We start from the raw sequence: 144,179 nt of genomic DNA, 5'->3' as shown, positions 1-144,179 counted from the left end.
GTATACTATACCCTCACTGTAAGCTTTCCAATAATTGGCCTAGTAATGGAAACAGACAGAGCCTCGTCATTAATCATCGGTCAGCTGTATAATTGTCCAGGCGATTGGGGGTGGCAGAGGGCTGTTTGTAATATATTGGTGGCAGCAGTGGAATGTGATCTCCCAGTCCATCTTAGTAAAGGTGGCTTTACACACTGCAACATCGCAAACGACATCGCTGTAACGTCACCAGTTTTGTGACGTAATAGCGACCTCCCCAGCGACATTGCAGTGTATGATACACATCAGCGACCTGGCCCCTGCTGTGAAGTTGCTGATCGCTACAAATCGTTCAGGACCATTCTTTGGTCCTTTGTTTCCCGCTGTGCAGCATGATCGCTAGAAAGTCTCAGTGTGTAAAGGGGACTTTACAGCGACTTTGTTAGCGACTTCCCTTTCAAAAAGCTGCTTTACAACGTCCCCAATGACTAGCTAGGTCGTTCTGCAGGTCCGGATCACTGTTGCGTCGTTGTTCAGGTTTGCCTGTTTGACAGCTAACCAGCGACTCACCAGAGACTTTGTAGCGATCCCGGCCAGGTTGGGATCGCTGGTGGGATCGCTAGAAAGTCTCAGTGTGTAAAGGGACCTTTAGTGTCCATGAGAACTTGTGGCAGGGGTGGGATATTTGTGTGACCCCCACCCCCCCCGACTGTCCTTGATTGTGTCTGTTTTTCTTATCATGATCTTTGCAACTTTGGATTGTTCTATCACCCCCTGAATTTCAAGATTTCTGCAACCTATATTTCTCTTTTTTTGTCCCATTTTGCCCGAGGAAAACAAGTTGCAAGACAGTTCTGCACACCATGATAAATGGTGGTGATATCTTTAAACTGCTCGCCCCTCATTACACAAATACATATAACCTGATCTGCTACATCCAGTAAGCATTTAAGATTATACAGCTTGGAGTTGAAACATCTGTTAAAAAATTATGTTATGGTGAAAATACTCACTTGCCTAAAAATTGTGCACACAGTGTAAATTGATGCAAATACATGCTGAATAATTAGTGATACCCACAAAAGTAAAACTAATATGAACTATTAGGCCTCATGCGCACGTTGCGTAATAGCATGCATTTAAGCTGCGTATTGCACTGTAGCGTAAATGCATGCGTCCTGCGTCCCCAGCACAATCTATGAAGATTGTGCATGATACGTGTGCACGTTGCTTTTATGAACGCAGCGATTTGGGTGCTAAAATTTTGACATAATCTGTGCGTTCATAAAAGTAGCATGTCAATTATTTCTGCGGTGGGGGCAGCATCCCGAGCACATGAAATCGGCTTTTTTTAACAAAAAAACTGCATTCATTATGCAGTCTTTCTGCAGCGATTTGACACGCACATGTGCTGTCAAATCGCTGCAGAATATTCTGCAGTTGTATGCGCATGAGCCCTTAGGGTGCGTGCCCGTGATCAGTGTTTGTAGCATTTTGGATGCAGTGTGTTTTCGCTGCATCCGAAATATTGCATTGTATAGTGGAAGCAAAGTGGATGGGATTTCTAGAAATCCTGTGCCCACTGTGCTTGTTTTTCCCGCAGCAAAAACTGAATTGCGGGGCGGCTTTCCGAGCCACGGCATGTAAATTGTTTGCTGTGAGTCACAAGCATTCTCTGCAGGAAGAACAGAAGAGAGAGACCGCAACTGGCCAAGCCCAGATTGTGGGCACAAGCAGCTCTGGTTTCCGGCAGAGGTGACTCACAGTCCCGCATGTGTCATGACTCGTGTGATCGGAAGGAGGGGTGACTGGATGGGGGCCCCTGCACTTACCGTCAACCAAGAGGTACACTTGAATGTAGTGAGATCTAAACCCCCTGCCTCTCTCTATCTCCTGTCCTGGCCCTGATGACAATGTCCCATCCACATCCACCACCAAAAGGGACAGACCAGGATGGAGATCCCCCAAACCACATCAAGAAAAACAACAGACAGGGGTTAACAATAACACTCAGGCACCCATAAACCAAGAGCTGGGGAAAACACATGGGGGTGAACTGGAACAGAAAAAGGAAAGGGGAAAGTAAGAACACCAGGGATTACTTTCACTAAACCAAACACTAGATAACTGCAGCTAAAGGAATGCGTCAGTCCAACTTCGTGCAAAGCTCCAAAATGTTGCTGACTAACTGGCACCCCCTGCTGGAAGCAGATGGTTTTTATCCAGGCCAGAAGTGGACATCATCAGAAACAGTCGCACTACATAGAGGAGTCTGCTGCAACAGAGAAGAGACATTAACCCCTCGTGTGCCTAAAGAAATAAACACATTCAGGGTATGTGCGCACGTTGCTTTTTACCTGCTTTTTACCTGCTTTTTTGCTGCTTTTTCTTCTGCGCTGTTTAATGCCAAAATGGATGTGTTCTTCTATTCAAGCAAAGTCTATGGGAATTTGGGTTTCTTGTTCACACTATGTTGTTCAAAATGCTGCCTTTTTGTGGCAGAACTTTGGTCAAAAACTCAGCTTTGCAGTGCAAAACCCAAATGGCAAAAACAATTGACATGTTGCTTCTTTGAAAAGCTGAGTTTTTGACCAAAGTTCTGCCACAAAAAGGCAGCATTTTGAACAACATAGTGTGAACAAGAAACCCAAATTCCCATAGACTTTGCTTGAATAGAAGAACACATCCATTTTGGCATTAAACAGCGCAGAAGAAAAAGCAGCAAAAAAGCAGGTAAAAAGCAGGTAAAAAGCAACGTGCGCACATACCCTTAAGGTGATTGTCTTAGATGGTATGAGAGAGAGCCCACATCTGAGCCTGTCACAAAACTCAACAAGAGATTATCGTGACAGCAGGTCAGGATCCGCCGCATCCAAGACGAAGCGGATCTTGATCGTAGGTACGTACCCTTATAGAACATAGTACTAGGGAAAAACAGTGCTGTACTTAAACCATATAATGTGATCCAATGTAATTAATGAAGTCCATTCTGTGGGGATCAGAATTGTCCAAGTCAGATTGACCAGAGCATATCTGAACCCAGGGTGGCAGATGTAAGGTGAGTATCACCTAAAAGGGGCCAAATACAAAAAAAGATCTATTGGCTGTGAAGTATGTCACACGCAGAGTAGTATACACAATAGAAATGTATTTCCAAAACACATTGTGTCCAACTAATTCAAAAGTGAATCACTATTATAAACACCAACAAAAGATAAAAAAAATGTATTAAATGAGGCCCTCACAATGGCACACCCACTTTCAGGGCTCCGCCACACATCCGTGAAACACGTGCGTGTTTGGTCCGTTTCCGTGTATACTGGAGACACGGCCAAACGTGCACCAATGTTACCATATCTCAGCGGTTACACTTGCGTTTTTGGTTATGTCCGTGAGTCCGTCTCCGTGATGCGTTTTGTGGCCCGTGTCTCACGCCAGCATGTCCGTTTTGTGCACGGAGAACGCATCCACGGACACCATTAAAATCAATGATTTGGTTCAAACAATTAATGAAACACGGATACGTGTTCTAATGGTGCGTGTGCGTGCTGCAGATTTTACAATTGTGAATGTAAAATCGGCCAGCAGGTGTAAGGTATAAGAATCGTGCAGCCGTCCTGCATTACTAGCTGGCTAGGCACATTGTGTGTATTTCCAAATGCACATGTCTAATTCCTTGTCAGTGCTTTAAGTGTGTCTAAAAATTTAAAGAAAATATGTCTCCCCGAGTTGATACCGAAAGAATCATCACTGCTGTCGAACGCCATCCTGTACTGTGGGACACCAGAATTGAAGGCTACAGGGATCGGCTAATAGTGGAGAGGGCATGGGAGGATGTTGCCCAAGAACTTTATCCTAACAATGGATGGGAGCGATGTTCTCCAGTTAAACGTGCTCGTTTTGGTAAGTTTTTTTTTTTTGGGTTATATTATCTATTGTCATGTAAATATTTTTTCATAAAATGATGTTATGTGTTTAATTTTAAAATTTGTATTATAAATTCTCTATTCTTAAAATATTTTTCAATCATACTCTATGTATATAGATACAAATTATAATGTCCCATAATAGTAGCATATTCAAATATACAGAACATATTGTTATTTTCACTTTTAAACATCCTTCACACAATTTGCCAATTTAATAATGTTTATGTCTAAATGTCCGATTATGACAAGTCTATATTTAATTGTGTTGTTTGTTATTTTTATCCAAAAAATAAAAAAAAGTGTAATGGTTTTTTTTTTTTGGATGAATTGTAACGATAGTTAATTTAATTATTATATTTATTACTCTACTAATTTGGTACATTTTATGTTAAAAATCTATGTGTAATCCTATTTTTCGTGGTTAAAATATGTACATATTTTACATCATTAGTGATATGTTTTATGTTATTGTCTTTAAAAATATAAATTAAATGTTACAAAAACAATATACCAAAAAAAAAAAAAAAATGGGTTTTTTTTTTTCTCATCTATTTCTATAGTCGATACAGTTCGCAGACGATGGAGATCTGCAAGAGATCAATATCGGAGGGAGTTTAATCCCATTCCGTCTTCCTCATTGTCAACCCGAAAAAGGCGTTATGTTTATTTTAATAATCTGGATTTCTTGAGACCAATAATGGAGGTCACCCAGTACGTTGTCTTTCATCATTTTTATTAAATAATGATTTTAAAAATGTTATTATATAAAAAAAAAAAAAAAAATTAAATTTACCATGCCAAATAATTTTATTCTAAATTATTTCACATAATTACAGGACAGATGACAATCTTGATGATTTAGATGAGCAATCTGCCACAATACAATCTGCATCTGCCACTTCTGAGGCTGAAGTTGAACCATGTGTAGCCAATACCCAAGAAACTGACAGACCTGACAGTCATCAAAGTGAACATCAAACCAGTGACACAGGTGTGTTATCAACAGTACAAACTCAGCAAACTTCAACACAACCAACCATTCCAAGTCGATCTCAATCTCCTATAGCAACAAATGTCCCACGCTTTAATCCAATTACACTAAGGGGTCGAAGAATGAGAAGGGGGGATGATATGAGAGCTTTGCCTGAATTAATAGACACAAGAGTGATGAATATTATGAATAGTTTAATTCCTGAAACTGATTGTGAACGGTTTTGTAGATCATTGCCAACAAGTCTAGCCAAAATAGATTCTGAACATCAGGATAGGGTTAGGGCTGCTATAATTACCCTTATAGATGCCTGTCAAAAAAGACCATTTCCAAATAATGTTCTACTAACAATAGAGCAGTGGCGCACTAATTTCCATGACACTAGTAGTGATGTTGCAGTAACACAATCTATACCAATGTCTAACCAACCAACTTCAACTAATATCACTAGTCAGTTGACAAATCCTACTGCTCGAACCTATGATATTCCAAACATATTGAATGTCCCACAACCTTCTCATATATCAATGTGGCCTGCCCAACATACAAACATGCCCTCAGCTAGTACATTACCATCAACAGTTAATGTTAACCCTACTTTCCCCACTCAAATACAGCAACTTAGTCAAGCTCAAATTAATCCGACCATTTTTCCAAATATACCAAATATTAATCCAATATTAAATGTCAATCCATCTTTGTTCCATGCCCAAACTAGTGCACAAACACTATTAACGACCCCACACATGCAAAATCCTTACCCATACACTCCACAACAACAAAATCAGCCAAATATTATATATACTCAACCGATTGGGCAATCTGTGTATGCTCAAAACACACAGGTATTACCTTCTACCTCAGGTGCTGATGTGACAATATTGCCATGTACCAGTAGAACAATACCTACCACAAGTGTAACTCTAACATCTGCAGAAGCAGATTGTCACATAAGTGTGAGTCAAGAGTCGGGTAATAGTAATGATGCATTTTATGAATAATGGTTTTTTGTTTTTTTTTTGTTTTTTTTTTATTAAATTTTTTAATAAAATGTAATTTCATTGTGAGGTAATAACAATGAAGATTGAAAATATTATGTAATGTAATAAAATGTTGATTACATTCAATAATATATTACAAGCCAGATCTAATTTGGTTTGCATGTTTTTGTTTTGTTTTCAAATATTAATAAACCATAATATGTTGAATGTCTTTCATTATCAATAATGTTTGTTTGCTAAATATAGTGTTTTTACTTATGTTTTTTGTAAGATAACTTTACGCAATTAAAATAGTCTAAGTAGCTTCATAACAATGTTACAATATTATTTCACATTCTTTATGATGTAAAATAAAGACTGTTTTTTGAAAAATATCACTATGTTAATTTCTTTTTTTATTTTAATTTTTTTAAAAATTGTTAACTAGCTTGTATTTTTTAACAAATAATTTTACATATTATAAATAATAGGGTGATCATGTAAACATTATAAATATTACACATATATTCTAGGTAATTGTATTACCAACTAAATCACTACTTGGATAAATGTGGAACACGACGGGACAATATTATTATGTTCAAGTCGGCAAAATATGAAAAAAACATACTCACAACATGTGTTTCTTCAATAATAATCCATTTAGATTCCAAAAAACAAGGCAGGATGCATTGAGGATAGGTACAGGTCTGAGACGGCTACGCGCTTTGTCGCCCCCTAATGACATCATCAGTTTACATATGCCTGTGGGCGTGACTAAACTGTACAGCTAAATTAATTAATTATTTAAAAAAAAAAAAAACGTGTGTCCCCCCCACAATTTTGAAACCAGCCAGGGAAAGGAACACAGCAGAAGGCAGGTATTATCAGGATGGGGAGCCCCACGGTCTGGGGAGCCCCCCAGCCTAACAATATCGGCCCTCTGATGCCCAGAATAGCCTCATCAATGAGATGAGACTGCTCTGGCACTTTTCCCGGCTCTTCCCGATTTACCCTGGTGCGTTGGCAAATCGGGGTAATAAGGAGTTATTGGCAGCCCATAGCTGCCAATAAGTCCTAGATTAATCATGTCAGGCGTCTATGAGACACCCTCCATGATTAATCTGTAAATTACAGTAAATAAACACACACACCCGAAAAAATCCTTTATTAGAAATAAAAAACCCAAACACATTCCCTCATTACCAATTTATTAACCCCGCAAAAGCCTCCATGTCCGGCGTAATCCACGGTCCTACAGCGTCGCGTCCACCTCTGCTGCATGCAGGTGACAGGAGCAGCAGAAGACACAGCCGCTCCTGTCACCTCCACGCAGCTAATAAGGTGAGTATCGCGAACATCTGCTGTCACTGAGTTTACTCGCGGCCACCGCTGGATCCAGCGGTGGCCGCGAGTAAACTCAGTGACAGCAGCTGATCGCGCTAATCATCTCATTAGCTGCGTGGAGGTGACAGGAGCGGATGTGTCTTCTGCTGCTCCTGTCACCTGCATGCATGCGGCAATTCTGGGCGGCTGCTGACTGATATTGTTAGGGTGGGGGGCCCCCCATAACGTGGAGCACCCCATCCTGAGAATACCAGCCTTCAGCCGTATGGCTTTATCTGGCTGGTATTAAATTTGGGGGGGACCGCACGCCATTTTTTTTAATTATTTATTTATTTATTTTACTGCACAGTATAGACACGCCCACCGGCTGCTGTGATTGGGTGCAGTGTGACACCTGTCACTCAGCATGGTGGGCGTGTCTCACTGCAACCAATCACACCCGCCGGTGGGCGGGTAAAGCAGGGAATACGAGATTGATTAATGGGCGGCCGGCTTTTTCAAATTAGAAAAAGCCGCTGGACCAGTGTGAATGGCGTGCAGCGCCGGTGATCGGGGAACGGTGAGTATGAGAGAGGGGGGGAAACTTCAGTCACTCTGGGGATTAGTGGTCACCGGTGAATCCTTCACAGGTGACCGCTAATCAGTACACGGCACAAACACACAGCCGCGGCATGACAATGAAGTCGGGTGAAGTTCACCCGAGTTCATTCTCATCCCGCTACTCTGTCTTCCGACATGTAGTAACGACATTTTGCATCACACACGTACATTTCACACGTACAACACATACACATGTCAGTTATTTCACTCACGCACACACGGACATTCCACACGCACATACGGCTAGCATACGGGATACACACGCAGGCCACACATACCATAAAAACGGACATAAAAAACGGAAAACGGACCTGAAAAACGGCCCGTTTTACACGGACGTGGTTTTCACGGATGTGTGGCGGAGCCCTCACACAGTATAATAGTAAAAATATTGCAAACAAAAATCAGTATTTTATCAAAATTTGACAATATTTGTGTATTTGACAATACACACTGCAGACATATTATATGGGCCTCTTAGACCTGGTGAGGATGTTGTACTTACTATGTGAAAATTTCACTTCTAATATTAAGATGATCTCTAGCTGAGGATTCTATAGCCATTCTGACCTGGATTTCAAAAGTAAGTAAGTACATCCTCTGTAGCTCTAAAAGATCTATTTCATAATGTATATCATTTGTATTTTCAAATCTGTTGACAGATTCACTTTAATGACCATTTCAAATGTACATGCTTTCATACGGACCATGGGTCTGTGTCAACCACATGGAGATATGTCCATTTTTTCCACCAGCATGGATGATAAGGGCCAAACCAATACAAGTCTATGGGTCCGTGTAAACACGTTTAGCACCCAGATAACATATGTGCTGAGCGTGTATAACAATGAATGTGTAGGAGAAACTTTGTAATTTCATTTTTTAGATACATACAGAAAAAACACGGATGACACTCGTTTTTAAAAATTTTTACAGCAATGAATGATATAAAATAACATGAATGGTGTAAACTGACCATGCCAAACACACTTGTTTTTATATGGACGCGTTAACGGGGCCTAAGGCTATGTGCCCACATTGCGTCGAGGTAGTTGCAGTTCTAAACGCACACTTTGGCAGAAATGGTATTTGCCAAAGTTGCTTTTGACCACAAAAACGCTATAAATACGCTTGCGTTTTTGCTGCGTTTTTACCGCGATTTACATGCTTTTTCATTGCTTAAAGTCTGATGCGTTTTGATGACAAATACAATGCTAAATAAAGTTTTAACATTCAAACACTATGAAAAAATGTAAAAACATGATAACAAATATCAAGATTATAAACATAAACAAAATAGCTGATTTTATTAAATGATAAATGTTTGTTAATATTTATGTATAAAATAACGTTACATTAATGGTTTTCCTAATTTTAATTGTCGGACTATGTGTGTGTGTGTGTGTAAAGGGACATATCATGCCTTTAATATAATGTCAAAAACGCATGCAATTAAATTGTCAAAAACGCTTGTTTTCAGCATCCAAAAAGCATGTAAAACGCTAGAATTTTGATGTAGAATGTGTTTTGCATCTTCTCATTGACTCATCAAAACGCAGCTCAAATGGCAAAAACAATTGACATGCTGCTTCTTTAAACGCTGAGTTTTTGCCCAAAAATATGCAAATTAAAAGCAGCGTTTTGAACAGCATGGTGTTCACAAGAAATCCCTATTTCTCATAGACTTTGCTTGGAAATCAAAACGCATGCATTTTGGCAATAAAACGCTGCAGTTCAAAACGCTGCGGAAACGCATGTAAAAACGCAACGTGGCCACATAGCCTTATACAAATGAAAACGTGTAAGAATATACAAGTGCATCTCAATAAATTAGAATATCATCAAAAAGTTATTTTTCAGTAATTCAATACAAAAAGTGAAACACATATATTGTATAGAGTCATTACACACAGAGTGATCTATTTCAAGTGTTTATTTCTGGTAATGTTGATGATTATGGCTTACAGCCAATGAAAACCCAAAAGTCATTATCTCAGAAAATTAGAATAATTACCACAAAACTCCTGCAAAGGATTCCTAAGCATTTAAAATGGTCCCTTAGTCTGGTTCAGTAGGCTACACAATCATGGGGAAGACTGCTGACTTGTCAGGTGTCCAGAAAGCAGTCATTGACACACTTCACAAGGAGGGTAAGCCACAAAAGGTCATTGCTAAAGAAGCTGGCTGCTCACAGAGTGCTGTATACAAGTATATTAATGGAAAATTGTGTGAAAGGAAAAAATGTTGTAGAAAAAGTGCACAAGTAACTGGGATAACTGCAGCCTGCAGCCTTGATAGGATTGTTAAGAAAAGGCAATTCAAAAATTTGGGGGAGATTCACAAGGAGTGGACTGCTGCTGGAGTCAGTGCTTCAAGAGTCACCACACACAGACATATCCAGGACATGGGCTTCAACTGTCACATTCCTTGTGTCAAGCCACTCATGACCAATAGACAACACCAGAAGCGTCTTACCTGGGCAAAGGAGAAAAAGAGCTGGACTGTTGCTCAATAGTCCAAGGTGTTATTTTCAGATGAAAGTAAATTTTGCATTTCAATTGGAAATCAAGGTCCCAGAGTCTCGAGGAAGAGTGGAAAGGCCACAATCCAAGCTGCTTGAGGTCTGGTGTGAAGTTTCCACAATCAGTGATGGTTTGGGGAGCCATGTCATCTGCTGGGGTAGGTCCAGGGCCGGCTCCAGGTTTTTGTGGGCCCCGGGCGGAAGAGTCCCAGTGGGCCCCATCCACACGCAGACACACATACGTACACATACATATACATATTTAACGACAAACTCACAAAAATACATATAGAACTGACACATCTATACAGTCATATACACTGACATACATAGATACACATCATACATGCATACAGACAAACACACACAGCTCTGCTGGATACATACATACAGACACAGCGCTGCTACATACATACACACATAGCTCTGCCACATACATACACACATAGCTCTGCTATATACATGCACACATAGCTCTGCTACATACATAGCTCTGCTACATACATAGCTCTGCTATATACATACACACATAGCTCTGCTACATACACACATAGCTCTGCCACATACATACACACATAGCTCTGCTACATACACACATAGCTCTGCTATATACATACACACCTAGCTCTGCTACATACACACATAGCTCTGCTATATACATACACACATAGCTCTGCTATATACATGCACACATAGCTCTGCTATATACATACACACATAGCTCTGCTATATACATGCACACATAGCTCTGCTATATACATGCACACATAGCTCTTCTATATACATGCACACATAGCTCTGCTATATACATACACACATAGCTCTGCTATATACATACACACATAGCTCTGCTATATACATACACACATAGCTCTGCTATATACATACACACATAGCTCTGCTATATACATGCACACATAGCTCTGCTATATACATGCACACATAGCTCTGCTATATACATGCACACATAGCTCTGCTATATACATGCACACATAGCTCTGCTATATACATGCACACATAGCTCTGCTATATACATACACACAGCGCTGCTATATACATACACACATAGCTCTGCTATATACATACACACCTAGCTCTGCTATATACATACACACATAGCTCTGCTATATACATGCACACATAGCTCTGCTATATACATACACATAGCTCTGCTATATACATACACATAGCTCTGCTATATACATGCACACATAGCTCTGCTATATACATACACACATAGCTCTGCTATATACATACACACCTAGCTCTGCTATATACATACACACATAGCTCTGCTATATACATACACACATAGCTCTGCTATATACATACACACATAGCTCTGCTATATACATACACACCTAGCTCTGCTATATACATACACACATAGCTCTGCTATATACATACACACATAGCTCTGCTATATACATACACACCTAGCTCTGCTATATACATACACACATAGCTCTGCTATATACATACACACATAGCTCTGCTATGTACATACACACATAGCTCTGCTATATACATACACACATAGCTCTGCTATATACATACACACATAGCTCTGCTATATACATACACACATAGCTCTGCTATATACATGCACACCTAGCTCTGCTATATACATACACACCTAGCTCTGCTATATACATACACACCTAGCTCTGCTATATACATACACACATAGCTCTGCTATATACATGCACACATAGCTCTGCTATATACATACACACATAGCTCTGCTATATACATGCACACATAGCTCTGCTATATACATACACACATAGCTCTGCTATATACATACACATAGCTCTGCTATATACATGCACACATAGCTCTGCTATATACATACACACATAGCTCTGCTATATACATACACACATAGCTCTGCTATGTACATACACACAGCTCTGCTATATACATACACACATAGCTCTGCTATATACATACACACATAGCTCTGCTATATACATGCACACATAGCTCTGCTATATACATACACACCTAGCTCTGCTATATACATACACACCTAGCTCTGCTATATACATACACACCTAGCTCTGCTATATACATACACACATAGCTCTGCTATATACATGCACACATAGCTCTGCTATATACATACACACATAGCTCTGCTATATACATGCACACATAGCTCTGCTATATACATACACACATAGCTCTGCTATATACATACACACCTAAATCTGCTATATACATACACACCTAGCTCTGCTATATACAAACACACCTAGCTCTGCTATATACATACACACATAGCTCTGCTATATACATGCACACATAGCTCTGCTATATACATACACATAGCTCTGCTATATACATGCACACATAGCTCTGCTATATACATACACACATAGCTCTGCTATATACATACACACATAGCTCTGCTATGTACATACACACATAGCTCTGCTATATACATACACACATAGCTCTGCTATATACATACACACCTAGCTCTGCTACATACAGACAGAGACAGACACGCGCGGCTCCGGGGGGGGGGCATAAATCGGGGTTGGGGAGGGCACATACCGCTCAGGTCACGGAGGAGAAGGGGCCCACACAGCGCCGGAGGGACACGCTGTGCTGGGGGTCGCTGGCTGACACTGCAACTCTCATCTGTGGGACTGAGCAGGATGCCGGTCTGTAGCTCCGCCCACAGATGAAGTTCAAACCAGGAAGTCTGCGCGCCTTAAAGAGACGGCGCCGCAGATTCCTGCCGAGGACTGCGGTCCCCGGAACTCGGCCCGGGGACCGCAGAACTAAGGAGAGTGGGCCCCGGCCAAGGTGCACCAGAGCTGACGAGGCCGAGTGGGCCCCCCCGGTTCTCCAGGGCCCCGGCATTTGCCCGGGTATGCCGGGTGCTGACGCCGGCCCTGGGTAGGTCCACTGTGTTTTATCAAGACCAAAGTCAGCATAGCCATCTAGCATGAAATTTTAGAGCACTTTATGCTTCCCACTGCTGACAAAACGTTTTGGAGATGGAAATTTTACTTTTAAGCAGAACTTGGCACCTGCGCACACTGCCAAAAGTATCAATACCTGGTTTATTAACCACAGTATCACTGTGCTTGATTAACCAGCAAACTTTCCTGACCTTAACCCCAACTCTATGGGGTATTGTCAAGAGGAAGATGAGAGACACCAGACCCAACAATGCAGATGAGCTGAAGGCTGTTATCAAAGCAACCTGGCTTCCATAACACCTCAGCAGTGCCACAGGTTGATCGCCTCCATGCCACGCCGCATTGATGCAGTAATTCATGCAAAAGGGCCTTGACCAAGTATTGAGTGCATTTACTGTACATACTTTTCAGTAGGTCATCATTTCTGAGTTTAAAATATTTTTTTCAGTTGGTCTTATATAATATCAGCTGTAGAACCTAGTGTTGCCCAGGATAGTAATTAAGTCTGTCTCCCAATCTCCCTCTGTTTCTGTTCCACTCTCCTACTATTCCTCTCACCACTGAAATCATATTAACTCACACATAAGCTGTCTAATACTAAGGATATCCTTTGTTGCCTGTAGCAACCAATAAGAGCTCCTTGACCGGTAACAAACAGATGCATACCTGTGATTGGTTGCTATAGGCCACCTGATTAATATCCAGGCTAACTGTCAAAGCAGCCAATATATTGCCCCATAAAACCCTACACATTTAGTATACAGGTAAGGTCATATGACTTACATCAGCCTCTACAAGAGGGTTGGCTAAACGTCACTACCGAAATCATATTAACTTTCACAAAAGCTGCCCTATACTGACAATGTATTTCATTGCCACCCTATAGCAACCAATCAGAGATGCTTGACCTGTAACAAAATATGCCGGTGATTGGTTGCTATAGGCCACCTGATAAATATCCAGAGTAACTGTCAAAACAGCCAATATATTACCTCAAACATCCAAACAGTTTCTGTGTGTCTCTTTCTGTATGTGTCTCTTTCTGTGTGTGTGTGTGTCTCTTTCTGTGTGTGAGTTTCTTTCGCTGTAGGTGTCTCTGTGTGTCTTTCTGTGTATGTGTCTCTTTATGTTTGTGTGTGTCTTTCTGTGTGTGTCTCTTTCTGTGTGTGTCTCTGTGTGTGTCTTGTAGGTGTGTTTCTTTGTGTGTGTAAACAAAAGCTGAAGGGAAAAAAAACTTCGAAACGCATTGAATAAAACCACCTTCATTCAATCTTTCCTGGATTTATGTCATATCTTCAACAATACAGTAATAGTTCCACATCTACTTTGTTCCTGATCTTCTTCGTCTTTGTGTGTGTATCTCTTTCTGTGTGCATCTTTCTGTGTGTGTTTCACTTTCTGTATGTCTGCATCTTTGTCTGTGTGTCTCTTTCTGTGTGTGTGTCTCTTTCTGTGTGTGCGTGTGTGCGTGTCTTTCAGTGTGTCTCTTTCTGTGTGTCTCTTTTTATGTATGTGTCTCTTTCTGTCTGTGTGTCTCTGTATGTCTCTTTTGGTGTGTGTGTGTAGCGCCCCTGAAGCCCTCAGGGTGCTACAAGGTTCTACATCCCCACCAGGGTGCAGGGCCTACCCCCTTAGGGACCCAGAACCCCAGTGTCGGTAACACCAAAAACCCAGGTAATCCCAGTTTTTTCCCCAACAACCCCCCATACAATGGTACCCAGCTAGGGTGGGATCCATGGATGGCCGGCTAGAGGTGGAGCCAATCCAGTCCACTAGTTGACCAGGTGGGAGAGGCAGATTGTGGAGAGTAGTTAGTTGAGAGTTGACAGGCGAGTGTGAAGGTGGAAGCGGAGTGACATCCTGGCTCGGGTTGACGGTGAGTACGGTGGAGTACTCCCAGAACTACACACCGACGAGGTACAGGACTCTAGGACAGGAAAGAGCTTCAAGCCGACTTGTTAACACCTGCACAGCAAAGGGGACCATCAAGGACCTTGCTGACCCTAAAGAATCCGAAGACTCAGTAGCAAAGGGAGAACCGGGGACAGGACCAGAGACTCTATCCCCACAGGGTTCATGTTACCGTCAGGCAGACAGAAGTGGACAAACCACAGAACAGGGACCCCAGTGTTCTAAACCACGTGGACCCACTTACCAGAGACAGGTGCAGGGGAAGAAGGTACCAGAGAACCAAACTGGCACTGGGACGAAGGGGACCTGGAGGTGAAACCAGTGGCCTCGGGCAACCAGTTAACATCTGCAGAAAGTAAGTAAACCAGTTGCACTAAATACCTGTGTGAACTACCTTCTTCAGATGCCCACTGCACCATACACCCACTGGGGCAAAACCCAAACTTGCGGAGGGTCTACCATTCTAGCTGCCAATACCACCAACCCCAGTAGAGACATTCTGCAGCGGCAGCTTCCTACACTTAGCTGCAACACCGCAAGTGGCGTCACATGTGAACATTATTATATTCTCCCCTATAGATATCCCCATTATAAAAAGGGTCAGGGCATGGAACCGGGTAATGGTCACCACCGTGTCATTCCCAAGAGAGACACTGCCCGGAACCGAGTACCCCATATCCCTGGGTGCTACAACCCTTTTTCCTAGCGTCCTGAACAGGATTGAACTGGACCCAGTCAAACCGGGTGACGTGTGCCTTAAAAACTGTGTTTTATGGACTGAACTTTATTTTTTGAAAAACCGCCACCATTTTTCTGTGAAATATCATTGCGCCACAGCAGACCAAAAGGCGCGAAAAGAAACCCCGCCCCCGACAGGTAGACCTGGAAGGCTACCTGTTGATCTAGAAATGGAAGTCATCATGCCAGAACTGGAATCATCAGAGAGTGACTGGAATACTACTCGTCAAGCACAGTATAAGAAGATACAAGAATGCGTGAAGAACAGCTTGAACCAGAGTCAAGAAAAACAAGAAAAGGATTTAACAAGAAAGCAAAAGCTGCTCCCTTCGTACCAGGAGAAATAGTACTAAAAAGAAAGAGAAGAATCCACAAGCTCGATGATCAATGGGAAGCGGAACCTTACACAGTGTTACCTTCTAACAGGGCCAACAAGAAAACTTGTGTAATTACCAAAGACCAAAGAAAAACTACATCTACAGTGTCTAGGGACCATTTAAAGAAATGTCCAGAACAATTCAAACCTCAAGGAGAGATTCCGATTATCCCTCAAGTACAAGAACCAAAAAAAAAGGTGATACACAATACTTGGAGATTTTTCTGAGTACTGGCCTCAATATAATGGAGCAATCCTTGTACCAGTGAATCCATTCCCGCAACCAGTGGAAGAAATCATCCAAGAAGTAACCCCAGCTCCAGAAGAAATACCTGCTGTAGTAACACCAGAGGAGCCTGCAGAAAGTACACTTCAAGACACTCAACATAGGAGATTGAGAAGTGACAAACAAACACTCAGTAACACTAGGGTGACACAAACACTGCCTACCAGAGCACTATAGAGACAAATTGACATACCAAGTTTATGTAGATCAGTCCATAGCAACCTAGGTCAACCTCCGATCAGGTACAGAAAGTAAAGATGTACAAAAGTAAATGTAAATATGTAAAAATGTAAATGCTGATTTAACCTGCCTTTTGAGTATTTTGAAAATGAACAATTGAAAAAGTTACCAGTTTTTGAAATGTGTTGATAAAAATGGACTCAGGCTGCAGGACTGGCAGCAGCCAACACAAACTTATGTCTTGTAAAAAAGGTTGCACCAGTTGTGCCCCACCAGGGTACACCCATCCAGCGGAATTGCTGTGAGAACCGCCACCAGGAGAGGCCAGGTGCAGGAAAGGTCCGGGACAGAGATGGTCTGGACCTGGTCACTAGTGAAACCGGTGACCTGCCTCCTTAGAAGGGTTCTGGGACCAGGATCTTTTGGTGGTGGGTGCAGGGAGGGATACCCCAGGTTTGAAACGTTTAAAGTGATGAACCTCCCCTGCGTGGGAAGACCTGCTTTATATTAATGTTCACCAGTTATGTTTACTTGAAAATAAAAAAATAAAAACCTGTAACCAGTTTTACCTTGCAGCCCAAGGATGTGCTGGAATTAACAAAGAGGGAATGTAGTGCCCCTGAACCCCTCAGGGTGCTACAAGGTTCTGCATCCCCACCAGGATGAAGGGCCTACCCCCTTAGGGACCCAGAACCCCAGTGCCGGTAACACCAAAAACCCAGGTAATCCCAGTTTTTGCCCCAACAACCCCCCATACAAGGGTACCCAGCTAGGGTGGGACCCATGGATGGCCGCCCAGAGGTGGAGCCAATCCAGTCCACTAGTTGACCAGGTGGGAGGGGCAGACTGTGGAGAGTAGTCAGTTGAGATATAGTTGTGAAGAAAGGTTGGGCACTGCAGAGCGATTGTGCCGGGCGGTGGAGCCGTACTCACAGTTCAGTAGAAAACAGCTGATCCTGGACTTCACGTGTGCCTGTATGGAAGTGCCTTGCAGAGTGCTGCTCAGCATGCGGTGTAGTGAAGAATCCGATCATCCAGAGAAGAAAAAGCGGCTACTCACTCTGTAAGCATCAAATAACTTTATTCTGCAATTGCAGACAAATACAGGAGCAGTGGGGAGAGGAAGGAGTGCGGGGATGGGGAGCAGACAACAGCCTGTTTCGCGCTGATAGCGCTTTGACGAGTCCAAGCGCTATCAGCGCGAAACAGGCTGTTGTCCACTCCCCGTCCCCGCACTCCTTCCTCTCCCCACTGCTCCTGTATTTGTCTGCAATTGCAGAATAAAGTTATTTGCCACTTACAGAGTGAGTAGCCGCTTTTTCTTCTCTGGATGTTCGTAGTCAGTTGAGAGTTGACATGCGAGTGGGAAGGTAGAAGCGGAGTGACATCCTGACTTGAATTGATGGTGACCTGGTACCCAGGAGAAGTGGTTGCCATTGGAGTACTCCCAGAACTATACACCAATGTGGTACAGGACCCTAGGACAGGAAAGAGCTTCAAGTCGACCTGTTAACACCTGCACAGCAAAGGGGACCATCAAGGACCTTGCTGACCCTAAAGAATACGAAAACTCAGTAGCAAAGGGAGAACAAGGGACAGGACCAGAGACTCCATCCCCACAGGGTTCACGCTATTGTCAGGCGGACAGAAGTGGACAAACCACAGAACAGGAACCTTCAGTGTTCTATACCACGGGGACCCACTTACCAGAGACAGGTGCAGGGGAAGAAGGTACCAGAGAACCAAACTGGCACTGGGACGAAGGGGACCTGGAGGTGAAACCAGCTGGCCTCAGGCAACCAGTTAACATCTTCAGAAAGTTAGCAAACCAGTTGCACTGAATACTGTGTGGACTACATTCTTCCGATGCCCACTGCACCACACACCCTCTGGGGGAAAACCCTACTTGCGGAGGGACTACCATTCTAGCTGCCAATACCACCAGCCTCAGTAGAGACATTCTGCAGCTCCCTACACTTAGCTGCAACACCGCAAGTGGCGTCACATGTGAACATTACCATATTCTCCAATACAAATATCCCCGTTACAAAAAGGGCTCAAGGCATGGAACCAGGTAACGGCCACCACCGTGACATTCCCAAGAGAGACACTGCCCGAAACCGAGTACCCCATATCCCTGGGTGCTACATGTGTTCCTTTCTGTGTGTGTCTCTTTTGGTGTGTGTGTCGCTTTCAGTGTGTTTGTCTTTCTGTGTGTCTCTGTGTGTGTCTCTTTCTGCCTGTGTGTCTCTTTCTGTATGCGTGTCTATTTCTCTATCTCTTTGTGTGTGTCTCTCTCTCTCTCTGTCTGTGTGTCTCTTTCTTTATGAGTGTGTCTCTTTCCGTGTCTCTTTTTGTGTGTCTCTTTTGCTATGTGTCTCTTTTTGTGTGTTTCTTTATGTGTGTCTTTGTCTGTGTATCTATTTCTGTATGAGTGTGTCTCTGTGTCTATTTTTGTCTGTGTGTCTCTTTCTGTGTGTATCTCTTTCTGTCTGTGTGTCTCTTTCTGTGTGTGTCTCTTTTGGTGTGCATGTCGCTTTCAGTGTGTTTGTCTTTCTGTGTGTCTCTGTGTGTGTCTCTTTCTGCCTGTGTGTCTCTTTCTGTATGCGTGTCTCTTTCTGTGTCTCTTTGTGTGTGTCTCTCTCTGTCTGTGGGTCTCTTTATTTATGAGTGTGTCCCTTTCCGTGTCTCTTTTTTGTATGTCTCTTTTTGTGTGTTTCTTTCTGTGTGTCTTTGTCTGTGTATCTATTTCTGTATGAATGTGTCTCTGTGTCTCTTTTTGTCTGTGTCTCTTTCTGTGTGTATCTCTTTCTGTCTGTGTGTCTCTTTCTGTATGTGTTTCTTTTGGTGTGTCTCTATCTGTGTGTGTGTGTGTGTGTTTCTCTCTTTCTCTGCCCATGATGGGAGTCTATAATAACAGATCTGTTCCCAGCTCCATTGACTTTAATGTAAACATTTCTTTGGCGAATAACTAAAGTGCGGGGTTAAATTTACCCTTCAAAACATAGTCTGTGACGTTCCCTGAGTCAAATGAGGTGGCTGTGCAAAACTTTGTGATTGTAAATGTGACGGTGCGGATTCCTTTAGCGGATACACACACACACACACACACACACACATACATATTATATTGATATGCCACAAATTTCCCGTATTGCACAACCCATTTACACATTCAAAACCACATCATTGAAGCAATAAAAGAACATCTTGTATCTTGTTAACGTGCCTTGCTAAATTGTCACCAAGGTTTTGTTTTTCCTAATAAAGATGGAATGACTTTGCATAATAAAGGTCCTGCTATTTCAAAATTACAATGTATATGTGCAAGTACATTTATATGCAGATATTAAAGGGATTACTACGTTACAGATTTCATATACCAATAACTAAAGTCACTTTTTAAATTAATATTAATTTTTATTTGTATGTCCGGTTCCTGTTTGGGTTTGTCATCCAAATAAAGCTTGTTGAAAGTGTGAGAGAATAGAGTCCATTTTGTTCTTATAGAAATCATCTTGTCTTATAACTGAATGATGTCATTGGGCTCAGCTAACACTGATGGGTGGGGACGTTTCAAATTTCTACACAAACCCCAGTGGCTCTTATTGGTGCATAGCTCTGAGGAGTTATTTCTTTGTTTGGAATACTACATAAACTGGTCACATAATGTAATAAAGCAGAAACTTCAGTACACCGCAAAGTTTGTGTGCTATAATGATTTTCACGAGCTCTCATAAAACAAATCATACTAATTTGGAGTTCCAATGGCATAGAAGGAGTGTATTTCACTTACAAAAGGTTGCAGAGCAGACAATCAGCAATCTTTTCTGATGTAGGCACTTCCAGCCCCATGACAGCCATGTCAAGTATTGGCATGGCTGTTATTGGCCAGGGAAATCACTGTTTACTTGCCCTGGTGTGGGTTCAATTGGGGTAATATAAGGGGTTAATAACAGCTGTGATTTGTCAAAAAATCCCTGGATTACTAATGGGTAGGGGAGACCCCCCATTACTAATCCTGTAAGTCAAAAGACAGCTGGCCCTTTAAAGCCCAATATGTGATGGGAGGACGCACACTCAGTATTCACTATAAAAGAAGAGGAGCAGCAGCTTTACTGGCCTCCCTGCTGTACATGCCTCCCGGACCAGTGTTTTGTGACTCCTCCCCCAAGTGCTGTGAGCCCGCCACCCAGTGCTGTGTGCCTCCAGTGCTGTGTGCCCCCCTCAGTGCTGTGTGCCCCTCTCAGTGCAGTGTGCCCTCCTCAGTGTTATGTTACATCCCCAAGAGCTGTGTGTCACTCCCTCGTGCTGAGTATCCCCCCAGTACTGTGTACCCTCCCACAGCTGTCCATGCCAGCCTAAGTGCTGTTTGTATGGGGAGATAAGGTATGCACACCAGTGACTATGTAAGGGGAATACATGAAATAGCAGAAACTGCTGTGTGAATACTGACTTGAAAAATCCAATGCAAGAGTGAATATGTGAAAAATGGAATCTGCATTACTGCCATGAACATATGAATCAAGAGAAATTTAGCTACTGAATTGATCAATGCAATAGAGCCCCAACACTACGCCAAAGTATTTCTCTACGTTGGGGTCCCTAGCTTGTGTGTGTCCTCTCATGCAGTTAAAAAACTTACCGTGTATGGGAAGCTGAGACCCAGGCTATTTATGCGTATGATATGGATTGGCAATAGGTGTGGTTGGGGAGGGTTCACAAACGAAAAAATACTAACAAATAGGAATAACGTTTGGAACACCATTCTAAGTCCGAACTGGGTGCAAAAACCTAAAAAAACATCACTATGGGGAGATAAGGTATGCACACCAGTGCTATGTTCATGGCAGTAATGCAGATTCCATTTTTCACATATTCACTCTTGCATATAGCTATTGGATTTTTCAAGTCAGTATTCACACAGCAGTTTCTGCTATTTCATGTATTCCCCTTACATAGTCACTGGTGTGCATACCTTATCTCCCCATAGTGATGTTTTTTTAGGTTTTTGCACCCAGTTCGGACTTAGAATGGTGTTCCAAACGTTATTCCTATTTGTTAGTATTTTTTCGTTTGTGAACCCTCCCCAACCACACCTATTGCCAATCCATATCATACGCATAAATAGCCTGGGTCTCAGCTTCCCATACACGGTAAGTTTTTTAACTGCATGAGAGGACACACACAAGCTAGGGACCCCAACGTAGAGAAATACTTTGGCGTAGTGTTGGGGCTCTATTGCATTGATCAATTCAATAGCTAAATTTCTCTTGATTCATACAGTTAGGTCCAGAAATATTTGGACAGTGACACAATTTTCGCGAGTTGGGCTCTGCATGCCACCACATTGGATTTGAAATGAAACCTCTACAACAGAATTCAAGTGCAGATTGTAACGTTTAATTTGAAGGTTTGCACAAAAATATCTGATAGAAATTGTAGGAATTGTACACATTTCTTTACAAACACTCCACATTTTAGGAGGTCAAAAGTAATTGGACAAATAAACCAAACCCAAAAAAAATTTTTTTATTTTCAATATTTTGTTGCGAATCCTTTGGAGGCAATCACTGCCTTAAGTCTGGAACCCATGGACATCACCAAACGCTGGGTTTCCTCCTTCTTAATGCTTTGCCAGGCCTTTACAGCCGCAGCCTTCAGGTCTTGCTTGTTTGTGGGTCTTTCCGTCTTAAGTCTGGATTTGAGCAAGTGAAATGCATGCTTAATTGGGTTAAGATCTGGTGATTGACTTGGCCATTGCAGAATGTTCCACTTTTTTGCACTCATGAACTCCTGGGTAGCTTTGGCTGTATGCTTGGGGTCATTGTCCATCTGTACTATGAAGCGCCGTCCAATCAACTTTGCGCCATTTGGCTGAATCTGGGCTGAAAGTATATCCCGGTACACTTCAGAATTCATCCGGCTACTCTTGTCTGCTGTTATGTCATCAATAAACACAAGTGACCCAGTGCCATTGAAAGCCATGCATGCCCATGCCATCACGTTGCCTCCACCATGTTTTACAGAGGATGTGGTGTGCCTTGGATCATGTGCCGTTCCCTTTCTTCTCCAAACTTTTTTCTTCCCATCATTCTGGTACAGGTTGATCTTGGTCTCATCTGTCCATAGAATACTTTTCCAGAACTGAGCTGGCTTCATGAGGTGTTTTTCAGCAAATTTAACTCTGGCCTGTCTATTTTTGGAATTGATGAATGGTTTGCATCTAGATGTGAACCCTTTGTATTTACTTTCATGGAGTCTTCTCTTTACTGTTGACTTTGAGACAGATACACCTACTTCACTGAGAGTGTTCTGGACTTCAGTTGATGTTGTGAACGGGTTCTTCTTCACCAAAGAAAGTATGCGGCGATCATCCACCACTGTTGTCATCCGTGGACGCCCAGGCCTTTTTGAGTTCCCAAGCTCACCAGTCAATTCCTTTTTTCTCAGAATGTACCCGACTGTTGATTTTGCTACTCCAAGCATGTCTGCTATCTCTCTGATGGATTTTTTCTTTTTTTTCAGCCTCAGGATGTTCTGCTTCACCTCAATTGAGAGTTCCTTAGACCGCATGTTGTCTGGTCACAGCAACAGCTTCCAAATGCAAAACCACACAGCTGTAATCAACCCCAGACCTTTTAACTACTTCATTGATTACAGGTTAACGAGGGAGACGCCTTCAGAGTTAATTGCAGCCCTTAGAGTCCCTTGTCCAATTACTTTTGGTCCCTTGAAAAAGAGGAGGCTATGCATTACAGAGCTATGATTCCTAAACCCTTTCTCCGATTTGGATGTGAAAACTCTCATATTGCAGCTGGGAGTGTGCACTTTCAGCCCATATTATATATATATAATTGTATTTCTGAACATGTTTTTGTAAACAGCTAAAATAACAAAACTTGTGTCACTGTCCAAATATTTCTGGACCTAACTGTATGTTCATGGCAGTAATGCAGATTCCATTTTTCACATTTTCACTCTTGCATATAGCTATTGGATTTTTCAAGTCAGTATTCACACAGCAGTTTCTGCTATTTCATGTATTCCCCTTACATAGTCACTGGTGTGCATACCTTATCTCCCCATAGTGATGTTTTTTTAGGTTTTTGCACCCAGTTTGGACTTAGAATGGTGTTCCAAACGTTATTCCTATTTGTGAAGTGCTGTTTGTGGCCATCAGTGCTGTCCGTGCCCACCTAATTCTGCCCATGCACCCCTAGTGCTGTGTTCCTCCCCAGTGCTCTGTGCCCCCTTAGTGCTGTGTTCCTCCCCAGTGCTGTGTGACCCCTCAGTACTGTGTGCCATTCCCAGTGCTGTGTAGCCTCCAATGCTGTATGCCACCCCATGCTGTCTGTGCTCCCCTGGTGCTGTCCATGCTATCGCCAGTGCTGTCCGTATCCCCCAGTCCTGTCCATGCCCCTCTAATGCTGTTCATGCTGCCCAGTGCTGGCCATGCTGCCCAGTGCTTTGCGTGCGCACCAGTGCTGTCGGTGCCACTGCCAGTGCTGTCTATGCTCCCCTAGTGCTGTCTGTTCCCGCCAGTGCTCCCTTGGTGATGTCTTTGATTCCCCAGTCCTGTCCGTGTCCCCCAGTCTTGTCTGTGCCCCCTAGTGCTGTCATTGTTCATGCCACCACCAGTGGTATCTGTGCCGCTGCCAGTGCTGTCTATGCCCCCCTAGGGCTGTCCTTGCCTCTCAGTCCTGTTCACACTGCCGCTTGTGCTGTCCTTGTCCCCCTGTCCTATCTGTGCCTCCCAAGTGCTTTCCTGCTGCCCAGTGCTGTCCGTTCCCCTGCTAGTGCTGTTTGTGCTCCACCAGTGCTGTCCATGCTCCAACAGCACTGTCAGTGCCCAACAGTGCTGTCTTAGCCCCCACCCAGTATGGTCTGTGCCTCCCAGTGCTGTCTTTTCCCCCCAGCGCTGTTTGTGCCCCCCCAATGATGTCTGTTCCCCAGCCCCTCCTGTGATGTATATGCTCTAGTGTCTCCTGTGATGTAAATGCCTCCAGTGTCTTCTGTAATTTATGACCCCCAGCATCTCCTGTGATGTGTATGCCCCAGCGTCTCCTGTGATATCTATGCCCTCAGCCCCTCCTGAGATGTGTATGCTACAGCCCCTCCTGAGATATGCATGCTCTTAGCCCCTCCTTTAATGTACAGTATATGTCCAGGGTCCCTCCCATGATGTATAAGTCCCCAGCCCCTCCTGTGATGCATTATGTTCCAAGCCCCTTCTGTGATGCATATATGCCTCAGTCTCTCCTGTGATTTAAATATGAACCCAGCCCCTCTTGTGTTGTATGTGCCCCCAGTGTCTCTTAAGTGATGTACATGATTTACCAATCTTATTATCACAAAGAGTTGACTGCACTCCAGACCAAGACAAACCTGGACAAGCAGTTTTGAGAAGAAATATGATCAATATCACCTAACATTACAGCAATGCCAAAGAGAAATAGCTCCAGACACCACAGTATGGGTGAGTTAATTAATTGTTTAACCAAATATAGCAGAGTAATTTTCAAGCTGATAATTTTGAGCAACCCCCGAAGGTTGGTAGAAATTTCCAATTGGCCCCAGACCGAAAAAAGGTTCAACACCTATGCTTTAAAGGGGTATTCCCTTCTCTAAGATCCTATCCCAATATTTAGTAGGTGTAATAATAAGAATAATATTAGCAAATACGTCCAAATATAAATGTAGTATAGTTCTCCTAATTAGCTATGTCTCTTACTTCATGTGCAGGGCATTGCGGTAGCGTAGGTATCCATTGTTACGACCAATAGCAACTGTCACTATATGCATGGTGATAACTATGGATACTTAAGCTACTGCAATGTCCTGCACATGAGGTAAGCGACATAGCTAATCAGGAGAACTATACTACATTTCTAATTAGAGTTATTTGCTAATATTATTATTACACTTACTACATATATATATCTAGGATGATTTAGGAAAGCCTGCACTCGCAGGGGGTTGGACCCGATGGCCCTTGAGGTCTCTTCGAACTCTACCATTCTATAATTCTATGATTCTATGATATTGAGATAGGAGATGGGAATACCCCTTTACGTGGCACATCTCATTTGAAATATGAAATATAGGACTGCATCAGAAAGGCAAATACTGGTTGTGATAGGAAGGGAATAATAACTATGCTTATTTAATTGAAATGTTAATTTAACCCCCTCTCCCCTAAACGAGTTTCGTTTTTTGTTTTAGTGTTTTCCTCCCTTTCTTCCAAAAGCCATAACTTTATTAATTTTTCTGGCCATATAACCATATGAGGGCTTGTATTTTGCCGGACGAGTTGTACTTTTGAATAACATCCTTCATTATACCATATAGCGTACTGGAAAATGGGGCAAAAATCCAAATGCAATGAAACTGAAAAAAGTGCAATTCCACAATTGTTTTTTTTTTTTTTATTTATCTGTTCACTATATGGTAAAACTGACCTGGCAGAATGATTCTCCAGGTCAGTACGAGTATGTGTGACGCCCTGGCAAAACCAGGATGTCACAGAGACTGCACAAATCTTCTAGGTGCAGGACTCCATCCTCCTTGGCATACCAACACAAACTCACGCCCAGGTACACAACATCAGCCAGCAAAGCCTAGTCACCCCCCCATGACAATAGGGACACACCAGTGGGTGGGGCCAAGTGGATGGTGATGCCCACCTAGGGGTCCTGAGGTGTTCTGGGAGGGAACAAGACAGTCTAGCAGAGAGTGAGGAAGTGAGAGGAGTGTGAAGTGACAGGGTAGTCAGGGGTTGGAGCTTCTGGACTACCGGACTACTGACTAGGTGGCAGTCGGCAGACAGGGCCACAGGCGACAGAGATCTGGTCGCGGGAGACCTTATGTGGACCGGGGCAGGGTTGTAGCCCACCAGTGCCGACAGCGGGAATCCGGTTCGGAGGCCATGCACAGTCGGGGTGCCTGGACTCTGGGGCGAGGACTACTTCAAGTACTTTGTCAATTAGCCAGCAGGGGACAAGATTCCATGTCTTGTCCCACCAGCAAGCTCAGAGAGCGAGACAGAAGCCCAACGACGGCGATAGGGCTCTGCAATTGCCTGCTAAGATCCCACGAATCAGATCTCGCGGGCCACAGCTCCCAACACACAGAATCACCGGGAGTGGACTTCCCCGTTCCAAGCGGAGTAGTCAAACTAAGGACACAAACACCAAGTGCAGGAGGAAGGGACCCCTGTTTGCTGTAGCAGGGTGTGGGACCCAAATACACCCGCCGGAGGTCAACTGTCACTGGCAATTTGGTTTACCACTTGGACTTTATGTGAATTCCTTTAGAACTGCGAGTACACCAATACCACCCGGTCTAGCCCTGCAGAATACGCTCCGCAGCATCCTTCCCCGTACACCTGTGCCCCGGTACAACACCTCCCCTACTCGTGGAGGGGATACCATCCCGCTGCCCGGCTCCATCAGCCCCGGGCGCCCCATATCAAGGCAGCGGCGGTGTCACCAACTATCACCGAAACCCACGGGTGGCGTCACTGACAAACTCTTCCCTTGTAAATACCCCCTTTTTATTGTTGTGGGCGGCGGGCTGCTGCGCGAGCCCCGGATCCGGCTGCCACTCGAGCCACAGCCACGATCCCGGATCCGAGCGCCTCGGGTAGCCTTCCCTGCCATGGTCAGTCACCCCTGCCCGTAACATATGTAGATACCAAACATGGATATTTTTTTTTTTTTTTTAAGTAGGGAAAAAAAATATCAAAAATTTGTTGAAAAAAAAAAAATGTTACTTCCGTAGCCATTTTCCAAAACTTTTTTCATTTTTTGGGATCTGGGGCTGTGTAATGAGATATTTTTATGGATACCATTTTGAAGTAGATACAATGCTTTGATCACCTCTTATTGCATTTTATTGCACTATTGCGGCACCCCAAAAAATAATTCTGGTGTTTCGATTTTTTTTTCTCGTTACACTATTTACCTATCAGATTAATTTATTTTATAGTTTGATACCTCAGACATTTCTAAATGCAGCGATACCAATTAAGTGTATTTTTTATTTTTAATGGGGAAAAAGGGGGTGTTTAAACTTGATTTTTTTTTATTTTCTTGACTTTTTAAAAACTTTTTTTATCTTTTACTGTATTTAATAGTCTCTATAGGGGACTTGAAGCTGCGATTGTCTGATCGTCTGTGCAATACATAGCAGTCATCAGCTGTAATGACAACCCATCAGCACCCCTCAATGACATCATGGGTATGACACGCCCTCAATGCTGGTGCGTGTTAAATGCCCCTGTCAGAGAATTACAGCGGTACTTTACTGGTTAACAATTATGGGCGGAGTGACAGGTCTACCCGTAACTGTTAAAGGGAACCTGTCATCAGAAATTTCGCCCAAAACCTAAAAGATTCCCCCTCTGCAGCTCCTGGGCTGCATTCTAGGAAGGTCCCTGTTATTATTGTGCCCCATGTGAGACCAAAATAAAGCCTTTATAAAGTGCTACCTTTTTGTATGCAGCTTCTGTAAATGGGACACGGGGGCGGGCTCTCTGCCGTCCGTTATTCTGCCTCCTGGTCCTGTATGCCGCCCCCATCGCTCCTTTCCATATCTGATGCACCGCCCACTGCTCCAGCCATCCACGCGCATGCCCAGTGCCAGTCTCACGGGACTGAGCAGTGTGACCGCTGGTGACGTGTGCGCAGACAAGTGATTATGGGCGGGACTGTGACTGTTATCAGCAAGTACCCGCCCATAATCTCGTGAGCACGCAAACCTCTCCAGCGGTCACACTGTGCTCAGTGTAGATGCTAGACTGTATGGGCTACTTCCAGGGATGACGTCCCTTTGTCACGTGATAGTATTTTGAACACGCCCCTATCACGTGACAAAGGGACGTCATCCCTGGAAGCAGCCCATACAGTCTAGCATCTACACTGAGCACAGTGTGACCGCTGGAGAGGTTTGCGCGCTCACGAGATTATGGGCGGGTACTTGCTGATAACAGTCACAGTCCCGCCCATAATCACTTGCCTGCGCACACGTCACCAGCGGTCACACTGCTCAGTCCTGTGAGACTGGCACTGGGCATGCACGGGGATGGCTGGAGCAGTGGGCGGTGCATCAGATATGGAAAGGAGCGATGGGGGCGGCATACAGGACCAGGAGGCAGAATAACGGACGGCAGAAGGCCCGCCCCCGTGTCCCATTTACAGAAGCTGCATACAAAAAGGTAGCACTTTATAAAGGCTTTATTTTGGTCTCACATGGGGCACAATAATAACAGGGACCTTCCTAGAATGCAGCCCAGGAGCTGCAGAGGGGGAATCTTTTAGCTTTTGGGCGAAATTTCTGATGACAGGTTCCCTTTAAAGGCTTGGTCAAGTGCAGGAAAAGATGTGGGCTCACATGCCGAGCCCGCATCAAAGGCAGGGGCACGACTTTTGATGTACATGTACATAAAAAGTTGTGAAGGGGTTAAATCACAGTAAGTATAAATAAAATGCTGTTGCGTAATGCACTTTGCCCTTTGCATAACTAACCAAAAATAATGAGGGAAAAGGAAGTGAAATTTTGAAGCTTGGTAAACCTGAATGATGGTTAGTGCTGATATTCTTAGGACTCTTTCTTCAGAACTTTATCAGAAAATAAAGCTACGTATGACAGTTGTAAAACCACAAGAGCAAATGTGCAAACATTGATGTGACTGCTTTTGATCAAAGTCAGTATATAGACATCCTCAGATATCATCAATCATAGTATATTTGCGATATGATTAAGCAACAGAATAAGAAAACCCAGCCAGACAGAAAAATGGAAAACAAGTCGATAGTAGGTGAATAAAAAGAAATGTAAGACTTAGCGAGTTTCAAAGAGACTAAATTGTATAATAAATTATTAATCATACAATCATGGAAAAAAGTTTTGACATCCTTGAAATTATTACAGAAAAAGAAGTATTTCTCCCAGAAAATTGCAAATACACATTTTTTTGCCATACACATTTTAATTTTAATTTAACAACATTGTTTCAAGCATGTGATGTTTGTTCCATCTCACCTGTGGCAAATAACAGGTGTGGGCAATTTTAAAATCACACCTGAAACCACATGAAAAGGGGAGAAGTTGTCTCATTGCATTGTGTCTGTGTGTATGTGCCACACTAAGCATAGAGAGCAGAAAGAGAAGAGAAAGAGAAGAGGACTTGAGAATCAAAATTGTTGAAAAATATGAACAATCTTAAGGTTACAAGTCCATCTCCAGCGATCTTGATGTTTGACAGTGTGCAATATAATCAAGAAATTTACAACCCATAACACTCTAGCTAATCTCCCTGGGCGTGAACATCAAAGAAACATTAATGAAAGGTTGAAATGTCGGATAGTCCGGATGGTGGATCACCAGCTAAAATCAATTTCCCAAAAAATTTAAACTGTCCTGTAGTATCAAGGTGTATTAATGTGTTGACATTTGAATGCAATAAAACACTATGGCAGTAGACTCACGAGGATCGCACTGCTGAAACAGACATAAAAATGCTAAACTGCAGATTTCCAAAATGTACGTGAGTAAGCCAATATCCTTATGGGATACTACTGTTTAGCAAAAACTAAATAAAGCTTACAAAGAAAAGAGCACAGTACCTACAGTCAAATATAGTGGAGGTTCAAAGACATTTTGGAGATGTTTTGCTGCCTCTAGCACTGGGTGCCTTCACTCTGTGCGAGGCATTATGAAATCTGAAGATTACCAAATGATTTTTCGTAGCTTGTGCTCCTTGTCATAAAGCTGAATTTGTGTCCTGTGCCATTAGTCTTCCACCAGGACAATGACCCCAAACATACTTCAAGAAGCCCCCAGGAATGAATGGAAACAAAGTGCTGGAGAGTTCTGAAGTGGCCAGCAGTGTGTATGGATTAAAATCCATGTGTGTAAAGCTTGCCTTAGTTCCATCATCTGTTAGCACACATATTGAGGGCTTCCATATTACTGGTAACATAAAAACTCTGGAAAAGCACTATGACTCCCCTCTCTCAAAGAAATCCAGCAAAATCTGTGCTCTTAAGCTCAAATACCCCCCTCCTTCTGAGCCCCATAATGTGGCTAAACTACGGTTAGCGTCCTTTTTGGCTTTACTGTAGTGAGGAGAGCCCACTTTATTTATGGGATGCAGGTCTACAGGAACACAAGCTGGGCACAATATATTGGCAATAAAATGTACTTGTCACGACAAGGGCTTATTGGCATTTTTTAATTCTGCATTATTCACTGAGTTTGACACCATGGGTGTTTTCCAGAGACTAAAGCGGGCTTTACACACAACGACATCGCTAACGAGATGTCGTTGGGGGTCACGGAATTCGTGATGCACATCTGGCCTTGTTAGCGACGTCGTTGCGTGTGAAACGCACGAACGACCGTTAAACAATCAAAATTACTAACCTAATCGTTGGTCGTTGACCGGTCGTTCTAATTCCAATTATCGTTGCTGTTGCAGGACGCAGATTGTTCGTCGTTCCTGTGGCAGCACACATCGCTACGTGTGACACCGCAGGAATGAGGAACGTCACCGTCCCTGCGGTCGCTCACAATGAGGAAGGAAGGAGGTGTGCGGGATGTTCGGCCCGCTCATCTCCACCCCTCCGCTTCTATTGGGCGGCCGCTTAGTGACGCCGCTGTGACGCCGAACTAACCGCCCCCTTAGAAAGGAGGTGGCTCGCTGGCCACAGCGACATCGCTAGGCAGGTAAGTAGTGTGACGGGTCCGAGCAATGTTGTGCACCATGGGCAGCGATTTGCCTGTGATGCACAACCGATGGGGGAGGGTGCTTTCACCAGCAACATCGCTAGCGATGTTGCTGTGTAAAGCCCGCTTAAGTTGTCACTACATCCGTAGATGAACTCTCAGAGGGGTGTAATTTCCAAAATGTGCTCATTTGAGGGGGTTTCTGTTGTTCTGGCAGTTAGCGTGTCGGCAAATGTAGTCCGCAAACTATTCTAGGAAAATCTGTACTCCAAAAATCAAATGGCTCTCCTTCCCTCCTGAGTAATGATGGGCAAACCCGGACTGTAAAAGTTCGGATCTGAGCGGGATATCTAGTTTCCAAGCACCGACCCCAGGCTCGGAATTCTCAAGGAACTCTAGGTAACTATCCAGTTCCTGCCACCCAGGTAATTAAAAAAAAAAAAGGATGAAGAAAGAAAATAGGAATAAAGCAGGAGTGTTATACTTATCGAGTCTCCTGCTTGGCTGTAACACTATTTCCGGGGCCGTTCATTAGCCACCATACATATTCACTGCTTCTCCTGCCATCGTCTTTGACTGGTTGCAGTCAGGCTGTCTGTATCCCTATAGTGGTGTAAAAGTAAATAAAAATATTGCCGTAGGGTCCCCCATATTGTAATATGCAGCACAGATAAAGGATATGGCTTTCGGCTGTAGCCCCAACCATGTGCTTATCTTGACTGTGTATCAAATTAAGACAGATCCCAATTTATTTAAATAATTTTAAAAACTGGAATCCCCCCAATTTTGATACCCAGCCATGATAAAGCCTACAGCTGGGGCTGGTATTCTCAGAATGGGGAGAGCCATTGTTATTGGGCCCCACAGTCTAAAAATAGCAGCCCATAGCCGCCTAGAATTGACGCATCCAGTAGATGCAACAATCCCATCACTTTACCCGGCTGATCCTTATTGCCCTCGTGCAGTGGCAATTGGGATAATATAAGGGGTTAATGACAGCTCACAGCTGCCACTAAGCCCTAGATTAGTAATAGGAGGTGTCTATGAGACCCCCCCCAGCTGGAAGTGAAAAAAAATAAACACAAATCTTCAAAAAAATTCTTCATTAGAAATAAAATACAAAAAACCCACCCCTTTCCACAATTTATTTATCCCAAAACACCCCTGCATGCCTGAAGTAATCCACACAAGGTCCCACGATAATCCCAGCTTTGCTTGATACTGAAGTTGCAATGCACAGGCACATTAGAAAACATGACCACACGCTGTGGCTTCAGGCAAAGACTGACTGAGCCGCAACTGTGAGCGTTGATGTCATTCAGTTTATCTGTGGTCCCAATTGAAGGTTCCCATAGTACCCAACCTGTGACCACAGGTAAACTATACTCATTGAACTCAATGGTTAATAAATTGGAGAAAGAGGGTGTTTTTTTGTATTTTATTTCAAATAAAGGATTTTTTCAGTGTTTGTGTTTATTTCTTATTTCTCATAGTCCCTCCCCATTACTAATCTATGGCTTAGTAGCATCTGTTAGCTGTCATTAACCCCTTATATTACCGTGATTGCCACCACACCAGGGCAATTGGATGAGCTCAGTAACGTGCAGGGATTGTCACATCTAATGGATGCAACTATTCTGGACAGGTGCAGTCTGCTATTTTTAGGCTGGAGGGGGCAATAACCATGGGTCTTCCCAGCCTGAGAATAACAGTCCCCATGTCTGGGAACAAAAACTGTCGGGGACTGCATGCCATTTTTTAAAATTATTTCTTTAAATAATTTTAAAAACAGTTGAATGGGGTCCCTCTTACTTTGATACACAGCCAAGATAAGCACACGGCTGAGGGCTGCAGCCAGTAGCCATATGCTTTATTTGTGCTGTGTATCAAAATATGGGAGGACCCTACAACAATTTTTTTCATTTGTTTATTTTTACTCCAACATAGAGACGCACAGCCTGAGGCCTATCTGCGGCTAGAAGTTACTGGGCTGAAGATGAGTTGTGATGACATCATGGAGAACCAGGCACCAGACAAGGAGCAGCCGAGAAAGCCGGAAAAGTGAGCGGTGAGGAATGTTATTCTTTCTTTTTAAACTTTAACTGTTTTAACCCCTGTTACTATTTGAGACAGGTGTTGTCCAAGGTAGTAGGCAACCCCTTTAAGTATGAATGCACCGCCAAGCAGAACATTCATGTGCATGGAGGAGACAGAAATACTGTCCATGGCATTTGCAGCTGAGTGCAGGACATGGTAGGCACTTGTGTGCTGCTGCTGAATATAAAAAGAATTATTTTTAATCATTGACCGCAAACTAATATCATGCAAATTGTGTAGAATTGAGGCACAAATTTTATTATAAAGTAGAAGGACCTTTTTATTTTTTTCAACAGATAGAACATGTAAACATCCATTGTAGTCTATGGTCTGTCTGGTAAAATGTGTGTGTTGGGTTTGCAGACCAAGTACTTGCGAGAAAATCACAGAGACACATTAATTTTTTTTATCCAAGTCAAAGGGTGAAAGTCACCAATACATGTCTATGGGCTTGTGAGAATCATGGAAAGTACACAGTCAGCCCATTTTGGAAACTATACGCCTAAAGGAATTTATCTACAGGTGTGGTGATCACCTTGAATTCGCATGTCGTTCACAGAATTTTATTATGTTGAGCTGTGAAAATGAAAAAAAAAATAAAATGCTTTTAAACCACAAGAGTAACAGGGAAAGTGGACCATACAATTTGTTGTGCAATTTCTCCTAAGTACATCAGTACCCCATATGTGGTGGAAAACGACTATGTGGGCAAGCTTGGAAGGGAAGTAGCGCTATTTTAATTTTGGAACTCAAATTTGTCTGGAATTGATAGCTTCCACCTATCACATTTACAGAGCCCCTGATGTGCCTAAACAGTTGGAACCCCCACAATCGACCCTATTTTGGAAACTAGACCCCACTAGGAACTTATCTAGATGTCTGGTGTAGCACCTTGTACCCCCAGGGGCTTAACAGAATTTTATATTGCTAAGTCGTGAACATAAACAATCACATTTTTCTCACAGAAAATGTTGTTTTAGCCCCAAAATTTGTATTTTCACAAGTGACCCCATTTTGGAAACTACATCCTTCAATGAATTTATCTAGATGTGTGGTGGGCACTTTGAACCAATAGGTGCTTCACAGAATGTTATAACGTAGAGCGGGAAAATGAAAAATCATATTTTTCCTACAAAAATGTAGTTTTAGCCCCAAATTTTGCATTTTGAAAATGGTAACAGGAAAACTGCAGCATAAAATTTGTTGAGCAATTTTTTCTGAGTGCGCTGATAACCCCATATGTGGTGGAAAATTAATCTTGGAAGGGAAAGAGCATCATTTTACTTTTGGAACACAAAATTGTCTGAAATCGTTAGCATATGCCATGTCAAATTTGTAAAGCCCCTAATATGTCTAAACAGTGAAAACCCCCCAAGTGACCCTATTTTGGAAACTAGAACCCTCAAGGAACTTATCTAGATGTCTCGTGAGCACCTTGAACCCCCATGTGCTTCATAGATTTTTATAATATTGAGCCTTAAAAATTAACAATCATATTTCTACCACAAAAATGTTGTTTTAATCCAAATTTTGTATTTTCACAAGAATGACAGGAGAAAATGCACCATACAATTTGTTGTGCAGTTTTTCGTGAATATACTGAAACTCCATCTGTAATGGAAAACTACTGTTTAGGTGCATTGCAGGGCTTTGAAGTAGCGCCATTTTGGCTGAAATAGATTGCGGACGCCATGTGACATTTGAAGATCCGCTGACATACCAAAACAGCAAAAAAAATCCACAAGTGAACCTATTCTGGAAACTAATTCTTCTTTAGGTAAAGTGAGCAATTTTAACCCTCAGATGATTCATGTAATTGTATAATAATGGGCTGTGGAAATGATTTTTTTGCACTAAAATGTTGCTTTGACCCCAAAGTTTACATTTTCTAAAAGGGTAATAGGAGAAAATAGACTATAACATTTGTTACACAATTTCTCCTGAGTTTGCCAATACCCCATATGTAGTCAAAAACTACAGTGCAAAGCTCAGAATGAAAGTAGCGCAACCCTTGACATGTCAGAAAAGAAGACCCTCATATGTGACCCTATTTTACAAATGAATTCCCCTAGGAATGTAGTGAGCATACTGACACCACAGGTGTGTCACAAAATTTTATAGTTTTGGGTTGTGAAGAAAAGATAATCACATTTTTACCACTAAAGTCCCAGACAGAAGTTCTGTCACTTATCCATGTTATGTAAATAAAAGTTTATAACCTGACTTTAAATTCATCCATTGGTTTCATAAATTACTCTTATGAAAGCTGAAACCCTCCCAAATTTTGTTTAGGTTATGAAAATAAAATTGATGCAAAGCTGAAATATTGATCATTTAATGAACACAGAAAGGTCAGATTTTAGCAAGAAAAAAGTTTTGTCGCCTTGTCATATAATGCACCCAATCCTAGTTTACATCCTCAGCTGTGCTCACTAAATGATTGGTTAATTAGTGGGTTTGTATAAAAAGAAACGCAGCACCCCATACCTTCACTTGAACTGCAACTTGACCTCTGACAATATGCCAAAAAGCCACCCTGTGACCAAAGCCTTGATTATCAAGAGGCTGAAGACCAGATCCACTGCAGAGGTGGCTGGCACCATTAATGTATCTCAGTGTCAAGTACAAAGAATTAACAAAAAGATTTGAAGAGACTGGAGATGTTTTTGACAAGCCCAGGTCCGGCAGACCCCGCAAGACAACTGCTCAGGAGGAACGTTTGTTGGTTAGAAAATCCAAAGCCAGACCCTATTACACTGCAGCAGAGCTCCAACAGAAGAGAAGAAAAAATGTCCAGCTTCCGGAATATTAGAAAACTGCTGCAATTTTATTTAAGGACGTGAAAATTGACACAATGACAAAAATAGGGAGCCCATATGTGGCATAAGGCTACGCGTTTCGAACGCTGCCTGCGTTCTTTGTCAAGCCTTTGTCTGGCTTGACAAAGAACGCAGGCAGCGTTCGAAATGCGTAGCCTTATGCCACATATGGGCTCCCTATTTTTGTCATTGTGTCAATTTTCACGTCCTTAAATAAAATTGCAGCAGTTTTACTAATATTCCGGAAGCTGGACATTTTTTCTTCTCTTTCATTGGACCCTTGCACTGTCAGAGTGTATCCGTGCATGCCGGACTTTGCCCCAGTAGAGCTGGATCACCTGGTTTCCAGAGCTCCAACAGGCCTGGTCATCACAAGTCCCTGTGTCAACTAGAACAGTTTGTAGGATTCTGTCTCGAAATGGCCTCCATGGTCGAATCAGTGCCCAGAAGCCAGCACTAAACAAAAGGCAATTAAAAAACAGTGTGGCATTTGCCAAGTCCCACAGCCTGCTAAACAGATGGATGCTGGAAGAGCGGCAGAAGGTGGATTTCTCTGATGAATCTTCAGTTGAATTACACCACAACTGCCGCAAATACTGCAGGAGACCTACTGGAGCCCGTATGGATCCAGAAAACATTTAGGTTTGGTGGTGGAAAGATCATGGTCTGGGGTTACATTCAGTATGGGGGTGTGCAAAACATTTGCAAGGTGGAAGGCAATATCAATAGCATAAAATATCAAGAAGTATTAGCTACCTTTTACATTCCCAATCATAAAAGTGGTCAAATTCTGCAGCAGGATGGTGTTCCATTTCATACATCCATCTCTACAACAAAGTTCCTCCTGGCAAAGAAGATCAAGATGCTCAAGGATTGGCCAGCCCAGTCACCAGTCATGAACATCCTTGAGCATGTTTGGGGTAGGACGAAAGAGGAAGCTTGGAAGACAAAAACAAAGAATCTAGAGGAACTCTGGGAGGCATGTAAGACTGCATTCTTTGCTATTCCTGATGACTTCATCAATAAATTGTATGAATCATTGTTCAACCGCATGGATGCAGTCCTTCAAGCTCATGGAAGTCACACAAAATAATAAATATGGCTCTAATAGCACCACAACTTCCTTTGTATTAGAAGTTAATTATTTCTTTGAATTTCATATTACTTTCCGTGGGCAACAAAACTTTTGTCTTGCCAAAATCTGACCTTTCTGTGTTCATTAAATGATCAATATTTCAGCTTTGCAGCAACTTTATTTTCATAACCTAAACCAAATTTGGGAGGCTTTCAGGTTTCAAAAGAGTAATTTATAAAACCAATAGATGAATTTAAAGTCAGGTTTTAAGCTTTTATTTACATAACATGGATAAGCGACAGAACTTCTGTCAGGGACTGTAAAATGTTGTTTTAACCCCATATTTCTAATTTTCACAAGGTTAATAGGTTAAACAAGCAATGTAATGTGTTATACAATTTCTCCTGAACATGACAATACCCCACATATGATTGTATAGTACTATTTGGCCACACGGCAGGGCTCGGGAGGGAAGGAGCACTATTTGACTTTTGGAACACAGATTTTCCTAGAATAGTTTGTGGACTCCGATTGCAGAGCTCCTAAGTGCCATAACAGAAGAAATCCTCTCAAGTGATCACATTTTGGAAATTACACCACTCTGGCAATTCATCTATGGGTCTAGTGACGATTTGTCTCTGGAAAACGCCCATGGAGTCAAATGCAGTGAATGTTGCAGAATTAAAAATTGCAAATAAGCCCTTGTTGTGCCCTGTACATTGTAGTGCCCATACATTGTGTCCAGTTTGTGCTTCTGGAGACACACATCCCATACATTAAGCGGGCTCTGCTCACTACAACAATGCCAAACATGTGGACAGTAAGGCTATGTGTGCACGTTGCGTAATTTCATGCGTTTACGCTGCGCATTGCACTGCAGCGTAAACACATGCGTCATGCGTCCCCTGCACAATCTATGAAAATTGTGCATAATCCATCTGCACATTGCGATAGAGAGTGCAGCGATTTGCATGCTGAAATTTTGATCCAAATCACTGCGCTCAAAAAAGCAACATGTCACTTATTTGGTGCGCTTTGGATGCAAATCCCACTCTGCCTATGGAAGAGGCAGCATCCAAAGCGCATGAAATCGGCATCTATTCTGCAGACACACTGCATCCATTATGCAGTGTTTCTGCAGCGATTTGAAGCGCACATGCACTGCCAAATCGCTGCACAATTTTCAGCATGGACACTACGCAACGTGTGCACATAGCCTTACTGTGGTTTAGACACATTGTGCTACTCAGAAGAGAGGGGGACATTTGGATTAAGGAGCGCAGATTTTGCTGGATTTCTTTTTGGGGGGAGTCATAGCGCTTTTCCAGAGCCTTTGTGCTACTAGTAATGTAGAAGTGTACCGCCCCTGGGCGAGCTGGCGGGCTGCTGCCACCGCTCGGATCCAGATCCGCGGTGGCTCGAGGGGTCTCCGGACCCAGGGGTCACGCGGCCACTCTATTAAAAGAAGGGGGGGTGATATGTACAGTGGGATTATTGGAAAGTTCATGACACCATCCACGGTGCGTGGCAATATGAGAGACCACTGCTGCCGTTGGGGAGCCCGGTGACGATGGTGTGGCAGCCTGATGTTTAACGCCTCCGTGGGTAGGGGGTTTGTGTCCCGGAGACCTGTTTGTGATGGGAGATTTTTGGGGTGCCGGGGAATTCCAATGTACTCACTCAGTACCAGAATAACCACACCAACAACTTGTAAATCAAAGTTCCGAGCACCACTGTAATCTGCAGGGAGTACGCCTGGATACGTGCCCTCGGTGTTGTTGTTGGTCTGTGGCCCTATCCCTGGCACTTTAGTCTCACTTGGCCCCGTCGGTATGAAACTCTCCAGGTCCCGCTCACCCGTATGACTAGCGGAGTGAGCTTGCTCTCAGGGTTCACGAGTAGGATTTCTTTGGACTCTAGTGGGAAAGTCCTATTCCATCGGTGTGCTAGTACCCCGATTTTGGAGCGGGTTGGAGATGACACTTGAAGTCTTCACCCCTGTCGGGTAAATTACCGGAACACGTGAAGCTACTTTCCGGCCTGGGGTCCACGCACCCCGTCGTGCCCTGGCCCCTGCCCGGTGATAGCTCAAGGTCGCCAGCTGCCCTCCTCGGCAGTCCGTGCCCCTTGACACTGTCCCCTGCGACCGGGTTCCAGCTCCTACCAGGCCCAGACCAACATCTGCCATCTAGTATACAGGAGCTCTCCTCCTTCCTTCACTCTCAACTCAACTCTTCTCAACTGTCACTATCCTCCCTTTATCCTCACCAACCCCCCAAGTGGATGGCCCTATTCCCTTCAGGCCCCCCAATGGTGTGTTTGGTAGGTTCAAGCGGGAAGTGTTCCTAGGATTTTTATTGGACTAGCTGTTAACAACACCGGAGGACTGGGATCCGTTAACCAAGGAGGGTGGATACTGTGCAGAAGGGCAGGTTGCACAATACCCTGTGACGACCTACTAGGCCAGGGCATAACAGAAGCCTCCTATATTTACATTAAGAGATGATTGACCTGAGTGGGGACTTCTTTTTTTGTGGATTGAGTTGAATGCTATTTTGTGGCAATCTGAGTACAGGACATTTTGGATCACTTCACATATATCGTGTGCTCTATGCTGAGCATTTGCATCAGGGTTTCCATCCACATATCTGAAATACGTAATTCAGGTGAAACCCCTGATGGATACATATTCAATAATTCAGTAGCAGAGTTACTCTGGACTCTGTTTAGCCTCTGTTCAGCATTGTCATTCTTTTCAGAGGTGCCCAAACTGTTTTTGACAACACTTTTGTGCATACCTAAAAAGACACTTAAAGGGAATCTGTCAGCAGTATAATATAGAGACGGAGTCCCTGATTCCAGCAATGTGTCACTTACTGAGCTGTTTTCTGTCATTTTTATAAGATCAATGATTTCTGCGGAACTAGCAGTTATATGGAGCTCATAAATATGCTGAGCTACCTGGCAGCACGCCAAGCAGTCCTCTAATGATAATCTACTGCTGATTAAACAGTGAATATATCAAAACTACACTAAGCAGCCCAGTAAGTAAAGCATCGCTGGAATCAGGATAGCTATCCCTACGTTATGCTGCTCTCAGATTAGGTGGCAAAACCGTGGTGACAGATTCACTTTAAAAAGATGGACACTGACGCACAACAGGCCAGACAGGAGTTCAACGTGACTCCCTTTGCCTCATTACAGTAAATTTTCAATTGGGAATTTTGTCTGCGTCCCGATTTTTAGAGATTTACGTAATCCCCAGTGTTAGTGCTCAGCATAGAGCACAGGATAAATGTGAGCTGAGACATACTGCAATATTTGGAAGACAGAATAAACAAATGAACAGAAGTTGAAGAATTGACTTTATTACTATTTTTTACACCATTCACTGTGCAGTACAAGTGATGAGGCAGCCTTATTCCTTAGGTCAGTATGATTACAGCAATACCATATATATATAGTTTTTCTTTAGATTCGTCTACCATCACACTTAAAAATTTGTTTCTTACAAAATAAAGAGTTTTTCTATCACTAAATTTGGAAGGCTATTTTTTTCCCCACAAAGGCATGTGATAGCTTGTTTTTTTGTGGAATGAGTTGGAGTTTTTATTGGTACCATATTGAACCACATAATATTTTTGATCACTTTCTATTCTGCTTTTTGTGAGGCAATATCAAGAAAAAATAGCAATTCAGGAATGTTTTTTTTCTGTTTTTTTTTTTTTTATACCGCTCATCTTGTCTTAAAAGCGATAAGACAGGTTTATACTTCGGGTCAGTACAGTTCTAGTAATATCACATTTATATATTTTTTGTGTTTAGGCACTTTTACACCATAAAAAGAATTTGATATAAAAAAAATGTTCTTGAATTGCTGTATTCTGAGAGCTAAAGATTTTTTTTATTTTTTTGCTGATGGAGCTGTATGGTTGCTTGTTTTTTTGCGTGGCAAGATGCCGTTTTCAGCAACATCAACATCTGACTTTTACTCCAGTTTTTTTATGAGCAGTATCATTAAAAGACAGTTTTTGCTACTTTTTTTTTACGGTGTTCACTGAAGGAGTTAGCTAGTGTGACAGTTTGATATATAAGGTTGTGTCAATACCAAATGTGTGTCTTTTTTTGTATATTTTTCTTTTTACATACTGTAAATATATGTATAATATTATTTTCATTCTTTTTATTTTCCGCTATAATGTATTGCAATGCACTAGCATTGCAATACATTTTACCTGTTAGTGTTACACTGTCAGAAGCCTTTTAGACCATGCTCCTGGATAATCTAATAGGCTTGCCTTAGCTGGCTGATCCAGAGGTCATCATCACGGGTTGTCATGGCAATGATCAGGCCTTCATGATCACATCACTCCCTCTCCCAGCCTCCTAAATGCTGCAATTACCATTTAGGGGGTTAAACAGTCTGGAACAGCACAGGAACTTTCCCTAGCTGTAATAGCTGGATCTTGGCTTGTGCGATCGCCATAATGTAAATTTATATCATTTTGCGAGACCCCCTTTAAGACCATGGCATAAACTTGCATCAAATGTCGAGACGGGGTTAAACATAATTACACTAAAGTATTCCCACGTAATGTTTACAGAAAAATGTCTCAACTGCACATGATGGAAATCTATAATCTATCATCTACATCTGATAACAGTTCTTTTAAAGCAGAACACTTTTTGCAACATAAGTCATTTCTCACCCATCTCAGACATCTACCGTAGTTTATGTAATGCTGCAGTTCTCTATTTAATAGCTATTGGAGAGGTATGTTTATCCTATTTATCACTATATACTTATATTTTTGTTTTACTAGGTATTTAACACTTGGTGTTTAGCATGATAAAATTCATTTTTTATACCATTAATATTTTATGTGTATTACGGAAATATTTAAGCCATTTATTATGGGTTTTGTTTCTATTTTGAACCATCTCTTTTGTCCTATGGTCAAGTTTAAAATTATTTCTTATTGATTTTTTTCATTAAATTAGCAAGAATCTTCTATGTTTACATTATTTTCGCAAATGAAATGTTATTCTAATGCTACCTATATCCCAAGCCAAAATAAGTTAAAAATAAAAGAATAGACTTTTTTTTTTTTACTTTTGCTAGTTTATCCTTCTTAACCTTTGTATACATTTAGTAGCTAAAAGTTATGTTTTAATCCCAAGCCCGTTTTCCCCTTAATGACCGGCCATTTTTTGCAATTCTGACCAGTGTCACTTTGACAGGTTATAACTCTGGAACGCTTCAATGGATCCCGGTAATTCTGACATTATGTTTTCATGACATATTGTACTTCATGATAGCTGTAAACTTAGGTCGATATTTTTGCATTTTTTTGTGAAACTATCAGAAATTTGGCAATCATTTTGAAAATTTTGCAATTTTGAAACTTTGACATTTTTTACCCATAAAATTCGAAAATTATGGTATGTCAAACTAAATAGTTAATAAATAACATTTCCCACGTGTCTAGTTTACATCAGTGCAATTTTTGAAACAGAATTTTGTTTTGTTAGGAAGTTAGAAGGGTTCAAAATTCATTAGCAATCTCTCATTTTTCCAACAAAATTTACAAAACCATTTTTTAAGGGAGCACCTCACATTTGAAGAAACTTTGAGATACCTAGGTGATATAAAATACCCAAAAGTGACACCATTCAAAAAACATCACACGTCCCACTGCTCCAAACCCCATCCAAGAAGTTAATTAACCCTTTAGGTGCTTCACAAGAACTAAAGAAATGTGGAAGGAAGAAAATGAAAATTGACTTTTTTTTCCACAAAAAGGTTACTTTAGCTATAAAATTTTACATTTTCACAAAGGTATCAGGAAAAGAACGCAGTATGAAATTTATTGTACAATTTCTCCTGAGCACACTGATGCCCCCTATGTAGCGGAAATCAACTGTTTTGGCACACGGCAGGGCTCGGATGTGAAGGAGCAAAAATTAGCTGGAATCATTAGTGGACGCCATGTCGCATTTGGAAACCCCCTGAGGTGCCTAAACAGTGGAACTCCCCCACAAGTAACTCCATTTTGGAAACTAGACCTCTGAAAGAATTTATCTGGTTGTTTGGTGAGCACCTTGAACCATCGGAGGCATCAGAGAAGTTGATAACGTTGAGCCGTGAAAATAAAAAGATACATTTCTACCACAAAATTGTTACTTCAACCAGATAACTTTTTTCACAAGGGTATCAGGAAAAAAATGCACCATAAAATTTATTGTGCAATTTATCCTGAGTTCGCAGATACCTCATATGTGGTTGAAATCAACTGTCTGGGCACACGCCAGGGCTCAGAAGGGAAGGAGAGCCATTTTAGTGCAAAATTGGCTGGAATCATTAGCGGACGACATGTAGCGTTTGTAGAGTCCATGATGTGCCTAAACAGTAAAGCTCCCCCACAAGGAAACCCATTTTGGAAATTAGACTCTTCAAGGAATTTATCTGTATGGTTGGAGAGCACCTGGAATTCCCTTCACAGAGATTTATAACATTGAGCTGTGAAAATGAAAACATAGATTTTTAACCTCAAAAATGTTGGGTTAATGCCATTTTTTTAAAATTCACTAGTATAACATGAGATAATGAACAATACAATTCAATGTACAATTTCTTCTGAGTATGCCAGTGCCCCATATGTGCTCGAAAACTACTTTTGAGGCACAGTACAAAGTGAAGAAGGAAAGGTGCTTCATATTGGAGTGCAGATTTACTTGAATTGGTTTGCGGGTGCCATGCCAAATTGGCAGAGCCTCTGAGGTGACAGAACAGCAGAAATTCCCAAGTGACCCCATTTTAAAAACTGCACTCCTCAATGAATTAATCCAGGAGTGCAGTGAGAATATTGACACTACAAGTGTATCACAAAATTTTATACTATTGGGCAAAAAAAATTTACATTTTTAACACTAAAATGTTGTTTTAACCCCAGATTTCAAAGAGGAAGAGGTACAAAAAGGTCCCATAATGTGTTACACAATTTCTCTTGAACGTGGCAATACCCCACTTGTTACTGTACGATACTGTTTGACTGCACCTAGGGCTCGGGAGGGACGGAGTGCCATTTGATTTTTGGAGCACAGATTTTCCTAGAATAGTTTGCAGACTCAATTTGCAGAGCCCCTAAGTGCTAGAACAGAAGAAATCCCTATCAAGTGACCAAATTTTGGAAATTACACCTCTCTGGCAATTCATCTCTGGCTGTAGTGACGACATAGGGGTACTTTACACGCTGCAACATTGCTAGTGATTGCTAGCGATGTCGAGCGCGATAGCTCCCGCCCCCGTCGCTCGTGCGACATTTGGTGCTCGCTGCCGTAGCGAACATTATCGCTATGTCAGCGTCACACGCACATACCTGGTCAGTGACGTCGCTGTGACTGCTGAACAATCCCTCCCTCAAGGGGGAGGTGCGTTCAGCGTCATAGCGACGTCACTGCGGCGTCACTAAGCGGCAGGCCAATAGAAGCAGAGGGGCGGAGATGAGCGGGACGTAACATCCCGCCCACCTCCTTCCTTCCGCATTGCCGGTGGATGCAGGTAAGGAGATGTTCTTTGCTCCCGCGGTGTCACACATAGCGATGTGTGATGCCGCAGGAACGACGAACAACATCGTACCGGTGGCAGCAGCGATATTAAGGAAATGAACGACGTGTCAACGATCACCGTTTTGCAACAATTTTGCGATCATTGAACGTCACTCATTGGTGTTACACGCTGCGATGTCACTACCAGCGCCAGATGTGCCTCACTAACGACGTGACCCCGACAATATATCGGTAGCGATCTCGCAGTGTGTAAAGTACCCCTTAGTCTTTGGAAAACACCCATGGTGTCAAACACAGTGATTGTTGCAGAATAAAAAAATTGCAAATAAGTCCTTATTGCATCCAGTACATTTTAGTGCCCATACATAGTGCCCAGCTTGTGCTTCTGTAAACCTGCACTCCGTACATTTAAACGGGCTCTCCTTACTTACTACAACAATGCCAAACAAGTAGATGCTAACTGTGATTTTGGCACATTGTGGGGCTCAGAATAGAGGGGCGCATTTAGATTTGGGAGTGCAGATTTTGCTGGATTTCTTTTTTGACGGGGGGAGTTATAGCGTTTTTTGAGAGTCTTTGTGCTACCAGTAATTTTGAAGCCCCCTATATTTCCATTAACCAATGAAGGACCTGATTGGGGACTTGCGTTTTTGTGGGTTTAGTTAAAAGCTATTTGGTGGCGATTTTGGTACAGAACATTTTGGATCAGTTCACGTTTATCTGGTGCTCTACACTGAGGACTTACATTGGAGTTTACATCTACATCTTGAAATACGTGATTCAGGTGAAAGCAGTGACGGATCCATTCACAGGCTGCTGACAAGTCTTTGGCTTTACTCAGAAAGAAACAAGATAGGATGATGAAACTTTACATTTATTCCACATACTCTCCACTGATGTCAACACACTTCTTCCATCGGTATTCCAAATTCTGTAAGCCTAGCAAAAAGAAAGATTTCAGTTTTACCTCAAACCAGCCATCCGTAGCAACCATGGCATCATAAATGGTGTGAAATTTAATATCCTTGAGGTGTTTCTTCAGGTTTGGAAACAGATGATAGTTGGAGGGAGCTAGATCTGGTGAATAAGGTGGGTGGTCAATCAGCTTATGGAAGCCCAGCTCTGCCAGTTTTGCCATGGTCGCCTGTGCAGTATAAGTGGACGCGTTATCTTGCAGGAACAAGATTCCTTTGGATAGCTTGCCGCGCCTTTTGACCTTCAGAGCTCCCTTCGATTGGTCCAAAAGTTCAATGTAATACCTTTAATTGATGGTGGAACCCTTTTGAAGGTAGTCAACTAGCAGCACGCCCTCCTTATCCCAGAACACAGACACCATCACCTTAGTGGCTAATTTTTGCACACTAAACTTTTTGATGAGGAAAACCACTGTACCTCCACTCTTGACTGCTCCTTGTTTTCAGGATCAAACAAATAAATTATAGTGACCAGTTGATCCAGGAAGTTCTTATCAGTCCAGAAATGCTGATAAATGGACTGGGAAGTTTACACTCGCATACTTCTCTGATCTGTTGTCAAACATTTGGGGACCGACTTTGCAGATAGCTTCCTCATGTCCAAATGTTCATGGATAATGACACAAACACATTCATGGGGAATCCCCATAATGTCTGCTATTGCTTTAGCTGAAATTCGTCAATTCTCCAGTATGAGGTTGTGCACAGCATTGACGATCTCCAGAACAACAACCACTCTCGGTTGTCCAGGACGTTCCTCATCATTGGTGCTGAAGTGGCCCATTTTAAATTTGGCAACCCAGTTCTTAACTGTGGAATATGAATGGCATTGATCCCTCAATGTCTGAGACATATCACCATGAATATTCTTCGTGGACTTTCCTTGCAGAAACAAGAATTTCATCACTCCTCTGCTCTCAGTTGCTGTGAATATTGCTTTAGACTCCACCATTTTGTTTTTCAGTGTGCATAGAACACTGTTGTTATAAGCAACGAACACAAAATTTTGAAAACATATATTAGACACATTAGGCATTCATTCGATGTAACATTTGTTACCATAGAAACAAAAAAATATCATAAAGCCAAAGTCTTATAAGCAGCCCCTCGTAGTACAGACTTTGGTCTCTGTTCAGCTGTGTCTGTCTTTTCAAAGGTGAACAAAATGCACGCCTTAAAAGAGGCGTAAAAAGATGAACACCACCGGACCACAGGCCAGACATCAGGTCAAAGTGACTCCTTCTGCCTCTTTCCAGTGAATTTTCCGATGAGAATTTTGTCTGAATCATAATTGTCAGAGATTTAGAGTATGTGCACATGATCCGAACATGCTGCATCATGGGCGCAGCGTGCCTTCCCCTGTGGAGGCCGCAGCTGCCAGTGCCCAGTATCAGGGTTTGGGTGGTTGTAGACTTTTGCTCTATTTTCCCAGCTGAGGACAGTTGTATCTCTTCAGTATAAATTGACATGCTGCATCTAGGGAAGCAGCACCGCATGTCAGTTTACACTGTGGAGAAAGGAAGCGCAGAGGGCATGGGATTTCTATAAATCCATCCATTGTGCTTGCGCTGCCCAACACAGCGGTTTGGAAACAGCGAAAAAAAACACTGCGACCAAAATGCTGCTATTCCTGATTGTGGGCACGTAACCTTACATGTAATCTCGGTGCAAGCCTTCAGCGTAGAGTACAGGATATACATGATCCATGCTGTAAAGAGATCTTTTAAATGCAGAATCAACAAATCAATAGCGGTTGAAGAATTGGCTTTATTTATTTATTGTTATGGCGTTCACCATGTCGTATAAGTGATTAGGCAGATTTACTTCTTCGATCAGTATGATTACAGTGATACCAGATCTATATTGGAGTTTTTTTTAGGTTGTTCGACTATCCCCAGGGCCGTATTTACCATTAGGCACCCGTGGTCCCGTGCCTGGGGCGGCAGGATGCGGGGGGGCGGCACCTTCTAGCAGTAAAAAAAAAAAATATTTTTTTTTTTACATATCCATTAAATCCGCTGTATTTTCGGCGGGGGGAGGGGGGAGAGGTGCACCTCCATTTATTTGTATCGGCATCAAGTAAGACGCAAATGCAGACAAACTGCGGCAGCCGGGCACAGAGAGCTGATTGACCCCTGAACTGCCGGCGCCTGCACTTCCGGGGTCACAGGCGCGCCAATCAGCTCCTTCCTCTGTGCTGCGTCCAATGCTGTGTGGATTTCACATGCAGAGCTCACAGCAGGACGCCGCAGAGGACGCCGCGATGGAAGCCGGTATCAGAAGAGGATACTCACGTGAGCCAGGAAGATGACAGCGGGCCCTGGAGCAGGTAAGTGCTCGCAGAGCTGAAGATTCATAAGGAGTGTGGAGGTGTCTGTAATGCAGACTGGAGATCTGTGCATGTGGTGGGGGGAGAGAGGCTGATATTGGGGGAGGCTTGGGGGAAGAGAAGCTGATACTGGGGGAGGCTGGGAGGAGAGAGTCTGATGCTGGGGGAGGCTGATGCTGGGGGAGGCTAGGAGGGGGGAGGCTGATGCTGGGGGAGGCTGGGAGGGGGAGGCTGATGCTGGGGGAGTCTAGGAGGGGGGAGGCTGATGCTGGGGGAGGCTGGGAGGAGGGAGGATGAGGCTGATGCTGGGGGAGGCTGGGAGGAGAGAGGCTGATGCTGGGGGAGGCTGATGCTGGGGGAGGCTGGGAGGAGGGAGGCTGATGCTGGGGGAGGCTGGGAGGAGGGAGGCTGATGCTGAGGGAGGCTGATGCTGGGGGAGGCTGGGAGGAGAGAGGCTGATGCTGGGGGAGGCTGGGAGAAGAGAGGCTGATGCTGGGGGAGGCTGGGAGGAGAGAGGCTGATGCTGGGGGAGACTGGGAGGAGAGAGGCTGGGAGGAGAGAGGCTGATGCTGGGGGAGGCTGGGAGGAGAGAGGCTGATGCTGGGGGAAGCTGATGCTGGGAGAAGCTGGGAGGAGAGAGGCTGATACTGGAGGAGGCTGATGCTGGCGGAGGCTGGGAGGAGAGAGGCTGATGCTGGGGGAGGCTGATGCTGGGGGAGGCTGGGAGGAGGTAGGCTGATGCTGGGGGAGGCTGATGCTGGGGGAGGCTGGGAGGAGGGAGGCTGATGCTGGGGGAGGCTGGGAGGAGGGAGGCTGATGCTGAGGGAGGCTGATGCTGGGGGAGGCTGGGAGGAGAGAGGCTGATGCTGGGGGAGGCTGATGCTGGGGGAGGCTGGGAGGAGGGAGGCTGATGCTGGGGAGGCTGGGAGGAGGGAGGCTGATGCTGAGGGAGGCTGATGCTGGGGGAGGCTGGGAGGAGGGAGGCTGATGCTGAGGGAGGCTGATGCTGGGGGAGGCTGGGAAAAAAGAGGCTGATGCTGGGGGAGGCTGATGCTGGGGGAGGCTGGGACGAGGGAGGCTGATGCTGGGGGAGGCTGGGACGAGGGAGGCTGATGCTGGGGGAGGCTGGGAGGAGGGAGGCTGATGCTGGGGGAGGCTGGGAAGAGGGAGGCTGATGCTGAGGGAGGCTGATGCTGGGGGAGGCTGGGAGGAGAGAGGCTGATACTGGGGGAGGCTGGGAGGAGAGAGGCTGATGCTGGGGAAGGCTGGGAGGAGAGAGGCTGGGAGGAGAGAGGCTGATGCTGGGGGAGGCTGGGAGGAGAGAGGCTGATGCTGGGGGAAGCTGATGCTGGGAGAAGCTGGGAGGAGAGAGGCTGATACTGGGGGAGGCTGGGAGGAGAGAGGCTGATGCTGGGGGAGGCTGGGAGGAAAGAGGCTGATGCTGGGGGAGGCTGGGAGGAGAGAGGCTGATGCTGGGGGAGGCTGGGAGGAGGCAGGCTGATGCTGAGGGAGGCTGATGCTGGGGGAGGCTGGGAGGAGAGAGGCTGATGCTGGGAGAAGCTGGGAGGAGAGAGGCTGATGCTTGGAGAGGCTGGGAGGAAAGAGGCTGATGCTGAGGGAGGCTGATGCTGGGAGAGGCTGATGCTGGGGGAGGCTGGGAGGAGGTAGGCTGATGCTGGGGGAGGCTGATGCTGGGGGAGGCTGGGAGGAGGGAGGCTGATGCTGGGGGAGGCTGGGAGGAGGGAGGCTGATGCTGAGGGAGGCTGATGCTGGGGGAGGCTGGGAGGAGAGAGGCTGATGCTGGGGGAGGCTGATGCTGGGGGAGGCTGGGAGGAGGGAGGCTGATGCTGGGGGAGGCTGATGCTGGGGGAGGCTGGGAGGAGGGAGGCTGATGCTGGGGGAGGCTGGGAGGAGGGAGGCTGATGCTGAGGGAGGCTGATGCTGGGGGAGGCTGGGAGGAGAGAGGCTGATGCTGGGGGAGGCTGATGCTGGGGGAGGCTGGGAGGAGGGAGGCTGATGCTGGGGAGGCTGGGAGGAGGGAGGCTGATGCTGAGGGAGGCTGATGCTGGGGGAGGCTGGGAGGAGGGAGGCTGATGCTGAGGGAGGCTGATGCTGGGGGAGGCTGGGAAAAAAGAGGCTGATGCTGGGGGAGGCTGATGCTGGGGGAGGCTGGGACGAGGGAGGCTGATGCTGGGGGAGGCTGGGACGAGGGAGGCTGATGCTGGGGGAGGCTGGGAGGAGGGAGGCTGATGCTGGGGGAGGCTGGGAAGAGGGAGGCTGATGCTGAGGGAGGCTGATGCTGGGGGAGGCTGGGAGGAGAGAGGCTGATACTGGGGGAGGCTGGGAGGAGAGAGGCTGATGCTGGGGAAGGCTGGGAGGAGAGAGGCTGGGAGGAGAGAGGCTGATGCTGGGGGAGGCTGGGAGGAGAGAGGCTGATGCTGGGGGAAGCTGATGCTGGGAGAAGCTGGGAGGAGAGAGGCTGATACTGGGGGAGGCTGGGAGGAGAGAGGCTGATGCTGGGGGAGGCTGGGAGGAAAGAGGCTGATGCTGGGGGAGGCTGGGAGGAGAGAGGCTGATGCTGGGGGAGGCTGGGAGGAGGCAGGCTGATGCTGAGGGAGGCTGATGCTGGGGGAGGCTGGGAGGAGAGAGGCTGATGCTGGGAGAAGCTGGGAGGAGAGAGGCTGATGCTTGGAGAGGCTGGGAGGAAAGAGGCTGATGCTGAGGGAGGCTGATGCTGGGAGAGGCTGATGCTGCGGGAGGCTCGGAGGAAAGAGGCTGATGCTGAGGGAGGCTGATGCTGGGGGAGGCTGGGAGGAGAGAGGCTGATAATGGGGGAGGCTAGGAGGGGGGAGGCTGATGCTGGGGGAGGCTGGGAGGAGGGAGGCTGATGCTGGGGGAGGCTGGGAGGAGGGAGGCTGATGCTGGGGGAGGCTGATGCTGGGGGAGGCTGCGAGGAGAGAGGCTGATGCTGGGGAGGTTGATGCTGGGGGAGGCTGGGAGGGGGAAGCTGATGCTGAGGGAGGCTGGGAGGAGAGAGTCTGATGCTGGGGGAGGCTGGGAGAAGAGAGGCTGATGCTGGGGGAGGCTGATGCTGGAGGAGGCTGGGAGGACAGAGGCTGATGCTGGGGGAGGCTGATGCTGGGAGAGGCTGGGAGGAAGGAGGCTGATGCTGGGGGAGGCTGGGAGGGGGGAGGCTGGGAGGAGAGAGGCTGATGCTGGGGGAGGCTGGGAGAAGAGAGGCTGATGCTGGGGGCAGAGAGGCTGATGCTGGGGGCAGAGAGGCTGATGCTGGGGGAAGCTGGGGGAGAGAGGCTGATGCTGGGGGAAGCTGGGGGAGAGGGACTGATGCTGGGGAAAGCTGGGGGAGAGAGGCTTAAACTGGGGGAGGCTGGGGGGAGAGAGGCTGATGCTGGGGGACGCTGGGGAGAGAGAAGTTGATGCTGGGGGGGCTGGGGAAGAGAGGCTGAAGGCGGGGGAGAGAGGCTGCTGCTGGGGGAATGGGAGAGAGGGGCCAATGCTAGAGACAGAGGACAAGGGTTGAGGGATAGTGCAATGACAAAATCGATGGGGGGAGTGTAAGGACTCAGAATGAGAGGGGGGCAGCATTGGGAGCTCATTATGGAGAAGGGGCAGCATGTGTGGGCTCAGTATGGAGCAATGTAGGGGCGTCAATATCAAGAGTAAGGTACTGTGTGTGGGGGGGGGTCTCAGCATAAGCGTTAGTGTGGTGGTCTTAGTATGATGAATGGGGCAGCATGGAGGTGTCATTATGGAAAAGAGTAAGGCAGCATTAGGAGCTCATGGAGAGGGGCAGCATGCATGGGACATTGTGAGGAGGGGGCAGCATGCATGGGACATTGTGAGGAGGGGGCAGCATGCATGGGACATTGTGAGGAGGGGGCAGCATGCATGGGACACTGTGAGGAGGGGCAGCATGCATGGGACACTGTGAGGAGGGGGAAGCATGCATGGGACATTGTGAGGGGAGGGCAGCATGCATGGGACATTGTGAGGTGGGGGCAGCGTGCTTGGGACATTGTGAGGAGGGAGCAGCATGCATGGGACACTGTGAGGAGGGGGAAGCATGCATGGGACATTGTGAGGAGGGGGCAGCATGCATAGGAAATTGGAAGGAGGGGGCAGCATGCATGGGACATTGTGAGGAGGGGGCAGCATGCATGGGACATTGTGAGGAGGGGGCAGCATGCATGGGACATTGTGAGGAGGGGGCAGCATGCATGGGACACTGTGAGGAGGGGGAAGCATGCATGGGACATTGTGAGGAGGGGGCAGCATGCATAGGACATTAGAAGGAGGGGGCAGCATGCATGGGACATTGTGAGGAGGGGCAGCATGCATGGGACATTGTGAGGAGGGGGCAGCATGCATGGGACATTTTGAGGAGGGGGCAGTATGCATGGGACATTGTGAGGAGGGGGCAGCATGCATGGGACACTGTGAGGAGGGGGCAGCATGCATGAGACATTGTGAGGAGGGGGAAGCATGCATGGGACATTGTGAGGGGAGGGCAGCATGCATGGGACATTGTGAGGAGGGGGCAGCATGCATGGGGCACTGTGAGGAGGGAGCAGCATGCATGGGACACTGTGAGGAGGGGGCAGCATGCATGGGACACTGTGAGGAGGGGGCAGCATGCATAGGACATTGTGAGGAGGGGGCAGCATGCATGGGACATTGTGAGGAGGGGGAAGTATGCATGGCACATTGTGAGGAGCGGGCAGTATGCATGGGACATTGTGAGGAGGGGCAGCATGCATGGGACATTGTGAGGAGGGGGCAGCATGCATGGGACATTGTGAGGAGGGGGCAACATGATGTGAGGTCAATGTGCAGATCATATTTCATAATTGAGGAAGGTGTGGTGGGTATAATTTATAAGGGAGGGTAGTGTGTAGTTTATTAGGGGCAGTGTGACAGTCACAGTATATAAGTGGGGACGGTGTGGTGGGAATATTTTATACTCATGCTATGTTTTGATGTGCCTGTGGTGATCCCCATTGGGGGGGGTTAGTGTCCTTCGTTTCTCATTGATACTTTTTCAAGGTTTTACAGAGTAGATCTGCCTTAAACAGATGTCGTGTGCGAAAACTCATAGTGTTACGTTGTCACTAAGGGGCGCGACCACTTAAAGTGCCTAGGGCAGCATGAAGGCAAAATACAGCCCTGACTATCACACTAAAAAATAAAGATGTTTGCATCACTAAATCGTGAAGTCTATAGTTTTTTATTTTTCTGCTGACAGAGTCATGTGAGGGCTTGTTTTTATTGATACTATTTTTGGTCTATAAAAATAGCAACAAAAAGAGGCATACATATCCTCCGAAAATTAAGTATTACTTACAGCAAAGATGGGCTGCAGTGTGTACATCGCCCAGGCCAAAAATTAATACTCTACCAGGATACAGCTAAACCCCCACTAAGTGGAAGCATCACAGGTGCATGAGGAGCAAATCACACACACACACCTCCATGGAATAGAGGGGGGCTACTGCTAGATGATAAAACTGCAAACTAGTGGCTTGCATAGAGCGCTGTTCACACATGCAGATAACACAGTCACAAGCCCGCAGTCTATTAGGTGATGCCCATACTATTAGATCAGGTGGGCTGCCAAGCCGTACCCCACCTGTGTATCATGCAGGGACAGAAACTCTAAAATGCCAGACCCAACAGAAAGGGGCCTGGCTGTATCCTGTACAAAAAATGAGGTTTTAGTTGGTATTTATGGCCATAAAACGGAAGCCTACAACCCTTGTCACGGGAACCTCATGCTTGTAGGTCCCTACACTAAATATAAAAATAGCAACAAAAAGAGGAATAAATATCCTCCAAAAATTAAGTATTACTTACAGCAAAGATGGGCTGCAGTGTGTACATCGCCCAGGCCAAAAACTAATACTCTACCAGGATACAGCTAAACCCCCACTAAGTGGAAGCATCACAGGTGCAGGAGGAGCAAATCACACACACACCTCCATGGAATGGAGGGGAGTGATTGCTAGATGATAAAACTGCACACTAGTGGCTTGCATAGAGCGCTGTTCAGTAGAGTAGAGTATTAGTTTTTGGCCTGGGAGATGTACACACTGCAGCCTATCTTTGCTGTAAGTAATACTATTTTTGGTCACAGAATAATTTTTGATTGCCTTCTATTCCACTTTTTCTTAGTCAGAATCAAAAAGAAACAGCAACTCAAGAATAGGTATTTTTGTTTGTTTTTTTACGCTGTTCATTGTGTCATAAAAGTGATAAGACAATATTATTCTTCAGGTCAGTATGAGTACAGCAATACCTTATTTATATAGTTTTTATGTGTTTCACAGCTTTTACACCATAAAAACTATTTTATAGGAAAATAAAACAGTTTTTGCATTACATTATTCTGAGAGCTGTAACTTTTTTATTTTTTGACTGATGGAGCTGTATGACAGCTTGTTTTTTTGCGGGACAAGATGGCGTTTTCAGTGGAACCATTTTTATCTATGAGTTTTTGATTGTGCTTTATTCCACTTTTTTTGTCAGCTGTATGTTGAAAAGACATAGTTTTTGATACTCTTTCTACGTGTTCACTGAAGGGGTTAACTAGTGTGACCGTTTTATAGCTCGGGTTGTTACAGACTTGGTGATAACAAATGTGTATTTTTTTTTACACAAATATAACTATTGGAATAGTTATCTTTTTTGTCCTTTATTTTCTGATTTTTTGTTTTAAATATTTTTACTTTTTAATTTTTTCCTTAGTCCCTAGTCTGATCACAGCTGCAATATTCTGCAGTGCTTGTTCACTGCAGAACATTGCAGCTCTCAGAGCTGCACTGCACTGAGAAAGCCTGTGTAATCATGCCGCAGGCTTTCCATAGTCAGATGACCCAAAGGTCGTCATGATGACCTCGGGTCATCATGACAAGGGTCGGGTCTGACGATTACATCAGGGAGGTCCTGATCGGAGGGGAGAGGGAGCGGGATCCCTTTCCAAACTCCTAAGTACCGCGATTGGTATTGATCACGACAATTAGAGCATTAAATAGCCAGGTAGGGTGCAGGCACCGTCCCAGGCTGTGAGGGCCTGGCCTCAGCGTTCAGGTAAGCTGAGTCCCCGGCCACGATCACAATCATGGATGTCTCACGTACCTGAAACACGGACATCTGAAAGACTGGGAAATTTGAAATTTTCTTTTTCCTATTGATCTCCAAGTTTTTGATTAAAATGCTTAATACAGACTATTGTGAATTGGAATATTTTCTGATTGCAAATACTCCCAACAAGCGCAATCCAATGTGACTATATTAAATAATTTTCATTCATAGCCCTACTAAAGTGGTTTTTACATTTTACCTTTGTATTTTTAATGTAAGTGCCATGAAGGTAAAGCATACTTACAGGTCACCGTCTTTTCCTGGTTTTATCAGTGCTTTTGGTCCCATGCAGCACTGCATGACTGCATTTGTGAGCTGCAGTATCACACAGTGTCTGCTGTGTGGAGCGCCAGTCACTTTTTGAATTTTCTCAATGCCTTATCTGAGTCTCATATCTTTAAATTGGCAACATAAGCGCCACTCCATACTGTGATCCAGCAGGTTACTGATGAGGTCATGTAGTGTCACAATAAATCAGAAGGTCACTGGCACTGGAAAAAGATGGCAATTGGGGAGTAGATTACTACTTTTATGACACTAAGGCCACACTCACATATTCAGTATTAGGTCAGTATTTTATATCCGTATTTGAAAGCCAAAAAAGGAGTGGAAAAATGAAAGGAATGGTATAATAAACACTGCATTTTTTTAGCCACTACTGGTTTTGGCTTACAAATACTTAGGTCAAATATACAATGAAAGGAAGGGGAGGAATTAGCAGCGCATTCATCCGGGAGATTAAAAAAATAAGAGGTTTATTTCATCAAATCATTAGACATATTGTTCACACGTTGAAAAAAGTGACGCGTTTCAAGCGTATAGTGTGCCCTTATTCAAAGTATCGGGGAGACCAGCCAGAGAAAACACTGCCGACAGCCAGCGAGTGCGCTCAAGACAGTAAAATCCTAGGTACATTGCCCCCTGGGAAATATGCAAATCAAAAAGGTCCGTGGAGCCTCTGTAAAGAGGCTCCACGGACCTTTTTGATTTGCTTATTCAAAGTATGTCATAATTCTAACATGCTACATAATACAGTCATGAAAAAGTTTGGGCACCCCTATTAATGTTAACCTTTTTGCTTTATAAAAATTTGGGTTTTTGCAACAGCTATTTCAGTTTCATATGTCTAATAAATGATGGATTCAGTAATATTTCTGAATTGAAATGAGGTTTATTGTTCTAACAGAAAATGTGCAATCCGCATTTAAACAAAATTTGACAGGTGCATAAGTATGGGCACCTCAACATAAAAGTGACATTAATATTTTGTAGATCCTCCTTTTCCTTTTGCAAAAATCACAGCCTCTAGTCGCTTTCTGTAGCTTTTAATGAGTTCCTGGATCCTGGATGAAGGTATTTTAGACCATTCCTGTTTACAAAACAATTCCAGTTCAGTTAAGTTTGATGGTCGCCGAGCATGGACAACCCGCTTCAAATCATCCCACAGATGTTCAATGATATTCAGGTCTGGGGACTGGGATGGCCATTCCAGAACATTGTAATTGTTCCTCTGCATGAATGCCTGAGTAGATTTGGAGGGCTGTTTTGGATCTTTGTCTTGCTGAAATATCCATCCCCTGCGTAACTTCAACTTCGTCACTGATTCTTGCACATTATTGTCAAGAATCTGCTGATACTGAGTTGAATCCATGCGACCCTCAACTTTAACAAGATTCCCGGGGCCGGCATTGGCCACACAGCCCCAAAGCATGATGGAACCTCCACCAAATTTTACTGTGGGTAGCAAGTGCTTTTCTTGGAATGCCGTGTTTTTTTGCCTCAATGCATAACGCCTTTTTGTATGACCAAACAACTCAATCTTTGTTTCATCAGTCCACAGGACCTTCTTCCAAAATGTAACTGGCTTGTCCAAATGTGCTTTTGCATACCTCAGGCGACTCTGTTTGTGGTGTGCTTGCAGAAACGGCTTCTTTCGCATCACTCTCCCATACAGCTTCTCCTTGTGCAAAGTTCGCTATATTGTTGACGGATGCACACGGATTGACACCATCTGCAGCAAGATGATGCTGCAGGTCTTTGGAGGTGGTCTGTGGATGACTGTTCTCACCATTCTTTGCCTTTCTGATATTTTTCTTGGCCTGCCACTTCTGGGGTTAACAAGAACTGTACCTGTGTTCTTCCATTTCCTTACTATGTTCCTCACAGTGGAAACTGACAGTTTAAATCTCTCAGACAACTTTTTGTATCCTTCCCCTGAACAACTATGTTGAATAATTTTTGTTTTCAGATCATTTGAGAGTTGTTTTGAGGAGCCCATGATGTCCCTCTTCATAGGAAATTCAAATAGGAGAACTACTTGCAAGTGGCCACCTTAAATACCTTTTCTCATGATTGGATACACCTGCCTATGAAGTTCAAAGCTCAATGAGGTTACAAAACCAATTTAGTGCTTCAGTAAGTCAGTAAAAAGTAGTTAGGAGTGTTCAAAACAAGAAATTGATAAGGGTGCCCATACTTATGCAACTGTCAAATTTAGTTTAAATGCAGATTGCACATTTTCTGTTAGTACAATAAACCTCATTTCAATTCAGAAATATTACTCAGTCCATCAATTATTATATTATATATATATATATATATATATATTATAAAGAAAAAAGGTTAACATTAATAGGGGTGCCCAAACTTTTACATATGACTGTATATAGAAGAACCTCATCTCAAATCACCCACAGTTAAACAAGATAAACCTATACAATCATGGATGATTAGTAACCCAGTAGCATAAAAAAAAGAAAAAAAGCTCAGAAAGAAAATTGAAAAAAACATACACACAAAAAAAACAGCAAGCTCGGCTGAGTATTGTGCAATATTATATACACAGAAAAAATTGCAAGAAATTAATAAACATTAAACTGCAGTTTGATGTTTATTAATTTCTTGCAGTCTTTTCTTTGTATATGATATTGCACAATACTCTGACGGGCTTCTTTTTTTTTCTTCTTTATAAATGTTCTTTTCGAGCTTTCTTTTTTTTTTGCTATTGAGTTAATAATCATCCATGATTGTCCAGGTTTATCTTGTTCAACTGTGGGTGGAACATTCTGATTTGAGATGAGGTTCTCTATTATCATTATTATTATTATTATTTTTATCATTCATTATTATAGCACCATTTATTCCATGGCGCTTTACATGTGAAAACGGGTATACATAACAGGGACAAGTACAGTAAGTTCTTCTATATATTAAGTAGCATATTAGAATTATGACATACTCTGAAAAAGGGCGCACTATACGCCTGAAACGCGTCAGTTTTTTTTACAATGTATGTTTTTAATGATTTGATGAAATAAACCTCTAGTAATGAATGTGCTGCTACTTCCTCCCCTTCCTTTTATTGTACAATTGTGCTGAGCGGCACCAGCAGGACTAGAGCCCTCCGGATCAAATATTCAGTGGCTTTACATTGGGACAGCTGAACATGGTGAGATCCTATTTCCCCTTTCACTGAGGTCAAATACTGACCAAATACTGAACATGTGAACATGGCATCACACACGTAATATCTAACAAATGTAAAAAAAAATAATCACTGGAGTTCTGCTTTAAGTGGTTAACGTACATTGCTGGTATCTAGGGGTACACAATTTCTAAAGTATAATAACTTTATATATACAAACAATATTAAATTAATTAAAGTGCACAAAACTGCATAAAAAATTGTTTAAAAGAACTGAAGTCCTCAGTGGTTGATACCTTTTAATGGAGGACTTCAGTTCTTTTAAACAATTTATTATCTCTACTGGCTAACACGGTACAAAGATATATTTTACTTGTATCAAAACTACATAGTATCTTTCTGTTTTTATTAGGTTTGTCATGGAATTGTTTTGCAGATTTCTTCTACTTGCCTCTTTATTTTCCTGTAAGTATTTCCCAGCCTTTCTAAAACATGTAAATTTTGTGTGGAACATGTAGCAGATGAATAAATGTGGTTACCTGGGCCTCATGTCTCCCAGTGTATTGCATTGTTAAAGGAAATCTGTCAGTACATTTTTTCTATGTAATCTTAGGACAGCATGAGGTAGGGGGTTATAACACAGGATACACCAAAGTGTCACTTATCACACTTTATGCTACTGTTTACTTCTAATGATTTTATCACTAGATAATTATCACTACTGGACAAGTCCTCTGACCACCATCACGTGATAAGCATCTCTCTTTCAATAGATTATGCATATAGAGAGCTTGGGGCATCTTTCTCAGTTCTGCTTCATACTACTTCATACTACAGCTAAGAAGTTTGATTGTGCCACAGCTGCTGCACCCAGTAAACTAAGTGATACATCTTTGGATTCAGGGTCTCTTTTTCTACATTATCCTGCTCTCAGATGATGTAGCAAACAGATTCCCTTTAAATCTCCCTCAACGACGAGATGCCTGGTGACTTAGGATAGCGAATGTTCATTCAGTATAATTTTTGAAAATAAAGTTTACTTTTTCATATATTTAAATAGGACAACATTGGTGTGGATAGTTTCTTCATTTTACAGAGCTTCAAAATGACTGCTTATGTGACGCCCTGGACTAGCCAGGTAGTCACAGACATAACAACACACAGACCCCCTCCCCTGGATAGTTACACCAGTCAACCAAAAATCCTTGTTGCCTCCCTCCAGGGTCTGATGTCCACACCAGGTGGGGCGGAGCCAGGCGGTTGGCCACACCCACCGAGGAGTTCACAGGCCTGGAGGCGGGAAAAGAGTCAGATTCGTTTTGGGGGTGAAAGTGAGAGGTCAGAAACTGCAAGTGTCTGGGTTGGAGCCCAGGCACTGACAGCAAGGTCGGCAGATGGTGGTGGCCGTCTGCAGGAGTTAGCGGATCTCTGCGGAACCGTAGGACCGGGGTTGGGCGGTGGCCCACCGGTACTGAACCGGGGAGCGGAGTGAAGTTAAGCACACAGGCAGGGCCATCGGACCCCGATTAGGCTTGGAGCCGCCAACAACGGTCAAATCCAAAACCCCAGGGGTTTTATAACACATAAGTCCCAGCAGAAGGCAACAGTCCACACCGTGAGGATATACAGCCACCACCAAAGGCTAGAGATCCAAGGGCCAGCGCCTGCGGGCAAAAGGGCTCCTACGGTACCTATACGCCGGGGAGTGGACTACCGTTGGGATACCATCGGAGTCGACACATTTTACACAGGTGCAGGGAAAGACAGCCACCATCAACCTGTCCGGGGAGAGCAAAGACACTGCAGCCGGCTGCGGGACCCGTCCATCCGGCCGTTTGGTTTACCAGAGACTTTGTGACTTTCTGTCTGAGTGAGTACAACAGTGCCATCCGGCACCGCACCGCGCTGCCCCTGCAACCCTGCATCCCAGCTATCCAGCCTCCCCGCATCATCACCGGGCCCCGGGAAGACCAACCTCTGCCCACGGAGGGGACAACACCCTAGCTGCTCCCTACCATCGCTTCCGGGATCCCCATCACCAGCAGCGGTGGTGCCATCATTACCACGTTCCGTGGGTGGCATCACGAACTATCTCCCCAAACAAATCACCCCTTTTCACTCACGGTTGAGGAGCGTTGCTCGAGTCCCCGGGTCCGGCCCACCACTCGAGCCACCGAGCAGCAGCAGCAGAAGCCCCGGACCCGAGCATGGCGAGCGCGCCCCTCCGCCCGCAACACTTACCTTAAAGTCCATGCAGTTAAAAGGGATTTCGTATTAATGCAGCCCTTCCTTTATGTTGATTATTAGACATCATAGAAGATTTACTTCATAGTCTTCCAGCTAACTTAATGTCACTTATCACTGGTGACATTTAATAATATATTACCTAACATGCAATGCTCTGAATACAATTTTTCCAAGCATTACTAGATGATTACAGGGGGTTTAAGAAGCCAGACCTTGTTATTTAGTCAATTTCTGAGTCAGATTCAATCTGAAAAAGGATTATCACTACATGCTAAGAATTTGCTGCCTGCAACTGCCGCGAGCCTGAGCTCCTATCATTTGAATTTTTTAAGGGTTTGTCCACTATTTGGACAACCACTTCTCCATCCATATATTTCCCCCTTTTAAAATAAAAATATTTACCTCCGATGCGAGCGCCGTTCCAACGGTGTCAGCACTCTCTGTTCCGTGATTGCATAACACTGCATAAGCTCTATTGAAAAAGTTTTCCTGGACTGATACATTGATAACCTACTTAAGTGAATGAGAGATAAACTACACTACTCAACAGTGGCCACTGTACAATATATGGATTTGTGATGTTCTCCTACATTGATTATATTCAAATATTGTCAAAGCAGATATCAGCTGATCAGTGGAGGTGCCACGTGTTGGACCCCCACCATTCCCAAAATAATTAATTTTTTCACTAATAGGTCATCAAGATTTAAACAAATTGTTAAGATGGCATACTGCAGAGCCTTGTTCTCTGAAATGGTGGGCACACTAGCAGTGCCCCCTCCAGCAATCAGCAAGTTATCACCTACCCTGTTGAGTGGTGCTAACATGCTCCAAAAAAACTAAAGCAAAAAACTCCTAATAATCACAATATTACTTCCAATTTTTTAAAAAGGGGGAGGAGTAAATTCCAACACCTATATTTCAAAAATTACAATACAAAACCTTCAATGAAATTTCATACAGTACAAGGGGGGGGATGGCCCTAATATTGCCCTGAACTCGCCCCTTCCTTGTCCGTGGGGGTTGGCACCCTATAACCTGCGCAGTTGGCGCCCCCGCTCAACGACGACTATCCCTTCAGGCCCTTATACGACCCTAGCAGGTGTACAGGTGATAGTGCTAGCAAGGATTGAATAATCCAACAATGAACCAACGATCAAATCTAATATAGATGATAAGGATAAGCTAACCAATGTGATTAAATTGGGAATATAGCAGGGTGCAATAACCCAAACAAATAACCACTCAGTTATTTTCAAGCGGTTTCAAACGGAAACCACCCGACGCTTTTCCCCTCATCTATCTGAGGTTCCTCAAGAGTGGATTAAGGAGTTACGGTAGATCAAAGAAAATACATAATACATTAATAAATTCTGGTAGTCCTATGAAACACTGGAAATGAAATAATACTTAAATCTGTCCAATTCAACCTAAATGAGACTATATTCAGATGTTACAGGGGTCTCAATATCAAACTACCAGTATCCTGGCAACCATAACGGTATCAAAGGTTAATCACAAAGTCTGTTCAAATAACAATAGAGACAGACCTAGGAAAGAACAAAGGTAGCCACCATTCAGAAAATAAAGCATTAGCCACTTATCTTAAACCCAGTGTTCATCAGATGCAGGACATTCCTCAAAGGACTCCCTGGATGAAAAACGGATCCAGAATCCCCAATACAGCCATTAATCGGTTCCTCGTGTCCTCACCCTCCAGCCCAGATATGGTCAAACAATGAAGGTGTAGATTCAAGGGGCAAAGGGCTTTTGCCCCTTGAACCTACACCTTCATTGTTTGACCGTTTGACCATTGTTTCCTCGTGTCCTCACCCTAAAGCCCAGATATGGTCAAACAATGAAGGTGGCAGCGGTGACGTCACTGCTTACAACCCGCAGCCTCTGCTCACTCACTGAGTGATTAGACTGCACGGGAGCAGCAGCGTCTTCCTCCCATGCAGTGCTGCCTAATGTAGCAGAGCTGCATGGGTTGAAGGAGAAAGAAGACAGAAGACCAGGATCGTAGAGGGGTGAGAGGGAGTAATAAACATGGAGTCTCTAAGTGTGTCTGTGTATTTATTTCTATTAAAGTATTTTTTCTCTGTGTGGTGTCTTTTTTTTTTAACCCTTTATTGGAGATTCTTAATGACCGGGTCAAACTTGCCTGACATTAAGAAACTCTGGCTTAATACTAGCTAGTAAAACAAAGCTAGTATTAACCCTTTATTACCAAGCAAGCCACTCGGCATCAGGGCTGCTGAAGAGTTGGATACAGCGCCAGATGATGGCGCTTCTATGAAAGCATCATTTTCTGGGGTGGCTGCAGACTGCAATTCGCAGGAGAGGGACCCAGAAAGCTCGGGCCAACCTATCCTGCAAATTCCAATCCCCAGCTGCCTCCTTGTACCTGGCTGGACACAAAAATGGGGCGAAGCCCATGTCGTTTTTTTTTTAATTTCATGAAATTCATGAAATAATTAAAAAAAGGGTTTCCCTATATTTTTAGTTCCCAGCCGGGTACAAATAGGCAGCTGGGGGTTGGGGGCAGCCGTACATGCCTGCTGTACCTGGCTAGCATACAAAAATATGGCGAAGCCCACGTCATTTTTTGGTGGGCAAAAAACTCCTGCATACAGTCCTGGATGGAGTATACTGAGCCTTGTAGTTCTGCTCCCCCTGTCTCTCCCTCCAGCATACAGTCCTGGATGCAGCATGTTGAGCCTTGTAGTTCTGCAGCTGCTGTCTTCTCTCCTGCATACACTAGTGGATGAAGTATGCTGAGCCTTGCAGTTCTGCTCCCCCTGTTTCTCCCTCCAGCATACAGTCCTGGATTGAAGATGCTGATCCTTGTAGTTCTGCAGCTGCTGTCTGCTCTCCTCCATACAGACAGACAGCAGACCGCAGCTGCAGAACTACGAGGCTCAGCATACTTCATCCAGGATTGAATGCAGCAGATTTTTGCCCCCCCCCAAAAAATTACATGGGCTTTGCCATATTTTTGTATGCTAGCCAGGTACAGCAGGCATCTACGGGCTGCCACCAACCCCCAGCTCCCTATTTGTACCCGGCTGAGAACCAAAAATATAGGGAAGCCCTTTTTTTTAAATTATTTCATGAATTTCATGAAATAATTAAAAATATAAAATGACATGGGCTTTGCCCAATTTTTGTGTCCAGCCGGGTCCAACTAGGCAGCTGGGGATTGGAATCTGCAGCGCAGCTTTCTGGGCACCCCTGCTGCGAATTGCAGTCTGCAGCCACCACAGAAAATGGTGCTTTCATAGAAGCGCCATCTTCTGACGCTGTATCCAACTCTTCCAGCTGCCCTGGTGATGGGTGGCTTGCTGGGTAATAATGGGGTTAGGGCTAGCTGTATATTATCAACTGGCCCTAAGCCTGAAATTCATGGTGTCACGCCAACACGGCCACCATGAATTTCTAGTAAAGATAAAAAAAACACAATACACAGAAAAATATTTTTATTAGAAATAAAACACAATACAATAAGTGACTCCATCTTTATTGAAATAAAGAACCCCCTTCCACAGTAATCCTGGGTCAAGGGTCCCACACCGTCCAATCCGGATCCAATATCATCTGATTGGTTTGCTGGAAGGCAAAGCGATCAGATGATGTGTCAGGTTCAAGGGCCTGAATTACATGACACAGCAGCTGATTGTATAAACATCTTTCATACAATCAGCTGATGCATCAGTGCAAAACAGCTGATAGTTTAGCTGACCGGGCGGTAAAAAGCCAGCCTCACCGCTCGGCTTATAGTGTCAGCTGATTCCATCAGGTGACCGCATCAGCTGATCATTGCCTGGTCTGAGAGAGAGAGAGAAAAGAGAGAGAAGAGAGAGAGAGAAAGAGAGAAGAGAGAGAGGAGAGAGAGAGAGAGAAGAGGGAGAGGAGAGAGAGGAGGAGAGAGAGAGGAGAGAGAGGAGAGAGCAATGCAGTCTCATTCCGTGAACTGATCCGATTTTAGAGGTGTGGCCCGTGGCTCACAGCTCATGTCTGGCTCCTCCCCTCAGTACATAATTAAATTAAATTGTAAATAATAATTATAATTTAAAATTATAAATAAATTAAATTCTTTACCGGGATGGCCGGGACTCAAACTCGTGAACTAATTCTCCTTAGGCAGTAGCTCTAACCATTAAGCCACTGCCTGTAATGAAAGCATAGGAAGATTTGGTAATCGTGACCTCTGTATTGCAGTAGAGAATCCAGAAGTAGATTATTCAACTACAAAGAGGAGAGAAAGAGAGAGAGATGAGTGAGTGAGAGAGTGAGATGAGTGAGAGAGAGAGAGAAGAGAGAGAGAAGAAAGAGATGAGAGAGAGAAGAGAGAGAAGAGAGAGAAAAGAGGGAGAAAGAAGAGAGAGGAGAGGAGAAAGAGGAGAGAGAGAGGAGAGAGAGAACATAGAGAGAGAAGAGAGAGGAAAGAGAAGAGAGAGGAGAGAGAGAGGAGAGAGAAGAGAGAGAAGAGAGAAAGCAAGAGAAGAGAGAAGAGAGGGAGGAGAGAGAGAGGAGAGAAAAGAGAGAGCAGAGAGAGCAGAGAGAGCAGAGAGAGAAGAGAGAGAAGAGAGAGAAGAGGAAGAGAGAGAGAGGAGAGAGAGAAGTGAAAGAGAGAGAGAACAGAGAGAAGAGAGAGAGAAGAGAGAGCGGAGAGGGAGAGGAGAGAGGGGGAGGAGAGAGAGAAGAGAGAGAGAGAGAAGAGAGAGAAAGGAGAGAGTAGAGAGAAAAGAGAGAGAAGAAAGAATAGAGAGAGAGCAGAGAGGAGAGAGAGAGGAGAGAGTAGAGAGAAGAGAGAGAGAAGAGAGAGAATGGAGAGAGAAGAGAGAGAATGGAGAGAGAGAGAGAAGAGAGAGAGAAGAAAAAGAGAAGAGAGAGGGAAGAGAGAGAGAGAAGAGAGAGAGAGAGAGACACACGCAGGCACTACCGCACTCATCCTCATCATCCTCGCACACACAAGCACTACCACACTCATCCTCATCATCCTCGCACAAACAAGCACTATCACACTCATCAAAATCCTCGCACACACGCAGGCACTACCTTTGGGAAGTCTCCGGTGACAGCACGGCTCACTTCAGTTGCTGCGTGGAGCTGACACAGAGCGCTCGTGTTCTACAGTGCTCCATGTCAGCTTCATGTAGCAGAGCTGAAAGCGTCGTGTGGATTACTTCGGACCTGGATGGGTGTTTGAGATTAATAAAGTGGTAAAAGAAGAGGGGTTTTTGTCTTTTATTCCAAATAAAGGATTTTTTCAGGTGTATGTTTATTTACTTTCACTTACAGGTTAATCATGGAAGGTATCTCGGGGAGACGCCTGTCATGATTAACCTAACCCTATTACCCCGATTGCAACCGCACCAGGGCAATTCGGGATGAGCAGGTAGAGTCCCGGGACTGTCGCATCTAATGGTTGCGGCAATTCTGGGCGGCTGCTGGCTGATATTGTTAGGGTGGTGTGCTCCCCATAACGTGGCACTCTCCATCCTGACAATAACAGCCTCCAACCGTGTGGCTTTATCTTGGCTGGTATCAAAATTGGGGGAACCACAGTTTTTTTTATTTTTTTATTATTTATTTATTTTACTGCACGATATAGACCCACCCACCGGCGGCTGTGATTGGTTGCAGTGAGACAGCTGTCACTCATCGTGGGGGCATGTGTGACTGCAACCAATCATGGGTGCCGGTGGGCGGGGAAAGCAGGGAATACCAGATTGAATGATGAGCTGAAGCCATTTTCAAAAGAGGAAAAGCCGCCATAGCTTTGTGACAGACGTGCAGCGCCGCGCCTTTGAACAGTGAGTAGGAAAGAGAGAGGGATTGTGCCGGGGAAGCAGGATGCATGCAGATACGCAAAATGCGCACATAGCCTTACTGTGAAAAGCCACGCTTTTGGTGATCGAACCGTTATCGAACGGTAACTTGAACATCCGAACTTGAAGCAAATCATTCGAGGTCGTCGAACGACTCGAACACCACCCAAAATCACTCGAATTTGAAATTGGCGAACGGTTTGATTTGAACATCGCTCATCTCTAATCTTTACTGCTGGTGCCCCCGGATTCTTGGGTCAGTGAGGTCCATGAAGGTCCCCTCACTGTGCAGTTATTTGTCAGGTTGCCTGAAGCTGTCGCCTGACCTAGGGCCCTGTGTCCCGTCGGTGCTCTGGTTCCAGAGGTACCTGGTTGGACACATCCGTCCCCTCCAACTGTCACTACTCGACTCCCTGTCTGACTGCATGTCTGTGTCTGTTTGTCCCCTCCCATCAGGCTGCCTTTTAGTGGACTGGACTGGCTCCGCCTCTGGGTGGCCATCCATGGGTCCTGGACTAGTCAGCCATCCCTAATGTGGAGTGGGAAACTGGGAATGTTATGTGTTTTGGTGGTACAAGCACTGGTCTTCCAGGTCCCTGGAGTAGGCCCTGCATCTGGCTCAGGATGCAGTACCTAGTAGTGCCCTGAGGGGTTCAGTGGCGCCACACACACTCATTTTAACAAGAATCAATGGTGACCAACTTCTATTGTCAGGGAAAGTCATAGGCAGAAACATTTTCCTGCAGCCTTAAATTGATTAGGACTATAATGGAGAGACTTGCTAGACAAAAGACATGTGTCTGAACTCAGCATGGAGGAAATAGAAGTTCATCACGGGGGGCGGGGGTGAAATACCTGAGCGGGCTCTTTGCCAGGTAAGGTAACCATGTTTACAACTTTGGTGGCGCACCCTAAATGTGGGTATGGGGCTGTGTTTCCCAAACTCCAGTCCCACAGCTGCATAACAGATCACATTTTCAAGTTTTCCTTAGTATTTCACAGGTGAGAGAACCTTTCTGAACTTCTGAAGTCTTGATAATAATTCCATCACCTGTGCAATCCTAAAGGCCCTGTCACACACACAGATAAATCTTTGGCAGATCTGTGGTTGCAGTGAAATCATGGACATATTGTTCCATTTGTACACAGCCACAAACCTGGCACTGATTGTCCACAATTTCACTGCAACCACAGATCTGCCGCAGATTTATTAGTGTGTGTGTGCGTGTGCGTGTGTGTGCGTGTGCGTGTGCGTGTGCGTGTGTGTGTGTGACAGGGCCTTAAGGAAATCCTGAAAACATGATCTGTTGGGGGGCCATGAGAACTGTAGCCTTGAAAATACTGGCATAGGTGAACCTCACCAGTCAAACGTGATGCTACTAAAAAATTACTATACAATTTTGCCTTCTATTCCATCTTGCCCAGATGATAATGACAATTTCTTTAGCCACAAGTTGTCAAGATTACCTCCCAAGTTTACAACAAAGACATATTTGATTTCTCACATTTCTAGCACCTTTGACATTTATTCCCAACCTGCAAGCTATATTCAGTATATACTGTCATCCCAATTCTGAGCCAGCTGCTGTCATAATTTTCCATATTACTCTACCTGCTGTGTGGCATTGTAAGGGGTGGGCAGACCCCTTACAAAGAGGTTACAGTTATCCCGGAATGTTAATGTCATTTAATAAAAATGTTTTATTGATTATACACTGTGCTTAGTAGGTGGTTCCCCTAGTGGCCGGGTGGGACGGCTGTCACCACAGAAACAGAGCAGAAAGGGGAGGGAGGAGAAAAGTTGTTAGAAAAAGGTGGGGGCCAGGGAGAGCAGTTGTGTTCAGGACGGGAGAGAAAGCAGAAGGGGCAGAGTGTGGGAGCTGGGTGAATAGGAAAGCCGGAGAGAAAAGGAGAAGACGGAACCTCAAGTGTGAAGCAGTACCGGTGTGGGTCCGGTCTGTGTGTAACCGTTAGTGGGAGCCAGGTGAAGTGGATTAGCCGGGCACATCCCCACTGGAGGAGACGTCAGGACAGGTTTTCCCCCTAGCAAGAAGAAGTGTAAAGTCATCTACTACTGCCGGTGTTGTTTTATTGTGGAGAAGTTGGAATCAATAAAATGCCTTCTGTTTTCACTGGAACATGCCTGAAGAGTGTTTGTACAGCCAACGACATATGTACCACCACACTCTGCCCCACCACACCATCTCCCGGTCCAATAGTGACGGCGGAGCCAGGGGTAAGTCCGACCAAGCAAGGGGCCACGACTACATCCCCCGAGACCCCCCTGGCACCCCGTTACATGTGGCGTAGTCGGCAGGATCCGGATCGTATGCAAGGGGCCCCGATCCAAGAAGATGGAGACCAAGTGGTGCCTAGGGCACAGGATCCGGACTATATGCGAATGTTCCCGATCCCTTGGTGGGAAGAAGTAGTGCCTGAGGCGTTGGACCGGGCACAAGATGGCGGCAAGATGGCCGTCGTCTTCAAGGACGTAGAAAGCGCGGGAAGAATTGGCGCCAAAAGAAGAGCCTGGGGCTGGCCGGTGCCGAAAAAGAAGTTCGGAGTACTCCGCCCAAAGAGGGGAGGTGCTGGTCCCAGGGCGAAAAAGAAGAAGATATGTGAAGTGGGCGGTGTTTTGACGAAAAAGAAGAACCGCCGCGGAGGGGTCGATCTGATGTGTGAGACTGGGGGTGGAGTATACCCAAGAGCGGGAAAAGTAGGCCCGCCTCCACTTCCTCCAGCATCTCCACTGACCCCGCCGCCATTATCAGAGACGCTGACTGAAGACGAGATGGAGAACTCGAGAAAACAGCATGCTACAGGGGGCGCGCTGGTAGAAATCAGCCGGGGGAGAGGACGGCCGAAGCAGACTGCGGCCGCAGAAGGACTTACCCTTACTCTACCGGCTGTGCCAGGAGGACCAGAGCGGCCCACGAAAGTAACCTGGGTCACTACCTGGGATGCCGCGACCGGTGAGACCTCGACCGAAGTCCGAGCCACCTACAAGGCACAGCTGCCGTCGGGAGACAGACCCCTGGGTACCCCATACCCGTGCCCGGAGATACCCCCGCCAGCCGCGGTGGGATCTTCAACCCACGTACCAGTTCCGGTCCCGGAAGAACCATACGCCCGGGAGCTAGAAAAGGACGAGTGGGGTTTCTTTTGGGACCCAGTGCAGCCGTCGCCTCAGCTTCAACGGAAGTCTCCATCACCAGAACCTGACCCGGTACAGGAGAGGTTGCTGCCCGAGACCGTGGCCCGCGAAATGATGGCTGGTCCCCGGAGCGAGGCATTCGAATGGCAGCGTGCCTATCACCCTGAGTGAACTGTCGAGACCGGGAAAAGAGTGGACCTGTTTATGTTGAATACCGGCATTGTTCAGAGCCGGAAAAGTTTTTCTGTTTGCAACCGGTTCAAGATGCTAAGCCCGGAAGGAGCCTGATGCTGGACTGAGCCAGAGGTTCCCTCCATGTGGTTACAAGAAACTTTGTTAGTTTGTGCTTCTGCCGTCTAAGACCGGGAGTGCTGCAAAAGCCTCCGGGCAGAAAATCTACAAAGACCGGAAGTGCTTACTGTAAGCCTCCGGGCACGTTACCGACTAAGACCGGGAGCTCCCAGGAGGGACTCCGGGCGCTGGACTGGTGTGCCCCTTACGGGTGCCCTAAGGTGAACATGTTTGAAGTTTTATTAAAATTACTTTGTTTGTTTTAAATGGGGTTTTAGATTTATGCCTTGCCGGGAGGCTTAGGCTTAAAGAGGGGAGGTATGTAAGGGGTGGGCAGACCGCTTACAAAGAGGTTACAGTTATCCCGGAATGTTAATGTCATTTAATAAAAATGTTTTATTGATTATACACTGTGCTTAGTAGGTGGTTCCCCTAGTGGCCGGGTGGGACGGCTGTCACCACAGAAACAGAGCAGAAAGGGGAGGGAGGAGAAAAGTTGTTAGAAAAAGGTGGGGGCCAGGGAGAGCAGTTGTGTTCAGGACGGGAGAGAAAGCAGAAGGGGCAGAGTGTGGGAGCTGGGTGAATAGGAAAGCCGGAGAGAAAAGGAGAAGACGGAACCTCAAGTGTGAAGCAGTACCGGTGTGGGTCCGGTCTGTGTGTAACCGTTAGTGGGAGCCAGGTGAAGTGGATTAGCCGGGCACATCCCCACTGGAGGAGACGTCAGGACAGGTTTTCCCCCTAGCAAGAAGAAGTGTAAAGTCATCTACTACTGCCGGTGTTGTTTTATTGTGGAGAAGTTGGAATCAATAAAATGCCTTCTGTTTTCACTGGAACATGCCTGAAGAGTGTTTGTACAGCCAACGACATATGCACCACCACACTCTGCCCCACCACACCATCTCCCGGTCCAATAGTGACGGCGGAGCCAGGGGTAAGTCCGACCAAGCAAGGGGCCACGACTACATCCCCCGAGACCCCCCTGGCACCCCGTTACAGCATAATAACAGTGCCCCTCTTACTGCCCCACATAATGCCACCACTGTGCCCCTTACAAAGTAAAATGCCTCCATTGTGCTCTCTAGATGGTAAAATTGCTCCCTAGAAAATATTAATGCGTATTGCAAGTGCAGTAGAAAACAGTCAAGGTAAAAACAATCTCTAGCGATGATCAGGTGAGTTTGTAAAGGTAAAACTTCACTTTTATGGTAACAAGACTTTTTAAAACAGACACCATTCCCACTTTCCTTCTGGCTTTTCGATGTATAGCCTAAGCCATGATTAAGGCTATACGCAGAAACAGGTAGGTCTGACCCGATGCAAGTGGGAACACTGTATCTGCTATCACTGATTTAGGCCCTGTGCGCACGCTGCGGATTTACCATGGATTTTGCCGCGGATTTTCTGCAGAAAATGTGTCTAACATTGCTGCAGTCGACTCCCCAGCAAAACCTATAGGTTTTAAAAATGCTGTGTGCATATTGTGTTTTTTTATACCCGCAGATTTACCCGTGGATTTTCCGCAGCAGAATTAATGAGCATGTCACTTCTTTTCCGTAGGTACCTGCGTTTTTTGCCATAGATAATAGATAATGGCAAAAATCCGCAGGGACCAACTTGCGGAAAATCCGGGGTAAATCCGCGGCAAATAGCGGCAAAAACGCGGGTGCCATTTTACTGCGGTTTTTACCACGGGTGCGGGATTTTTTAAGAGGGTCCGTTTTTTTCTTACTAAAAAAGGCACTTTCTAGTGCGCACATAGCCTTAAAAAGTCTTTTTCTAATAAAAGTGAAATTTTAACTTTACATACTCAACTGATCATCGGTGGAGATTTTTTATTCCTTAATTGTGCTTCCAGCGTGCTTCCTTGCTTGAGCGGCTCCAGAGTGTTTGCCGTGAACAACAGGTGAAACAGACATTGGTTAGCTGACTCTCTTCTTTTTCATTTCTGGGAGTAGAAAACAGTGTCCACAATTTCCCTGCAAGAAGTTAATAATGCCCTCTGTGTGTGTGCCGCTTTGGCAGTCACAATACCCTGAGTGTCACAATAGCAATAATGCTTCTTAACCCCTTCCCAACATGGCGGTTTTCCATTTTTGTGCTTTTGTATTTCTCCACTTCAAAGAACCATATCTTTTTATATTTTTCCATCAATATAATGTTATGAGGCTTTGTTTTTTTTTGTGGGACGAGTTGCACTTTTGAATGACACCAGTCATGTTAGGATGTGATGTACTGAAAAGTGTGAAAAAAATTCCAAGTGCATCAAAATAGTGGGAAAAGTGCAATTCTGCAATTGAAGCTGCAATTGTCTGATAACTTGTGCCATATATAAAGCAATACTGAAAAAACAAGATAGCCAGCACTAAATGTGTAGTACAGCACTAAACTGCACTCATTATTAAAATTTCAAATTTTTGGCAAAAAATTGCAATTTCTTGAGCTACCCCGCCACGTCATGGCAAATCTCTTTGGGGCAGTCCTACTCTAAATAATTTTTATTTAAAATGAGCCATATGGCCTCACATATGAAAAAGTAGAATTGTTCTTAGGCCTTGTGCGCACTAAAAAATGAAATTTTCTTAAGAAAATTCCGCAGGCTCTGAAAAATTTCTACACCCGCGGAAAAAAAATGCACAAAACCGCACTGAAATCCGCATGCGTTTTGTTGTGTTTTGATGCGGTTTTGGTGCGGTTTTTCCGCAGGTTGGTACATGTGTACATGTGTTTTAATGCATTCAATGCAATAAAGCACAATGAAAAAAAGGGTCATTTCCTTAGATAGATAGTTAGAAGGATAGATAGATAGAGTCCCTGTGAGGACACACTGGAGTTCTCGCGAGCGGTAGTGTGTTCACATTACCGACCGTGAGAAATAACCTGTAGTTACTGCTGCAGGCTCGTTACGAGGCTACATTGAGTATGTGTCAGACACGGCTGGATACAAGCGTCGTGGGACCTGCGTGGATTATGCCGGAGCTGTGTGTTTGGGGATTAATAAAATGGTGAAAGAGGGGGCTTTTTTGTGTTTTAGTTAAAATAAAGGATTTTTTGGTGTGTGTGTTTATTCACTTTACTTACGGGTTAATCATGTAAGCTGTCTCATAGACGCTGGCATGATTAAGCTTGGACTTAGTGGCAGCGATACGCTGCCATTAACTCGTTATTACCTTGATTGCCACCGCATCACAGCAATCTGGAAGAGCCGGGGACACTCCAGGACTGTCGCATAATGGATGCAACAGTCCCGGGGCAGCTGCGGGCTGATATTCTTGGCTGCGGGAAAGGGGGTATTAACCATGGCCCTCTCCCTCCCCAGCCAGAGAATACCGGGCCGCCGCTGTGTGTTTACCTCGGCTGGATGGTAAAAATACGGCAGAGCCCACATTTTTTTTTTGTTTTTTTATTTTTAATATGTACGTTTGATTTCTATGTGTATTCTATATGTCTGTGTCTGTGTGTGAGTGTGATCTGTGTGTGTTTACTCTCTGCTCTGCTTCCTCTTCCTGTCATAATAACATCACTTCCCTGCAATACGCAGGGCAGTGATGAACATTATGACCGAAAAACGCAAAATACCGCAGGGAATAACGCAGGAAAATGCAATGAAACGCACATAGTTTGATACCTGCGTTATTCCCTGTGGGATTTCACGATTACATTGCAGTTAATGGAGTGAAATCCCGCAGCTACCTGTGGAAAAGAAGTGACATGCAATTGTTTTTGCTGCGGGAATCCCACAGCAAGACCTGCAGCTGTCAAAATCAGCCTAGTGCGCACAGCATTTTTTTTCCCATTGGATTTGCTGGTGAATCACTGCAGAAAGGTTAAGAACATTTTCTGCAGCAAAACATGCAGCAAATCCGCTGGAAAATCCAGCTAGTGCGCACAAGGCCTTAGTAGCTCTTACCTGGTGCTTTTCAATCCCGTACCCATGACTGTGTGACACCCCTCCACTAGTCAGGGTGTCACAGGGAACTGCATTCCTGTCCTTATAGTGCAAAACCCATCCTCCTTGGCTCCAGGTTCCAACCTAAGGTGTTGCTAACAACTGCATTCAAACCCCCAATCCACACTCACACCAGTACAGGACAGACAAGCCAGTGGGTAGGTCTAAAGAGGAAAGGGCTGCCAACCGAAGGGTTAAGCAGACTGGTGGGAGGTGACAGGTCAGTGAGCTCCAGGGGAGCGAAGGGGAAGGAAGTGAAGTAGAAACTCTCCAGAGGGAGAGGGAACCGGGGGTTGGATCCACCAGGGAAAGTAAAGTAGTGGCCCTCAGAGTGTGAGGGGCCGAGGAGTCGAAGCTCCAGAGAAATCGGACTAAATTGGGACATAGCAAAAGCAATTCCTTTTGGGAGCGGATACCTGGACGTGCTCTCCTTCCCAAGCAGCAGTGGTGCACTGGGACTTTTGGTTCACCTGCAGCATGTGTGTGTAATGACTTTACAAAACATCATCCAGCACCACGATAACCGGCCTGAGTGAATACATGGTCATTCGCTGCTACCCCCTAGCCCTGCGCTCCCCTGCACCCCACCATCTGGGGCCTTTCCTACCTGTGGAGGGTAACGTCATCTGGCTGCCCCACTCCATCACCCCGGGTACTCCCAATGGCAGTGGTGGTACTCCCTATTACCGCACACCACGGGTGGCATCACGAACTATATCTCCCCTGTAAATAGCCCTTTCTGCATTTGAGTGTGGCCTCTAGCCCCCGGGTCCGGAGACCCTCGAGCCACAAGTAATCAACCCCGGATCTGAGTGGTTTGACCACTGCAGGGGCGGCACACCTCAAATTTGTGGCGTCACAAACAGGATCCGAAAAGGACCCACTAAGCTGGGTGACGTGTGCCTTGAAAAGTGAAGCTGCGGTGTCAAAATTCCGTTCCCGCCATTTTCCGCCATCAAAATGACATCTTCTAGGCCAAAAGCGCTTGAAGCTGAAGCCCCACCCTTCGTCCTGAGAGTGTGGCTGGAATCGGGAGTTCCCAGAGTGCCCCAGCGCGGAAGTGAGTGGCTGGCAAAAACCAAGGGGGCGTGATGGGATGTAGCAGCAGAAGTGGAGCAGGGATGCCAGGACTCTGTGAAAACGTTCCTGGGCACCGCAGAGGCAAGATGGCGGCAGCACGAGACTGGTCGCCGGAGCATGCTGCTCCTGGGACTGCGGCCTGGATTGAGCAGGAGACAGAGTAACTCTACAGGAGGATGCAGACGCAGTTCCTCTTCATTTTGAACCATTGGAGGGAAGAGATGAGAAGACTGGCAATGGCGGTGCGAGCCCGTGAGATAGAAGTCCCACGCGAGGAGCGGGTAAGCAGTTACCCAGTCCTAGTTGATCTGATTGATCCGGCCTATGTGGCTGTGGGATCCGGTCTGCCCCCGCCCATTGCAAGCACTCCGCTACCAACACCCTCGTCCTCAGCGGATGCCGAGTTGCCAACCCCAACACCGGCAACGGAACCTCCAGTCCATGTTTGTAAGAAGCGGATTGTAGAGCCCCTGAACCTACCATCCGACCAGGCCACGACAGCGTTTACCCCAGCAATGGCCCAACCAGACCTGGCCGCATCACTGGGCCCTTACCCCGATACGGAGTACCCGGACTCTGCAACTCTGGCTGCGGAATAGTCGCTTTCTTCATTCACCACAGTGGAGGTGAAGCCTGTTAAGATGCTGGTTCCACTACCGCGCGGCCGCCCGGTAGCTGCCGGGGCCGCAGCAATCCGTATGCAGCAGCGGTAGCTGAACCCGGATAGCTACCCGAATGTTTAACTGTTCTACTGTTGCAAGTTAAAGAATGACTGTTCCAGGACTTGTTGCCCCTGTTGAACCTTTCCGTGTTAATTGGAGAAGGCCATCTGGACCCCCAGGTGGAGGGTAGCAAAGGAGTTAATATTTCAAGAGGCGCCATCCTTGTTGAACCTTCTTATAATGTTTTGTTAAAAATAGGAAGGCCACCAGGGCCCGCAGCGGTGTGCCACAAGGAGGTGGTACCAGGGGCCTTCGGTGGAGGATGGTGCAGAGAGTAACGGCTGTGTGGGGTTACCTGGTTCGTCTGAAGGACTGAAAGCAGCTGCACCCATCACCACAGACAACTACGGGGAACTCAAGACAGTGCAGCACCGTGAGTGAAGGTGGCACTGGGCATCCGGGTGGTTGGGGTGGCGGGTTGAGGGAAGCTGCAAGAGGAGAATGCCCCAGCAGCTGTTGCTTAATGTTGTTGTTTCTGCCCGAACTTCAACTCCGTCACAGAACCCAAGTAGGAAGCAGCGGGTTTAGGTTGTTTGGGTGGTGGGTTGAAGGGATCCGGGACACAGGGAATGTGGACTCCGTGAGTTTTGTTTTGCAACGTTTAAGAATGTGCCTCCTCTGTGAGGGATGAGAAATTGTTTATAAAAAATGTTACCCCTTTTTCTCCTTACAAGAATAGTTTCAATAAACCTCAGTGTGTCCTGTAGCTCGGGGACGAGCTACGTTTAACCAAGGGGGAATGTGACGCCCCTACACTAGTCAGAGTGTCACGAGGGAACTGCACTCCTGTCCTTATAGTGCAAAACCCACCCTCCTTGGTTCCAGGTTCCACCCTATGGTATTGCTAACAACTGCATTCAAACCCCCAATCCACACTCACACCAGTAGAGGAAAGACAAGCCAGTGGGTAGGTCTAGAGAGAAAAGGGACGCCCACCGAAGGGTTAAGCAGACTGGTGGGAGGTGACAGGTCAGTGAGCTCCAGGGGAGCAAAGGGGAAGGAAGTGAAGTAGAAACTCTCCAGAGGGAGAGGAAAACAGGGGTTGGAGCCCCCAGGGAAAGTGAAGTAGTAGCCCTCAGAGTGTGAGCGGCCGAGGAGTCGAAGCTCCAGAGAAATCGGACTAAATTGGGACATAGCAAAAGCAATACTATTGGGAGCGGATATCCTAGACGTGCTCTCCTTCCTAAGCAGCAGTGGTGCACTGGGACTTTTGGTTCACCTGCAACATGTGTGTAATGACTTTACAACATCATCCAGCACCACGATAACCGGCCTGAGTGAGTACATGGTCATTCCCAGCTACCATCTAGCCCTGCGCTCCCCTGCACCCCACCAACCGGAGCCCCGGGGCCTTCCCTACCCGTAGAGAATAACGTCATCTGGCTGCCCCACTTCATCACCACAGGTACTCCCAACGGCAGTGGCGGTACTCCCTATTACCTCACACCACGGGTGGTGTCACAAACTATATCTCCCCTGTAAATAGCCCCTTCTTCATTTGAGTGTGGCCCCCAGCCCCTGGGTCTGGAGACCCTCGAGCCACAAGTAATCGCCCCCAGATCCGAGCGGTTCAACCGCTGCAGGGGCGGCACAAATGAGTCATGGCTGTGGGCGAGACAGGCCCAATAGATTTTTATATTTTTCCATCAACATAATGTTCTGAGGGTTTGTTTTTTTTGTGGGACGAGTTGCACTTTTAAAGGACACCATTCATGTTAGGATGTGATGTACTGAAAAGTGTGAAAAAATTCCAAGTGCGTCAAAATAGTGGGAAAAGTGCAATTCTAAAATTGAAGCTGCAATTGTATGATAACTTGTGCCATATATAAAGCAATACTAAAGTAAGGTGAGTATAAGGTTTTTTTGTGATCTGTGGTGACCATAATACTTTGTGAGTGCATCATATTGTTTTGGGAGCTGTGAGGGAGACCAACATACTAGATGGTGTGCTGTGGAGCCCCATCATACTGTAGTGGAGCTGTGGGGATCATAATATTAAATGTGTGTGTGTCGCCCGTCTGCAGCAGTCGCCCCAGGGACTTCACTCCACCTTTGGGGACGCCACAGGGTCTCCACTTTTGGTACTTCTGGCAACAGGTATGACAGGTTTATTTATATGGGAGTTGTGACGCCACTCACGGTTTGCGGTCAGGGTTATGGGTGACCGCCACTGCAGGTTTAACGAGCGTCTGAGGCTGATGGAGTCTGCAGTCAGATGTTGTGGCCTCCCGTGAGTGAGGCGGGCCCCAGGGGCTCGGGGATGTATGTAGAACAACAGGTCGCAGAATAACTCAGTCTGACTCCAAAATGTCTTTTAACTTGTTTACTCACGTTCAGGTGTTTTTGTGAGGTAACCCGGGCGATGCTGAGATAAACCAGGTGAAATCAGGTATCCTGCAGACTGGTCTAAGGGTAACCGTTAACTCGCCTTCCTAGTACTGTTTGTTTCGGATAACCCCTGTCTTGAAGTACCGTGGGGTTCATCCAGGGAAGTCACTACTGCCTTTTCTTCCCTTTTTGGCCCGTTTGCTGGCAGTGTGGACCAAGGTGGATAGCTTCAGTCTCGATCCTCCTTATGGGCCCCCTCGTTGCTGCGGATGCTCAGACTCTAGTTGGTTGGGGGTTGTGGGGCTTGTGGTCCCCACACCGGCAGGTTTAGTAGGTAATTAAACTTGAGCCTACTTCGGGAACCTGTTTCCCCTGCGTGCCTAGTTCCCAGGAGTCTCTGTACTCGACCATCTGACTTCTTCAGTGTCTTTCTGAGCAACTGACTTCCTCAGCGTCTTTCTGACTGACTTTCTGGCAACCGTTCTCCCCCGCCAACGGTTACTACACGGACAGGGTCTGACTAGCGTGTCCGCGCATGTCCCTCTCCTGCGACTACATACTGAGCTTCCTCAATTCAGACTGGCTAACTCTCCCTCCTTTTCCTTCTGCCACTGCCACCTTAGCTTCCAGCCTATCTACCGCACCCCTTGATTGGATGTGGAGGCACGCCCCCTCCTGGATCTGCCCAGGGGTCCCCTCAATGGTGTGTGAGACCTGGTTGCTATGTGTCTGTGTGACTGTGTACACACCCTATTTCAGCCTTTGGATTACCTGAAAGTACTGACCCAGCATTGGTGCAGTACTCATTGGTGCCTGACCAGGTCAGGGGAGCCACATGTGCTCTGAAGCATCATCCTATAAGGCTGTGATGGCACAAACATACTGTATTGGGACCATCATAAGCAGGCTTTACACGCTACGATATCATTAATGAATTATCGTCGGGGTCACGGTGTTTGTGACGCACATCCGGTGTCATTAACGATATCGCAGTGTGTGACACTTATGAGCGACCTTAAACGATCGCAAAAGTGATCAAAATCGTTTGCCACGGAGAGGTCATCCTGAAACAAAAAATCGTTTTCTGCTTATTAGCGATGTTGGTCGTCGTTCCTGCGGCAGCACACATCGCTGTGTGTGACACCGCAGGAGCGATGAACATCTCCTTATCTGCCTCCACCGGCAATGAGGAAGGAAGGAGGTGGGCAGGATGTTACGTCTCGCTCATCTCCGCCCTTCCGCTTCTATTGGACGCCTGCCGTGTGACGTCGTTGTGACGCTGCACGAACCACCCCCTTAGAAAGGAGGCGGTTCGCCGGCCAGAGCAACGTCGCAGGGCAGGTAAGTATGTGTGACGGGGGTAAGCGAGGTTGTGCGGCACGGGCAGCGATTTGCCCATGTCGCACAACCGACGGGGGTGGGTACGATCGCTTGCGATCTCGCTAGCGAGATCGCAGCGTGTAAAGCTCGCTATACTATGTGGGGGACCATGATACTCTGGGTGACTTTGGGTGAGCCATCATACTGTATTGGAGCTGTGTGGGGACCATCATTCTGTGTGGGGCAATTTCGGGGGACCATCATACTGTGGGAAGACCATCATACTGTCTTTGGGGTTGTGAAGACCATCATACTGTGTGATGGGCCATCATGCTGTGGAGGGACCATCATACTGTGTGGGGGCAGTACAGTGGTGACTATCAATGTGTGGAGGGACCATCATACTGTATTGGGACTGGGGGGGACAATCATACTATATGGAGGGCTGGGGGTGGCCATCATACTGTGTATGGTCACCATCATACTTTGCGGCAGGTTGTGGGATAACCATTATACCGAGTGGGGACTGTGTGGGAAACATCATCCTTTTTTGGGAGCTGTGGAGGCCATCATGCTGTGAAGGGATCATCAGTGTGGGGGTCAGAGCAGGTGGCAATCTTAATGTGTTTGGGGCTGTGGTGCCAATCATAATCTATGGGGTGCTGGTGTGACTAACATACTGTGAGGCGGGTTGGGGTGACCATCATACTGTGTGTGTTTTCTGGGGAGACTGTGGCGACCATGATGTTGTGTGGGGGGCTGGGGTGACCATCATAATATATGCAGGGGCTATTGTGACCATCATACTGTGTGAGGGGCTTGAGTATCCAACATACTGAGTGAGGGGCTTGTGTGACCCACATACTGTTTGGAAGATTGATATGACCATCATACAGTGTGGGAGGCTGGGGTGATCATCACATTGTGAGGGGGCAGAGGACCATCTTACTTTGTGGGCTTTGTGGGGTTTGTGGTGCCATCGTGGTGTGTAGGGAAAAGTGTGGGGAAAAGTGGGAAAATCATTCTGTATGGGACCATTTTTTGTGCCCCTCTGAGGGGCATTATTATCAGGCGGTACAGTAGGTGGATTGATTATTATAAGAAGGCACACTGGGGAATCATTATAGGGAGAGTACAGGTTGTATTATTATCATTATTATCAGAATGCACAGGGGTGTTTGAATTCTTATATGTAGGTTTGGGTCACTATTATAAGGGTCAGGGAGGATTATTATTAAAAGAGGCACAGGAGGACAATTTTTACTACGTGGTGTTGTCGAACAGTAGTGGTGACTTAGGATAAGCCACTGTGCAGGATTCAAATACAGTACTCAAGTCAAGGTTGCAGAACCAAGTGTAGATTTATTAAGAGACAGGAATTAAACATTTTGCAAGGGAATGGGGGAAGATATACTGGCAACAGTCAAAGGAAATCTGTCATGTAACTTTTTATAATACACCGCACCCAATATGTCTTAAATGATGCAATGTGCATCCCTAACATGGTTTAAAACAAATTCAATGTATTTATCTTCAAAAAAGACTTAATATGCTTAGGTGAATGCAGTAGATACCTTAGGTTTCAGTCATGGGGTGGAGCTTTTGCTGGGATCATTCACTGTCACTCAAGTTCAGGCATGATTCTTTTTTAAACTTAGCGAACCCCCCCACCCCCCCCCCCCAGCATTGTAATTGATTACACTAGAGGTCATTTAACATCACTTCTCCAGTGCTCAGCTCTGGAGCTCAGCAGAAGAGAAGTGGTTGTGCAGGACCTGTGCTGATGTCACAATCATGTGACCATAAAGGGTGGAGCTCAGCAGAGGGGTGATGTTCAAGGGCCTGTGGTGTAATCAATTACAATGCAGGAGGCATGATTCAGTTAAAAAAATAATAATGGAATTATTTTTATTTTAAAACTATTTTAGTGATGCAAATTACATCATTTAAAACACATTGGGGTGGTTTAATATAAAAGACAACATGACAGGTTCCCTTTAAGATTTAGCACACAGAAACACCTAGCCAATATGTATGTGACCCCAGCTATTACACCAACTAAATTTGCAGTGCATTTGATTAGTAACCACACTGCAGTAGCGATCTAGCTGGCCATCGCTACTCAAGCCATACGGCTATTGCACCATAGCTACAGAGGCCTACGCTATGCCTTACAAAGTGCACACAATAGTACAAACTCATGGTCCTGTTGAGACGGAACAGGTCCACTCCCAGGAGTTCGGTGCTGTGAACCTCATCGGTGTGCACTTTTCCTTGCAGGGCAGGGGGGAACTCCGCTTCTTCCTCGGATTCGATGTCTTCAGGAACATTTCGGTCTGGTGCTTGCTCATCAGTTATCAGGGTTCTCTCATGGTCCAGCTTGCAATATTTCTTGCAGCAGGCACTGTGACTTTTCCCAAACCACCGTTCTCGGACAGAACACAGAACAACACTCCTGTATCCCTCTCTCCGGCTACCTAACTGCTCCAGTTCCCACCTAAACTCTTCTCCCGCTCTATCTCTCTTTCCCACACTTTTAGAGGTGGGTTAGTCCAAGTTAACAGTTCTAGAGGGGGAGCACCAGGCAGTTCATAACATGCCGAACAACAGGGGAGCACAGTCTCTTTAAGTCGCAGTACCTTCAAACATATTGTAGGGGGGATACCTCTACAGAACTATAAGGAGACATAGGGGAGCGTTATTCCTATGAGGAAGTACAGAGGGAACATCACTACTGTGTAGGGGTAAATGTTAATGTGTGGGGTACAAAAGGAGGGTAACATTACTGCACAGGACACAGAGGAGCATTATTGCTAGTCATAGTTGTGAAGCTGGCTATCATCAGCTCTCACGGCAAGTCCTGAAATAGTGGTGTCAAGAAGTCTGGGGTGAGAAACCAGGACAGTATGTCAAAGGCAAAAGCATAAGGCAAACATGAAAACCTGTCACAATCCATGGTTAGGTCCAAACAGTATGTTTGGGTTACGAGGGGCTAGGTAAATAGGAAGTAAAAAGGCTGAGTCCAAGGTCAAGACAACAAAGGATTAGAACAGCAAAACATGAGGCAGACACCTCACAGAGCAAAGCTATGACTGACAATGGTCTGACCATACTAATAGTAATAATAATAATAATAATAATAATAATAATAATAATAATAAACTTTTGAAGCATTGAATATAAATCTTATTAGTGTGCAGTGGATTTACTTTTGAATGGTCTGACCATTGTCAGCCAGGTAAATAGCCAGACAATTATCCTGAAAGGGTGACACCCAGGGGAAACTCAGCAGACCTGGCCAGATTGGGCATCTGAGTTTTCATTCACAATACTGACAGACCAGCATTCTCCTGCCTCTGATTGGGCAGCTAAACTGTCGCTAACAATACTAACAGCCCAGCACACCCCTGATTCAATAGGACTACTGAGCTGTCATTCACTGTGTCCTTAGGACATTGTGAGTGGTGAAATGTTGGCAATAATGCTATATGGTTTGTGTAGTGGTGGAATATGAGGAGTACAGCACTGGATCCTGAAGAAGGTGGGGACAGGTGAGTATATTAAAACAATCACACTACATTACACGCAGATCTGTAATGTTATATATAGTCTGTTATATTGCAATATTATTAATACTAAATCTTAAATAGAGGCATTATTTTAAATATAGGTAGTAATAAATCTTCATTTCCTGCAGGTATGCTAATTTAAGTAAGATACCGCAATCTATAGAATAGGTTGCAACCAGCATGGGCCTTTGTACTTTCAATATTGTGTCAGAATGTTAGCTCCAGTTTGTCCCTACCCCTGAGTTGCATTCATATACAGTAATAATGTCCCCAGAGTACCCACACATACAGTAATAATGCCCGATAAGTCCCCCATGTAGAGTAACAATGTCTTTTCGAGTCCTCCCACATACAATAATAATGTACTTTGAGTTGATTCGCATACAGTAATAATGTTGACTGAGTCCCCTCACATTCAGTAAAAATGCACCCTCAGTCCCCATGCATAGTAACAATGTCGCCTAGTCTCCTCAATGTACAATAATAATGTGACGCCCTGGGCAAGCCAGGGGTCACAGGTAATGACATCACCACACCCTACACCCCGGTTAGGCACATCTAAGCTAGACCAGAAATCCTTGTTGCCTTCCCCACGGGCTGATGTCCACACCAGGGGGTGGAGCCAGGCGGTTGGTCTCCACCCACCAAGGAGTTCACAGTCCTGCAGGAAGGAAAACACAGGCAGTTAGAGTTAGGAGGGAAAGTAAGCAGTAGTGAAGTGGCAAGAGAGCAGACTGAAGTGAGTCCGGGTGTGTGCCCCGGACAGAGACAGCAAGGTTAGCAGACGGCGATGACCGTCTGCAGGAGTGGCCTATCGGAGGTGCCGTGACGACCGTGGACGGGTGGTGACCCGGCGGTACCGGACCGGTACACAAGGAGAAGCCAGCACCATTGGCAGGGTCCTTTCGGATCCCGGCAAGGCTAGGAGTCGCCGTAAATTTGCCAAATCCGTCAGTGAAGGGGACCTCCGAGTTTCCAAACAACTAAGTCCCGATTGAAGGCAACAGTCCAACCGTATGAGAGAGACACCGCCACCGCCAAGGCACCAGTTTCTCAGGGCCAGCGCCTGCGGGCAAAGAGGGGCTCCTCCGGCCCATATCCAAGTCGGGGAGCGGGTTACCGGTGGGAGCCCATCGCTACCAACATTACACAAGGTGCAGGGAAAGAGACAGTCACCGTTAACTACCGGGGAAAAGCAACAGCAGCCGTCCGTGGGAACCGTCTTTCCAGCCGTGTGTTTTACCGAGAACTGTGTCACCGTCTCAGGCTGAGTGAGTACCACCGGGCCGTGAGGCACAGCGCTGCCCCCTGCGACCCTGCACCTCACCAGGCCCCGCACCTGGCCTGTCATCCCTCATCCTCCACCCCATCACTGGGCCCCGGGACAACCAACCCCTACCCATGGAGGGGAGAACTAACAACTCTGCTGCTCCCTGTCACCGCTCCCGGGATCCCCATACAGAGCAGCGGTGGTGTTACCAAAAATCACCACAACCGTGGGTGGCATCACGGACAATAAATCCCCAAAACCAAACCCCCTTTTCACTCATGGGCGAGGAGCGCCGCTCGAGTCCCCGGGATCCGGCCCATCGCTCGAGCCACCGAGCAGCAGCGGCCGCAGCAGCAGCGGCAGCCGGACCCGAGCAGTGGGAGAGCGCAGCGTCCCCCCCTCCGCCCGCGACAATAATGTCCCTTGAGTTCCCCATTGTCAGTAGTAATGTCCCCTGAGACAATGCAAGTCTCCCCCATACAAATTTTGATGTCCCTGCAGCTTCCCTATTTACAGTATGATATCCCTACAGCTTCGCTATGCACAGTATGATGTCCCCACAGCTCCCCTATACACAGTATGATGTCCCCATAGCTCCTATATGCACAGTATGATGTCCCCACAGCTTCCCTATGCACAGTATGATGACCCGACAGCTTCCCTATGCACAGTATGATATCCCCCACAGCTCCCCTATGCACAGTACGATGGGCCCACAGCTTCCACTCTTCCATCCAACTCACCTTTCCCTTGTTAGCTATGTACTGTGGAGGAGACATCCTGGCTCTGATCACATTACTGATCAATTTAGAAAATATAAAAAAACATTAGTATTGCATAGGGGACACGCCTGAAACTCATATTTGCTTGAATGGGACAAAGGATAACAATTTCAAGTCCTTTACTGTAGGGAATATATTCGGCTTATTGCCTGTAATAAACTTTGTATTTTCCTTTTACAGCTTCTTCTAGTGAAGTACAAAATGCAAATGAAGGTGATGCACATGTTTTAGAGTGCACGAATGATAGGTCAATAAAGGACAATGCCACGTGGTATCGGAAAACAAATAACTTCAAGCTAATTTCTTCAGATAGAAATGACCGGGTATATAGTTCTGGAAATAATCTATGGTTTCTTCCAACATCTTTTAATGACACTGGGGTATATTTCTGCATGTTAATGTAAGTATTCTTTGTATTTCTGTTATTTTAATTAAAATGTTATAAGCAGTTACATAGATTGTATTTGGAGCTTCTGAGGACCGACAGAACAATCCCAATTAAGCAGAATATGTTGTTTTTCATGTTATAGCATTGAGTATATAAATAATTCAGCCTTCTAACATTTTATATATCATTTTCTAATGTCAGATGAAACACATGAAACACAAGGAGCCACTGAATTTCATAGTCATTCCTCCCAATTTTTCTGATTTGTAGTCTTTAAAATCGCAATATTAATTTTTACTGGCTACTAGTGATGGACAAAGTGAAATATTGGGGTACGAATTACTTGTCTCAATTATTTTGTATATTTGTCATGTCAATGTCAATGGAGAACTCGAATAATTTTGATGTCTGGCAGCGATCTAAAAATGCTGAAATGGATGGAAAAGTGCTGAAATTGAAGTGGAACAGTATGGGGAAAATGCTTGGATGCATCTCTAAATCATAGGTTGCTTCCTTGAACAATGCTGTCATAGTATTACACCACTTTGACGTGAGGTCCCCCGCCTATTTGTGAAGACCAGCGCAGTTAAAGTAGACAGCTTTGGGCTCCAACCCTGCTTGTGGCTTTATCTTGGCTGGTCATCAAAAATTGAGGCTGCCCCACAATGTTTTTTGAATAATTAAAAAAAAACATGTTGGCCCCTGCCAATTTTTGATAGACAGACAGCTGGGAGCTGGTATTCTCAGGCTGGTAAGGTCCATGGTTATTGAGCCCTCCCAAGCCTAAAAATAGCAACCCGTAGCCGCCCCACAATTGGCGTATCCATTAGATGGCCCAATTGTTAGAGGTGGTGATTGGCAAAGACAGATGTAACGTCCTGGTGGTGGATTCATTGGGCCGTGCACCGGACTCCCCCAGTGAGGCAACCCGGAGCTAACCCCTATACAGGGACTGTCCGATCACCCCACCAGAGGGCCTAGATGCACGGTAGCCAGAACACTAGGGTTACGAGTCCTTCAAGGATTTGCAGGGAATGTCTCTGATTCAAAAGGCACCGTGGGCAGGACGGATGGCTGGAACCGGGTTCAGGTGCCGGGTAGGAACAGCAGACGGGTTCCGGGTCCAATGAGCCATGCAGGCAGATGTACCAGGTAGAGTCGAGGATCGGTGACGGGTATAGGCTTACGGAAGATGGCGGGAAGCTCAGCAGACGGTCACTGGGACACTTCCTGGAGAACCAGTAGTCAGGACCAGTGGACGGACTCTGTGGACAAGACAGTGTTAATGGAGTGACAAAGCACAAGGGGACCTGAGAACCTAGCTTTGGGAACACGTTGATCAGGCACTGCCCATCAGAAAAGGGAAGTCTTATATACCCTGTACCTGTATCTTGTCATATCCTGTTCCTGGGACGCTGGCCCTTTAAGACAAGGTGAGTGAGCGCGCGCGCGCACCCTAATGCGCATGAGCGAGGCTCGAGGGCCGGAGGCCAGTACAGGACCCTGTGAAGGAGATGCAGGGGAGCCAGACAGCGTGTCCTGGATCGCAGGAGGACGCCGAAGCGGGCGGGCGGGAGGCATGGAGGACGCAGAGGAGGGGGAGTGAGAGGAGCAGCCACGGGCAGAGGGACCAGGGGCCGGAGCGGTGAATGGCAGGCGGTGACGGGGACTGGGAAGCATGACAGTACCCCCTCCCTCACGCCCCCCTCCCCGCAACCGGGACAAGAAGTCGCGTATCAGAGGAGTGCCAACATTCTCCTGGGGTTCCCAGGACCGGTCTTCGGGACCGTAGCCCTCCCAATCAACAAGGAACAATTGCTTACCCCGCACAGTCTTCATGGCCACTATATCTCTTACCGCATATACATTATTGTCAGCAATAGGAAGAGGAGGAGTACCGGCATCAGAGGAGAAGGAACCAAGGACGACTGGCTTGAGCAAGGAGACGTGGAAGGAGTTTGGGATCCGCATCGTGGCCGGGAGCTGCAGTTTGTATGAGACCTCATTGATCTGTTTGATGACCTTGAAAGGACCGATGTACCGCGGACCCAGCTTGTAAGATGGAATCTTCAACCTGACGTATTTGGAGGCAAGCCACACCAAATCCCTAGGAGAGAAGCGAGGAGGGTCAAGGCGTCTCTTGTCCGCATGTTTCTTCATCTGGGCGGAAGCACGTTCAAGGGAGGTTTTGACAAAACTCCATATAGTAGAGAAGTCCCTGGACAGGGCATCTGCAGCAGGAACCTAAGTCGAGGATACCGGTAACGGAACGGAAGGCTGAAGACCGTAGACAACATAGAAGTGAGAGCTGGAGGAGGATTCACTGACGTGATGGTTATGGGAGAACTCAGCCCAAGGGAGTAGCGTGGACCAGTTGTCATGATGGACGTTGACGTAGTGTCGAAGGAAGGAAGTCAGGACCTGGTTGACACGTTCCACTTGGTCATTAGACTGGGGATGGTAGGCCGAGGAAAAGTCCAGAGACACTCCCAGATGTTTGCAGAGCGCCCTCCAGAAGTGCGAGGTGAACTGAGTCCCCCTGTCGGACACAATATGCAAGGGAAAGCCGTGCAGCCGGAAGATATGTTGTATGAAGGCATCGGCGAGTTCCTGTGCAGAGGGTAGGCCGGCCATGGGGACGAAATGGGCCATCTTTGAGAATCGGTCCACTAAGACCCAAATGACGGTATTTCCAGAGGACAATGGTAAGTCCGTGATAAAATCCATGGCTATATGTTGCCATGGAACGGAGGGGATCGGTAGAGGCAGGAGATGGCCATAGGGCAGGTGTTTGGGCGTCTTGTTCCGAGCACAGGATGGACAAGCAGAGACGAAGGAGACGACATCCTTACTGAGAGACGGCCACCAATAGTGGCGGACAATAGCGCTCCAGGTTTTCTTCTGACCGGCGTGTCCGTCCACTTTCGAAGAATGCCCCCACTGAAGAACCTTGAGTCTGTCGGCCTCTGTGACGAAGGTTTTCCCAGGGGGTATCTGTGCCAGGGTGACGGGAGCCACCGGGATGACCTTACTAGGACAAATGATGGACTGGTTTGTCTCTTCTTCTTGCTCCACCGGGTCGAGGGACCGGGACAAGGCATCAGCCTGCATGTTTTTGTCCGTGAGCCGGAAATGTAGTTGAAAGTCAAACCGGGTAAAGAACAAGGACCAACGGGCTTGTCGTGGGTTCAGCCTACGAGCAGATCGCAGATACTCCAGGTTTTTATGGTCGGTGTAAATGATAACCGGGTATACCGCACCCTCCAACAGGTAACACCATTCCTCCAAAGCCAGCTTGACCGCCAGGAGCTCTCGATTGCCAATGGTATAGTTGCGTTCGGGTGCCGAGAAGATTTTGGAGAAGAAGACGCAGGTGACCAGCTTCCCGGTAGATGACTTCTGCATGAGCACGGCCCCGGCTCCTGAGGAGGAGGCGTCCACCTCCAAGGTGCATTGTTGGTTCAACTCCGGTCTGTGGAGAATGGGAGAGGAGGCAAACGCCCGTTTCAGGGAACCAAAAGCGGCGTCGGCCTCAGGCGACCAGACTTTTGGGTTGACAAGGCGGAGAGAGGTGCCATCAGAGCAAAAAAGTGAGGGATAAACTGACGATAATAATTGGCAAAGCCTAAGAAGCGTTGGATGGTTTTCAGTCCGGAGGGAGGAGGCCACTTGAGGATAGAAGACACCTTCCCAGGATCCATCTGCAGGCCTGTGTCGGAGATCACATAGCCCAGGAAGGGAAGGGACGTCGTTCAAACACGCATTTTTTGTACTTAGCGTACAGACGGTTCTCCCTAAGCCTTTGCAACACGAGTCGTACGTCTTTTCTGTGGGTCGGCAAGTCCGGGGAATAGACCAGGATATCATCCAAATATACAACCACACAGACGTAGAGAAGATCCCTGAAGACGTCGTTCACCAGTTCCTGGAAGACAGCCGGGGCGTTGCAGAGACCGAAGGGCATCACACAGTATTCGTAGTGCCTAGTCACGAGTGTTGAATACGTCTTCCAGTCGTCTTCCGAACAAATACGGACCAGGTTATAGGCTCCGCGAAGGTCTAGCTTGGTGAAGATATGGGCCTCTCTGAGCCGATCGAACAGCTCCGGGATCAGAGGTAGAGGATATTTGTTTTTCACGGTGATCTGGTTCAAGCCCCGGTAGTCGATGCAAGGGCGTAAGTCACCTTCTTTCTTCTTAACGAAGAAAAACCCTGCTCCCGCAGGAGACGACGATCTCCTGATGAACCCCCTTGCCAGGTTATCTGCTATGTAGTCAGTCATGGCCTGGGTCTCGGCAGGGAACAAGGGATAGATCCGTCCACGAGGCGGGGTAGTACCTGGCAGCAAGTCGATGGCACAGTCGTAGGGCCGATGTGGCGGTAATACCTCTGCCTCTTTCTTGTCGAACACGTCCACAAAAGACCAATATGCAGAAGGTAGTCCTGGTAGAGACTCCGGTGCCAGAGGCTGATGGACGGGCCGTACAGACTGCAGACAGTTCTCGTGACAAGCCGGTCCCCAATGGGTAATGTCTCCAGAGCGCCAACTGACAACAGGTTCATGTACTCGTAACCAGGGTAGACCCAGCAAGAGCGGGTGAGCCAGTTTCGGGAGGACATAAAGAGCAATCCTTTCAGAATGTAGAGCACCAATACGGAGTTCCACGGGCTTGGTAATGAATAACACTGGTTCAGAGAGGGGTTTCCCATCCATGGAGGCGATGACAAGGGGTTTAGACAGCGGAACCACGAGTACCCGGTATTTGTCCACCGTAGCCTGATGGATGAAATTGCTCGCTGCCCCTGAGTCAAAGTATGCTTCTGCAGTGAACCGGGTCTCCTCCGTCATCACTTGGACAGTCAGCGTCACAGCGTCCAAGAGGGTTCCGGTACCTAGGGTGGCCTCTCCTACTAACCCTAGGCTTTGTAGTTTCCCGTCTTCTCGGGACAGGAACGAAGCAGGTGTGCACTGCTTCCACAGTAGAAGCACAGACCCTTGGTGAGCCGCTCTGCTCGGCGTTGTGCGGCTTGTCCTAGACGGTCTATTTGCATGGGTTCGGGAGTAGAGGTGCCGGGTAGCACTGACTGAGGGACGGTGGACCTCTGCGTAGTGGAGGTGTTGCGTGTCGGTCTTCTCTCCCGAGATACCTACTTACACCGTTCCTGAAAATGGAGATAAATCCGAGTTGCTAGAGAGACCAGAACATCCAGAGTAGGAGGAACATCACGACCGGCTAACTCGTCCTTGATGTGGACGGAGAGGCCCTCCCAGAAGGCTGCTGTTAATGCCTCATTGTTCCATCCTAGCTCAGAGGCAAGCGTATGGAACTGGATTGCGTACTGACCCACCGTCAGGGTTCCTTGGCGTAGCCGGAGGAGTGAAGAAGTGGCCGAGGTGCGCGTCCCGGTTCGTCAAAGGTGTTACAGAAGGCCTCAAGGAATACCCTGATGTCGGTAGTCACAGGATCTTCTTTCTCCCATAAGGGAGACATCAGAAAGGCCACCTTTGCTTGATCAGATGCGAAGAGATGTGGAAGCAACTTGAAATGCAATGAGCATTGATTTAAGAAACCTCTACAGGTCTTGGGATCTCCGGCATACCGGGGCGGAGACGCCAGACGGAGTTTTGAGGGTGAAGATGAAGCCACTACGGAAGCCGCTGCCGTGTTCTGATCCGACAGGGAGGTGGCTGTAGCTTGAAGGTTATTCAGACGGGTGTCCACTGATGACATGAAGGCCAGAATGCGAGATTGGGTCTCGCGTTGTCGTACCAGTTCTTGCTGTAATCCAGCCAACTGGGAAGCTAGTGCACTGGCGGAATACATGGCCTGATCAACCTGTAATGTCCTGGTGGTGCATTCACTGGGCCGTGCACCGGACTCCCCAGTGAGGCAACCCGGAGCTAACCCCTATACAGTGACTGTGGCTTTATCTTGGCTGGTCATCAAAAATTGAGGCTGCCCCACAATGTTTTTTGAATAATTAAAAAAAAACATGTTGGCCCCTGCCAATTTTTGATAGACAGACAGCTGGGAGCTGGTATTCTCAGGCTGGTAAGGTCCATGGTTGTTGAGCCCTCCCAAGCCTAAAAATAGCAACCCGTAGCCGCCCCACAATTGGCGTATCCATTAGATGGCCCAATTGTTAGAGGTGGTGATTGGCAAAGACAGATGTAACGTCCTGGTGGTGAATTCACTGGGCCGTGCATCGGACTCCCCCAGTGAGGCAACCCGGAGCTAACCCCTATACAGGGACGGTCTGATCACCCGACCAGAGGGCCTAGATGCACGGTAGCCGGAACACTAGGGGTACGAGTCCTTCAGGGATTTGCAGGGAATGTCTCTGAGTCCAAAGGCACCGTGGGCAGGACGGATGGCTGGAACCGGGTTCAGCTGCCGGGTAGGAACAGCAGACGGGGTCCAAGTCCAATGAGCCGTGCAGGTGGATGTACCAGGTAGAGTCGGGGATCGGTGACGGGTATAGGCTAACAGAAGATGGCGGGAAGCTCAGCAGACGGTCACCGGGACACTTCCTGGAGAACCAGTAGTCAGGACCAGTGGACGGACTCTGTGGACGAGACAGTGTTAACGGAGAGACAAAGCACAAGGGGACCTGAGCACCTAGCTTTGGGATCAGGCTCCGCCCACCAGAAAAGGGAAGTCTTATATACCCTGTACCTGTATCTTGTCATATCCTGTTCCCGGGACGCTGGCCCTTTAAGACAAGGTGAGTGAGCGCGCGCCCTAATGCGCATGCACGAGGCTCGGGTGCCAGAGGCCAGTACAGGACGCTGTGAAGGAGATGCAAGGGAGTCAGACAGCGTGTCCTGGATCGCAGGAAGACGCCGGAGCCAGCGGGCGGGAGGCATGGAGGATGCAGAGGAGGGGGAGTGAGAGGAGCAGCTGCGGGCAGAGGGACCAGGGTCCGGTGCAGTGAGTGGCAGGTGGCGCCGGGGACCGGGAAGTGTGACAACAGCTATTACTTTGGGAGGTCTTATGGATATTGAATCTGAGCTCAAAATCATCAAATGGTATGAATTTTAGGCATTATTTTTCTTTCATTTATTGAGTCTTACAATCGCAGAGCTGCATGTTTTCTTTATCTATTTTGTGTATCCATATTTACATATTTACTAATATTGTGCTTCATAAATTAAGGGATTTATCTGTACTCACATATGATTGGATAGCCTTGGTCTTAAATGTGTTCCCATGATTCAACTTATTACACCATGAATAATATAGTATAGGCCAAAAAATCATCTGACTGTGGCTAATGGTGAATATACTTTTTTACCCTTATAATGGACTAGCTGTAGTACCTGGCGTTGCCCAGAATAGTAACTGTCTCTCTGTCTCTCTCCGACTATCCCTCTCTCCCAGTCTCTGTCTGTATCCCTCTCTGTCTCTCTATGTCTCTCTCTATATGTCTCTCTGTCTGTCTCTTTCCCTGTGTGTTTCTGTCCCTGTCTGTCTCTCTATCTCTTTCCCTGTCTGTCTCTTTCCCTGTCTGCCTCTTTCCCCGTCTCTGTCTGTCTCTACCTGTCTTTTTGTCTGTCTCTCTCTGTCTGTCTCTCTCTGTCTATCTGTCTGTCCCTTTCCCTGTCTGTTCATTTCCCTGTCTGTCTCTTCCCCTCTCTTCATCTGTCTGTCTCTGTCTGTCTGTCTATTTCCCTGTCTGTGTATGTCTGTGTCTATCTGCACCTGTCTGTCTGTATCTTTCCCTGTCTGTCTATGTATGTCTGTATCTTTTCCTGTCTGTCTCTTTCCCTGTCTGTCTCTTTGTCTGTGTCTATCTGTATTTGTCTGTCTCTTTGTATCTTTCTCTTTCCATCAGTCTGTCTCTTTCCCTGTCTGCCTGTCTGTTTCCCCGTCTGCCTGTCTGTTTCCTTGTCTACCTGTCTCTTTCCCTCTCTACTTGTCTCTTTCCCTGTCAGTCTGTCTCTTTCCATGTCAGTCTCTTTGTCTGTCTGTCTCTTTCCATCTGTCTCTTTCCCTTTCTGTCTCTTTTCCTGTCTATCTCTTTCCCTGTCTGTCTCTTTCCTTGTCTGTCTCTTTCCCTGTATCTCTGTCTGTCTCTTTCCCTGTCTGCCTCTGTCTGTCTCTTTGTCTGTCTGTATCTTGCCCCGACTATTTCCCTGTCTGTCTGTCTCCTTACCTGTCTGTCTCTTTCCTCTTTCCTAGCTCTTTTCTAGTGCTTTTAGCCTATAGTGTTTTCAGGGTCCCATTTCTAGTTTGGAGGGATTTACATGGTTTATTATTATTATACATTATTTTATACTAAATATACTAGACATGTCTCTGTTATTTTTTTCTTAGACAATACAACTGGTCTACTGAGATTACTTTCAAAGTATACCCCAAAGTGTGTCCTAGTCTGGTACTTTATGGATTACTACAAGTTACAGCTCCATCTTACGAAGTAGTTTGTCCCTATATTGATCTGTATGACAAAAAAACTGACATCATTTGGTACAAGGTAGGGAACTGGCTAGCATTTTTAATTTGCATTAAATGCGTTAGTTTTCGAAGATGCCATAAGTATGCCCAATAATCATGGTTAGTGATGGGCGGACCCCCCGATGTTCGGGATCGGGAGCCTCACCCGAACATTTTGTAAAGTTTGTGTTCGGGGTCGTAGATAACACAAACGTACGAAAAAATCCTGAACTTGGACTTTACAGTTATGTGATGGGGCTGGGGGGGCTGTAAAATAAAGAATATAGTTAATAATAAACATTGTCATTATACTTACAGGTCCCGCGACGCGTCCTGCAGACTCTGTCTCCCGGCCGCTTCTGCTTCCGGGTCCAATCATTGCTGTGCCCCCAGGTAACCACCGCTGACTACAGGACCTTCCATGATGTCATAGCCATGTGACCAGTCTGGTGTGAATGTTGTATTACCTCATGGGTTACAGACTGGTCACATGGCTATGATGTCATTGAAGGTCCTGTAGTCAGTGGTGGTTACCCGGGGGCAAAGCTGACCGACCTCAGCTATACACTTGGGTGAAGTCTCTGACTATAGTCACTATACACTATTTGTATAGTGGGAATGTTTACACTGTATAGAATATCATGTCAAACTTGAAATTAATGTTAGTTTAGTGGTCAGGTGGGCGAAACCACAGAGGAACACCTGCTTATTTTATATTTTGTGTAAAAAATATTATATTCAATAAAATTAATTTTATGTTATGTTTGGAATTACTTACTACTAATTAATTATCTGTTCTGATTTTGATCAGATATTTAGTATATAGTAATTTCTATGGTGTAGCAAACTCCGCCACTCATCATCAATTTGATGCGACGTGGTCCCCATGCCTCTGTCCCACTCCAGCTCCATTCATTTTAATGGAGCTGGGCAAAAATATCATGAGAATGACAAAAGTTGCATAAATTTAGAGCAAGTATCCAGTATAACAGCTTTGATGAATAGACGCTTTGTGTATGTTGAGACTGCTCCTTCACATGAATATTAAGACTACTCTTTTAATAATGATTTAACACAGGATTGTAAACCCATTAAAGGAAAATATAAAACTATTGAAAATTTAATTACTGTCAGTGATGGTACGTCATTGGATGCTGGAAACTACACATGTGCATTTAACTATGAGCATAATGGGAAGGTATACAATGTATCTCGGACCAGAACACTAGAGATTATAGGTAAGCATGCACTAACTATATTTCATTTTCTCATTTATTGCCTTTTTCTTCTTTCTGCACATAACAGGGAATATATTGATCCTCCTGTTTTATGCTCCATTGTTAAATACTTACTATATATTAACATACTACATGTGGAATAATGAACTGCTGTTTAGAATAGGGCAACTTGTAGTAACATAAAATTGCAATGTTGCAGTAAAATCACAACTAATGATAGTTAATTTCTGCAACCCTCATGGTAACTTGTGGGTCACAATGAACTTCCGGTATCTATAGTAGCAATGTAGCCTTTCAGTGTATGACCCTAGTCGGTACCGTCACACTAAGCGACATCGCTAGCAACATCGCTGCTGAGGCACAACTTGCTAGCATTGTTGCTGTGTGTGACATCCAGCAACAACCCAGCCCCTGCTGTGAGGTCGCTGGTTGTTGCTGAATGTCCTGGACCATTTTTTAGTTGTTACTCTCCCGCTGTGAAGCACACATCGCTGTGTGTGACAGCGACAGAGCAATGAACTGAATGCGCAGTGAGCAGGGAGCCGGCTTCTGCGGACGCTGGTAACCAATGTAAATATCGGGTAACCAAGAAGCCCTTACCTTGGTTACCCAATATTTACCTTCGTTACCAGCGTCCGCCGCTCTCACGCTGTCAGTGCTGGCTCCCTGCTCCCTGCATACATAGTCGGAGTACACATCAGGTAATTAACCGGATGTGTACTCTGGCTAGGAGTGCAGAGAGTCAGTGCTAAGCGGTGTGCACTGGTAACCAAGGTAAATATCTGGTTGGTTACCCGATATTTACCTTAGTTACCAAGCGCAGCATCACTTCCACGCGTCGCTGCTGGCTGGGGGCTGGTCACTGGTTGCTGGTGAGATCTGCCTGTGTGACAACTCAGCAGCAACCCGTGTAGCGACGCTCCAGCGATCCCTGCCAGGTCAGGTTGCTGGTGGGATCGCTGGAGCGTCGCTCAGTGTGACGGTACCTTTACACACTATAACCTTTACCCCTCCATTAACAGGAATAATTTCAGCCAAACATTTCCTATAAATTGTATCACCCATTCATATTAAGTTGGAAGAATTTTACCCCCTCATTTTATATTCTGACATAACATATCTTCTGGTGTCAGGTCAAAACTGACAAGGAAAAAAAACGTGTACAGTATGACAGAATTGAATATAGTATTTCAAAAGCAAAAAATCTCAAATTCACTTAAAAATATCTTTATTAGTATATATTAAAAGTTTACAGACACCCAGTGGTTATGAACACACAAGGACCAATGAATGGGGAGGGGCTTAATGTATGGGATCCCTATAGCGCCCAATGGGACCTGGCTCCTATCTGCCAACGGAGGGTGTGACACCGTAAATGTTTTGGGCTCCCCCGTTCCACGTCGGCTTACCCACACTAAGCCCTAATAAGTGGTGAATTAAAAATAATAATTATACTCCAAATGGCCAGATGGTGATATTAAATTATGCAAAATATAAATTAAATTAATTTATTCATTCAATATCCCCTCCCTTGATGCAATGCCACATTGCAGAGCATCTTCTTTAAGGGAAGTAATTAACTTATATTGGTTTCCCTGGGTGTTATTAACACCTTGTTTACCTCTGCTCCACAAATATCTTTATGATTGCCTGTAGGCACTGCATTACATGCTTGCATATCATATGAATCAGTTTGTGCACTGTCTTTTTGGCAAAATCCTTTGGATGAAGTTTATCCATGAGCAATGGCCGTGATAATTATTATGTCAAGGGAGGGGATATTGAATGACGGAATATAAAAACAGTGTTTTCCTCATTTATGTCCTCTATTATATCTGTCTGAATGACTTTTTTCATGGGCTGTATTGTTTGTCCTAAATTGGTTTACTACTTTCTGGGGCTCAGCACATGATCCCTTGTTTTCGTGTTAAACTTTCCTTATTGGAAGATATTAACTTTGTAATTTACATCGAGATTAATTTAATTTATATTTTGCATAATTTAATATCACCATCTGGCCATTTGGAGTGTAATTATTATTTTTAATTCCCCACTTATTAGGGCTTAGTGAGGGTAAGCCGACGTGGAACGGGGGCGCCCAAAACATTTACGGTGTCACACCCTCCGTTGGCAGGTAGGAGCCAGGTCCCATAGGGCACTATAGGGATCCCATACATTAAGCTCCTCCCCATTCATTGGTCCTTGTGTGTTCATAACCACTGGGTGTCTGTAAACTTTTAATATATACTAATAAAGATATTTTTAAGTGAATTTGAGGTTTTTTGCTTTTCAAAACTGACAAGGCAAATCCAAAACTTTCAAGTGATATTTTATATATACTGTGAATAAATCATTTACATTCAAGATGATCAAAACGGATGAAATTCTGATTGACCAGGTTGGACAATTTTTTCCCCAAAATTTGTTTAGCTGTGAATTCATTTGCCAAAAATTGCAATTTCTCGGAAAAGATGTTTATACATTCTAAGGTCTCCTAGGACTGCAATCAACCTCTTTCAATCTCTTTAACAAAAACACAACTTTTGTAATGTTAAAGTGACCTCACCATAGAAACTAGTAAACACCAGTCCATTTAATGACACAGTGCACTGACAGATATTTAATGTTTTATAAAATTAAAATATTATCCAGAAATAATGCCTAACTCAATTGTGATTTTGCAGACCATTGTTAGCAAAAGACTGACTCAAACTGATGGTGTTGCGTTCATTGGTTACATCATATGAGTGATGTGCTGTATAATCCATACAACTCTCTGTTTTCATCCCACTAATATACAGTGGGGAAAAAAGTATTTAGTCAGCCACCAAATGAGCAAGTTCTCCCACTTAAAAAGATGAGAGGCCTGTAATTGACATCATAGATAGACCACAACTATGAGGGACAAAATGAGAAAACAAATCCAGAAAATCACCTTGTCTGATTTGGCAAGATTTAATTTGCAAATTATAGTGTAAAATAAGTATTTGATCAATAACAAAAGTTCATGTGAATATTTTGTTATATATCCTTCGTTGGCAATAACATAGGTCAAACATTTTCTGTAAGTCTTCATAAGGTTGCCACATACTGTTGGTGGTATGTTGGCCCATTCCTCCATGCATATATCCTCTAGAGCAGTGATGTTTTGGGCCTGTCACTGGGCAACATGGACTTTTAACTCCCTCCAAAGGTTTTCTATGGGGTTAAGACTGGCTAGACCACTCAAGGACCTTCATATGCTTCTTACAAAAGCCACTGCTTCGTTGCCCTGGTGCTGTGCTTGGGATCATTATCATGCTGAAAGACCCAGCCACATTTCATCTTCAATGCCCTTGCTGATGGAAGGAGGTTTGCACTCAAAATCTCTCGATACATGGCCCCATTCATTCTTTCAAGTACACAGATCAGTCATCCTGGTCCATTTTCAGAGAAACAGTCCCAAAGCATGATGTTGCCACCTCCATGCTTCACAGTAGGTATGGTGTTCTTTGGATGCAACTCAACTTTCTGTCTCCTCCAAACACAACGAGTTGTGTTTCTACCAAACAGTTCTACTTTGGTTTCTCCAGACCAGATGACATTCTCCCAATACTCTTCTGGATAATCCAAATTCTCTCTAGCAAACTTCAGACGGGCCCAGAAATGTACTGGCTTAAGCAGGGAAACACGTCTGGCACTGCAGGATCTGGTAGTGTGTAACTGATGATAGTCTTTGTTATGATGGTCCCAGCTCTATGCAGGTTATTCACTAGTTCCCCCCATGTTGTTTTGGGATTTTTGCTACCGTTCTTGTGATCATGTTGACCCCACGGGGGGAGATCTTGTGTGGAGACCCAGATTGAGGCAGATGATCAATAGTCTTGTATGTCTTCAATTTTCTTATTATTGCTCCCACAGTTGATTTCATTATCATAAGCTGCTTGCCTATTGCAGATTCAGTCTTTCCGGCCTGGTGCAGGGCTACAATTTTGTTTCTGGTGTCCTTCGACAGCTCTTTGGTCTTCACCATAGTTGAGTTTGGAGTGTGAATGTTTGAGGTGTGGACAGGTGTCTTTTATACTGATAACAAGTTCATACAGGTTACATTACTACAGGTAATGAGTGGAGGACAGAGGAGCCTCTTAAAGAAGAAGTTACAGGTCTGTGAGAGCCAGAAATCTCGCATGTTTTTAAATAACTACTTATTTTCCACCATAATTTTGAAAAAAAATCTTGCCAAATCAGACACAGTGATTTTCTGGATTTGTTTTCTCATTTTGTCTCTCATAGTCGTGGAATACCTATGATGTCAATTACAGGCCTCTCTGTAAATTCTGAAAAGTAAAGCAGGCGTGAAATAGAACATTGTCTCCATGCACATTTTTTGAGATAGACAGCTGTAGTTACAGTAAATGTCGGGTTTTAAGGAATTTTCTTTCATATTTAAAAAGAACTAACTATTAATCCTTAAGGGTTTGCACACACCTGTGTATATAAAATCGCTCAGCTTCTCATCCAGAAAGGTGGGGCTAGTGAAATCCATTTGGTATTCTATATGTCATGCGAGTGCTATGCATTTTTTTCTCAGCAGCCATTATACTACAATCATTTTACAGGACCATTTACAGTGTTCTATGCTACACAATGGCAATGTATCCATACAAAACAGACCACATATGGATGGTCCGGATGCAGTCCGTTTTTTTTCTCCCATCCATAGACATGCATTGGCGGGTCTTAGCCATTTTATGCACTATACACAGCATGCTGTGATTTTTTTCTTCAGGCTGAAAACAACCGAAGAAAAAAATTGCAGATCAACACTGTCTCATTGAATAATATTGGTGTGAGTTCAATGCAAGTTTTTTTTATCAGTATCAGTTTACCAGCATACTATTTGGGATGAAGAACACCCTTCCAAAGAATGGTGGACTAGTTACTAGAGGGATGTCAGGGCTATTCCCAGGCCTACCTGAATGACATCGCTATCTTTAGCGGCACCTGAGAAGAGCATCTTCAGCCTGTGTCCCAGCTGCTGTAGTTTTGTATGGTTGAGGTGCTATATCTGAGATATTGGGTGGGAAGTAGGTGCATTAATCCATTACCCAGTGGCCTGCTGTTAGGGCCAGGTGGACGGGCAGACCCAGGAGGTGGATCCACTGGGCCGAACTCCTTGATGATGGTAAGGGGTCCGGTAGCTGGAGCACTACAGGTAGCAGGAGAGTCCGTGCACAAGAGTATAATGGAGAAGTCCCTGGGACCACGGAGTCACTGATGGTAGTCCGGGTGACGGAGCTCAGGTTCGGAAGCCGAGATGATGTCAGGCGGAGTCCGGAACCGTTGGAGCGAGATGACGGGTCACCACAGGGATCAGAGATGGTACGGACTGTCAGGATGGCAGATAGGCAGCGTTCGGGGTGCGGGATTCGGCAGGACCGGATGGCAAGGCAGGATCGGCTCTAGAAGAGAGAGAGGTGAGTATCTCACAGGAACACAAGGAGACCTGACTCCTAGCTTGGGAAACACGAAGAACAGGCCCCGCCCACTTGGACACTAAACCCCTTTATACCCTGTACCTGTGTGCATCATTTCCTGTCAGTGGACGCTGGCCCTTTAAGAAAGGGTCAATGACCGCGCGCGCGCCCTAATGCGCATGCGCGCGGCCCGGGTGCCAGAAGCCAGAGCAGGAAGCTGTGAGGAGGAAGCAGCAGAGCCGGGCTGGGGCTGAGAAGCCGACGGGCGCCGGGAGCGGGGACCAGGACGCCTGGGAAGCGCAGGCAATGGAGGCTGGAGAGCGGGGAGCGGCGGAGACCGGACCGAAGAACCGGGGAGCGAGGCAGGGGAGCCGAGGAGCGTGGCAGGTGAGCCGGGGAGCAGGGCAGGGGAGCTGATCGCGCTACTCACCTCATTTGCTGCGTGGAGCTGACCGGAGCGGCGGTGAGTAGCGCGATCAGCTGAGCTGTCACTGAGGTTACCCGCGGCCACCGCTGCATCCACCGCTGGATCCAGGTAACCTCAGTGACAGCTCAGCCGATCACACGGCTCTCTTCATTAGCTGCGTGGAGGTGACCGGAGCGGCTGTGTCTTCTGCTGCTCCTGTCACCTGCATGCAGCAGAGCTGGATGCGACGCTGGAGGACCGTGGATTACGCCGGACAAGGAGGGCTTTGTTGTGGGTAATAAATTGGTAATGAGGGAATTTGTTTGTGTTTTTTATTTCTAATAAAGGATTTTTCGGGTGTGTGTTTTTTAACTGTAATTTACAGATTAATCATGGAAGGTATCTCGGGGAGACACCTGACATGATTAATCTAGGACTTATTGGCAGCTATGGGCTGCCAATAACTCCTTATTACCCCGATTTGCCAACGCACCAGGGCAAATCGGGAAGAGCCGGGTACAGTCCCAGAACTGTCGCATCTAATGTATGCGGCAATTCTGGGCGGCTGCTGGCTGATATTGTTAGGCTGGGGGGCTCCCCATAATGTGGAGCTCCCCATCCTGAGAATACCAGCCTTTAGCCGTATGGCTTTATCTGGCTGGTATTAAAATGGGGGGGGGACCTCACGCCGGATTTTTTAATTATTTATTTATTTATTTTACTGCACAGTATAGACACGCCCACCGGCTGCTGTGATTGGGTGCAGTGACACAGCTGTCACTCAGCGTGTGGGCGTGTCTCACTGCAACCAATCACAGGCACCGGTGGGCGGGGAAAAGCAGGGAATACGAGATTGTTTAATGAGCGGCCGGCTTTTTCAAAAAAGGAAAAGCCGCTGGAGCAGAGTGAACGCCGTGCAGCGCCGGTGATCGGGGATCGGTGAGTATGAGAGAGGGGGGGACACTTCAGTCACTCGGGGGATTAGCGGTCACCGGTGAACCGGTGACCGCTAATCAGGACGCTACACAGACAGAGCCGCGGAGTCGCTGTAAAGTCCCCTTTACACACTGAAACTTTCTAGCGATGCATTCTGCACAGCGGGAAACAAAGGACCTAGGAATGGTCCTGAACGATTTGTAGTGATCACAACTTCACAGCAGGGGCCAGGTCGCTGATAGGTTTCACACACTGCAATGTCGCTGGGGAGGTCGCTGTAACGTCACAAAACCGGTGACGTTACAGCGATGTTGTTTGCGATGTTGCAGTGTGTAAACCCAGCTTAAGAGGACAATTTAATTAGCGAACAATAAAGGAAAAGTCATGATTATCTTCCCCCATTTCTGTGTAGCACAATACTCTGTAAGGCTATGTGCACACGCTCCGTTTTTTTGACGCTGCGTTTTTGTGCGTTTTTGGCCGCTAAAAACGCACAAAAACGCACCCGTGGCAAAAAACGCGGCAAAAAACGCGTGTTTTTTTACCATGATTTGGTGCGTTTTGGCTGCGTTTTGCTGCGTTTTTGATCTCTGTGTTTTTCTGCGTTTTTCCAATGCACTGCATGGGGGGAAAACGCAGAAAAATGCAGGAAAGAATTGACATGTCCATTTTTTTTTTAAGCTCAAAAACGCAGCTTAAAAAAAAAGTTGTGTGCGGGCAGCAAAAATGAAAACTCATAGACTTTGCTGGGGAAGCAAAGTCATGCAGTTTTGAGGCCAAAAACGCCGCAAAAAACGCACTGTGTGAACTTACCCTAATGCTGTAATGGGAACTGAAGGATATAAAATGGGGGCCTGCTTCTGTCTCCTGTGTGATTCTGAATGACTTCAGCCTAAGGACCATGACTCCAGCTGTGCTGTGCCATGTGATATGATTATGGCAAGGTAATATGAGGAAGTTCAAGTAGTCACAAATGAGTATGTTAGTCTTCTGTGGTTGATACAAGTTTTTGCAATGGTCAAAATTGCAGTAGGATTTTTTGGGCAATTTGCGAGAATACAATTCCAAATTGTTCAAATGACCAGAGAACTGCAAATTTCATAAAATCTAACTTAATATTGATTTACATCAAATTGATTCAATCATATCTAATATCTATTGTATACATAAAGTCATTTTTTCCAGTACAATACAATCTATCCTGACACCCCTTTTTTCTCTTTCATATAATGTCAACTTAAATGCTTCATTAATCTAAGTGATCTAATTTTCTTATTTAACTTTTGAATTAACAGAAAAAACAAAAATGATAGAGCCCAATTTTTATGCTCCAATCAATAATATCATAGAGGCAGAAATTGGTGAGTTATGGGGCATATTTATTCCTAATACTGTATTGTCATGTGGGACTATGGGGATAGCGGGAAACCGGGGCCCCTAAGCTGACCCTCAGACTAGAGTGCTCTGTGCTAACCCTATTCTCAGATACCCCTAATGGTGAGGATGTCTGAGTCACCTTCCTGGACCTGGTCGGAGTTGTGATCAGTCTTGATTTTATACCCCCTCCCCAGGGATGGGGGGGCAGAAAAGGAATGTGATTTAACCCATATCTTATAGATGACTCAGTGATGCTGGTAAAATCTTATACTGTAGATGACTCAGTGATGGTGGTAGAATATTATAGATGATTCAGTGATGGTGGTGAAATCTTATAGATGATTCAGTGATGGTGGTGGAATCTTACAGATGATTCGGTGATTGTGGAATTTTATAGATGATTCTGTGATGGTGGTGAAATCTTAGATAATTTGGTGATGGTGGTGAAATCTTATAGGTGATTCAGTGATGATGGTGGAATCTTTTAGATGATTCGGTGATGATGGAATCTTATAGATTACTCAGTGATGGTGGCAAAATCTTATAGATGATTCAGTGATGGTGGTGGAATCTTATAGATCATTCAGCAATGGTGGTGGAATCTTAGATGATTCAGTGATGGTGAAATCTTATAGATGATTCAGTGATAGTGGTGGAAACACATATAGATGATTCAGTAATGATGGTGGAATCTTATAGATAATTCAGTGATGGAGGTATCTTATAGATGATTCAACGATGGTGGAGGAATCTAATAAATGACTCAGTGATGGTGGTGGAATCTTATAGATAATTCAGCAATGGTGGTGGAAACTTAGATGATTCAGTGATGGTGAAATCTTATAGATGATTCAGTGATAGTGGTGGAAACACATATAGATGATTCAGTAATGATGGTGGAATCTTATAGATAATTCAGTGATGGAGGTATCTTATAGATGATTCAACGATGGTGGAGGAATCTAATAAATGACTCAGTGATGGTGGTGGAATCTTATAGATAATTCAGCAATGGTGGTGGAAACTTAGATGATTCAGTGATGGTGAAATCTTATAGATGATTCAGTGATAGTGGTGGAAACATATAGATGATTCAGTAATGATGGTGGAATCTTATAGATAATTCAGTGATGGAGGTATCTTATAGATGATTCAATGATGATGGAGGAATCTTATAGATGATTCTCTGATCGTGGTGGAATCTTATAGATGATTCAGTGATAGTGGTGGAATCTTATAGATGATTCAGCAATGGTGGTGGAATCTTAGATGATTTAGTGATGGTGAAATCTTATAGATGATTCAGTGATAGTGGTGGAAACACATATAGATGATTCAGTAATGATGGTGGAATCTTATAGATAATTCATTGATGGAGGTATCTTATAGATGATTCAACGATGGTAGAGGAATCTAATAAATGACTCAGTGATGGTGGTGGAATCTTATAGATAATTCAGCAATGGTGGTGGAAACTTAGATGATTCAGTGATGGTGAAATCTTATAGATGATTCAGTGATAGTGGTGGAAACACATATAGATGATTCAGTAATGATGGTGGAATCTTATAGATAATTCAGTGATGGAGGTATCTTATAGATGATTCAACGATGGCGGAGGAATCTAATAAATGACTCAGTGATGGTGGTGGAATCTTATAGATAATTCAGCAATGGTGGTGGAAACTTAGATGATTCAGTGATGGTGAAATCTTATAGATGATTCAGTGATAGTGGTGGAAACATATAGATGATTCAGTAATGATGGTGGAATCTTATAGATAATTCAGTGATGGAGGTATCTTATAGATGATTCAATGATGATGGAGGAATCTTATAGATGATTCTCTGATCGTGGTGGAATCTTATAGATGATTCAGTGATAGTGGTGGAATCTTATAGATGATTCAGCAATGGTGGTGGAATCTTAGATGATTTAGTGATGGTGAAATCTTATAGATGATTCAGTGATAGTGGTGGAATCTTATAGATTAGAGTTTCCCAGCTCCAGTCCTCAAGGCCCTCCAACACTGCATGTTTTCAGGATTTCTTTAGCATTGGATAGGTGTTGGAATCATTATCTGTGCAGGTGGTTAAATTATTATGCAATGCTAAGGAAATCCTGAAAACATGCACTGTTGGTAGTCCTTGAGGACTGGAGTTGGGGAACACTGTTATAGATGATTCAGTGATGGTGTTGTAATCTTATAGATGATTTGGTTATGGTGGAATCTTATAGATGACTCATTGATGTTGGTGGAATCTTATAGATTATTCACTGATGGTGGTGGAATCTTATAGATGAATCTTATAGATGATTCAGTGACAATGGTGGAATCTTAAATCCCTCTTCTTATGAGATCTATTTGTGTTGTTGGCATTTTTGACAGCAAGAAAAAAGAAGTCCAACAAAATTTTGATCGATGCCATGATCAGCCCTGAATTCTCTAGTAATCATATAAACTGAAGCATTCTATTTCTACTTTTTTGCTCCCGAAAAATTTTAAGTTGCAGAATGGGTAAAATAGTCTATTGTACTTAGATACATAAAGACCTTTTGACATGTGAAATGTGTGTTTACACTGTTTTAGACAGTTTTCCCCATTTATTCTTTATATATAATATTGATCTCAGATCTCATGTTATTATGTTACACATATATGAAGATAATTGTGATGCTTTTCAGGTACATCAGTAAACATTCCTTGTTCTGCCTTGGTTTGCTTCAATTGTGAGGATTTTTACCATGTCTATTGGCAGATAAATTTTACAGATGTCAATAACGGATCGAGATTCATTGAAGTGACAAGGTATATTTATATATGATTCACTGCAGTGGACAAAGTACGAACATGGTGGATGAAAAGGAAAACATTATAAACTATTTAATGAAATAATGACAGAAAATTATGAAATTTAGTTTCTGATTGATTATAGAAATGGGCAGGGGCGGACTGGGCTGTCTGGGGCCCACCAGGAGAATTAACTCCAGGGGCCCACCCTACAGCTAAATATAAACACCCATTAGCGTTATCCCCATTATTGTGTTGCTTTGACTGTATACACAGGCGGCTCCTGCACATCTATATTGTGCACCATAACTGGGATGTACAATTCTAGTCGTTTACAGTAATGGGGTCTTTGGTGAAAACAAGTTATCACCGTACCACAAGGTAGGTTGGTGATAACTTATTGATCGGTGGAACCAGACCAGTGGAAACCGCACCGATCGGAAGATTGGGGAACTTTTTGCAACAGCAGGTGGGGTGTGTGACCGCAGCTCCATTCATCCTCTGTGGGGTGGGATGTGTGACCGCAGCACCATTCATCCTCTGTGGAGCAGCCAGATAATAACAAGCGCAGCGCTCGCAGCCACTGAGGGAATGAATGGATCAGGGGTTGAGTCGGACACGAGCTCCAGTGTAATGGGGGATAAAAGTTGCACGATCGGTTCAGGTCCCAGCAATTGGTCCACACAGATGAATAAGTTATCACTTATCCTTAGGCCACGTTCACACGTTCAGTATTTGGACAGTGTCTTACATCAGTATTTGTAGCCAAATACAGGAGTGGGCGATAAAAACAGAAGTGGTGCTCATGTTTCTATTACACTTTTTGTCTGATTTTACCGCTCCTGGTTTTGGCTTCAAATACTGAGGTAAAAAACTCACGGAATACTCAGTGTGGGAACGTGGCCATAGTAAAGGTGATTACTTGTTTTCACTGGAGAATCTCTGTAAGTGCATATTTACTGCAGTGTAATAGCCACAGGACAGGGAGGGGTTAAATGTTTAAGTATTTAATTTCTACTGGAAAAAATCTCCCCCTTATAGAGAGAAAAAGTGACCTCCAAACACAACACAATCCACTATACCAAAACCAATAATACCATATACAAGGGGGAAATACCACCACACCGTGACCAGACAACATATTACCACCACATAGTGACTGAATACAACCACATACAAGGGATAAATACCGCCACACAGTGATCAGACAACATATTACCACCAAACAGTGACCAAATACAGCCACATACAAGGGAGATATACCACCACACCGTGACCAGACCACATATTACCACCAAACAGTGACCAAATACAGCCACATACAAGGGAGAAATACCACCACACCGTGACCAGACCACATATTACCACCAAACAGTGACCAAATACAGCCACATACAAAGGAGAAATACCACCACACCGTGACCAGACCACAAAGTGACCGAATAATACCACATACAAGGGAGAAATACCACGACACTATGACCAGATAACATACTACCAACACATAGTGATCAAAAGCAACCACATACCAGAGAGTAATACCACCACATCATAATTAGACCACACAGTAACTGAATACAACCACATACAAGGGAGAAATACCGTGACACTATTACCACACCACATAATGACCAAATAATACCACACACGAGACAAATATCAGTACAACAAGACCAGACGACATATTACTACCACACAAGGACATATAATACTATAATAAGGATCATGAATAAAAACTATAATGCTAATAACACTAATATTATCATAAGTACCATAATGTACATGAGCTTTGTATATAGTGTATAGGTAATACAGTGCTCACCAGTGACATTATATAAAAGAGCTCTGTATACTGTGTACAGTATAGCGTGTGTGTTCATGTAACACACTGACTTACCAGTGACATCTCTAGCTGACTTTATTCATCTTTGCTTTTTCTCTTCATCCGGCGTTGACCGTCATCACTTCTGCCTGCCATGACACGACTCTGCAGAAAATAAGTCACCTATAGCCGATCATTCGAAGAGCACATTACTCACTATTTCCCCAATTTCTACACCACATCAGACTCTTGTTCCCCCATTGGAGACAGTATCCTCAAAATTAACTTATATTTCATCAGTAATAATGTCCCCTAATTTGCCCCTACAGTAATTATGCCCCAAGTGCCACCATAAACTAATAATGTATGTCCCTCATTCTGGCCCCATACAGTAATTATATCCCTCATCCTGGCCCTTTTATTTAATAATGTCTGGGGAAACAAGTGTAATCAAAAGGGGTTCTTAATTGCTTCCTGCACAAAATATCCCCACACACTGCTCCTCTCCAAAATAGCCCCACAAAGTGCCCCTTTCCAAAATGACCCCCAAAAAATTGCCCTTTCTATAATATCTCTCCCAACTACATCCCTGTATAAATTCCCCCCCCCTCCTCATTATACTATGCTGCCTTCCACAATCTTTGATGCCTCATAATGTCCCCCATTGCCCTATAATGTTTCAATTTCTTTCATAACGTCCCCCACTGACCTATAATGTCCCAATTTTCTTCATAATGGCCCCGATTACCCTATAATGTCCTTCCACTGCCCTATAATGTCCCCCACTGCCGTATAATGTCCCCCACTGCCCTATAATGTCCCCCACTGCCTTATAATGTCCCCCACTGCCCTATTATGTCCCCCACTGCCCTATTATGTCCCCCACTGCCCTATTATGTTCCCCACTGCTCTATAGTGCCCCCCCCCCACTGCCCTATTATGTCTCCCACTGCCTTACAATGTCCCCCACTGCCCTATTATGTTCCCCACTGCCCTATAATGTCCCCCACTGCCCTATAATGTCCCCCACTGCCCTATTATGTCCCCCACTGCCCTATTATGTCCCCCACTGCCCTATAATGTCCCCACTGCACTATAATCTCCCCACTGCCCTATAATGTTCCCTACTGCCCTATTATGTTCCCCACTGCCCTATTATGTTCCCCACTGTATTATAATGTCCCCCACTGCCCTATTATGTCCCCCACTGCCCTATAATGTCCCCCACTGCCCCATAATATGCTCCATAAAGTCCCCCACCGCTTCTTAAAGCTTCTTAATGCCACTTGTAAAATAACACTGCTCCTCCCCCACCCGCAGCCCCTCATATAAAAGTACATCTTCGGCTCCTCTGGAGCACTTACCTGTGCCTGCGCGTCCTCCTCTTCATCCCTGCAGCTGCGGCCCCGGTGATGATGATGTCGGGGAATGACTGAGGCGCGCTCCTCTGCAGCCCTGGCGATGATGGTACATCGCGGGGCTGAGCAGAGCTGCTCTCCCGCCTGTCACCGGCCGCACTGTACAAATGTATTGCGCGCCTGAAAGACGCGCATACATCTGAATACCGGCGCGGTCGGTGCAGGCCTGGGGACTCCCGCAGTGCACCGCTAGGACCTTTGGTGAGTCACATGACACATGTGATGTCACTAAAGGTCCTCCAACTGCGAAAACTTCAGTGATCGTACACAACTTGTACGATCACTGAAGTTTACGATTGAAAGGCTGGGTGCTGGGGCCCACTCAGGCCTGTGCATGGGCGTACCCAGGATCAAAACTAGGGGGGGGGCAAGCCATGGTCGTTCAGGTTGTAAAATATTAGAACGGAAAAAGGTGAATGAAACGAAAATTGTAAGAGAATTAAATGTAATTATAGCTCGATTAATGACTCCGTACCCCTGTCCACACACACACACACACACACACACACTATAATGCACCCTCATTACCCTCACACACACATGCACTCAATACAATGCATGCTCCATTGCCCTTCCCCCCCACACACACACACACACAATACAATACATCCCCCCATCACCCACTACATACACACACACACAAATACCATGCACCCCCCATTACCATCTCCCCACGGACACAATACAATGCACCCCCCCACCACTCCCCCCAAACACACACACACACAATACAATGTGTCGCGGGCGGGGAAGGACGCCGCTGCACTGCGCTCGCTAACGCTCGGGTCCGGCGCTGCTGCGATGGCTGCTCAGTGGCTCAAGCGGTGGGCCGGATCTGGGGACTCGAGCGGCGCTCCTCGCCCGTGAGTGAAAGGGGGTAGTTTGGTTTAGGGATTTGGTCCGTGACGCCACCCACGGGTTGTGGTGAGGTTGGGCACCACCGCTGCTGGTGACGGGGATCCCGGGAGCGATGGCAGGGAGCAGCTGGGATGTTGTTTTCCCCCTCCGTGGGTAGGGGTTGGTGGTCCCGGGGCCCAGGAGGCAGCGTTGGATGGGTGCAGGGTCGCTTGGACTGCGCAACGCGGTGCCAGACGGCACGGTAGTACTCACTCAGCCACAAAGGTACACAAAGTCTCTGGTAAACCAAACGGCTGGATGGACGGGTCCCGCAGCCGGCTGCTGTGGCTTCTCCCGGATGGTTGGTGGTGGCTGCCTTTCCCTGCACCTTTGTGGATGTTCGGTCCCGATGGATTCCCACCGGTAACCCTCTCCCCGGTGTGTGTATGTGCCGGAGGAGCCCATTTGCCTGCAGGCTCTGGCCGTTGGAACTCTAGCTGTGGCAGTAGCTGTATTTCCTTTTGCTGGTCGGACGGTTGCCTTTAATCGGGTCTTGGCTGTTAGGAAACCCCTGGGGTTCCGGTCACTGACGGATTTGACCTCTAATGGCGACTCCAAGCCTGGTCGGGGTCCGTAGGCCCTGCCTGTTTGTGCTGGCTTCACTTCGCTCCCCGGTTCGGTACCGGCGGGCCACCGCCCGTCCCCGGTCCTACGGTTCCACGTTGATCTGCCTCTCCTGCAGATGGCTACCACCATCTGCCAACCTTGCCCTCAGTGCCCGAGCCACACACCCGGACATGGTCAGTTTGCTCCTCTCCTACCACTTCCCTAACTGAACTCTACTCACTCACTGATCTGAACTGACTTCCTTTTCCCGCCTCCAGGACTGTGAACTCCTCAGTGGGTGGGGCCAACCGCCTGGCTCAACCCCACCTGGTGTGGACATCAGCCCCTGGAGGGAGGCAACAAGGATTTTGCGTCTGGTTGATATGTCTGTCTCAGGGTGGGGGTGTGTGTTGTAGTACCTGTGACGACTTGGCTAGTCCAGGGCGCCACACAATGCACCCCCCATCACCCCCTATACACACACACCACAATGCACCCCCCCATCACCCCCTAGACACACACACACACAATGCACCCCCCCATCACCCCCTAGACACACACACACAATGCACCCCCCATCACCCCCTACACACACACACAATGCACCCCCCATCACCCCCTACACACACACACACACACACACAATGCACCCCCCATCACCCCCTACACACACACACACACACACACACACAATGCACCCCCCATCATCCCCTACACACACACACAATGCACCCCCCATCACCCCCTACACACACACACACAATACAATGCACCCCCATCACCCCCTACACACACACACACACAATACAATGCACCCCCATCACCCCCTACACACACACACAATACAATGCACCCCCATCACCCCCTACACACACACACACACACACACACACACACACACAATACAATGCACCCCCATCACCCCCTACACACACACAATACAATGCACCCCCATCACCCCCTACACACACACACACACACACACACACAATGCACCCCCCCATCACCCCCCACACACACACAATGCACCCCCATCACCCCCTACACAATGCACCCCCCATCAAGCCCTATACACACACACACACAATGCACCCCCCATCACCCCTACACACACACACAATACAATGCACCCCCATCACCCCCTACACACACACACAATACAATGCACCCCCATCACCCCCTACACACACAATACAATGCACCCCCCTACACACACACACAATACAATGCACCCCCCCTACACACACAATACAATGCACCCCCCCTACACACACACACACACTGCACCCCCCATCACCCCTACACACACACACACACACACACACACACACTCACACACAATGCACCCCCCATCACCACCTACACACACACACAAAATACACCCCCCATCACCCCCTACACACACACAATGCACCCCATCACCCCCTACACACACACACACAATGCACCCCATCACCCCCTACACACACACACAATGCACCCCATCACCCCCTACACACACACACAATGCACCCCATCACCCCCTACACACACACACACACATACACACTACAGTGCACCCTCCATTACCCCTCCCCCCACACACACACAATACAATGCACCCTCCATTACCCCCTCCCCAGACATAATACATTGTACCCATCACCCCCTACACACATACAATACAATGCACCCCCATCACCCCATACACACACACACACACACACACCCCATCGCCCCCTACACACAAACACACACAAAACAATGCACCCCCATCACCCCCTACACACACAATGCACCCCCCATCACCCCATACACACACACACACACACACACACACACTCACACACACACAATGCACCCCCCATCACCCCTGTAGCGGGGTGGGGGTCCCCCAGGACCACAAAGACGCCGTGACTCAAATAGTCCGATCAAAACAGCTTTATTGTCCTCGCTGTACATGTAAATGGACCCGGAACACAACCGGGTTATGCACCGTCCGTACGGGTCCCCGTCACACAGGCACCCCTTGCCGTAGGAGATGGTCTTACGATGCCCCGTTCGGCTGTTCCAGGAGGGTCCACAAACTTATAATCGCTCCACGCAGGCCTGGAGCTTTTCCAGGCTTCCGGCTCTGCAGCTTACAGAGCAGACTCTAGTACAAGATCATGGTGGGAGTTTTAACCACTTTCCTCTCTCTCTGGCACCCGGTAGCAGGCACCTCTAGCTGAGGTTCCTTCTTGGCCCCAGGGCCCTCTGCAGACCACTGGGTCTTTGTCTCCTCCAGGAGAGGTTCGGCCTTACAGCCCTAGTCTGGCTGCACTCACCTCAGTCTGAATATCTGAGTCCTGTGCTCAACCTCCACACAGGATGCTCCATGCAGAGTTCTCGGCTCTGCTCTCACTCTCTCCCAGCACACACGCTGGAAGTCTAGAGCTAGTCTCTATCCAGACTGCCCTAGACACACTCCACCCAGGTTCTGAGACTGGATTGCTTTAACCCCTCGAGCCACACCCACAGGTGGAGGTCTGTGAATCTCAGCCCTGCAGAGCACCTTGGGATTATTAAAGGGAACCTGACCCTTATGTGTAGCAAGAAGCCTTTGTGGACTACAAGTCCCATAGCAACCTTTTTCGTCTAGATATCGCAGATACCTTCTCCACTGTGACATATAGCGACCATTTACCACGTTGGTGGTCGCTACGTCACACCCCCTACACACACACACACACACACACACACAATACACCCCCCATTATCCCCTACACACACACACACAAAACAATGCACCCCCATCACCCCCTACACACACACACAATGCACCCCCATCACCCCCTACACACACACACACACACACACACACACTACTGTGCACCCTCCATTACCCCTCCCCCCACACACAATACAATGCACCCTCCATTACCCCCTCCCCAGACATAATACACTGTACCCCCCATCACCCCCTGCAGACACAAATTACACTACCCCATCACTACACACTCCTGCTTCCCCCCTCCCTCGGAATACAGCGCTCCTCCTCTGCCTGTCACAAAGCTGTGTCTCCTTCACAAATGTTCCCCGTTATGTGTCCTCAGCCCCTCACCACACATCTCCATTCATTACACCTGTCTCTTTGGCTCCTCCATGGAGCGCTTACCGCTGCCTGATCCTGATGTCTTCTGTGTCCCGGCGCCCGCTGCACTGTGATGACGTCAGCAATGTGCTGATCTCATCACGTTGCTGCACGTCAGCTGCATTACAGGCCCCCAGCAGCAGGACAGATGGGATGGTGGAGGCGGCTGGAGCACTGTCTGGGGACCCCTGGCCTGGGGCTGGCCCCAGCCAGGTGACTGGTATGGTAAAGAGCCCCCCCCCGCACACTCCCCGGTGCCCCCGCATCTCTCCCCTGGGCCTCCGCACACCCCCCCGGGCCTCACACACGCCCCCGCATCCCCCCCCGGGGCCCCTGCTTGCCCCCCTGGGCCCCCGCCTTCTATACTCACGCGCTGCTGCTCCTGCAGCCTGGCCTGGGGCAACGCCGGGTCCATCCTCCGCAGCACGATGCTGCAGTCACCTGCACAGGAAGGAAGCAGTCATCGCTCTGAGACTGCCTCCTCCTACAGTGTCGCTGCGCAGATGAGTCAGAGCGGCACTGACAGTGACAGCAGGCAGTGCAGGGAGATCACTCTCCCTGCTTGCCCCTGCAGAGGTAATGGGATTGTCACTTTGTCACTAATCATATCGGCAATGATTAGTGAAATTACCGGCCGGGGGGCCTCTCTCACATATCCATAGGGACCCAGGGGAGCTAGGGGGGCGTGGCCATCAATAGCAGGGGCCCACCGGGGGTTCTCCCAACCTCCTGGTGGGCCAGTCTGACCCTGGAAATGGGCCTTGTATGCATAGAGAATATTATATAGAAAATAATATTATGTATCTTTTTTTACATTGTACTTAAAGCTATGTATTAAATGTCTGTTAACTGACAATATTTACAGTGAATCCAGACAATTTAGTTCATCAGCAGAAGAGATTTCGGTTGAGGCCATTCTAACAATTGTAAAAGTAGAGGAAGAAGACTATCATTCTAACTTTAGCTGTGTAGCTGTCAATGATAAAGGAGTGATTTCTCGATTTATAGTCCTACAACCACCAGGTAAGACTTTCCATAAACAAAACTAAATACAACTGAACTTGTAGGGTTGATTGAATTTTTAGAAATCCATACAAAGTAATAGTTTTCACAGGCTTACTTGAGTACGTGGATTATGCTATGAAGCAAAAAGTCATCTTCTAATTACTCAGTTCAGGTGTTTCAGCTGCACCATACACCAATTACAAGCGGATGCATAAAGTCAAGCACACAGCCATGGAATCTTCACGGACAAACATTAGTAGTAGTATGGCTTATACTGAAGACCTCAGTGATGTTAAAAGTGGCACCGAAAGTGCCGGGAGTTCTGATCAGCGGTCACTGCGGACACAGGTACGCACGTCACCGCCAGTGATGCTGCATTGAATAGCATGTGAGCACACCCCTGTGGGCGTGCTAAATGCTAAGAGGGCAGAATGAGCGCAGGAACTAACGCCCTTGCGACTAGTCCCTAGCCTCATTAGCGTATCATAAAGGATCTTTAGAAATACTTTTTCTAAAGATCCCTTTATCTATGCTAGTGTATACAGGGACGGTTAGCAGGGATTAGCAAGATGTTCAAAAAACTGCTCATGGTTCTGGGTGCATATTGCACCTGACTAGTTTACTTTAATGATTTTATTACTATAAGGGCTGCTTCTCACTTGCGAGTTTCTCGCAGTAGAGCAATGCGAGAAAAACTCGCATTGAAATCGGACGCATGTTAGTCAATGATTCAGCTCTCATCTGCGATTTTTTTCTCAGTCCAAATCGGACCGAGAAAAAAATCGCAGCATGCTGCTTTTTTGCGAGTTTCTCGCACCATTTGTCCCAATGATTTCCTATGGAAGGGGATTAAAAGTAGCATCACACACGCGCACCACCGTTCACATTTGCGAGTGTGGCAGTAACTTCGCTCATTAGATGAATGTGACAGCACATTCTCATAGGTTAATTAAATGACACATGTGTAATAGCTTTTATCTAATTAAGATGTTGCATGAAACTAGCATCGCAATCGCAACACACACGCGAGCAAAACGCATCGCACTAGCGTTGCACTCGCACCTAACGTGAACTAAAATCAGCCGAGTATTTTTCAGCCCAGTCGGACCGATTTTACTCGCATAGATGTGTTTCCACCTACATTGCAATTTTATTTGTTTATAAACCCAGTTTTTTTACATGTAATATTATCCTATTTCTTTTCTATTTTATAGCCTTTAATAAAACAGCAAACATTATCCTTGTGTTTGTATGCCTGGGAATTCTGTGTTTCTTATTGTATGCATTTGGCACACATCTGAAAATTGAATTAGTCCTACTATTCCGTCACATTTTCAAGAAATACACAGCGAGAGATGGTAAGTCTTTTTTGCTTTTACATAATTTACATTTTTTACATAAATTCACAGAGTAACCTTTAAGGGGTGCTTCACACACAGCGAGCTCGCTGCCGAGATCGCTGCTGAGTCACGCTTTTTGTGACGCAGCAGTGACCTCATTAGCGATCTCGCTGTGTGTGACACTGAGCAGCGATCTGGCCCCTGCTGCGAGATCGCTGCTCGTTACACACAGCCCTGGTTCGTTTTCTTCAAAGCCGCTCTCCTGCTGTGACACACAGATCGCTGTGTGTGACAGCAAGAGAGCGACAAATGAAGCGAGCAGGGAGCAGGAGCCGGCGTCTGACAGCTGAGGTAAGCTGTATCCAAGATAAACATCGGGTAACCAAGGTGGTTACCCGATATTTACCTTAGTTACGAGCCTCTGCAGCTCTCACGCTGCCTGTGCTGCCGGCTCCGGCTCTCTGCACATGTAGGTGCTGTACACATCGGGTTAATTAACCCGATGTGTACAGCAGCTAGGAGAGCAAGGAGCCAGCGCTCAGTGTGCGCGGCTCCCTGCTCTCTGCACATGTAGCTGCATTACACATCGGGTTAATTAACCCGATGTGTACTGTAGCTAGGAGAGCAAGGAGCCAGCGCTCAGTGTGCGCGGCTCCCTGCTCCCTGCTCACACTGGTAACTAATGTAAACATCGGGTAACCATACCCGATGTTTACCTTAGTTACCAGTCTCCGCAGCTTCCAGACGGCGGCTCTGTGCAAGCGCAGCGTCGCTTACACGTCGCTGCTGGCTGGGGGCTGTTCACTGGTCGCTGGTGAGATCTGCCTGTTTGACAGCTCACCAGCGACCATGTAGCGATGCAGCAGCGATCCTGACCAGGTCAGATCGCTGGTCGGATCGCTGCTGCATCGCTAAGTGTGAAGGTACCCTAAGGGACCCAGGATGGAACATTTGTGAATTAGGATCTGATTATAGAAAAATAAAATTAATAATTTTACATATTCTTCACCTTTTCACTAGTACTTCATCATCATTTATCAATATTTCACATTGCATTTGGCTTTTTTTATACTAAAGTTAGTTTGTTTTGAAGACCAAACACTACATTCGGATACTTGTTTGCTTTGTTATACAGATGGGAAGGATTATGACGCATATGTTATATATCCAAGAAGTTGTCATGAACGAGTATTGGATAATCCTCTGGAATATTTTGTCAACAACATCTTACTTGAAGTTTTGGAACATAAGTGTGGATATGACCTTTTTCTTCCAGGAAGGAACACAGTCCCAGGAGAAGGTAAGATACATTTCCAGGTTACAAATCACAAAAGCAAGTACAAAAAGAGTTGAGTACCTTTGCAAAATCATTGAATTAGTTACTTTTTGCACTGATCCAGGGTCACAATTTGGATTGCCCTCCAGAGCTGCTTTCTTTAGCCATCTAATCCCTCCTGCTTTGAGCAGGGGGTTGGACTAGATGACCCAGAAGGTCCATTTCAACTCTAATATTCTATGATTACATGATCCTAATCTGGAAGTGAGTGATGTTGTTATTTTACAAAGGGTTGTTTGAATAGTGGACAACTCCATTAACTTTAAAACTGTGCTCAAGCTATGTAAATCAGTAAGTGACTAAACATTCCCTGGACTAATCCTCCCTCATGGTGTGTCAGTCGCCCAGGGCTATGGGGTAGTCGGTCCCGGGCTGTATATGTACGGCGATGCTGTGTCACGGTTGTGTAATGGCCGTTGCCCGTTTCCATGACTCTGGGGACGCTTCTTAAAAGAGATTATATACAGGGGAATTGAAAGAATTTTTATTGTGAAGCCAGTCTCTTATCTCTGGGAATGATGGTGGTGGCAGCCTGGATATTAGGCAAGTAGGGCCAGGCCCCAGGAAGTGAATGGTGGGATCCGGTGCAGAAAGAAGGGATACCACACGGTGGGGATGCAATGCAACTTCTGTTTTACTCACAATGGTGTTGAGCTTTAGCACTGAGGATGACTGGTTCAGACCCCTGGTCCCTTTTGTCCCAGTGCCCGTCTGGTGACCTGGTAGTCTCTTTCCCCGGCACCTCTCACTGGTTGGTGGGACCCCGTAGCCTGGAGTGTTTGTGGTTCCCTTACTGTCTGTTGGCAGTCTCTTGTCGCAGTGCCAACCCTGTAGGGTCGGTGTTTGGTTCCGGTCCCTAGCTCAATCTTTACTGCTTGTGCCTCCGGATTCTTGGGTCAGTGAGGTCGGTCCGTGAAGGTCCCCTCACTGTGCAGGTGTTTGTCAGGTTGCCTGAAGCTGTCGCCTGACCTAGGGCCCTGTGCCCCATTGGTGCTCTGGATCCAAAGGTATCTGGCTGTACCCTCACTGGCAACCACTCTCCTACGCCACCTAGTTCACTGCTACATGTCCCTGTCTGGAAACACGTCCACCCCCTTCAACTGTCACTACCGGACTCCTCTGTCGTTCTGTCTGTCTGTCCCCTCCCACCGGGCTGTTGTCTAGTGTACTGGCTCCGCCTCTGGGTGGCCATCCATTGAGTCCCAGACTAGTCAGTCATCCCTAATGGGGGGTGGGAAACTGGGGATGTTATGCGTTTTGGTGGTACCGCCACTGGTCTTTCAGGTCCCTGGGGGCAGGCCCTGCATTTTAGTCAAGATGCAGTACCTAGTAGTGCCCTGAAAGGTTCAGGGGCACTACAATTTTCAGATGTGTCGATCAAAAATACAGTCATATGAAAAAGTTTGGGCACCCCTATTAATGTTAACCTTTTTTCTTTATAACAATTTGTGTTTTTGCAACAGCTATTTCAGTTTCATATATCTAATAACTGATGGACTGAGTAATATTTCTGGATTGAAATGAGGTTTTTTGTACAAACAGAAAATGTGCAATCCGCATTTAAACAAAATTTGACCGGTGCAAAAGTATGGGCACCTCAACAAAAAAGTGACATTAATATTTTGTAGATCCTCTTTTTGCAAAAATAACAGCCCCTAGTCGCTTCCTGTAGCTTTTAATGAGTTCCTGGATCCTGGATGAAGGTATATTTGACCATTCCTGTTTACAAAACAATTCCAGTTCAGTTAAGTTTGTTGGTCGCTGAGCATTGACAGCCCGCTTCAAATCATCCCACAGATTTTCAATGATATTCAGGTCTGGGGACTGGGATGGCCATTCCAGAACATTGTAATTGTTCCTCTGCATGAACGTCTGAGTAGATTTGGAGCGCTGTTTTGCATCATTGTCTTGCTGAAATATCCATCCCCTGCGTAACTTCAACTTCGTCACTGATTCTTGCACATTATTGTCAAGAATCTGCTGATACTGAGTTGAATCCATGCGACCCTCAACTTTAACAAGATTCCCGGTGCCGGCATTGGCCACACAGCCCCAAAGCATGATGGAACCTCCACCAAATTTTACTGTGGGTAGCAAGTGCTTTTCTTGGAATGTCATGTTGTTTTGCCTCCATGCATAATGCCTTTTTGTATTACCAAACAACTCAATCTTTGTTTCATCAGTCCACAGGACCTTCTTCCAAAATGTAACTGGCTTGTCCCAATGTGCTTTTGCATACCTCAGGCGACTCTGTTTGTATCGTGCTTGCAGAAACGGCTTCTTTCGCATCACTCTCCCATACAGCTTCTCCTTGTGCAACGTGCGCTATATTGTTGACCGATACACATTGACATCATCTGCAGCAAGATGAAGCTGCAGGTCTTTGGAGGTGGTCTGTGGATTGTCCTTGACTGTTCTCACCATTCTTCTTCTCTGCCTTTCTGATATTTTTCTTGGCCTGCCACTTCTGGGCTTAACAAGAACTGTACCTGTGTTCTTCCATTTCCTTACTATGTTCCTCACAGTGGAAACTGACAGTTTAAATCTCTGAGACAACTTTTTGTATCCTTCCCCTGAACAACTATGTTGAATAATCTTTGTTTTCAGATCATTTAAGAGTTGTTTTGAGGAGCCCATAATGCCACTATTCATAGGAGATTCAAATAGGAGAACAACTTGCAAGTGGCCACCTTAAATACCTTTTCTCATGATTGGATACACCTGCCTATGAAGTTCAAAGCTCAATGAGGTTACAAAACCAATTTAGTGCTTTAGTAAGTCAGTAAAAAGTAGTTAGGAGTGTTCAAATCAATAAACTGATAAGGGTGCCCATACTTTTGCACCGGTCAAATTTTGTTTAAATGCGGATTGCACATTTTCTGTTAGTACAAAAAAACTCATTTTAATCCAGAAATATTACTCAGTCCATCAGTTATGAAATAGCTGTTGCAAAAACACAAATTGTTATAAAGAAAAAAGTTTAACATTAATAGGGGTGCCCAAACTTTTTCATATGACTGTATTGATCTGTGATTTTTGATTTTGAGATGTCCAGAAATCAGGTTGGCAATCTTAGGCGGGCTTTGCCCGTTGCGACATCGCAGGTGCGATGTCAGTGGGGTCAAATCGAAAGTGACGCACATCCGGCGTCACTTGCGATGTCGTAGTGTGTAAATCCTAGATGATACAATGAACGAGCGCAAAAGCGTCGTTATCGTATCATCGTTGCAGCCTCCGACATTTCCATAATGCCACTGCAGCGACAGGTACGATGTTGTTCCTCGCTCCTGCAGCAGCACACATCACTGTGTATGAAGCTGCAGGAGTGAGGAACATCAGCTTACCTGCCGCCGGACACAATGCGGAAGGAAGGAGGTGGGCGAGATGTTTACATCCTGCTCATCTCCGCCCCTCCGCCGCTATTGGCCGTCTGCCGTGTGACGTCGCTATGACGCCGCACGAGCCGCCCCCTTAGGAAGGAGGCGGTTCGCCGGCCAGAGCGACGGTCGTACGGCGGGTGAGTGCATGTGAAGCTGCCGTAGCGATAATTTTCGCTACGCCAGCTATCACGATATCGTACCTGCGACGGGGGCGGGGACTATCGCGTGCGACATCGCAGCATCAGCTTGCGATGTCGCAACGTGCAAAGCCCGCCTTAGTCTGACATAATATTTTTCTCAATCTGTATTTGGAAAACCTAATAAATATGCATTTTTTTAAAATTATTGTTGTCTGCTAGAGATGAGCGAATCATGTGAAATTCTCTTTCGGTGGTCTGTCAAGTTTTTCTGGGAAATTTGATTTGCAAAGGTGTTATTCTCTGCAAATGTAACATTTCTTATTATGCTCGTGGCTCTATTAAGGGCAGAATAATTGTAGGATGTAAAAAGTACACAAAATCCTAATACCTTATCATTTACTCCTCCGACCCCTCCGCTGCCCATCTTCACCCATCAGGTCCTAGATTAATCATCTGATCACCACTGCTCATGCTGAAATGCCTGGACTTCCAGCTCTGAGAGGCCTGGGATGGTTCTACACAAGAACGCGAAAGCTTACGCCATCATGAATGTAAATGTGGCTCCCCTGACCTGGTCAGGCCCCACTGAGTACTGCACCCATGCTGGGGCCGTACTTCCATTTAATCCAAAGACTGGAATAGGGTGTCTATGCACAGACATAGCAACCAGGTCTCCCACACCTTAGAGGGGACCCTTGGGCAGACCCAAGGGGGGGGCGCTTTCCTCCACATCTCATCTAGGGGTGTAGGGGAGGGGCTGGAAGCTAGGTTGCAGCGGCTGTGAGGAAAAGTAGGAGGGGCTAGCCAGTCTGGTAGCGAGAAGCACAAAAGGTGGCCTAGAGGAGTAGGACGCGCGCTGACACGCTAGTCAGACCCTGCACATGTAGTAGCCGTTAGCGGGGGAGAACGGTTACCGGCCAGTCAGTCAGAAAGACGCTGAGGGAGTCAGTTGGTCGAGTACGGGGACTGCTAGTGACTAGGCACGCACGGGGAACAGGTCCCTAGAGTAGACATCCATTTATTGATCTGCTAAACCTGCCAGTGAGGGGAACTACAAGAACCTCACCAACCATCTAGAGTCCGAGCCTCAGCAGCAACGAGGGGGCCCATAAGGGGGATTGAGCCTGGAGCCATCTCCCTTGGTCCACGCTGCCAGCAAACGGTCCAAAAAAGGGGAGAAAAGGCAGTAGCGACTTCCCTGGATGAATCCCACTGTACTTCAAGTCAGGGGTTATCCGAAACAAGAAGTGCTAGGAAGGCGAGTTAACGGTTACCCTTAGACCGGCCTAAAGGATACCTGGTTCTACCTGGTTTATCTCAGCATCGCCTTGGTTACCTCACGATAACATCTAAAAGTGAGTAAAGAACTGTTGAAAGACATCTTGGACTGAGACTGAGTTATTCTGGGACCTGTTGTTCCACACACCCGAGCCCCTGGGGCCAGCCTCACTCACGGGAGGCCATAATATCAGACTGCAGACTCCATCAGCCCCAGACGCTCATTAAATCTGCAGTGGCGGTCACCCAAATTCCTGACCGCAAACCGTGAGTGGCGTCATGACACAAATCATACAAAACTAACACACCTGTTGCCAGAATTCCCAAAAAGTAGAGACCCTGTGGTGTCCCTGACGGTGGAGTAAAGTCCCTGGGCTGGCCGCTGCAGGTGGTGAGGTGAGGGCTCCACATAAAAGTAGATATAGCAGGTACAGGGAACCGATGACTGAAGAGCTCCTGTCAATCACGAGCCACTCAAACATTTACAGAAGGTTGTTCAGAAACAGAAAGGGTCCTTTATTACGCAATCCAATGATTACAGTATTTTATAAAAGCTAATTCTAGGAATGTTTCTCTCCACAGATGTTGCATATTCATCTACCATAAATATAGAGAAAAGTCGAAGGCTCATCATCATCCTCAGTTCTCAAGTGAAATCTATGGATTCTTTGTATGACCAACAAGTTGGACTCCACAGTGCTCTACTAAGCAATAATATTAAGATGATTTTAATCGCACTGGATGACATTAATGAGAAGACAGAAATGCAAGAGTCTCTTAAATACATTATTAAGCAAAATGGGATTATAAAATGGCAGGAAAAAAAGCACAATTTGTCTCCTAATAGTAGATTTTGGAAGCGTGTGAGATATCAGATGCCTGGGTAATATACCAACATTGACATCTAAGTCTATAAAAATATAGATCTAATTGTACGCTAATAATCAACTTGGTAGAAGAGTTAACATTTTTAATTTGCACAATCTTTTTTTATCTTAAGATTTATTTACATTGCCATCTTGTTGCTGTTTGTGCATTGTCCTTTTGTTATTTTACATGATATGACCGCAACGTGTGAGTAAACCCTTACATTTGTTATGCTGTTCAATTGCTGGGAAAAAGAATTGATTTATGCCCCAAATGTAAAACGTGGATATATGCAACTATTAAAAAATGCATAGCATGTAGCATACATTTTATCGGGAAGATACATACACATTAGGGAAGGGTTCCCAATGTATACACATTGTACACTCACAAAAAAAGTATTCTACATGCTATGCATTTATTTTAGTAGTTGTATACATTAAAGCTTGTATTTGGCCATAGATGAAGTAGAGAAAGGATTTGTCATGGTTTTCATGTGTCTTTTTTGGATGGGTTGATGCTGCGGATGCATTGGCCTGAAGATTAGGAAGATGGGGAGTAATATACTTAAGTACAAATTTATTTTCATGTGTTCAAGCAGTGTCAGTGGTGTGGAGATATACAGCTCAACTGCAGCTATGTGTCCATGTGGCATGGCACTAAATAAGTGGCATATCTGGTCTAAGGGTATGTGCGCACGTTGCTTTTTACCTGCTTTTTTGCTGCTTTTTCTTCTGCGCTGTTTAATGCCAAAATGGATGTGTTCTTCTATTCAAGCAAAGTCTATGGGAATTTGGGTTTCTTGTTCACACTATGTTGTTCAAAATGCTGCCTTTTTGTGGCAGAACTTTGGTCAAAAACTCAGCTTTTCAAAGAAGCAACATGTCAATTGTTTTTGCCATTTGGGTTTTGCACTGCAAAGCTGAGTTTTTGACCAAAGTTCTGCCACAAAAAGGCAGCATTTTGAACAACAATAGTGTGAACAAGAAACCCAAATTCCCATAGACTTTGCTTGAATAGAAGAACACATCCATTTTGGCATTAAACAGCGCAGAAGAAAAAGCAGCAAAAAAGCAGGTAAAAAGCAGCTAAAAAGCAACGTGCGCACATACCCTTATACTGTGTAGCCAGGTTCCAGAACAGTGGACAGGATTCCTTGGCAGAATTTGTGATTTTTTTTTTATGCAGACATTTTAGATCAATAATGCCTTAAGGTATGTGCGCACGTTGCTTTTTACCTGCTTTTTACCTGCTTTTTTGCTGCTTTTTCTTCTGCGCTGTTTAATGCCAAAATGGATGTGTTCTTCTATTCAAGCAAAGTCTATGGGAATTTGGGTTTCTTGTTCACACTATGTTGTTCAAAATGCTGCCTTTTTGTGGCAGAACTTTGGTCAAAAACTCAGCTTTTCAAAGAAGCAACATGTCAATTGTTTTTGCCATTTGGGTTTTGCACTGCAAAGCTGAGTTTTTGACCAAAGTTCTGCCACAAAAAGGCAGCATTTTGAACAACATAGTGTGAACAAGAAACCCAAATTCCCATAGACTTTGCTTGAATAGAAGAACACATCCATTTTGGCATTAAACAGCGCAGAAGAAAAAGCAGCAAAAAAGCAGGTAAAAAGCAGGTAAAAAGCAACGTGCGCACATACCCTTAGTCAGATTTCTGGATGAGATATCCAATAATAATTTATTCCATATATTTTGACTGCATTATAGGGTCTGACCACTCCCACCATTCACATGTTTGTGATCACCATATTTTTGGGATCGATTTTAATTTCCTATTTTATTATTTACTAGCTGTACTACCCGGCTTCGCCCGGGTTAATAACTGCTGTTAACAAAATAGAATGTATTAACAAAAATGTATTCTGTACACAAAAACCACAAAACAAATAGATATAAATGTAATTATGTCTGTCTCCCCGTCTGTATATATCTCTGTCTCTCTCTTTGTCTGTCTGTCTCTTTCCCTGTCTGTCTCTGACTGTCTGTCTCTTTCTCCATCTGTCTCAATCTCTTTCCCTGTCTGTCTATCTATGTCTTTCCCTGTCTATCTATCTCTTTCCCTGTCTATCTGTCACTTTCCCTGTCTGTTTCTTTCCCTTTCTTTCCCTGTCTGTCTGTTTCCCTGTGTCTGTCTCTTTGTCTGTCTCTTAACCTGTCTCTCTCTTTTCCTGTCTTTCCCTGTCTGTCTCTTTCCCTGTCAGTCTGTCTCTTTGTCTGTGTCTGTCTCTTTGTGTCTGTCTCTTACCTTGTCTATGTCTGTTTCTTACCCTGTCTGTGTCTGCCTCTTTCCCTGTCTATGTCTGTCTCTTTCCCTGACACGCCAACATTCCATATAAGGGCGTGGCTGCGCATTCTTCTGAAGTTCTGGCTGCACTGTGGCTCCCAGCTCCATTCGCTTTAATGGAGGCAGGCTTTTTGGCGAATAACTGTAAAGAGTGGGGTTAAAATTTCCCCTCAAAACATAGCCTATGACGCTCTCAGGGTCCAGAAGTGTGAGTGTGCAAAATTTTCTGGCTGTAGCTGCGACGGTGCGGATGCCAATCCCGGACATACACACACACACACATACACACACACACACACACAAACTGGAGCAGAGGAACCCCATTGCTTGTATCATGATAATAAGTATTGAATAACTTTTGTATGTCCCCTTACCATAAACTATTTGAATTCAAAATGAAATCAGAATGACCATTCATCCGGTTCATCAATAGTTGGTCCAGATTAGTTTTAGAGTCGGATAAGAAACCATGAATGCCTGATCAGTCCACAAGGGTCACAACTTTGTCATTAGTTGTGTCCAGCTCAGGCTCTAAAAAGATACTAGATGCAGTTAATAAGCAGAACTCATCTGTAATTACACAAATATTTAGAAAGCCACAAAGCTGCCTTTGCTTGATTCATATAACAAAAGAGTTGCAGCAGTATCTGCAACAAAAGGTGGTCCTACAAAATATTGACTCAGTGGGGCAGAATACAAATGCATGTCACAATTTTCATATTTATATTTGTAAAATATTTAGAAAACCATGTATCAGTTATTTTACACCTCACAAATTCTTGCCACTGTGTTGGTATATCACATAAAATCCCAATAAAATACATTTCAGTTTGTGTGTGAACTTGAAAAAAATGTTTAAACCTTCACGCGGTATGAATACTTTTTCAAGGAACTATATATGTCAAAGAATAAGTCTGGACTACCTTTTGGAGAATACGTAAAAAAATAATATAGTGGCCTTCCAAAGTCATTATTCAATTGGCTCTGATAAAGCTGGAAATATGCACGAAACAATGTACTTATAATGGCGCAAATAGTTTTAGATTAAATGTGCACACTGCATCATTTACTGCGTTTTTGGTGCGTTTTTTTGTGAAAGTTTGTGGTAACAAAAGATGCACCCAAATGCATGCATTTCCTTCCACCAGCAAAGTCTATGAGATTTCTATTTTGCTGTCCGCACAGTGCACCTTTTATGGCTGCAATTTTGAAAATGCAGCCAAGATGCAGCATGTCAATTCTTTTTGTGTTTTGTTCCTGCATTTCAGAGGAGTGGCAGATCAATCCGTCACTGACTAAGGGTCGGCTTGGGATTGATCCCTGGTAACTGGCTAGATGCCGGTCCCCAAATAAAGTCTCTGGGGACCAGAATCCAATGCAAAAGGGTAGAAATAAGCACTTCAAACTTACCGATTCACCGAGGCGGCTGTCACACTGCTCCCACGGCCACTCATTCGCTTCCCGGGCCGCTCATTACCTTCATTGAATATACACTGCTTTCCCCACCTACCAGCGTCTGTGGTTGCAGTCATATGAGCCCCCACGCCACACTGAGTGACAGCATATCTGACGCTTCCAGTCACAGACGCCGGTGGGCGGGTCTATACTGTACAGTAAAATAAATAAAAAATTGGCGTAGGATCCCCCTTATTATGATACCCAGCACAAATAAAGTTCAACAGCTGTGGGCTGGTATTTTCAGGCTGGGGACACCCATTGTTATTGGGTGCCACTCAGCCTAAAAATATCAGCCTGCGGCCACCCAGGATTTCCACAGCCATTAGATGCGATAGTACCGGCATTTTACCCGGCTCTCCCCGATCGCCCTGGTGCGGTGGCAATTGGGGTAATATAAGAAGTTAGTGTCAGCCCACAGCTGCCACTAAGCTCTAGCTTGGTAATGGGAGGCGTCTGAGACCCCCCATCACTAATCTGTAAGTGAAAAGGAATAAATACAAACATCGAAATAATCCTTTATTTGGAGTAAAAAACAAAAACACCCTCTTTCACCATTTTATTAACCCCAAAAACACCCCTGCAGGTCCAACGTAATCCACACTAGGTCGCAGTGCTTCTAGCATTGTTACATCTGAAGCTCACAGAGAGCACCATCAAACATGACTGCCTTCTTTGAGGTTCAGCAGAGACTGAGCCGAGATTAGTGGTGACCTCACTCAGGTTAGCCATGGCCACAGATGGAATCCTCCACCTGTGACCGCAAATCACCTGAGTGACATCACCACTAATCATGTGTCTCACTTCAGTCGCTGCCTGAATCTCACAGCGGCAGTCATGTTCTATTGCGCTCACTGTGAGCTTCAGATGTAGCAGTGCTGGAATAGTCATGGTACCGCGTGTGGATTACGTCGGACCTGCAGGGGTGCTTTATGGGTTAATGAAGTGGTGAAAGAGGGGGATTTTTGTCTTTTATTTCAAATATAGGATTTTTTTTGTGTTTGAGGTTATTTACTTTCACTTACAGATTAGTGAAGGGGGGTCTCATAGACGCTTCTCATTACTAATCTAGGGCTTAGTGGCAGCTGTGGGCTGCCATTAACTCCTTATTTCCCTGATTGCCACTGCCCCAGGGCAACCGGAAGTGGCGGATTCAGCACTAGAATTGGTGCGTCTAATGAATTTGCCACTTCTGGGGTGGCTGCGGGCTGCTATTATTAGGCTGGAAAGGGCCAAATAACCATGGCCCTTCCCACCCTAATAATATCAGCCTCCAGTTGTCTGCTGTACCTTGGCTGGTTTTAGAAAAATAAAGTGGACCCCACGTCATTTTTTTTAAGAAATGAATCAAGTGAAAAAAAAAAGCGTGGAATCCCTTCTATTTTTCATAACTAGCCAAGGTACAGCAGACAGCTGAGGGTTGCAGCCAGCAGCTGCTGCTGTTCCTGTGCTGGATATGAAAAATGGGGGGGACCCAACATTGGTTTTTTTACCAAAAAATAATTAAAAAAACAGTTGGCCAAGCTAGCTATCACTCTATCTATCAAGCTATTCTGTTATTTCTTTCTATCTATTCTATCTATTCTATGTTCTTTTCTTCCATCTATTCCAGTGTATATGTTCGTTCTGTCTACCAATTCTATCTACCAAAAACCGAATCTAGATACCAAGGTAGAGTATGATCATCATAAACCGAAAATTTCTTTTACCTTAAAACCATAATTTTTATTTGACATATATGCCACAAACAGAGTACATACACACATTGAATATGATAAAAAATTATTAAATTATTATGAGAAAGAAAGGTGGGAAAAATTATAAATATCCTTCTCTCACCCTTCCTCACATACGGAGGTTGGCGTCCTAATTGATCATGACGCCCCCGTTCCTCGTCGACTGACGTCCTCTGCTGACCCTTCACTCACTCTCAAAAAGCAAATAGGGGCTCATCAGGGGTATATCAGCATGGATCCTTGAAACTCACAGCTTCAAACCATTTACATAAAATAGCATCGGGACCAATAGATAATATGGTACGTCCTCCAGGAACAATATGACACCACTTGATGCACCTGGTAGATTGCTGCTGAACATAGAGTCTGAATTTAAATCGGGTTCAGGCTATCTCGCCACAACAGGTAGAATCCGTGCATCCAGCACTTAGTCATGTGGAGTGTGCAACCCAGGATTTCAGATCCTTAAATACCAGAGTCCTTAGATAACTTTCAAGTCCTCTGAATCGCATCAAGAAGGTAATCCCCAGGTAACGATATGTACTCCATCTGGGTGTTCATTCCCTTTTGCTAACTAAGGGGCGAAACGCGTAGGGTGAATCCTGGACAAAAAACAGCTTAAGTCAATATTAGAAATCTATTGAATGTCGACTTAAGGACTTAGTCTGGCCCATCCCTAATAGTCTATGACGGATGAATAGTGACGGACATAGTTCCCTTTTCTCCGCACATTCTATGTGTACATACTACTCTTGTGGGCTTTATCTTTGGTGTTGCACCTTACCCACTGATATATAGATACACGGGATATTTTTGAGAGTGAGTGAAGGGGCAGCAGAGGACGTCAGTCGACGAGGAACGGGGGCGTCATGATCAATTAGGACGCTGACCTCCGTATGTGAGGAAGGGTGAGAGAAGGATATTTCTAATTTTTCCCACCTTTCTTTCTCATAATAATTTAATAATTCTTTATCATATTCAATGTATGTATGTACTCTGTTTGTGGCATATATGTCAAATAAAAATTATGGTTTTAAGGTCAAAGAAATTTTTGGTTTATGATGATACCTATTCTATCTATCAATTATCCTATCCTACCATATTTTGTTTCTCCTTTAAAAAATACATTAACAAAAATGCGGCAAAAATGCAGCAATACTTCATGTGTTTTTGGGCCACAACTGTGTTTCTGTGACCACAGGAAAAAAGATGCACTCAGAAAAAGATGCAGCCTGTTCATATAGCCTAAAGGCTACATTATACGCTGCGATATCGGTCTCGATTTCGCTAGCGTGGGTACCCGCCCCCATCTGTTGTGCGACACGGGCAAATCGCTGCCCGTGCCGCACAACATCGCGCAGACCCGTCACACATACTTACCTGCCCGGCGACGTCGCTGTGACTGGCGAACCGCCTCCTTTCTAAGGGGGTGGTCCGTGCGGCGTCACAGCGACGTCACTGAGCGGCCGCCCAATGGAAGCGAAGGGGCGAAGATGAGTGGCCGGAACATCCCGCCCACTTCCTTCCTTTCTCATAGCGGCCGGGAGGCAGGTAAGGAGAGCTTCCTCGCTCCTGCGGCGTCACACATAGCGATGTGTGCTGCCGCAGGAACGAGGAACAACATCGTTACTGCTGCAGTAACGATAATCGAGAATGGACCCCCATGTCACCGATGAGCGATTTTGCACGTTTTTGCAACGATGCAAAATCGCTCATCGGTGTCACACGCAGCAACATCGCTAATGCGGCCGGATGTGCGTCACAAATTCCGTGACCCCAACGACTCCGCATTAGCGATGTCGCAGCGTGTAAAGCCCCCTTTAGGCTATGTGCCCACACTGCGGAAAATGCGCGGATTTTGCCGCGGATTTCTCGCGGAAAAGCCACAGATTTTCCGGAAATCTGCAGCACAGCTACTCCACAGCCATTTCTATGGCATTTGGGAAATGCTGTGCCCACGCTGCGGATTTTTCCGCAGCGGAAATTGTGCGGATTTTCGTGCGGAAAAATCTGCAGCATGTCAATTATTGTTGCGGATTTCTCCGCAGGGTCCCATATACTTACCTGCCTCACCAGAGTCACTTTCTCCGTCCGGTGTACAGCAGCGCGGTGAATCCAGGTACAGGAAGGAAGAGGTGGGCGGAGCCTGCACGAGCTCCGGTCATGTGACAGCCGGAGCTAGTTCAGGCCCGCCCACCTTCTTCTGCAAACGCTGAGTGACCTGGCTGCCGGAAAGCGAGGTGCTGCATGATGGAGGTAAGTATGAACTCCCCCGATCACTGCAGCACTTGTTCTGCATTGAGGATGCAGTGCCGAAGCCATGGTACTGTACCCTCAATGCAGAATGCCCGCACCATATCTGCAGGACATTCCGCAGCATGGAAACAGACAAAAGTTGTGGTGCTGTTTCCTGGGAGCACCTGCGGAATGTCCTGCGGATATATCCGCAGGACACTGTCCCCGTGGGCACATAGCCTTATACTGACACACAGACCGGTATATGTACATATTAACCTACAGTTTAATATATCTATGCACATTAGAGATGAGCGAACCGGTCGCGGTTCGGCTCGAGGTTGGTTCGCCGAACGGACCTCCCGTTCGAGTTCGGTTCGTCGAACGTTCGACGAACCGAACTCGAACTGCATAGGAAACAATGGCAGGCAATCACAAACACAGAAAAACACCTAGAAAACACCCTCAAAGGTGTCCAAAAGGTCACAAACAACTCACAACACATGGGAAAGTGACAAGGACATATACTCATGCGAAAACAAAAGAGCTGGACAAGGAAAAAGAGGAGGACACACAGATATATGAGTATATGCAAGGAAACATCGATTCCATTAATGTGCAACTTGAGCCCTGCTCATTCTTGGCTTCCAATCTTGATAAATTGCCTGAGCTCGCCACGTACGTCTTGGGGATCTTGTCGTGTCCTGCAGCCAGCGTTCTCTCGGAACCTGTCTTCAGTGCTGCTGTGGGTCTGCTAGCAGATAAGCACACGTGTCTGTCCACTGACAATGTGGACATGGCTCTCAGAGGACTTTTCTTCCCCTGGGTCAGCCAGGGGACGGGAAAGGCACGCGTATTTTTGAGAGTGCTTCATGCAAAGCATCTTTTTCTTTTTCAAAAGGGAGCTCAACCGATGCCAGTCAAGTGGGGTGTGTGTGGCCCAGTGAGTGGAAACGAGGGAGACTGTGGTTGGAGTCCCCTCGCTGTGTCTCTAAAAGAACCAAGATGAACAAGTCATGGCTCTCAGAGGACTTTTCTTCCCCTGGGTCAGCCAGGGGACGGGAAAGGCACGCGTATTTTTGAGAGTGCTTCATGCAAAGCATCTTTTTCTTTTTCAAAAGGGAGCTCAACCGATGCCAGTCAAGTGGGGTGTGTGTGGCCTAGTGAGTGGAAACGAGGGAGACTGTGGTTGGAGTCCCCTCGCTGTGTCTCTAAAAGAACCAAGATGAACAAGTCATGGCTCTCAGAGGACTTTTCTTCCCCTGGGTCAGCCAGGGGACGGGAAAGGCACGCGTATTTTTGAGAGTGCTTCATGCAAAGCATCTTTTTCTTTTTCAAAAGGGAGCTCAACCGATGCCAGTCAAGTGGGGTGTGTGTGGCCCAGTGAGTGGCAACGAGGGAGACTGTGGTTGGAGTCCCCTCGCTGTGTCTCTAAAAGAACCAAGATGAACAAGTCATGGCTCTCAGAGGACTTTTCTTCCCCTGGGTCAGCCAGGGGACGGGAAAGGCACGCGTATTTTTGAGAGTGCTTCATGCAAAGCATCTTTTTCTTTTTCAAAAGGGAGCTCAACCGATGCCAGTCAAGTGGGGTGTGTGTGGCCCAGTGAGTGGAAACGAGGGAGACTGTGGTTGGAGTCCCCTCGCTGTGTCTCTAAAAGAACCAAGATGAACAAGTCATGGCTCTCAGAGGACTTTTCTTCCCCTGGGTCAGCCAGGGGACGGGAAAGGCACGCGTATTTTTGAGAGTGCTTCATGCAAAGCATCTTTTTCTTTTTCAAAAGGGGGCTCAACCGATGCCAGTCAAGTGGGGTGTGTGTGGCCCAGTTAGTGGCAACGAAGGAGACTGTGGTTGGAGTCCCCTCGCTGTGTTTCTAAAAGACCCAAAATGAACAAATCATGGCTCTCAGAGGACTTTTCTTCCCCTGGGTCAGCCAGGGGACGGGAAAGGCACGCGTATTTTTGAGAGTGCTTCATGCAAAGCATCTTTTTCTTTTTCAAAAGGGAGCTCAACCGATGCCAGTCAAGTGGGGTGTGTGTGGCCCAGTGAGTGGCAACCAGGGAGACTGTGGTTGGAGTCCCCTCGCTGTGTCTCTAAAAGAACCAAGATGAACAAGTCATGGCTCTCAGAGGACTTTTCTTCCCCTGGGTCAGCCAGGGGACGGGAAAGGCACGCGTATTTTTGAGAGTGCTTCATGCAAAGCATCTTTTTCTTTTTCAAAAGGGAGCTCAACCGATGCCAGTCAAGTGGGGTGTGTGTGGCCCAGTGAGTGGCAACGAGGGAGACTGTGGTTGGAGTCCCCTCGCTGTGTCTCTAAAAGAACCAAGATGAACAAGTCATGGCTCTCAGAGGACTTTTCTTCCCCTGGGTCAGCCAGGGGACGGGAAAGGCACGCGTATTTTTGAGAGTGCTTCATGCAAAGCATCTTTTTCTTTTTCAAAAGGGAGCTCAACCGATGCCAGTCAAGTGGGGTGTGTGTGGCCCAGTGAGTGGAAACGAGGGAGACTGTGGTTGGAGTCCCCTCGCTGTGTCTCTAAAAGAACCAAGATGAACAAGTCATGGCTCTCAGAGGACTTTTCTTCCCCTGGGTCAGCCAGGGGACGGGAAAGGCACGCGTATTTTTGAGAGTGCTTCATGCAAAACATCTTTTTCTTTTTCAAAAGGGAGCTCAACCGATGCCAGTCAAGTGGGGTGTGTGTGGCCCAGTGAGTGGAAACGAGGGAGACTGTGGTTGGAGTCCCCTCGCTGTGTCTCTAAAAGAACCAAGATGAACAAGTCATGGCTCTCAGAGGACTTTTCTTCCCCTGGGTCAGCCAGGGGACGGGAAAGGCACGCGTATTTTTGAGAGTGCTTCATGCAAAGCATTTTTTTCTTTTTCAAAAGGGAGCTCAACCGATGCCAGTCAAGTGGGGTGTGTGTGGCCCAGTGAGTGGCAACCAGGGAGACTGTGGTTGGAGTCCCCTCGCTGTGTCTCTAAAAGAACCAAGATGAACAAGTCATGGCTCTCAGAGGACTTTTCTTCCCCTGGGTCAGCCAGGGGACGGGAAAGGCACGCGTATTTTTGAGAGTGCTTCATGCAAAGCATCTTTTTCTTTTTCAAAAGGGAGCTCAACCGATGCCAGTCAAGTGGGGTGTGTGTGGCCCAGTGAGTGGCAACGAAGGAGACTGTGGTTGGAGTCCCCTCGCTGTGTTTCTAAAAGACCCAAAATGAACAAATCATGGCTCTCAGAGGACTTTTCTTCCCCTGGGTCAGCCAGGGGACGGGAAAGGCACGCGTATTTTTGAGAGTGCTTCATGCAAAGCATCTTTTTCTTTTTCAAAAGGGGGCTCAACCGATGCCAGTCAAGTGGGGTGTGTGTGGCCCAGTTAGTGGAAACGAGGGAGACTGTGGTTGGAGTCCCCTCGCTGTGTCTCTAAAAGAACCAAGATGAACAAGTCATGGCTCTCAGAGGACTTTTCTTCCCCTGGGTCAGCCAGGGGACGGGAAAGGCACGCGTATTTTTGAGAGTGCTTCATGCAAAGCATCTTTTTCTTTTTCAAAAGGGAGCTCAACCGATGCCAGTCAAGTGGGGTGTGTGTGGCCCAGTGAGTGGCAACGAGGGAGACTGTGGTTGGAGTCCCCTCGCTGTGTCTCTAAAAGAACCAAGATGAACAAGTCATGGCTCTCAGAGGACTTTTCTTCCCCTGGGTCAGCCAGGGGACGGGAAAGGCACGCGTATTTTTGAGAGTGCTTCATGCAAAGCATCTTTTTCTTTTTCAAAAGGGAGCTCAACCGATGCCAGTCAAGTGGGGTGTGTGTGGCCCAGTGAGTGGCAACGAGGGAGACTGTGGTTGGAGTCCCCTCGCTGTGTCTCTAAAAGAACCAAGATGAACAAGTCATGGCTCTCAGAGGACTTTTCTTCCCCTGGGTCAGCCAGGGGACGGGAAAGGCACGCGTATTTTTGAGAGTGCTTCATGCAAAGCATCTTTTTCTTTTTCAAAAGGGGGCTCAACCGATGCCAGTCAAGTGGGGTGTGTGTGGCCCAGTTAGTGGAAACGAGGGAGACTGTGGTTGGAGTCCCCTCACTGTGTCTCTAAAAGAACCAAGATGAATAAGTCATGGCTCTCAGAGGACTTTTCTTCCCCTGGGTCAGCCAGGGGACGGGAAAGGCACGCGTATTTTTGAGAGTGCTTCATGCAAAGCATCTTTTTCTTTTTCAAAAGGGAGCTCAACCGATGCCAGTCAAGTGGGGTGTGTGTGGCCCAGTGAGTGGAAACGAGGGAGACTGTGGTTGGAGTCCCCTCGCTGTGTTATACATGCTTTTAGAAGGGCATGACATGGCTTGGAGGTTGACTTTCATAAAATGCAAACTGTTGGCTACCAAAATGCTGCCTTTCCAACAACTGTGGTTATAGGCAATGAGGAACATACTGATGAAGATGAGACGCAGATACCCGATTGGGATGACAACTTAAATATTCGGTCAGGGCAAGAAGAGGCTCGGTCTGAGGGGGAGGGGAGTGCAAACACAACAATTGATGATGAAGTTCTAGATCCCACCTACTGTCAACCCCCAGTCAGGCACTCGAGGAGGTCAGCAGAGGCGGTGGAGGAGGATGCAACCGACGACGAAATTACCTTGCGCCTTCCTGGACAGAGTCGGAGCACTGGTAGCACGTCTACAACTGCATCCTCAGCCACCACTCTGCCTATGAGCATTATTCGGGGTGCATCAACAGGTCGCATGGCCTCTAAGCCTTGCCTAGCCTGTTCCTTTTTTGACATAGAAAAAGATCGCCCAAATCATGTGATATGTAAAATTTGTCATGATTCTCTTAGTAGAGGTCAAAACCTCAGCAGTTTGACAACTTCTTCCATGAATCGTCACATGAATAAATATCATAGGTCCCGGTGGGAAGCTCACTGTGCTGCAATGCGGCCTAGCGGAGCGAACCATCCACCGCCCGCCCCTTCCAGTGCATCCGCGCGCTCTTCATCTTCTAGGACTGTGGGGACAGCTGTCACACCTGTTTTTCCACGCAAAACTTCCACCACTGTAACCGCAACAGGCAGTTTGCTTGGTAGGTCGTCAGTTGGTTTGGAAGGGGAAACAAGTGAGTGTGTACAGCTCTCTCAGACATCGATAGCACCTACGTTGGATGAAGGCAACATCATGTCTCCGCCTGCACTTTCCTCACAAACCTGCATTTTTCCAGGGACACCCTACTCAACACCGTCTACACACAGCAGCCAGATCTCTGTCCCTCAGATGTGGTCAAATAAAAGGCCACTTCCTCCGACCCATGACAAAGCTAAGAGGTTGACTCTATCCCTCTGTAAGCTGTTGGCTACCGAAATGCTGCCTTTCCGCCTAGTGGACACACAGGATTTTAGAGACCTTATGTCTGTCGCTGTGCCCCAGTACCAGATGCCTAGTCGCCACTCCTTCTCTAAGAAAGGTGTGCCCGCGCTACACCAGCATGTCGCACACAACATCACCGCTTCCTTGAGAAACTCTGTGTGTGAACGGGTGCATTTCACCACCGATACTTGGACCAGTAAGCATGGACAGGGACGTTACATGTCGCTGACTGGGCACTGGGTAACTATGTTGATAGATGGTGAAGGGTCTGCTGCACAAGTCTTGCCGTCCCCACGACTTGTGTGTCAATCCTCTGTCTGTCCAAGTTCCGCCACTGCTTCTGCATCCTCCACCTCATCTGGGTCCTCCACCTCCGCCCCAAGCCTGCCTGGTCAGGCCACCAGCGTTCTCACTGCGCAGAAGGAATCACGCACCCCTCATTACTATGCTGGCAGCAGAGCGCAACGGCATCAGGCGGTCTTTAGCTTGACATGTCTTGGGAATAAGAGTCACACAGCTGAGGAGTTGTGGTCAGCTCTGCGGTCCGAGTTTAATAAATGGTTGTCTCCACTCAACCTGCAGCCTGGTAAGGCCGTGTGCGACAATGCTGCAAACCTGGGTGCGGCCCTTCGCCTGGGCAAGGTGACACACGTGCCTTGTATGGCTCACGTGTTGAACCTTGTTGTCCAGCAATTTTTAACACACTATCCCGGCCTAGATGGCCTTCTGACCAGGGCACGTAAACTGTCTGCAGTGCTCACTTCCGCCGTTCAACCGCCGCAGCTGAGCGACTTGCATCGCTCCAGAAGTCTTTCGGCCTGCCGGTTCATCGCCTGAAATGCGATGTGGCGACACGCTGGAATTCAACTCTCCACATGTTACAGCGACTGTGGCAGCACCGGCGAGCCCTGGTGCAATACGTCATGATGTATAGCCTGGGCCAACGAGATGCAGAAGTGGGGCAGATCACCCTGATGGAGTGATCTCAGATCAAGGACCTATGCACCGTTCTGCACAGTTTCGACATGGCGACGAATATGTTTAGCGCTGACAATGCCATTATCAGCATGACGATTACAGTCATTTACATGCTGGAGCACATGCTAAACACTATTCGGAGTCAGGGGGTGGGACAACAGGAAGGGGAGGAACTACAGGAGGATTCATATGTGCAAGACACAACAACATCACCAAGGTCCAGACGTTCATCATCACCAACGCGGCAGGCATGGGACCATGGGGGACAGGGATCAACAAGGGCGCATGGTAGCAGGCGAGATGTTGAGGAAGGTGCAGGAGGACATGAAGATATGGAGGACGAACTGTCCATGGACATGGAAGACTCAGCGGATGAGGGAGACCTTGGTCAAAATTCAGTTGAAAGAGGTTGGGGGGAGATGTCAGAGGAAGAAAGAACGGTTAGCACCTCTATGCCACAAACACAGCGTGGACTTGGTCCGCATGGCTGCGCAAGACACATGAGTGCCTTCTTGTTGCACTACCTCCAACATGACCCTCGGATTGTCAAAATTAGAAGTGATGATGACTACTGGCTTGCCACACTATTAGATCCCCGGGACAAGTCCAAATTTTGTGACATAATTCCACCCATAGAAAGGGACGCACGTATGCTGGAGTATCAGCATAAGCTGTTACTCGATCTTAGCTCGGCTTTTACACCAAACAACCGTGCAGGTGAAGGGAGTGATTCTCCCAGTTGTAACTTGACAAACATGGGACGGCATCGTCATCTTCAACAGTCTACCCGTACCAGTAGGACCGTATCTGGTGCTGGTAACAGCAATTTTATGGAATATTTTCATAATTTTTTTAGACCCTCCTTTGCAAGGCCACCAGAGACAACAAGTCTGACACATAGTCAACGGATGGAGAGGATGATACAGGAGTATCTCCAAATGAACATCGATGCAATGACTTTGCAAATGGAGCCTTGCTCCTTTTGGGCTTCAAATCTAGAAAAATTGACAGAGCTCTCCAGTTACGCCTTGGAGATTTTGTCGTGTGCAGCTGCCAGCGTTGTCTCTGAACGTGTCTTCTTCAGTGCTGCTGGGTGTGTGCTGACAGATAAGCGCACGCGTCTGTCCAGTGACAATGTGGACACACTGACGTTCATCAAAATGAACAAGTCATGGATCCAGAAGGAATTTACTACCCCTGTGTCATCCTGGGGAGAGTAAATGCTTGTGGATTTGGAATGTGCTTGATGCAAATCAAAACATCCTGTTTGCAACTAGGGCACAAGTGCTGCCACTGATGGGGTGTCTGTGTGCCCAATGTTGGGAAAAAAGGTAGACTCCGCTTGGAGTAACCCTTGCTTGATGTGTTTTTTAAAAATGATACAAGATGAACAGATCTGAAGGCAAGATGAAGGCAACATCATGTCTCCGCCTGCACTTTTCTCACAAACCTGCATTTTTCCAGGGACACCCTACTCAACACCGTCTACAGACAGCAGCCAGATCTCTTTCCCTCAGATGTGGTCAAATAAAAGGCCACTTACTGCGACCCATGACAAAGCTAAGTGGTTGACTCTATCCCTCTGTAAGCTGTTGGCTACCGAAATGCTGCCTTTACGCGTAGTGGACACACAGGATTTTACAGACCTTATGTCTGTCGCTGTGCCCCAGTACCACATGCCCAATCACCACTGCTTCTCCAAGAAAAGCATGCCCGCGCTACACCAGCATGTCGCACACAACATCACCACTTCCTTGAGAAAATCTGTGTGCAACAGGGTGCATTTCAACACAGATACTTGGACCAGTAAGCATAGACAGGGTCATTACATGTCACTGACTGGGCACTGGCAAACTATGGTGAGAGATGGAGAAGGGTCTGCTGTACAAGTCTTGCCGTCCCCACGAGTTGTTTCAATCCTTGTTCTGTATGTAGAAGTTAATACACTGCTTCTGCCTCTTCAACCTCGTGTGGGTCCTCTACCTTGGCGCAAACCCTGTGTGGTCAGGCCACCCTTCCTTGCAACTGCGCACAAGGACTACCACACACCTCCTTACTATGCTGGCAGCAGAGCTCAATGCCATCAGGCGGTCAAAGCTTTACTTTGAAATGTATGGGAAATGTGAGTCACACCGCTATTACAGAGAATAGTAGTCAGGCAGGGTCAAAACATTAATTGAGGAACAGGAACAGAATGGGACGGCCAGGAAAGAATCAGAAAACAAGCAGAGTTCAAATGCGTATCGGCCAACAAGGTACATAAACAGCAAGCAGGAAAAGTAGTCAGGTAACAAGCACACAAAATCATAAAACTGAACTGGGGGTAAAATTAACCAGAGGTTCATAGCTATGTCTGGCAGTGGTCTGCAGACAGGATGGGCATAAAAAAGGGTGTGGTGTCTTCCCATTGGTTGTAGCTGAATGATGGTATTTCATCTGTGAGATACCCACCAGCTACATTCAGCCAGAGATTCTGCATCTGTCAAGGTAATGCAGCCCAGTGGGTGAGCATAACCTGCGTCCACCTGCGCCGCTGGCATCGACTACTCTCACATCATCAGCACTATTCATGAAAGGAACACGTTGTCACCTGGCAACCGGAGTACAAATTGACGGAGCGGACTACGTTGGTGACTTAACAGCCGTGTGCGGCAATGATGCAAACCTGGCTGCGGGCCATCCTCAGGGCAATGTGACACACGTGCCTTTTAGGGCTCACGTGTTGAACCGAATTCGCCAGCAATTTTTAAAACACCATCACGGCCTACATGGCCTTGTGCAGTGGGCACGCTCGCTATGTGCTCACTTCCATCGTGCGCACACAGCAGCTCAACAACTTTCATCACTCCGGAAGTCTTAGGGTCTGGCAGTTAAACGCCGTAAATGCGATGTTTCGACACGCAGGAATTGGAATCTGCACATGTTGCAGCGTGTGTGGCAGCACCACAGAGCCCTGCTGAAATACGGTAAGACATATAGCCTGGGATAACTTGATCCAGAGGTGGTGCAGATCACGCTGCTGGAGTGGTGTCAGATCAAGGACCTATGCACCCTGCTACACAGTTTTGAAATGTCGACGAAGATGTTTAGCACTGGCAATGTCATTCTCAGCGTGACAATTCTGGTCATCTACATGATGGAGCACACTGTAATTATTATTCTGAGTCAGGTGTTGGGACAAGAGGAAGGGGAGGAAGTACAGGAGGAGTCATATGCGGAAGGGATAACAAGATCTACGAGGTCCAGATGGTCAGCGGCACCTATGCGGCATTCATGGTGAGGGAGAGGGATTAACAAGGGCGCATAGTATCAGCAAAAAGTGTTGATGAAAGTGCAGGAGCCCATGAAGAAATGGAGGACGAACTGGCGATGGGCATGGAAGACTCAGCAGATGAGTGAGAGCTTGCTCACATTTCGGTTGTGCGAGGTTGTGGGTAGAGGGCTGAGGAAGGATGCACGATTCTCACCTCTCTGCCACCAACACACCAAGGACTTGGTCCTCCTGGATGCACAAGACACATGAGCGCCTTCTTGCTGCACTACCTACATGACCCTCGGATTGTATGAATTTGAACTAATCCTGAATACTGGGTTGCCACACTGTTAGATCCCCGGTACAAGACAAAATTTGGCGAACTAATTCCTGCCATAGAAATAGACGCACGTATACAGGAGTATCTGCAGAATGTGGTACGCAATCTTAGATCTACTTGTCCACTAAACACCAGTGCTGCACAGAGTGAATCTCAACGCTTTGTCATGGATAGGAGGAAATGGTCTTTTACTTGTCCACATCGGAGGGACCGAGGGATGGCTGCTGTGCTGAGATGGCGTTGAGTACGGTGTCCCTGCACAGTTGCACTTTTGGTCATATCCCAAAATGAGTTGAAAAAGGACAGATGCTGTTGGAAAGGGGAACAGGTGTGTTGGAAAGGGGAAAAAAGTTTTGGTCCGTGGATTTGGTGGTTAAGCAACTGTAACATTTGCTGAAGAAACAACATCTGTTACAGTGGGACTGGCAGATTTGGATAAAGTGGTATATAATCTGTGACCGCTATATAACGAAAATTAATAAGAAAAGAAAGAGAAAGGTATATATCCCCATCAGCAGTCAGTGTCCACCGTGCTCCCAGTTGGAAAAGGAGAGGTTGGCAACTTGAAGGTTTGGTGGAGGATACAGAGCTGTGTGGCTATGAAACTAATAGTAGCCTGAACCGAGTTAGACGCCATTCGGATCTGGAGACTGTGAGCCCTGTTAGCGTCACAGGGTCCACATGCCCACCCAGCCCAGGAACTCCATGTTAACAACACAGGGGCCATTGAGTACGCTGACCGTGTGCGTAGGGGCCACACCTGTGGACAGCAGGCGCATCAGCAGCAGCAGGCCTGTTAATGCCACTGGGCTGCACAAGCAGGACTGTTAGGACAGGAGCTGGTCTTAACCGTTCTGCGTTACCAACTGTGGTGGTGGCCTGCATCCACCACCCGATCCCTGCCTACCTCTGGCCTAAAGCCGCAATGGGTTCAACACATGGAGGTGTGCTCTTTCGGAGCATAATAGAAGACTGCGCACCTCCTTGTTGGCTCCAGCCCCTTTTATAACCTGGGTCCGCCCCAAACCAGGGTGAACCACAATGCACCTCCTGGAGACAAAAGTAGAGTGACACGTCATGAGTGGCATAACTAGCGTCCTATTTGGAAACGCAACTTCAATGATGACCTCATGGCTGCCATGACCCAAACACCTCACCAGTCATCGTCTGAGCATCAATAATGCGGTGACAAGTCATAGGTGTGGGCCTCTGCAAGCCATTTGGGAGGACACCTGATGCCCTGTGGTCTATATGGGACCCCCACATCAGGGCCAGGGCCAAAGAGTTCATTACCGGACCTAGTCTCTGATGCAGGAAGTGCCTGAGCATGCTCAGTAGCATGAAATACAGTCTCTGAAAAAAGACTATCAGCTTTAGCATGGTGTCTATGCCCAAAACAGGACTTATACCCGGCACGGAATGCAAGCACCTGTGCAAAGAGGCTTTTCACACTTAGTGTGGGAGCATGCGCTGTATCCCGAAATGAAAACTTAGCGTCAGGAATGGCACAGTCAGGCTGAGCATACTCACTAGGCGAAACACTGTAATTATGCTGCAGCTGGGGTACATCGGCACACGCATGCGCACTAGCTGCCTCTCCACACTTAGACGTGGAGGGGAAATTTGTCTTGGAGATGCTGTCTATGAACAGAAGGAAAAGCTAAAGGAAGCCTGACTTTCTATCCCTCCGAATTATGAAATGCAGCAATGAATTCCATGAGTTTGCTATAACATTAGCGTAGCAAAATGTGCATGAGGGTGTGATGTAGAGGTGCTAGAAATAGCTTGTCACCAGTGGGGCACTAATGGAATACAACAGCCAGTTCTATGATGCCACAAAATGGCAGTATTTTGTGCTATCATTATAGCTTATTAAAAACAGAGCACGAGGTTGTCATGCAGAGGTGCTGCACATAGATTTGCACTAGTGTGACTAGACAAAAGTCCAATAGCCACGTTTAGGATACAACTAGGTACAGTGAGTGTTTGCTAGTAAAATTGCTTAGTTTAAAAAAGTTGTAGTGTGCAATGCAGGCAGACGTGCTATGCAAATGTCTTTGCACTAGTGGGACTATAGCAAAGTCCAATAGCCACGTATAGGATGCCACTAGGTACACTGAGTGTGTGCTAGTATAATGGCTTCGTTATAATTTGTTGGAGTGTGCAACGCAGGCAGATGCGCTCTGCAAATGTCTTGGCACTAGTGGGACTATAGCAAAGTCCAATAGCCACGTATAGGATGCCACTAGGTACACTGTGTGTTTGCTAGTATAATGGATGAGTTTAAAAAAGATAGAGTGTGCAATGCAGGCAGACGTGCTGCAAATAACGTTCCAATACTGTGAATTGACAAAAGTACAATAGCCACGTTTAGGATACAACTAGGTACAGTGAGTGTTTGCTAGTATAATGGCTTCGTTATAATTAGTTGGAGTGTGCAACGCAGGCAGATGCGCTCTGCAAATGTCTTGGCACTAGTGGGACTATAGCAAAGTCCAATAGCCACGTATAGGATGCCACTAGGTACACTGACTGTTTGGTAGTATAATGGCTGAGTTTAAAAAAGTTAGAGTGTGCAATGCAGGCAGACGTGCTGCAAATAACGTTCCAATACTGTGAATTGACAAAAGTACAATAGCCACGTTTAGGATGCCACTAGGTACACTGACTGTTTGCTAGTATAATGGCTGAGTTTAAAAAAGTTAGAGTGTGCAATGCAGGCAGACGTGCTGCAAATAACGTTCCAATACTGTGAATTGACAAAAGTACAATAGCCACGTTTAGGATGCCACTAGGTACACTGACTGTTTGCTAGTATAATGGCTGAGTTTAAAAAAGTTAGAGTGTGCAATGCAGGCAGACGTGCTGCAAATAACGTTCCAATA

General features: G+C 45.9%; 1 protein-coding gene across 1 annotated transcript; it reads left to right on the top strand.

Moving 5' to 3' along the window:
• Positions 1 to 42,207: 42,207 nt before the first annotated feature.
• On the top strand, positions 42,208 to 124,397 carry LOC142290307 (interleukin-1 receptor-like 1). The gene is made up of 11 exons (XM_075334266.1): positions 42,208 to 42,269; positions 59,362 to 59,414; positions 85,673 to 85,892; positions 94,199 to 94,358; positions 95,397 to 95,556; positions 103,650 to 103,715; positions 106,418 to 106,541; positions 115,184 to 115,341; positions 116,538 to 116,681; positions 117,799 to 117,963; positions 123,380 to 124,397. Exons 2-11 carry the CDS (start codon positions 59,369 to 59,371, stop codon positions 123,682 to 123,684), a joined length of 1,548 nt encoding a protein of 515 aa, XP_075190381.1. The 5' UTR covers positions 42,208 to 42,269; positions 59,362 to 59,368; the 3' UTR covers positions 123,685 to 124,397.
• Positions 124,398 to 144,179: the final 19,782 nt, after the last annotated feature.

Source organism: Anomaloglossus baeobatrachus, chromosome 2 (genome assembly GCF_048569485.1).
Source record: "Anomaloglossus baeobatrachus isolate aAnoBae1 chromosome 2, aAnoBae1.hap1, whole genome shotgun sequence".
NCBI lineage: Eukaryota > Metazoa > Chordata > Amphibia > Anura > Aromobatidae > Anomaloglossus > Anomaloglossus baeobatrachus.
The sequence above is the reverse complement of the archived record's forward strand: the minus strand, read 5'-3'. Positions and strand labels throughout refer to the sequence as shown.

Coding starts and splice junctions, on each gene's coding strand:
- LOC142290307 (XM_075334266.1), top strand. CDS start 59,369: ATGGAATTGTTTTGCAGATTTCTTCTACTTGCCTCTTTATTTTCCT. Junction 95,557..103,649: donor CAGAACACTAGAGATTATAG/GTAAGCATGCAC, acceptor TTGAATTAACAG/AAAAAACAAAAATGATAGAG. Junction 103,716..106,417: donor TATCATAGAGGCAGAAATTG/GTGAGTTATGGG, acceptor GATGCTTTTCAG/GTACATCAGTAAACATTCCT.